The 144,179-nt window shown below is 40.4% G+C and overlaps 4 protein-coding genes across 4 annotated transcripts; 2 read left to right on the forward strand and 2 right to left on the reverse strand.

Moving 5' to 3' along the window:
• The first annotated feature begins 9,722 nt into the window (after positions 1–9,722).
• On the forward strand, positions 9,723–63,701 carry YES1 (YES proto-oncogene 1, Src family tyrosine kinase). Its single transcript, XM_080936174.1, has 12 exons — positions 9,723–9,900; positions 34,336–34,608; positions 38,506–38,605; positions 41,578–41,676; positions 42,696–42,799; positions 42,885–43,034; positions 45,588–45,743; positions 45,910–46,089; positions 49,179–49,255; positions 50,579–50,732; positions 53,809–53,940; positions 61,197–63,701. The coding sequence occupies exons 2-12, from the start codon at positions 34,344–34,346 to the stop codon at positions 61,403–61,405; spliced, it is 1,626 nt and encodes a 541-aa protein (XP_080792300.1). The 5' UTR covers positions 9,723–9,900; positions 34,336–34,343; the 3' UTR covers positions 61,406–63,701.
• Positions 63,702–67,455: 3,754 nt separating this feature from the next.
• On the forward strand, positions 67,456–99,538 carry ENOSF1 (enolase superfamily member 1; the record flags this gene model as incomplete). The annotated part of the gene is made up of 18 exons (XM_080936352.1): positions 67,456–67,499; positions 68,468–68,534; positions 68,922–68,996; positions 74,637–74,745; positions 79,678–79,793; positions 81,628–81,714; positions 81,990–82,016; positions 83,501–83,573; positions 83,692–83,730; positions 84,123–84,205; positions 85,646–85,680; positions 87,980–88,067; positions 90,078–90,212; positions 94,783–94,824; positions 95,519–95,648; positions 95,878–95,977; positions 98,307–98,388; positions 99,458–99,538. 18 exons carry the CDS (start codon positions 67,456–67,458, stop codon positions 99,536–99,538), a joined length of 1,413 nt encoding a protein of 470 aa, XP_080792478.1.
• Positions 99,539–100,511: 973 nt separating this feature from the next.
• TYMS (thymidylate synthetase) lies at positions 100,512–110,506 on the reverse strand (the record flags this gene model as incomplete). Its single annotated transcript, XM_080936353.1, has 7 exons — positions 100,512–100,796; positions 101,593–101,664; positions 102,596–102,771; positions 103,491–103,592; positions 106,082–106,256; positions 108,922–108,995; positions 110,320–110,506. The coding sequence occupies 7 exons, from the start codon at positions 110,504–110,506 to the stop codon at positions 100,659–100,661; spliced, it is 924 nt and encodes a 307-aa protein (XP_080792479.1). The 3' UTR covers positions 100,512–100,658.
• Positions 110,507–127,153: 16,647 nt separating this feature from the next.
• On the reverse strand, positions 127,154–143,307 carry CLUL1 (clusterin like 1; the record flags this gene model as incomplete). The annotated part of the gene is made up of 7 exons (XM_080936354.1): positions 127,154–127,342; positions 132,330–132,544; positions 134,269–134,406; positions 135,193–135,616; positions 137,666–137,833; positions 140,989–141,137; positions 143,202–143,307. 7 exons carry the CDS (start codon positions 143,305–143,307, stop codon positions 127,154–127,156), a joined length of 1,389 nt encoding a protein of 462 aa, XP_080792480.1.
• Positions 143,308–144,179: the final 872 nt, after the last annotated feature.

The following is a 144,179-nucleotide window of genomic DNA, read 5'->3' on the forward strand; positions in this document are numbered from 1 at the left end:
ACTGAAGTCGAGGCCTTTTTCTTCTTGCATATACAAGCACACATCCAAACCCTGAGCTGTACAGCAACCGCAAAGGAGTCTTTATATTAAGAGAAATAGAATTACACAAGTTTTACTTTTTTCTTAAGGAAAGATTCTTTAACAGAAGCACCTATTAAAGATTCTTTAACAAACACTTTATTTGTATTTTATGGTTTCTGATACTCAGTGGAAATCTTTAACCCAACAAAGAGCTGCTGATGGGCTAAACCGACTTGAAGGGCTATACCTCTTCATCCCCAGGGTGGTCTCTAACATATTTATTCCCTATCAGCAACATATTTATTTCTTTTAATAATATTTGTCACAAAAACATGTATTTTAAAAATGAAGGAGGTTTAAAAGAGTGTATGTCAGTTTTAAACTTTAAAAATATTGTGAGATAGGATGTCACAATAGTTAAATGGTAGCTTTTAAAATAAACCATTTCAGTTAAATTTCCAGCTCTCTTCCTCTAGGTGAATGATTTTTTTGTCTTAATGATTAATTTTTCTTTCCCTCATTTCTCTGTCACTTGAATGAAGTTTTAGAATAGTTTTCTAGCACATGCCTTTAATCCCAGCACTTGGGAGACAGAGGCAGGTGGATCTCAGAGTTGAAGGCTATGGTCTAGTGAGTGAGTTGCAAGACAGCCAAGGCTATTCAGAGAATCCCTGTCTCAAAAAAAATTAAATTAAATTTTTAAAAATCTGCTTCCTAGGCAATTGTGATTGACTTAATGCATAGAAAGTTGAGAATGTCTGGCATATTGCTAAATGTTAAAAAAAAAAAAAAAAAAGTTACCTGTTTTACAAAATCCAGTGGAGAATTCTATACTTACAAATCATATAGCGCAAGATGACTAAATTATATGAAGCACATTATAAACCAGTGATATACTCAGTTTTAAACATTTTTACTGCATGGTGGAAAAGTATTTACATAACTTTTACATGTATACAAAGCAAATGTTTTACAAAGCACGGTGTAGATAGTGCTCAGACAGTTCTTTCTTTCAATTTTTAAAGGATTTTGACTGCCACTCACTAATTGGCTTTTATCATTCAATATGGAATTATTAACATGTAGTGCAAAAAATATGTTTCATTCAATCCCTTCATTTTAGAAAAACTGACATTCTAAGAATTTGGAAATTTACTTATTCAGATTACAAAGTTACAAAAAGGTGTCAGATTTTGGGGTCAAATGACTTCAATTGAAATATAATTTTTATTTTTAAATAAATAAAAAATTATTTTTACACTCAAGATTTTATTCCCCTCCCAGTCCACCCTCCTACTGTTCCACATCCCATGCCTCCTCCCTGCATCCCCCCCCACCCTGTCTCCATGAGAAGACCCTGCCAGCCCCCTAAATCCCCTGGGGCCTCCAGTCTCTTGAGGGTTAGGTTCATCTTCTCTGACTGAACCCAGACCCAAGAGTCCTCCATTGTATATGTGTTGGGTCTCATATCAGCTGGTGTATGCTGCCTGGTTGGTGATCCAGTGTCTGAGAGATTTCAGTGATTCAGGTTAACTGAGACTACTGGTCCTCTTACAGGGTCCTCTCCTCAACTTCCTCCAACTTATTCAGCCACAGGGTCAGCAGCTTCTGTCCATTGGCTGGCTGCAGATATCTGCATCTGACTCTTTCAGCTGCTTGTTGGGTCTTTCAGAGAGCAGTCATGATAGGTCTCTTTTGGGAGCGCTGCACATCCTCAGTAATGGTGTCAGGCCTTGGGGCCTCCCCTTGAACTGGAGCCCCTTTTGGTACCTATCCCTGGAACTTCTTTTCCTCAGGCTCTTCTCCATTTCCCTCCCTGCAGTTCTTTCAGACAGGAACAATTATGAGTCAGAGTTTTGACTGTGGGAAAGCAACCCCATCCCTCACTTGATGCCATCTTTCTGCTGGAGGTGAGCTCTACGAGTTTCCTCTCCCCACTGTAGTGCATGAAATGTAATTTTTATATAGTAAAATTTACTCTTGAAGTTCATAATGAGTGTTTTTAGGTATAAATTTATGCAGCTATGACTACTAGTATCAAAATATTTTCATCACTCCAAGAAGAAATCCTGAATTCACCAGTAATGATACCGACATTAAATTTATTCAGAATCCAGTGGTTTTTAGAAGGTAGCCTTATATGGATATTCAGACTGACTATCTTAAAGGTAAAAAAGCATGTTTAAGGAATCAAATTTATCAAATTGTTCATAGAATTTTGAATATCTGTGTGCTAAAAACAATCTTAAAAGTGTCATATAGCTTTCTGTATTTTTCTTCCTACAACTCCATCCCTTCCAGCTTGAAACAGACTCAGGAAATGCTTTGTTCTTTGGACATACATCATCTTAAAGGAATGAGACTGGTACTTTTACAGAGAATGTGTGAGTCTTTAAAAAAACCTGAAAGAAGTTGTTTATTCTGGAGCCTTTTATAAAAGAATTTTCTATTTCAAGGTTCCAAAATAAAATCCATTAGACAATATACTCCTAAAAGATTTAAGGAGCACCAAAAAGATTTTCTGGACACAAGTTCAAATAAATTTTACATCAGTCACTATAAGATATACTGACTTTCTGATGTTTATTTTTGTTTTGTTTTTCTAAAATGCTCATTCCTTAATCTCTTCCTTTCCTTCAGTTTTAGCTTACTAGAATAATGTGCACATAAAGCAAGCACCCATATCAGTGTGCTTTTTATTCCAAAATTATATGGTTTCACAAAGAAATCTCTGTGCAAGGTAATCATGTTTATGTTATTCAAATAGCATGCTCTCAACTGTGAGAGTCATCATGTATGATCGGAATCATCAGTCCATAGCATGCTCTCAACTGTGAGAGTCATCATGTATGATCGGAATCATCAGTCCATAGCATGCTCTCAACTGTGAGAGTCATGTATGATCGGAATCATCAGTCCATAGCATGCTCTCAACTGTGAGAGTCATCATGTATGATCGGAATCATCAGTCCATAGCATGCTCTCAACTGTGAGAGTCATCATGTATGATCGGAATCATCAGTACATAGTTGCTAATTCTTTAAATGCAGTTTCGAGACTTCATAAGAATATCTCACTAGGTAAGCTCCTCAGAACACAGAGCTCCAGTAACATGGAATGGTTGGGAATTAGCTCATGATAAAGATATAAAACACCAAAAAAAAAAAAAATGGTGTCTAGCGTTTTTCTGTTTTTGTTAAAACATTTAAACCATAGTAACTTGAGTATTTCTAAAAGTGTTTGTATGTTTGTTTTTCTAGACAGAATGTGTATCTTTCTAACTTCAATGGATATCCTTGAGTGCCCATATCTTGCACTATAGACCAGGCTGGCATGAAATTAAGAGATCTGCCGACCTCGGCCTAACCTTACCTGAGTGCTGGGGTTGAAGGTGTGTGCCACCAATAAGCTCTCAAAGAATGCTTGTAATATATAAAACTGTAGGTTGTAAGTCATTTTTCTCTAGAAACAAAGGCCCCAATAGTCTTTGGAAGTCTCACTGTTGTATTTTGAATTTCAGTATATCTTTCTGTACACTAATAAAAATGACAAAATGTTTAATATAGACTAGAATATAATCTACTAGGTAGTGCTTTGTAAATGTTTTGTGAATAAATTTTTAAGACTTCTAGAATATCACCTCACATTATGTTACTGTTATTGGGCCTTATTGTTAAGGCCTGGGCAGACTGTTAAGGGCTAGGTAACTATTACCTGTCTAGCCTGCCATTTGTGCTGTTACTAATGTCACAAGGAAACTCTTATATGCTCTTACTGGTGTTACTAGGATGTTCTGTGCTTTGGTGTTCTTGGAAACCAATCACAACAGAAGTCGTTTAGAACTGCTTTGTATAGTTGGCCACAATAAACTTGGACCCAAACCAACCACCCAGCAGCACTTCCTGCACCTGTGTATGAATTTCTATGATATTTACTTTTATTGGCTGCCCCTGGGATGGACTCCAACATGAGTGAGACACCTGTACCAATATAAGAACCTGTTGGAATAAGGCTTCCATTTCGAGTAGGAACTGAGTAAAGTGTAAGCTCCTAAGACCTCCCTGAGAACTGACTTCTACTTGGCAGAAAGACTACATGGGAAGCTGACATGGTTGGCACGTGAATGTTAGACAAGGCAAGTCCCCTGCCAGCTGAGTACCCCAAACAATGGGAACGGGGTAAGTGTACAACAAAGACATGTTCCCCCTATTCCTAAATCCTGATTGGTAGAACTTGATTCACATCTGAGTATCTATCTCAGGCTTAAAAACCCCTTAGCATCTTGACCCAATGTTGCAGTCATCTCCTGAGTTTGATCTGTGGCCCCAATTGATCAGTTTTGGGGTGTGGCACTCAAAAAACCATCCCCATTGGACTGTGGTCAGTGTTTGAGGTCTGTGTGGCAATTTCCTGACCCCAACACTTACCACTATAGTTACTGTGCAAAGCTTAACTGTGCTCAGCTCAGCTCGGCAGATCCAAATGGAAATATTAACAGGCACTTTTCATTTGGTGAGATGATTGTTTTATATACAATTATTTTCTAGGTATTTGGTTTATGTTTGAAAACCATAGTTTATTCAGGTTTTGGTAGAAGTTTGAATGAATGTACAAAACTAGTCATCAGAAAGCCTTATTTGATTCTTCTTTTTAATTAAATGAGTTAATTCTTTTATGACTAGTATCATACATTTTTCTCTAATCTTTCTTATGAATATAGGATTAGAATATACTTTTCTATGAATTTATAAAACCCCACATTTCTCTGTTGTTCATTTATTTTTAAATTCTTATTCATTTTTGAGACGGTTTCACTATTATCCCAGTTGGTGCTGGAATCACAGATGTGCACCTCACTCAGCTTCAGCTATGTATTTTTCTATGAGCAATTTACCTGGCGTTTTGAGAATTGGGGAGAAATAACTGTGGTTTTACATCGTCACTGAAATTACATTTAAAAATAATTCTTGTTGGTAGAGAAGGAAACATTGTGTTGAAATCATAAGGATTCTCAGTAGATTTTGGAGTGGCTTCTCTCCATTGCGTTTAACTCTTCCTCTAAGCCTGAAAGCTCCAATTGAAAACAAGGCTGGCAGCCTCCAAGGATAGTCCGGGGATTCAAGGAATGCTGGGCTCAAAGGCAAATGCCGCTTTTGTTATTGTTGGTAACGTTTTTTTTTTTGTTTTGTTTTGTTTTGTTTTGTTTTTTATCAACTTTACTATCTGCATTGCTGATCTGATTAATACATTCATTCACATGACTTAAAGCACATTTCCCCAAAGTCTGATTTTACTTTAAATATTTAATGTATATGTGTGTCTTTTGTTTTGCTTTTCAAGATAGGGTTTCTCTGTGTAGACTTCTGCCTCCCAAGTGTTGGGATTAAAGACATGCATCATTATGTGTTTCTTTTTAGTAAGAAAAGGAGTGAACAATTTCAACTCATCAAAAGCTCTACTCATGTACAAGTCAAAGAAGAGTGAATACATTTTGTTAAAGCATTAAAGACATTGTAGTTATGTCAAACCCTAAAGGTATGGCGAGTAGATGTTTAAAATTCGGTCAGATATACATGAGAAAGTAATCTTTGTAGCTAAAGTTCCAACAAAACTTGTTCAGTTTTAGAAAGATTTTAAATTAAGTTTGAAAAGTATACATTCTAAACACATTGTTTAAAGCTCAAGGTAGCACCCCCTTGAAAAACATCTACTTATAAATAGCTCTCAAATATATTTTATACTTCATGGTCCCATTCAATGAACTTTAAAGATAGAGCCTGATTTAGTTTCTTTTCTAAACCATCAGTTCTGGTAAACATTCTAACTTCAACTTCTTGCCTTCAAGCAAAGTTAGGTTCTACTTCTTCCAACCCATGTGTAAAAATCTTAGAAGTAACAAACTGGTAGCAATTTAGTGGAGTTTAAACTCAAGGCCAGAAACACTGCCAATATGATTACGCATCAGCTGCAGATACCAGAAAACATTCAAGAAAAACTATAGAAACCACAGACACAGCTCATGGAAGGAAAGTAGCTGCTGTCAAAAATTGTGCTGAGCAGGAGTCTGAGGTCTGAGTTAGTGCTCAGGAGAAAGTGATACCATGATCTGAGAGCCGTGACTGCCTCCGGTAGGTAAGAGGACGGAGGTGTCAGCTTTTTGCCCGGCAAGCACTACGCTAATCTGTTGGGCTCCTGTAAGCTCCCAGATCCACTTCGTGCTACTACTTCATCCCTCTGTGAAAACTGGTTCCCCTTTAAGTGTCCCACCCCTAGTCTGTACGGAAAGCAGGAAATCCTGCCCTCAGAGCTGAGGTGACAGTCAGTCAGCAATACAAAGTAGTAGACACTAAACTGTATTTTGTTTTGATTTAGTTTTGTTTTCTGGGATTTCTTGTTGAGACAGGTTGAGCCTAGGTTGGCTTGAAACTCAGTTTGTAGCTGTAGATGGCTTAGGACTCATGATTCTTTACCTCCACCTCCCAAGAGCTGGGGTCTAAATTGAGTTTCTTATTTGCAAAGAACAGACTTTCTGCTTAATTTAAGCTGCAAAGGAATTTACTGGAGGAAGTTCAGAGAATCAACAGGAAGACTGGAGAAGCAGGCTCAGTAGGAAGCCTGGAAGACATGGGAGGTCCAGGTCTAATAGAGGGATAGTCTTAGATGCAAGACACTCGGTGGCTGTTACTGGTGGTTACTCATACTGCTAGATGTTCACCTTCTGCCACGAGACTCTAAAATATACCATAGCTACTAAGAATAACCAGAGTTACTCTCAAAACTCCACATTCCAGAGTGCTAGGGAGATGTCTCAGCTAGTAAAGGTGCCTGCCTCAAAACCTGCATTCAGTCTCTGGGACCCACATGGTAAAAGGGGGAACCAACTTTCACAAGCTGTTGTCTTACCTTCCCAAGCACCATGGCACATACCTTTCTCCAAATTAAATATATAAATACCACAAATTCCATGCTGAAGCCTAGTAGTAGTAGTACAGACATTCAAAGAGCAGGCTTAACTTCCAGTTACTGGTGAAAGACTAATTCTCAGTCTACACAGCGACACACAAAGGGTATCAAGTACAAGTTCAGCATGGAAGTTGCTGTTATGAGAGAGCAGAATGAACTGTCAACTTGCAGTATGAGCTCAAAAAGTAGGCAAGCCTTCCTAGTAGAGCACACAAAGTAAATAGCAAGAGCCTAGAATTGGAAGTAGGGATTTTGTTGTAAGACTGGGTCCAAACTGAAAAAGAACTTGGAAGGACTGAAGTCAGAGAATGTCAATAGACCCTACAGTAGATGTCAAAACAAAAACCAGACGGTTACAAACAGCCCTGGATCTGAGGGGGGACAAACAGCAAGAGTGAAACTGTAAGACTGTAGATCAAGTAGCTACAGAATTAAAAGCTAGAGAAAGCAATAAAATGAAGCAAGATTTGGTGAATTTGCTGAACTTCGTATACATGTATTCGTTGTAGGGCATGCATATCTGTTATTCTGGCTTTCTTAGACAACCCTTGCCCAGCTGAGAGGAAGGGAAAACAAATCCACCATATCCACTACAAGGTTATGAAAACGCAAAGTGTGAGCAATTAATGAACTGTACTGCTTCAGAGAGCTTGGTATAATGAGACTCACACTCAAGAAATGCCCAAACCTACAAAGCTTAGCTTAGGAAGGCTCTTGTGCTCTTTCTAGTTGGGGCCTTTGAGTAGACATGGCCAGCTGGAAAAGGCAAAGCCAAGGCAGTATAGATAGGTGCCTGCGGCTACAAGGATACCCTGCTACTAAGAGGTAAAAGCTATCTAGAAAAGTTTTGTCTGGTGGCTGAGATCATACAGTGCATGTACCCTGTACAGAACAGCTGGCTTCCCACTGTTACAGGAAGAGAGACTCATTGCCAGGCCTTAGTGAAAGGGGCAGATCTCTCCCTGATAGCATTTATTCCTAAACAAAAACATTTCCAGACAGAATCACGGGTCCCATTGGTCATCAGTTCAACTTCTTAAAATTCAGGCTTCTGGCCAACTTTAATAAGTAAGAACACCTTAGTTTTTGAAATACCTAATATAGTTCAAACTTTCCGATGGCCTTCCCCTTCCTCCCTAGGGCTCATTTTCCCAGAGGTTTCAAGATAGGTTCTTATCACACTATAACACTGTGAAGAGGGAAATATGAGCTGGCATTCATTTGCCCATTTCACAAACAGGTGCTTTAGCTACGACTAGTTTCTATAACACCAAAACTTTCCAGCAAAATTTCCCGGATTCGGTCACTATCTCTAAGAATGTACTTAAAATTAATAGCCATTAAATGTCACCTATAAGTTGTATGTGTATTTTTGATACCCTCTCCTCATTATTGTGTGTGATACAAGTAACCCCAGGGTCACAATATATCTCTATTTTATCTGTAGATTTAAAAAGGCAACAGCTCAATTAATGTTCTAGTTTCAAAAAAAAAAAAAAAAAGGGAGTATATATCTATATAAAAAAACTTAAAGCACCATTCTACATCACACGTAGTTATTCATGTGGATTCCCATCCCTTTCTTTGAAGAAACTTTTAAAAACTGCGTGCATTTAAGTTCCTAGAATACCAGACTACTGACGGAGTTGATGGTGCTATTTAGAATATGCCAAAGATGATGCTGAACTTCGCTGAAAAACCACAAAGGAAACCAAGAGTCCCACATTAATACTTCGAATAACCCCACCAAAGAGGAAATACAAAAGGGAAATTAAGAGTGTGATAAAGCAGACATGCCTGTAGCAGAAGTACATCTAGGTTCCAGTCTCTTGACCTTGACTCTCATCTTTACCCCAGTTCCTCCTAAACCCTTCCTTTTTCTATAAGGCAAGTAGAAAAAGATGCAAAGCCTTCGGAGGGAAAGAAACCCCTTTCATCGTGACTTCTCCACTTCAAGGGGTGGTAGTGGTGGAGTAACCTCAGTTTCCATAGCTGTCAAGCAGAGTCACAGTGCCTGTCAGGGTTCCCTATAACTAGGACAAAAAGAAAAAAAAATGCTGTCCCAACGCTAAGTGAAAGCCACCATTCCTGGGAGAGTTGCCAACACAACTCAGCTTCGGTTCCACTCCCGGCAAGGCTGGTTCGACCTACAGTCAACAGGAAGCTTCTGGGGCAGGGACAGGATCCCAGCTTCGGAAAGGCCAGGCGAGAACGTTTTCTGGACCGCGACCAAGGGGCCAGCACCGCCCCGGTGCCTCACGCGGTTAGGCTGAGATTTCACTACCAGTGACAAAGGGTGCAGGGGCACAACGCTGAGACGTGAACAGTCCACCTCGCTCCAAAGAACCCCCAACCCCGACCAACCAACCTGCCCCAAAACAAAGCCCCACACCCCTCGGTGTTTTGGGTGAGCCAGGCGGAGCCCCGCTTCGACCGTGGCGGTAGACGGCGCTCCCGCAGGCAGGGAAGCGCAGGCCCGTGCTGCTTTCTCCTCACGCCCCCTCAGGAGCCCGCCCGGCCCCCGCCGCCATGTTGGGTCGGCAGGCGTGACACCGCCGGGCCTCCCAGCCGCCCGCGGACCCCGCGCCGGAAGGCACTGGGAGCAGGCGGCGGGGCGCGAGTTCCGGTGAGCGGGCGCGCGCAGGTAGCCGCAGCCCCCGCCCGGCGCGCGGCCGCCCCCGTCGGGAGCGGAGGGGCGGGGCCGGCAGCGAGAAGAGGAGAGAGGGAGGCCGCGGGGTGCGGGCGCCCGGGAATTCCCTCCTCCTCAAGCCCCGCGTCCCGGGCCGGCTGTGCCGCCGTCGCTGCCTCCGGGCGCCCCGCGAGCAGGAGGCGGAGAACGGAGAGGGCCCCGCGGGCGTCCGCCTCGGCCGGCCGCCTTCTCCCCGCGGCGACCGGTGCGAGCGCGGCCGGACCCAGGTAAGCTCGCGCCGTGGACTCGCGACCGAGGCGACTGACCCTGGCCCGGCAGCTCTAGGCCTCGGCATCCGCCCTCCTGCTCGCCGGCTCCTCCAGGCGCCGCCGCCGTCCGCCTGCCGGGCCCGGAGTCTGGAAGTTGAGGAGAAACTTCTCCCCTCCCCCGTCCGGCGGGCGGGCGTGTCTCCCGGGCTCACTACCTGCTTGCCCAGTGCCTCGGTCCCCGCCCTGTCCAGGACTTCCCGATCCCAAGGGCTGTGTAGTGGTCCAGCCTGTGTGCTGCGGCCGCTGCACCCTGAGTCCCAAAGGGCGTGGGGCACTCGCGAGTAAGGGCGACCCGGAGGTAGGGGAGCGGCCCCTTCTCGTCCTAGCGGCTGGAGGTCTGTGTCGCCGGACGCCCGCAGCAACTGTCCCGGGCGAGGAGTGGAACGCGGGGGGCGAGAGGGTGAGCGGCTGGCTGTGCTTGGTTTGATTGAAAACCACGACGTGTTTATAAAGTTTTCCTTTGTTTGGGTTTGAGGGTGTTGGGACGTGTTACAATCAGCGGCCACTTTTAAGGTGCCGTGCCACTCCGCCTCCCCTTGGGCTCGGCTCTCTGTCCTCCTGTGTTAACGACAGTTTTGTTTTGAGTGTGTTTTGCTTCTTCATAATTGCTTCCAGTTTTTGCTTTATTGGGCACGGAAAAAGAGTTGTTTTAAGAAAGTGGGGATATCGTTTCTGGTATAGGGATTGCTGTAGTGAATGGGGCACAGTGTCGTTTTCATGTGGATATTCTTTGATTGGGATAGCAGTGGAATGACTAATGACAGTTATCAAAGTAAATAAAGGAAAAGTCTGCAGTTGAAACATGACGTTGTACCTCTCTCGTGTGTTCCACAGCTGTGTTCTTTACATAAGCGATCTCACAGGATACTGTGGTATAGTATATTTGTTCACCATCGTGTAGAATTACTGTACCATAGGTATCGTGACAATAGAAAGTGTATTTAAATACCCTGTTAAGTTTCTAAATTTAAATTACACACTAATGGAAAGTCACTAGTGTGCATATGTGACTCAGTTTAAGCCTGAATACATGCTACCTCTATTAACCAGCACAGTGATTGTGGACTGAAAACATTTTGAGTGGGCAGACAGAGTAAGTTAAAAGCCAAAGTGGGGATATGCATCACGGATGAGAGAGAACACAACTGTAGGAAGGTTGTTCCTCAGGAATTTTTTTTTCTTCTTGCTATGTCAGCATTTAGCCATAGCTTATTTTTGAATACCAGCAAAACCTCAGGGAAAATGTAGATGCTGGTTGACATTTCAGTGGGTCCTAAGTTTAGGGGCGCAGGGAAGATTGACTTTGATTGAAACTTAAATACAAGACTGTTTATATTCCATGTTTTCAGGATGAAAGATAGAAGAGCTCTTAAAATGTGTACTTTGCCATAAAACTACGGTAATGTTATCAGACCTTTAATTTTGTACTAGTTTTTGCTGACTTCACAAACCACAAAATTGACTCCTTTCTGTTCAACTGAAAGTGAAATTACAGCCCTGACCTGTCTTCTTGGGATAGGTGTGAAATTTGTCTTATGGCCAAAGAATAATATTAATATTTTAGTCAAAAATTGTTTTTAGTTGAGGAAATTCTCAAAAAAAATCATTGTCTCTGCAAATAGAATTTATTTCATTGCATATATAAATAAAAGAATATGTTAAGCGAGCAGTGACCCAGCACACGGGAAACACTACTAACCCTTGTTTATTTGTAGTTCAGATTTGCATAGTTCTAACACTTAATGGCATATTATTCTGGGGAGAAAATACATTTAGCTTCCAATTTAGTGAGGCAGTTCAGCGTGAGCATCATTTATTAGGCTTATTCTGTTCAGGCAAGAAACTGGAGCTAGGCTCTGATGTCTTGGAATGCAAATTTAAGAGATAAAACTTTTTTTAAAAAAAAAGAGAAAAACCTACAAGGAAGTGATTTGCATAAAAACAAAGATAGGGAGGGAAGCAGCTGCCAGACTTCCACTGCAGTAGAAAAATTCTTCTGTCCTTGGGGTCTTGGAGGTGTTGGTCTTCATTTACCAAGTCACACATTTGTATGTTTGTCTGTTACGTGGGTTTTATATTTTACATAAAAATATTTTTAAGAAGCCTGAATGTAATGCAATGTAGAAGCTGCTTAGGTTAAATCAATAATTTAATTTTCAGGATAATCTGGTTTCCTGTCACATCCTTTAAGTCTTCCCTGTTGATTAAAATTTTTAGTCATTGGTGTCTGTCTGGCTTAAGGGCACTCCCTGGGCTCTTGGCTAACAGGTTTAGATTTCCTGCATCACAAGCATCATATACTAGTTGTGTGTGTAACTGCCTTGAAAATAGCACACACTTCCAAATGTACAGTAATGAGAGAATTCTTTTTAAATGTTTCTTACAGAATTTTTGATTTTATTGTTATTTTGATGTTTTGAGAGGTATTTTGTCTTATTAATTTTAAATATAAGTAGTAAACAAATAGTAATAAAAATGTTTATTGAATGAATAGATGTTGTTCTTTTATCAGGTACCTACCTTTCAGAAAATCAACCTTTGCTATATCAATCAAGATTGATATAGCAGGGGTTGACTTTCATTCAGTTTTCTCCCTCAAAGCAGTGACGATTCAAATTAAAATTTTTCAGTGTCAGTTTTAACAGGAGATTTTTGTGTCGTGATTTTTCCTTTAATTACACCTTATGAGGTATGTAGAGTCTGAAGAGATAGCACACTTGTGTTACAGAAGAAAGCAATGACAATGGTGTGTTTCTAAGAGGCAGAATGGTTGCCTGATGCCGCTTTATTTATTCTGTGTAGTTGCTTGCTATTTTAGCTGTTGGCTTTGTTACTTTATGTTGTCGTAATGGAGCACTGAAGAAGAGATTGCATCTGTGCCAAGTTCATATGTCACAGGAACTTTGCCATGTTGTAAAGGCGATGTTTGTGATTCTGTCCTTGTGTGGCTATTTACAGGAAGTTTTAGTAAGATCTTCCATTGTTCAGAGGGCTAGGTCACCTTTGGTTCCCTTTTAAACTTATTTATACTATAAATGCAAGTCTTTTAGCAAGACCTAACTGCGTCTCTTCAAAGGAAACAATCTGTTCCTATTAAAGTGTGTTGGTGTCTCACCAACACTGTGTACAGCCATTTGTATATGGCTACAATAGGGTATATACTTTCTTTTTTCTTCTCTCAGCTGCTCCAGTGCCACAATTAGCTGAGTATTGCTCAGCTGCAGCTGCTGGGTGATTATGAGCCATCCAGCTCCTGTCTAAACTCAGAGGCAGATTTAGCAAAAGAAGCTATAGTAACAGTGGAGATAGAGAAGAGCCAGTGCGGCTGCCAGTATGATTTGAGGAGTCTGTGCCAAGGGATCCTTGGCTGCTGCAGCTACTGTTGTCTTGGAAGCAGCCGACTTGGCGGCAGCATGTCTTGATCTGAGTTGAGCTATAACCTTAAGATTGGGAAACATACTCCAAGAAAGATGGAGAATCCTATGATTACAAAGTATAGTGTGATGTACTGATGGCATGAATTACAAGCTTCAGTGCCTCATCTCCTTGCCTGCCAGTGCGCTTCAGTTGTTGCGTTTAAGAAGCATGTAACATTTCGTTCTGCTTTAACTACTGTTTTGTGTTGGGGGATGGCTGGATTGCTGATATACATCAATTTTGGACTCTCCTTGCAAAAAAGGAAGATCCTTGAGAGGGGTTAGTTCTAGAACTAGCTACCCACAATTTATCCCCTGTTGTGTGAAGTTTGAAAACAGACACCCCAGATTCTTTTTTCTTACTGTTGGTATTTGAGAAGATAAGCCTCAACAACTACAAGTACTAGCAAAAAGCATGGTAGTACTTTATGAGGAGGTGGGATGAGAATTTTGGGAATTGAAGGCCAGCCTAGACCATTTAATATTACCTTGTCCCAAAAGTAAAAGGGAGAAGAATGCAAATCCAGTCAGCTATGTATGGCAAGCCAGACTGGAAGATGCTGTGAGCGTTTTTTGCTGCCTTTGAAATGATAGTGCAGCATCTTATGCCTTTTATAGCCATCTACTGAAGATGTAGGAACACCTTTTACTAATCCCGGAAATGCTGGGTGGCTCAGGGTTTTGGCTAATTTGAGGTAGGGATAAGAGATAGTTCAAATTAGCATCACCCTAAAGAAGAGATACAGAAGACTGATTGAGCATGATCAAGAATACATGTCATTAGGCCATTTAAGAAGAGACTGGCAAAATATTTTCTTCCTTTGTGTCTTACAAAGTTCATATATTTCTCATAAAATTGTAACTTTCTTTCTGTGGCTCTTACAGTTGATGTAGTGTTTCTAAGTCAAGGAACTGTTTTATAGTAATTCACAGTAAAGATTTTTTTTAAACTTCTCACATTTACTTATTTATTTATTGAGAGGGAGAGGAAGAGAGAGGGAGAGTAGGTAAGAGGTCTTCAGGAGAACGTTTCTTTCTTTCTTTTTTACAGTTTTAATGAATATAGAAAGTCTTGGGTTATGAAAAGAATCTTGGTTTTTATCTGAAATACATTTGGTAATTTATGTTAAAACTGACAGTATCATAATTTAGGTTTGTTTCTCCCTAGAATAAAAGGAAAGAGATGTACTCATTTGCTGTGTTATGTGTAAAGGGATGAGTAGTTCTTGGGACACTTCTGCTGGTTTTGGGGGGATGGGTTGCAGGAAGGAAAGTACTGACCACTAAAACTTCAATAGTTTGGTTTTCAGCCTGTGTTCCTAACAGTGTAGAGTCTTAGGTTACCTCAGCTCTTTCCCCCACCCCCTTGTCTGTCTTTTAAATACATTTCAGTTTCTTAGCACTCAGGAGCAGTTAGAGTGAGGTGGAGTTTTATATCTATATGTTAATATAAGTTCCGAGGCATATTTATTGGAATCAAACCTTTGTCCTCCCATGATTAGTCTTTTACAGATAAGGATACCTTAAAGTAATGGCATTCAGAGATTTGGAAAGGAGCAGGGAAGGAAATGTGGAATAATGAGGATAGAAGTAAAAAATGGTGAACTTTAGTAAATGTGATTTTTTTTTTTTTTAAATTATTGTATCTGATTCCACTTGGCAATGACCAGGTCCATAGTTTTGTCAATTTAGTGAGCTTCTTAGGTAAGAGGCTGTTGAACCAGATGGTTTCGAATAACATTTTAGCGTTGTATAAATGTGTAAAATGTTATTTTTCCTACTGTTGAGGTTTTGTGATTTTGACAAAATTTTATTAAAATGTGGTGGTCTGAAATTTACAATAAAATGGTAAATAGAATAAAATATGAGCTATGGACTTTGCAGTGAATTTTCTCAACCAAATACAATGTTATTCCATCCATTAAATGGACACCTAGCCTGTGGTGTGACAGACTATGCTGATTTTGATTATAAAAATGCTGCAGCCTTACTGCGGCCTAAGGATTCACAATTGGTAAAATTGGCCATGATTATGTGGCTGTTGTAAATTTTATAAATTAGTAGATGTTTTTAGTGTGGTAATCCATTATAGTATTTTTAGATTTTTGTTGCTATTAAGTGTGTGATACTTCTTAACCTTTTAACAAATCTCTTTATTGGGGCTGGAGAGATGGCTCAGTGGCTAAGAAAGAGCACAGACTTCTCTTCTAGAGGTCCCAAGTTCAATTCCCAGTATCTACATGGTGCCTCACAACCATCTGTAATGGGATCCGATGCCCTCTTCTGGTGTGTCTGAAGACAGCAACAGTGTACTCACATAAAATAAATCGTTAAAAATCTCAGGGCCTCTAGAGAGCAGCCAGTGTTCTTAACGGCTGAGCCATCTCTGCAACCCCCAGTATTAGACAATTTCTTAGCTTTTCTTTGAAGTAGTTAACTGTGATGTTAGTTACCACATAATCAAGTCTGTTTGGATGAGGACTTTGCTACCCTATTAACAGGAAATAGCTACTGTCATTAAAATTCACATTTACTTTTTAAAAAGATTTTGGTTAGTTGTGTGTATGTGAATTCATGATCTACCTGCCACAGTGTGTATCAGGAAGTCAGAGGACAACTTGTTGAGTAGGTTCTCTCCTTCTACCGCTCTCCCAGTTCACCTAGGCTGAACTCAGGTCATCAGGTTTACATAAGTATCTTTACCCACTGAACAATCCTATTGGACCAAATTTAGTGGTTTTGTTTGTTTCTTGTTTTTTGTTTTTTAATTGATAATATGTAAACAAATGTTAAAGGTATTTTTTTAAACATAGACTTAATATTTTAAATACAACCATGGGCATTAGAAGTTTTTACCTTTGATTGTCTTCAGAAAAAGATTTCCTAGGAAAAAACTAAAATTGAAAGTAAATTAAGCTATTATCTTTGAGGTAAAGGTCATCTATGTGGTAGATGAACCTATTGTCTAATCTGCCACCCCGTTTCTACCTGTGTAGCCCCTTCACTTGTTAAGAGTCACTGAAATTCTCCCAAGTCTCTCCCACATGCTCGGTAAGCTTTTTGATACCCGCCTCCTACTCTAACCCTACAGGAAAGAGTGAAGCTTCAAAAATAAGACAACTGGGGCTTGGAAAAGGGGTGACTGATGCAGAGTTCATAATTTCCCTCTTTATTTTGACCTTTTCGGTTTTCTACCCACTCCTAGTGTTGGACATTGAGTGATTAAAAAAAAGCATTTTCTCTGACAGGTTTATTAGGATACTAATACATAATGGGAATTACCATATTGAATATGAACTTTTTAATGTTTCCACATAGGAAGAAAAAGTCATGGAGGACATAGCTGGAGCAACTGAGGATAGACTCACTAGAGAAGCATCTTGTGTTTAGCATAACTGGGATTTGAATCAAGACCTGGGAATAAGAAACAGTGGTAGAAAAGAAGGTCTTTTCCTTTTCCTTCTGGTTTAAATTATATCTTTGAATTAGGAGCAAAGAAAAGTATTCACTTACAATTTTTGTTGTTTGTTTGTATGCACTGTTTACAGTGCAGCCAAACTGGCCTTGAACTGACTCTGTAACCCAGTCTGGCCTCAGATTTTTAGTCTTCTGGCCTTTGCTTTCTGCTTCCTGGAGGTGGAGTTAAGAGAGATCAACCACCATCCAACTCATACTTTCCTTTTAATGGAAGAAGCTTTTTGCTGCTGATGCTATTGTTTGTGTGTTTATCATGGGAAATGGTACAGGGATTTTTTATAAATGCCTAGCTCAGATTAACATGGACAGTCATTAGCATGTTTTCCCAGTCAGTATTTAAGTTTAACAAAAAATCACACAAAAAATGTTTTATTTACTCATGCGGTCTTCTATAGTTTTAGACCTATAATCAAGCTCTGCATCCTCTGTAATTTTGTATACATATTATGTATCAAATTGACTCATATTGCTAATATGAAATGTTGCTTTGGTATCTAAATTGTATTGTGTGTTTTTTTAAAAGATTTGTTTATTTACTTTATATGAGTACACTGTAGCTGTTTTCAGACACACCAGAAGAAAGCATCTGATCCCATTACAGATGGTTGTGAGCCACCGTGTGGTTGCTGGGAATTGAACTCCGAACCTTTGGAAGAGCAGTCAGTGCTCTTAACCAATGAGCCATCTCTCCAGCCCCGTATTATGTATTCTTAAATGAATTAGTAGTAACAAATTATACAGGCCTCATTTCTGCCACACTTTAGATTATGCTGCACAAAACAGGTGCTTTCTAGTTTACCCAATTTTTGAATGGTGATTTAGAAATTTACCAAGTAGTCAAGCTATATTTGGAGTAAACAGTGGGTTTTTTTAATGCTGGTTCATTATTTTAATTTTTATTGTCTTCCATATGGTTTGTTCCTGTAAATCATATTGCTATACAAATTTTTCAGTGTCTGAAAAAAAGTTTCCATTTAAAGCTCTGAATGAAATTTGTGTTTGCTACTTTGGTCATGTTTTCTTATGTTGACGTCTCCTTCACTACCTTAGAAGTCCTTTTTGGCTTCTTTTTATGCCTTGAATTGTAAACTGAGACCATACTGCTTGTCCTCCCTCATAAGCTAGAACATGGTTTTCTAATGGGAAAACCTAGACTTTGTAACATGCCGTAGAGATCCTATAAGACCTTTATAGGTAAATTCAGCAAGTCATTCTGTTTAGTAAGTTTTCACATGAAAACGGACAGGTTTTTTTCTGTTATTGTGCCAGCTCTAGACTAGAATGTCAGCTGCCTGGGGTGGGGAGTTTCGTTTTCATCCTAAAGTTTTCTGTGAATCTGAGACAGTGACTTTTGTAAAGTGTTTTTGAGTCTAGGGTGTGCAGCTGGCAATGTCTTCTTATCACAGACCCATGAACAAATACCTCACTAAACTCATGCAGCAATGTTAGATTTTTGTTTATACTTGATTTTTCGGTGTGGCAAATCTAATGTAATTCAGTGATAGTTTTTTCAAGTACATTCAAGTAATCATTTGACTTCACTGATGTTTGAATTGTCAAGGAGAGGTAAATGTTAAAGAGTAATACTTAATTATCCCTAGGCACAATTGCCATTTTCAATGAAGGCATTCTGTTTATGTTTAGAGACTGTGCTTCTTAAAAACTGTAGTCTATATCAGTTCCTGTTATATTACATAAATGTAAACAAGTCATTTGGATTTACCTAATGGCTGTAAGGAGAGCTGGGGAAAATAGTCAGGCACCTGGCTTCTCCTAACCAAACACTTCACCAATAGGAGAAGAAAATTTTTGGTGGATAGATATCTCTGCCACAGAAATCACCTAGTAGCTAAACAGGTTGGATAGTGTGAGATCACAGAAACTTAGGATATGTCTCACTTAGTCCCTGTGGCTCCTCCTAGCACTTCTCACATTCCCCCTACCCTAAACCTCTCCTGCCCAGGGGCAGGGAGGGCTTCCACTTCCCTTCCCCCAGCTTCAGGTTCCTCAACCATTTTAGTTATGTACCCTCTTGGTCTCCTGGCTAACTCTTGGGCTCTTGGTTCAAGGCTCCCCTCTTGGTCTGCTTGCCACTGCCTTTCTCTTTCCTTCTTGCTCCCTTCCTCCATTCCTCTTCTCTCATGGCCTCCTGTTCAGTCTGCTGGCTGTACTCAGTCTAGATCTTTCTAGATACCTCTGGCTGGCTGTCCCTTCCCATCAAATCTATAATAAACTGTCTCAACCATACCTTGAAGTAGTCATATCCTCATTTTTTCACTCATATGTATAGAAACATACTATTTGGTTATAAAAAAAGAACCTGGTTAGCATATTTATCAAAAGGTGTCTATGTGATATTTTCTTTTTTTTTTTAAGATTTATTTATTATATATAAGTACACTGTAGCTATCTTCAGACATACCAGAAGAGGACATCATATCTCATTACAGATGGTTGCTGGGATTTGAACTCAAGACCTCTGGAAGAGCAGTCAGTGTTCTTAACCACTGAGCTATCTCTCCAGCTTGTGATATTTTCTTGATTGAGGCTTTCAATATTGCTTTAGAAGCAAGCTAGTTATGATATAAGACTTCACATAGCCCAGCACTTTCTGAAAGTTTATTTTCTAAGCTAGACCATCTGTTAAACTTAATTGGGAATCTGATCTTTGAACTTAATTTAGGACCACTAAGAAGGAAAAATGCTAGGCATCTGCAGATTCTTTTTTTTTTTTTAAGATTTATTGTATTTTATATGAGTACACTGTAGCTGTCTTCAGACACACAAGAAGAGGGCATCAGATCCAATTGCAGATGGTTGTGAACCACCATGTGGTTGCTGGGATTTGAACTCTGAACCTTTGGAAGAGCTGTCAGTGCTCTTAACCACTGAGCCATCTCTCCAGCCCCCATCTGCAGATTCTTGACAGAATCTTTGGTGGTAAGGGCTGTGCCTTCATGGGTTTTATATTAAAAACACTAGGAAATGCAGTTTTGGATTTTAAGAAATACCTTGACTTAGGAAGCATTAAAATCTAGTAAATGTCTAGCTTAAGATTCTAATGGGCAACATTTAATTTGTTTATATTTAAATATATATATATATATATATATATATATATATATATATATATATATATATAAACATATAAAACCATATGTGTGTGTGTGTATGTGTGTGTGTGTGTGTGTGTGTATCTTTATGTATGTGCCCCTTTGACCCCTTTGTGAGTACATGTACCCTTGGACATCAGAAGAGAACATCAGATCCTCCAGAATTGGAGTTACAATTTTGAACCACCATACATTCTTGGTCCTCTTGCAAGAGCAGCAAGTTCTTTCAATCATCTTTCCCACCTCACCCAACTTTGTATGAACACCCAACTTATGAAACAATCTGGTTATGGTGGTAAAGGAGAGTTTAGACTAAACCTAGGATTATATTTATAGCCACACAGTTCTTTTAGTGTTGAAAAGATAGCTTAAATAACAATGTCAATGAATTTGATGGGATATAGTAGCTGGTGGAAATTATTGTGGAATTCCTCACCCTCTTCATTGTCTAAGAAATCTCTTAGTCACTCCTATTGGAGCTAAGTGGTACTTTTGTTGTTGTTCTAGTAATAGTAGAAGAGAGGGTTTTGAACCTCTTAGGTTATTACCAGAGGACAAATGAGACTTTTAGAATATCCTAGGAACATGAAACAATACTAATAAATAGCAAGACAGTGTTTCAACTTTTTATCTTTTAACTTCTCTAACAAGAAGTTTATTCTTTAAGTTAGAAAAGCTGGAACAAACTAACTAAATAGGTTAGTTTGACAGAAGAGCTTACCAAAAGGGAATCTAAGCCAGAGTGACTTTTGTAGAGACTGAGGTTGGAATTTTGGTTTATTTATCTATGTAGATACTGGGCATGGTGTGGCAGGCCTTTAATCCTAGCACAAGAGTCAGGCAGATCTCTTCCATTTGGTGCCATGCTGGTATATGTAGTGTTCCAGGCCAGAAAGGACTGCTTTAAAGTCAAACAAGGTCAAAACATGTGGTTTGAGATATTTCCTGACACCTCTGAGTCAATGGATGTATGCTTGCTCATCAAAAGTGACCACTGTGTACATCTATCAGTTCATTAAGGCAAAGAAAAAAAAAAAAGAACTGACAGACATTATATTAGTGAGCTTTGATGCAATGGAATAGGTATGATGCAGTGTATTTTATAGCATGTAATATATCTTAAATATATAGTGTAATAGATTTAAATGATATCAGGTTTTGGTTCCAGAAGAATTGTATCTCTTAAATTCTAAAAGACACTTTTTTTATTGTTCTCAAGACACAACTGGTAGTAGAGAAATCAAGAAAACAGATACCCCCCCCCCCAAAAAAAAATTAAATGACCTTAAAAGTGAATTTAGTGAGTATAAACACTACCATTGTCTTTTGTCTCTGACAGTGCTTTAGGCTATTCAGAAATAGGCAGTAGTGTGGTTGATTATAAAGTAGCTTTTTACAAGTGGCTGTCTGCTGTGCTGTGAACCTTTATGTCTGGAGTTGAGTATATGCTGCATAAAAGTCATGATATTGGTACATTCTTATGTCATAAACAGCCACCCCAGTGTCTATAAGAATCAGTAATTTTTCTACTTTAAAAAATGTTTTTACTGAGTATTTTTGCATTCATATTCATAAGGGAGATTGGTCTGAAGTTCTCTTTTTTGATGTCTTTGTGTGGTTTAGGTATAGGCATAATTGTGGCTTCATAGAACAAATTGGGTAATGTTCCTTCTATTTCTATTTTTTGGAATAGTTTGAACAGTATTGGTATTAGGTCTTCTTTGAAGGTCTGATAGAATTCTGTACTCAACCCATTTGGTCCTGGGCTCCTTTTGGTTGGGAGACTTTTAATGACTGCTTCTGTTTCTTTAGAGGTTATGAGGCTATTTAGATGGTTTATCTGGTCCTGTTTTAACTTTGGTACCTGGTCTGTCTAGAAAATTGTCCATTCCATTAAGATTTCCAGTTTCGTGGAGTATAGGCTTTTGTAGTAGGATCTGATGGGTTTTTTTTTTTTTAATTTTTTTCAGTTTCTGTTCTTATGTCTCCCTTTTCATTTATGATTTTGTTAATTTGGATACTGCCCCTGTGCCCTCTGGTTAGTCTGGCTAAGATCTTTATCTATCTTGTTGATTTTTTTTCTCAAAGAACCAGTTCCTGGTTTTGTTGATTCTTTGAATAATTTTTTTTTGTTTGTTTGTTTCTACTTGGTTGGTGTCAGCCCTGAGTTTGATTATTTTCTGCCTTCTACTCCTTTTGGGTGTATTTGCTTCTTTTTGTTCTAGAGCTTTCAAGTGTGCTGTCAAGCTGCTAGTGTATGCTCTCTCCAGTTTCTTTTTGGGGTCACAAAGAGCTATGAGTTTTCCTCTTAGCACTGCTTTCATTGTGTCTCATAAGTGTGGGTATGTTGTGCCTTCATTTTCATTAAATTCTAAAGTCTTTAATTTCTTTCTTTCATCCTTAACCAAGTTATATTGAATAGAGCATTCTTCAGCTTCCATGTATATGTGAGCTTTCTATTGTTTTGATTGTTATTGAAAACCAGCCTTAGTCCATAGTGATCTGATAGGATGCATGGGATTATTTTGATCTTATATTTTTGAGTCATTTGTGACTAGTTGATTATATGGTCAATTTTGGAGAAGGTACTGTGACGTGCTGAGAAAAAAAAAAGTCTATTTTTCTGTTTTAGAATGAAACGTTCTATAGATGTCTGTTAAATCCATTTGATTCATAACTTCAACTAGTTTTACTGTGTCTCTGTTTAGTTTGTTTCCATAACCTGTCCATTGCTGAGAATGGGGTGTTGAAGTCTCCTACTATTGTGTGAAGTGCAATGTGGATTGGCAGGATTAATATAGTAAAAATGGCCATTTTTCCCAAAGCAATCTACAGATCCAATGCAATCCCCATCAAAATTCTAACTCAGTTCTTCATAGAGTTAGAAAGAGCAATTTGCAAATTCATTTGGAATAACCAAAAACTCAGGGTAGTGAAAACTATGCTCAATAATAAAAAAAACTTTTGGGGAAATCACTATCCCTAACTTTAAGCTGTATTAAAAGCAATAGTGATTAAAAAAACTGTATGGTATTGATAGAGCAATAGAATAGAATAGAATAGAATTGAAGACCCAGAAATGAACCCACACACCTATGGTCACTTGATCTTTGACAAAGGAGCTAAAATCATCCAGTGGACAAAAGACAGCATTTTTAACAAATGGTGCTGGTTCAACTGGTGGTCAGCATATAGAAGAATGCAGATCAATCTATTCTTATTGCCTTGTACAAAGCTCAAAACAAAGTGGATCAAGGACCTCCACATGAAACCAGATATCTAATGAAAGAGCCTCGAACACGAGGGCACATGGGGAAATTGTCATGAACAGAAGAAAATATCAATGTTTTATGCTCTAAGATCAACAATAGACAAGTGGGACCTCATAAAATTGCAAAGCTTCTGTAAGGCAAAGGACACAGTCAATAGGACAAACAGCAACCAATGGATTTGGAAAAGATCTTTACCAATCCTACATCTGCTAGAGGGCTAATATCCAATGTACAAAGAACTCAAGAATTTAGATTCCAGAGAACCAAGTAACCCTATTAAAAAATGGAGTACAGAGCTAAACAAAGAATTTTCAACTGAGGAATACTGAATGGCCACAAAGCACCTAAAGAAATTTTCAACATCCTTAGTCATCAGGGAAATGCAAATCAAAACAACTCTGAGGTTCCACCTTACAACAGTCAGAATGGCTAAGATCAAAAACTCAGCTGATAGCAGATGCTGACGAGGATGTGGAAAAAGAGAACACTCCATTGCTGGTGGGATTGCAAGCTGATACAACTACTCTGGAAATCAGTCTGCAGGTTCCTCAGAAAATTGGACATAGTACTACCTGAGGACCCAGCTATACTACTCCTGGGCATATACCCAAAAGATGCTCCAACATATAACAAGGACACATGTTCCACTATGTTCATAGCAGCCTTATTTATAATAGCCAGAAGCTGGAAAGAACCCAAGATGTCCTTCAACAGAGGAATGGATACAAATAATGTGGTACATTTACACAATGGAGTACTACTCAACTATTAAAAACAATGACTTCATGAAATTCACAGACAAATGGATGGATCTAGAAATTATCCTGAATGAGGTAACCCAGTCACAAAAGAACACACATGGTATGCACTCACTGATAAGTGGGTATTAGCCCAAAAGCTCAGAATACCCAAGATACAATTCACAGACCACATGAAGCTCAAGAAGGAAGACTAAAGTATGGATGCTTCAGTCCTTCTTAGAAGGGGGAACAAAATGCTCCCAGGAGGAAATACAGAGACAAAGTGTGGAGCAGAGACTGATGCAAAGGCCATCCCTTATACAGTCACCAAACCCAGACACTATTATGGAGGCCAAGAAATGCATGCTGACCGGAGCCTGATAAAGCTGTCTCCTGAGAGGGTCAGCCAGAGCCTGACAAATGCAGGGGCGGATGTCAGCCAACCATCGGACTGAGAATAGGGTCCCCAATGTAGATCGTGCTGATCTTGAACTCACAGAGATCCAACTGCCTCTGCTCTTGGAAGTCTCTTGTCTGGTTGTTTTTCAGTTAATTTCTTTAGCTTTTGCTGGTTAATTAGATTATGCAGAAATAGTAACTACAGTCTAGATTCATTTCCAGCTTGTTGCTATCTTATTTTGTTTTATTGTTGTTCTGGTTTGCTTTCTGTTGCTGTGAGAAAACATCATAACCAATAGTAACTAAGGAAGGAAAGGGTAAGTGTCTATCACAGTCTATCATTGAGAAAAGTCAGAGTAGGAAGCTGGAGGCAGGAACCCAAGCAAAAACCATGTCTACTTACTGGCTTGCTTTCCATGGCTCCCACATCTTGTTTTCTTGTATACCAGGACCACCTAAGGTGTCCATTGTGGACTGGGCCCTCCCACATCAATCATGGATTAAATACATCACAGGCTTGCCTACAGGCCAGTCTGATAGGGGCAACCCTTTAAGGTAGTCTGATAGAGGCAACCCTTTAAGGTAGTCTGATAGAGGCAACCCTTTAAGGTTCCTTTTTCACAGATGACTTCAGTTTGTGTTAAACTGACAAAATGTTAACCAGCGTAGTTGTTATGTAGCTTTGTTAGTATTTTCAGACCAGGTTAAAGAATTATAAGTTTTAATGAAAGTATTTCTAATATTTGTCACTAAGTAGTGATTCCAAAATTGCTTTGAGCTTTAGATGCAGAAATAATATTATCAAAGGATTCTTCTATTCCTATTCCATGAAAGTTCTCATTTTATAAATGTAGGTACTTAATTTTTTTTCTTAGTTTCTAAAAAATAAATTATCTCTTTCCTCTCTCTCTCTCTCTCTCTCTCTCTCTCTCTCTCTCTCTCTCTCTCTGTGTGTGTGTGTGTGTGTGTGTGTGTGTGTGTGTATGCTGACATACACCTAGGTAAATGTGTATGGTAATAAGAGGACAACTTTCAGGAGTTGTTTCTTCTACTACACAGACACGTGGATCCCAGGGAATCAAACAAACTTAGTCATCAGATTTGGTGTCAAGTGTCTTTACCTGTGAAGTGATTTCATTTGTTAGTACTAATTTTCAGATTCGATTTCTAGCTCTGCAAAAATAAATTAAAACAACAGCATTTAGATTTTTTTACATTAATGTTTATTAGAGGGAAAATCAATATGTATGACATTAAAAAAAAAAAACATTTGAAGCTAGGGATATAACATTGTGTGCTTATCATGTGAGTTGCCAGGTTCGGTACCCAGCATCAAACAAAATAAAACATTTAACTTACAATGTTTTTATCAAAATAAATCATATATACAAAATGTTCTAGTTAATTTTCACTGTTAACTTGACATGGTATATGGTCTCTCAAAAGAGAGCCTCCCTCTTTTGAACTATTGCACAGATCAGATTGGCCTGTAACCATGTATGTTAGTTATTGTCTTAATTGATGTGAGAGGGTCTAGTCCACTGTTGGTGGTACCATTCCTTTGGCAAGTGGTCCTGGGCTATACATGAAAGCTAACTAACCATGATCCAGAAGTAAATGAGCCAGCCAAGAAGTGGTGTTCTGCTTCAGGCTCTTGTTTGAGTTTCCGCCCTCACTAACCAGTGGTGGGCAATGAATAACCTGTGAGCTGAAGTATACCCTTTCGTTCCTTAAGTTGCTTTTGGTCAGAATGTTTATCTCAGCAGCAGAACTTTAGTTACTAGAGCACAAAATAACTATTTCTGGTTATGTTCTATAAAAGTACTATTAACATAAGTTACCAGCTACTTGTTAAGACAAAGAAGCCCAGAGTTAGGCTCATAGGAGCTTTTGTAAATAAACTAACTGCTATCTGTGTTTCAGTTTAAAGATACCTTAAATTATATTATTGATTTGGTAACATCGAACTCAAAAAAATTTTTTTAATTCATGCCTGAGTGCAGCATTTTGACGCTTCTGTTTTCTCTGTAAGATACAGCTTAAAGTTTCAACGTTTGTGTAGTTTTGTTTAGGAACTTTTTAAACAGGATCTCTTTCCCAGTTCAGTGATTGACTAAACTGACTGGTCAGCAAGTTCTAAGGATCCTCCTGTCTCCTTCCATATTGTACAGCAATTTACTGAGATTAAAGCCTTCCATTTTGGAGGGAACCTTCTTAAGATATAGGATGTAAAAGGGAAAATGGAGCAACAGGATGTTCTAAGAGAAAAAACACTCCAGCCTGCACCAAAGCACCTTAGATATGAAGTAAATCAAAATAACTTTTGGAAGTCTCTGAAGCTGACCAGATTCTCCAATAGTGTGTAAGCAGTATAAAGACTGAGAATTACTCTCAAGACAAGCCAATACCTGAATTACTTAGTACAGAGTTCACCTTATTTTATTGAAAACATGGTGCCTGGACTTTAACAATAGCTCTGCGTTGTTATCTTTGTGCTCTATAACCTCAGATACAGCCAACAATATGTCATATAGGGGTTAGGGACATAGCTCAATGGTAGAATGTTGACATTACCTAAGACTCTGGGTTCAATCTCTAGTATCACAAGGTGGGGAAGTGTTGAAGTAAGCTGCATCTGTAACAAGCCTGAAGACTTTGTCATTATTATCTAAACAATATAGTTTAAAATTAATTATATAGCACTTGCATATTACTAGCTAATAGAGGTAAAGATAATTTAAAAGTATATGTGAGAAAGAATATAGTTACATGTACACAGTTCACTTGAGAGCCCATGGAATTTGGCATCCTGATTATATTTTGGGCATATTGATACTATTTCTTCATGGATACTGAGAGACTGTATGCTGATTTGCAAGTATGGGCAGTGTGGAAGGCCAAGTCATGACTACCCAAGATAATCACATCCTATGAATTCCAGGAATTCATTATTTGTCTTATGTTGTCTGTATATAATATTTTCTACATTACACTGTGTTAGCCTGTTTTGTTACTAACAGTGCAGGGACTGGTAGCTTATAGAACGTAAAGGTTTATGCAGCTCACTGTTTTAGAGGCTGAGAGGTTGTATTTGATGAGGGCCTTGATGGTGACCCTATCAAGTCCTGGTGTGGCTGAGCATCAGTGGGAAGAGAAGTATACAAGAGATAACCTCAAATTGGCTCTGATAAGTGACTCAATCTGGAAACAAAGCATTAGTTTATTATTGAGAAATAGTTTAACTCATTCAAAGGAGGAGCCTTTCATAATCTCAAACACCTTCTTATGGTCTGTCTGTATCACCTTAATTTCTCAAATTCCATCATAAATCTTGGAACATTTAGATATGCTGTCTTAGTAACTTTTTCTGTACATAAAATACTCTGACAAAAACAACTTAAGGGAAAGGGGGTTTATGTTGGCTTATAGTTGAAGGAAGCAGTCTGTTATAACTGTCCCTGGCAGAAGGAGCTTGAGGCACCTGATCACATTGCATCTGCAGTCAGAGAGAGTGGGTGTTAGTGTTCAGCTTTATTTCTTGTTTTTTATTAAGTCTAGACATGATGCTGTCAGTTATCAAAGTGGATATTTTCACCTCAACCTGATCTAAATAATATGCCATTTGACATGCCTAGAGACTAACGTAATCTAGATAATCATTTGACAAAAGATTGGGTACAGACACATGTTTACACATGCAGTTAAGGTTGCTAATAAGCTGAGAGTTTGCTTAAAATTTGAAACAGTGCTTTCTGGGATATCTGGGTGAGCCTAGTATATTTAAAAAGATTCTTGGTTCTCCCCCACCCACCCGTGTGTGTGTGTGTGTGTGTGTGTGTGTGTGTGTGTGTGTGTTTGTGTGTGTGTCCCAAATCTAAGGTGGGACTTAAGTTTCTGGTTCAAGTTTTTTTTCTTTTGACCTTGAATTAGATTTGGTTTTTCATTCTGGAGTCTTAATGAAAACAAACACCTGCTTTTGTTAGGTTATGTGGTGGTTTTTTGTTGGTTTTTAAGATTAGAATGTAAAGAGAATTTTGGTTTCTTTAAAAACCTAGTTATGTTATGTGAATATGGTTTTGCTTTAATCCCAGGTATGGGATAAGATGGTGCTTCACAGCAGGTGATTATGATTTGCCTTGTGCTCTAGCAGGGGCATGGCTTTGCCAGCTGAAAAAAATAGTTTCTGTGAGTGTGTGACATATGGCATTCTGAGAACTTTTGAGAGGGTATAAATGCCAGACCCCTGAGAAGAGCTAGAACATCCCAGGTAGATGCTTCTGTTCCCACTGCTGCTGATCTCAGTACCCCTAATCAGCAGGAAGTACTCTAAAGAGATCTGTGCCCCCCCCTCTAACTTTTTCACCTACATAGTATTGGGGTGTTGGAAGGGATTGGGGTGGAAAAGGGTGGTAGATATAAGAACCCAATAAAGTAGCCCAAAAAGTACGCCTACATTAGAGTTCAGAGAAGGGTGCAAGCATAAACATAGTGATTTAAATTCACAAAATTAAATGCTTTGTGAGAAAGAATCAGCTATGAGAACACAAGAGGATTTAGGGAAGATTTCTTGACTGCACAAGGTAAGACTGGAGAAGAGTAAGCTAAGCATAAAATAAAAGATTGTGCCAAACAGCTAGGAAAACAATATGGTGCACTTGAGAATCTAAAAGATACACCAAAAATATAAATACAAAAATAGATGTGAAAAAGCCAGGAGAGGGAAGTAAGGTAAGTTGTGTGTATAGCATGTTAAGGAATAGACTTTATAGAAAGGAGAGGGAAAGGGTCAAGCTATCTATGACTTATGATCAGAAAGATTGGAGGACGAACTAGACTAGAGACACCAGGGTTTTGGAATGAACTAGACAGTTCATGATCAGTAGCCAAGGAAAGGAGTCATTAGTTGAGGGGAGAAGTATATGTGGTTTTGGTTGTGTGTTGTTTTTTTTTTTTTTTTTGTTGTTGTTGTTTTGTTTTGTTTTTTTAAACTAGATTATAGGGTTGTTTGGGCAGGTCTCTGTGACTGATTGAAGAAACATGGATGGATGAGAACCAGGTGCCTCTCAAGTTTCTAAGGTGAAGGGAGTACTGTTCTCCCTACTCAGAGAGGAGTTGTGACAAAGAGAGAGTGGACTGTTGTGATAGGGAACATAACAACTCTTACTTTGGACATGATAAATTTGAAAATATTGGAAAATACTCCAGTAGATGCCTAGTTACCAGTTTCCAAAGAGTCTTTGGGTTTCTGGAAAAGAGTGTAGGCATCTGTTGTTAATTGGCCTTGACTTTCATGTTAGAATACCTAAGAGAAATTTAAAAAGTTCATTTGACTCATATTTCCAGAGGTTTTAGTTCATGTTTAGCCTCTCTAGGGTCAAGATGAGGCAGAACATTATGTCATGAAGCATGTGGAAGAGCAGAGGTGCTCACTTTGTGGCATCCAGGAAGGAGAAAGAAAGAGGGTGTGTTTGGAGTAAAGAAGGAAAGAATGCAGATCCAGAAACAAGATATATCCTCCCCTGACATTTTCCTAGTGATGCCTTCAAATTATGAATCCATCATTGAATTTATCCAAGATCCTCTAGAACCAGTCACACAAATTATCTATTAAAACCATAGGTAAAATCTTAGAACTTTGCTGCCAAGTACTGGGAGGTGCTACTGATTCCTCAGACTTTTCATCTTTTCCTCCACTTAACGAAGCCTATACCTGGGGAGTTTTCCAAATGTCAGAAGACTGACTTTGTCTAAGAATAGGGGTAAACAGGATTACTAGCCTTAACAGGAGGAGATGAGGGAATAAGCCATCTAGTATAGAGTAACCAAAGGGGTTAATTCAGGGGTCTTGGTCTCAGTATCTCTAGTTTTCATAGTAGGTTTGGAAGTTAATAAGACACTCAGGGTACATTCACACTAATACATTATAACTAAAAATGACTCAGTAAAACAAAGGGGCAGGGTAGATTAAAATAGCAATAAAAACATCCTAAAAAGTAAGTCCAGTTACTTCCCAAAACCCTGTCAACAGGCAATTAGCAAATGAACCTTCTGAAACATTTCACATTCAAACCATGTCTTAATTTCGTTTCCTATTGCAAGTGTAAAATACTCTGACAGAAACAACTTAGGGTGTGAAAGGGTTCGTTTTAGCTTATAGTTCCAGGTTATAGTCCACCATAGAAGTCTGGGTGGGAAAACTTGAAGCAATTGGTCACTCCGCAATCAAGAGCAGAGAGTGGGTATGATGTGCTAAAGCTTATTTTCCACTCTTGCCACTCTTTAACTCTCTCTACTCTTCTGTACTGGCTAGTTTTATGTCAACTTGATACAAGCTAGTCTCATCTGAGATGGGAACCTTAATTAAGAAAATGCTTCTATAAGACTGGGCTGTATGCAGACCTGCAGGGCTTCTTCTTAATTAGTGATTGATAGGGTCCAGCCCACTGTGAGTGGTACCATCCCAGGGCTGGTGGCCTTGGGTTATGTAAGAACTCTTGCCACTCACAGTGGATAGATCTTCCCACCTCTCAAGGTAATCCTCTCACTTCCACCACAATCCCCATTGCAACCTGCTTTAAATATTCTTCCATTGAGACTCTTCCCAGATGATTCTAGATTGGGTCAAATTTAGAACTAATCATCATAAACCATAACAACATCTAAAAGGTTTCGATATTTTAGATGATCTGGGACTTTGCCCATTAACTTACAAAGTAAACTTATGTTCTTTTCCAGTAAGTTTTTGGAAATTCATTGCTTGCATATTCTATGAACTTTTAGAAGTAAACAAACTTATTTAAAAATCAAAATTAGAAACTGTAGTGTCTTTGTTGTTGTTGTTGTTGTTTGGTTTCAAGACATGGTTTCTCTGTGTAACAGTCCTGGCTTCAGAGAGGGGTGGGTGATGCAGATCACCCAATTTGGGATTAAATATTCCATGGCCATTTATTCTCTGCACTTCATCTAGTTGTGAGCCTCTATATTAACTGTTGTCTACTGGAGTAAGAAACCTGTAGGCAGACTAGAGAGTGAGTGGTTAGGGTGTTGGGCAGCTAGCTGGCTACTTAAATCATGACCACTATTTCTACCACTAAATTAGAACTCAGTGGTTAACGTGTTAACCAATTAATTGTTAACTTCAGGATTTAATAGTTTTGTAGTAAATGTAGTTTAACATCTACTTGGCCAAATGCATTTTGTGTTGTTGGCGTCCTTTTGACCTCAGTAGATGTCAGTTGTAAAGCTTTCTAAGCTGAGTAAATGGTAGCCGTATTGATGTGTGGGTCTGTCTCCATGCATCTGTATCATGGCTTTTTGAGAGAGAAGTAGTGATGTTAAATATGTAAAGCAACAGGAATTCACATGAATGTGAGGCTTATAGTAGAGCAGATGATATATAAACAGATGAACAGCTTCATAGAGCAAAAGGGTTTTTACCTTCATCTCATGATCAACTAGTTCCATTCCTAGCTGTTGCAGAGGGTGGAGAGACTAGTGACCAAAAGACTTGACAGAATGTTTATATTTATAGCTCAAAGCTGGACAATGCCAATAAAAATTAATGAGTTAATTATATCTGTGGAGCTATCTCATACACAGTATTTAATTTTTAAAAGACACAAAAGACTGCTTTTGTAATTCCCTCTATGTGAAACACTAGAAGAGATGAATCTTTAATTAGAAGCAACTGGTTAGTGGCTGCCTAAGGCTATAGTTGGGAATTGTCTGAGGAAGGGATGATCAAAACATTATGTTGTGATTATATTGTTGATTGTAAAGTTTTACACATTTGACAACACAATTGAACCTCTCATGAAAATGGATTCACTTAAATGTATTTAAATTATACCTTGGTTAATTGGGGGGCAGGCAAAAATGTCTTATGTAAAAACTGATAGTATTTGAGAGAAAGGATTTTCATAATTTTTATTTTAAAATATGTTCATATTAGAATCTTAAAATTGCAGTAACACCCACTTCCTTTGCAGTGCGTCCTTTCCCCGTGTTCAGGACCTCACTTAACTACTCTTCTGTTCTCAGGTCTTCGTACTTCCCTCCCTCTATTACTCCTCAGATTTCACAGTACTTCCTTTCTTATACTTTATGGGGGGCCTTTTTTTAGAAAAGAGAGACCAACTTCTCTTGTGCTCTAATAATTCATGTTAACACATACCTCTTAAGTCATTAGAATTTGGAACTCAAAGCAATCCATTAAAAAAAAATCTGGTCTTTTGAAAATCTGCATTTATTGTGTGTATACATGTGCACCATGTTATGTACATAAAGATTAGAGGACAACTTTCAAGGGTGTTCTTAAAAACAGAAAGGGAAATGTCAGTTATATTTGGCTGGGGAGGTACTTCAGTAGTCAAGAGCACTCTTCTAAAGGATCTGGGTTTGATTCCCAGCACCAACATGACAACTCACAACTCCTGTAACTCTCCTTTTATAATACAGTGCTGGGATTACAGGCATATGCCATTATATCTGGCTTTTTATGTGAGTTCCAAGAATGGAAGTTAAGTCATCATCTAGTTTGGCAAGTTCTTTGCTTTTGTTTTTGTTTTTCAAGACAGGGTAATAGCCCTGGCTGGCCTGGAACTCCTCCTCCTGCCTCTGCCTCTCTTGAGTGCTGAGCTTACAGGTGCATGCCACCATATCTAGCTTGAGTGGCAAGGTCTTTAACCCACTAAACCAGTGGTTCTTAACCCCCTACCATAAAATTATTCTTGTTGCTACTTTATAACTGTAATTTTACTACTGTTATTATTCATAATTAGATATTTTGGAGATAGAGGTTTACCAAGGAGGTCACAGCCCAGAGGTTGAGAACCATTGCACTAAACCATCTCACTCCCCCACACCACCACCACCACCACCAAATGTCGTTTAACTCTTGCTTACACCTGGTGGTTACTTTACAATAAACTACACCTTATATTTATAATGTGTGAGATGAGATGGACACAGTAGAAGTGTTTGCAGGGGTGCTCATGGAACCAGATTGACAATAGTGATCTGTCTTGTGCTCTTGAAAAGGATACATGGGTGAGTGAAAGAGGAGGAAAATATGAGGTATACAAAAATTAAAATAATCAGGGTTTAAATGATTAATTTGACTGAGGAAAAGGGAACATGAAGAAAATTATTAATATTCACTATAAGGACAAAGAGCATATTAAGAGAAAGAGGAAGAGAGCAGGTTAGGAATCCTAACAGAAAACTTTGTAGGTGGGCTAAGGAAAGTATGTGTGGCTCTTAAAGGGAGAAGATGTGTAGATAGAGCAGTGCTTTAGGAGGTAATCTCCGCCTAGCTGCAGCCATACTACATGAAGAAAGTGGGAAAGTGATTAAGGGAAATGCCAGAGGAAGCGGGTGGTCAGTAATTACAGTGTCCTGTTTTAAATGGAAGAACACTTCACTATCAGCCTTCTATCAGATTTAAAGTAGTGCTTTCTTTTTAACTCTTTCAGATGACTTACTCTTTTACCTTTTAATTTAGTTATTAATATTTCCTTAATACTTAGACTTTGTATTTAGATAAAGTAAATATATTATACTAATATATTTTTGCAGTTTAATATATTTTGTGAATATTAATAATTTTTGGATAAAATTCAGTCTTAAATATTAAGTTAAAATGTTCCAGAGTGATAATCACAAAGGATAATTTAAATTTTGTGTTGGCTGGGAGGTTGAACATGCTTCTTTCTGTTATTTTGTGTTGTTTTGTTAAAACATCTTTGTGCAGGGTAAGGGAAGAAGACGGGAGATGACTTATTCAAAGTCATCCTTCAGGTTGATCTGTAACTTGCTGTGTAGACTAGGCTGACCTCAAACTCACAGAGATCGCCTGCCTCTGCTTTCTTATTACTGGAATTAAAGGCATGTATGACCACATTGGATTCCATTGTATCTTTCTAAAGTTCCCTGTACATTAACTAATTCTCAAATTTTTGCCTTATTGCCTCTGCAGATTTGATAATGGGCTGCATTAAAAGTAAAGAAAACAAAAGTCCAGGCATTAAATATACACCGGAAAATCCTACAGAGCCTGTAAGCACAGGTGCCAGTCATTATGGAGTGGAACACACAACAGTTGCCCCGACCTCTTCCACGAAGGGAGCATCAGTTAATTTTAACAGTCTTTCCATGACACCCTTTGGAGGGTCCTCTGGGGTGACTCCTTTTGGAGGAGCATCTTCCTCATTCTCAGTGGTGCCAAGTTCATATCCTACAGGGCTAACAGGTGAGATTAAATGGACAGTTGCAGAAAATACAACCTTGGGCTTGCTTACATACTTCAAATCTGGCCACAGCTAGGAAAAAAATTGTTAGCAGACTTCCCAAAAAGTTGTATGAGCAAATAAATCTCTAACAAAGGGCAGGCGGCTTTCATTTTTGAGGTAGGATCTCACTGTGTACCCACCCCATTCTCAAATGTTTAGTTGTTTGTAGAGCTGGGAGTCAAAAGCAAGGCCTCCAATATAACACACTAGTTAAATGTTTGTCATGAAGCTGTATTTCTACCCTGAAGTCTTGACATATACAGATAGAATTCTGAGAAATTTGGTAATAGTGACTATTTACTAAATTCTACCATAAGGTGTTTCATTAACTCATTATCCAAATAATTATTGAGCAGCTAGTATATGGCAGATACTGGAAATACAGAGATTTAAAAGAATCCTTTTTTCCACCCCAGCAATTTCTTAACTCTTTACAGTTGTAAAATGCTATCAAGTGCTATATTACTTATTTGGTAAATGTTAATTATACATCAGTTTAGTAACATTAGCACACTGCTTATATCAGATAGTGACTTTATTACATTTATTTATTGTGTGTGTGTATGTGTGTGTTCTTACATGCTTCATAGTGTACATGTGGGAGTCAGAGGACAGTTTGCGTGAGTCTGTTCTCTTCTACCATACTGGCTCTGGGGATCAAACCGAGGTCGTCAGTGCTGGCAGCAAGCACTTTATTAGTGCAGCCATTCCACTGGTCCAGTGATTTTACAAAGGAAGATGCTGCAGTTCAGAGTTACAATAGTTTTCCTCCAGAGTCATAGTTGATAATAACAGATTTGGTACCCTAATCCAGAACTCCATTTATAACGTCATCTTCTTTCAGAAGATAGCAAGAAGTGATAGTTACCATGGAATCAAGAAGTCGTAAAAGTATAGATTTTAAAAAGAAAGAAAATAAGCTCTTTTGCCCAGCAGCCTATAGTAGGACTCTTTTCTCTTGAATAACAAAGCACAACTGGCTTAGAAAAGAGTGAGCTTTCGGAATTCCCTGATGTGAGGAGTCCATGATGGAGGGGGCATGGAGTTACTTTCATCCTTGTTTCATTTTGAAGTGCCCACCTTAGCCTTAGGTGTAAAAAGCTACTAAAGAATGGAATGGCTTATGTCATTATTAATAATGGAGCAAAAGAGACATTTCTTCTGCAAGCATGGACTGTATGTAAATCATCTTCCCCAGTGTGAACCTCTGGATTAGTAGCAGTAGCCAGAGGACTGCCATCCATTGAATCTACTTAGATAGCATTAGAGAGCGATGGGTATCACAGGCAGTCATGGTCCTAACTCAGCCTCCCAGCTGTAAATACTAAAGCAATCACTAACTGTGGTTCTATTTCTGATAGTTATTAAAACAAGACTTGGAATTACTTGGGAAACCTGGTAATTCAAAATGGCTAGAGTAAGTAAGTGTTGATATAAAAAGACATTTTTTTAGTTACTTAAAGCAATTAAAAAACATTTTTATTTATTGCAGATTTCATGTATACATACAGTGTATTTCGATCATTTTCCCCTCTCACAGTCTCCCCACAACTCTTCCCAGATTCACTTCCAATACTTAAAGCAATTTACTTATGTACAATGCTCCATTCATAGATGTCTATTTAATAGCTGAAAAAAAGAGAAAAAAAAAACCCAGTGTCTTATGCAAAGTGCAGAGAGGTGAATGACACAAACAAAGCTTCTGCACTTGTGGAGTTTACATTATAATAGTTGAATAATGACTGGTGAATAAACAGCTAAACAGAGATCCGTAACAGTGCTTAAGTATGTGGCAGCACGAACCAGATGGTTGGAAAAGGCTCTGGTTGGCACAGAAAGCCACCTTTGGACGAAACCTCCTGAACCGATACTTGATAGATAGGACCTATTTGTAGAGCTAGGGAAAGAAAGAACAAAATTACAAATATAACAAACACAAAGTTCAAAAGTAAAGAGACTTGGAACTTTTGAAGACCAGTGTACACAGATGGGAGAATTGTATAAGACCGTAGTTAGTACTAAGGACCTGCGACTGTAGGAGTGAGTTGGAGTGTTACTCAAAGCTAGAAAGAAGCTTTGAGATTTAAAGAAAGGATTTTGCTCTCTAAAAACAATATAGGGGGTGTACAGATGGGCTCAGCTTTCAAGAACACTTGATGCTCTTCCATGGGACCCTGGTATCCACATCAGGCAGTATACATATGGCGTATACTCATATACATACACACTTCAAAGTAAATCTTAAAAGAATTAAAACTCATTCTAGCGTCTGTGTGGAGAACGGATGATACTGAAGCAGAATAGAGTCAGAAGGTAGTGGGAGATGGCCACAGTGCAGGTGGGAAGGGTAACTCGTCCATTTTAGAGCTAGAACTAAGTCCCAGCTACATCACTCTGCCCGATGCTCAGAGAGAAATGAGTTGTGCAAATATAGATTCTAGAAGAAAATCAAAGAGCTTCGTTTGTTTTTAATAAATTTTAAATGTTTACTAGACATTGAAGTAGACATGTCAAATAAGCAAGTTGATTGATAACTAAGACTGAAGGGAGCAGCCAGGGAGTGAGCTACTGCTGTGTATGAATGCATCCTCACACCTGTGCTTTTCTGTTACTTTGTTATTAGCAAGTCTTATGATACATTTCCATGTCACAGCATTTGTACTCATCACCTGCCTTTCCCTCTTCCATTCATTAAAAGTACTGATGAATAATGGATGCGGCCAGCCAGTGTTGAGTTATACTAGATAGGGTTTGTACATAATTGAGTTAAGACCATGTTGTTCAAAACTGGATGTAGTGGCAGCACATTTTTAATCCCAGTACTCAGGAGGCAGAGGCAGGCAGATCTCTGTGTAAGCTGGATTCAGGCCTGGTCCACACAGTGAGGCTTTGTCTCATAAAGAATATATTCATTGGTGGTCAAGTCTAGAAGTATAGTTTAGGGATAGACTCACCTTGCAAGTAGGATGCTAAGGATTTGAACCTTTCCTACCATTCTCAGGAAAAAGTTGGTAAAAAGATACAAATTCTGAGAAGAAATAAGTTGAGAATTGTATTGTATAACCTTGTGACTCTGCTTAGTAACAACAAATTGTATTGAAGTTTGTAAAAGTAGATCTTACGTTTTCTGCCCCTCCCGAAAATGATGAATATTGTGAGGTAGGTTGATTTAACCATTCTGTAATTTATATGTTTCAAAACATTTTTATGACTGACAATATATATCTTTTAAAATTGCCATAATGAATTTTTAAAACTAGAATACCTGCTTTGAAGTATCTTAAACACTGCAGTATCATTTTTATTGTAAATATCTGCTCTCTTATTCTAATTGTAAATAATATATTAATGCTCGTTTTTAAGTACATTCATACATTGCTAGATCTAACAACTATTTTTTTAGTGTGTATCATATAATTCATACTAGCCACACCTTTAACGTTTAAGACAAATAGGACATTTTCATTTTTAAGTATAAAGTGAACCTTAAGAAAGCCCTAATGATTGTTCTTAATGGTTATAGACAGAAATGCCTTCCTGTTGTAGACAAGTCATTGAAGACAAGTGCCAGCAGTCTGTGTGCTTTTCCTTCCAAAGAACTGATTTGCAGCTTGGCTGCCTTTTTAAACCAGAAAGTTCATAAGTGAAATTACATTTATTTCAGAGTGTATAAAATTTTAGAATTTATTCGGTACAATGGTTTCACTGGAAGCCTTAGGAAAACATCTTACTCATAATGCAACTTCTAAAAATGAATATAAGAGCAAGGAGAAACTGCTTTTACTTGTTTATTTTAATTTATTTATTTTATGAATTCAGGTATATCATTTACTTTGGTCTTTTTTTTCCCATGCCAGGTGGTGTCACTATATTTGTGGCCTTATATGATTATGAAGCTAGAACTACAGAAGACCTTTCCTTTAAGAAGGGTGAAAGATTTCAGATAATTAACAATACGTAAGTTTTGTGTATATTTTGTAAGCAAGAGACCACTGATGGAGTTGGTGATACAGAGATGTGAATGGTGGGGTATGCGTCTTTGTCCCTGGGTTGGATGATACATTGCTGTAGACAGAAGTTACCACTTTGCAAATCATACTCATGGAGTTAGTCTTGTGCCTATAACCTCATCACTGGAGAGGCTAAGGCAAGAAGATCTTCAGTTTGAAGTTAGTCTAGGTTGCATAGTGAGTTCCAGGGTCATCATCATGGGCTACACATGTCAAGTTCCTGTCTCCAAAATGATGCTGCTTGTAAAAAAAGATTTTTAGGAAGAGAAATCTGTAGTTATATAAATATCAGATGGCTTAAAATTTCGGGGGGGGGAGGGTGGATGTGGAACCTTTGTACTCTGAAACTTACCAAGTTGTTTTTTCTGTTACTCTTAGACTTTGTCATTTATTGGTTTGCCATAGAAAATGTGATGCTTGTAATGCAGCAGATTTTGTAATTTCATTAGCAAGCATAACAGCCACACTATAACTTCTCAAAGCACATGCTTTTGGCCTCTTTGCTTCTGGTCATCTTTCCCTCCATTCTTGTTTTACCATGTTACCACTTACTGTTCTAGAATATAAGCATGACTTTGATGTTGTCTCTTTGCCTTAAGAGCCTTAGCTGACAATGGCCATGAAGATCTGAGAAGAGCAACAACAGCTATAATAACCATAGATAATCTGTCCTGCGTTTCTACCCTTTCTCATTCTACCATCCAGCCATAATGAAGTGTTTGTGATTTGCAGTATTTTCTTACCCTCTTCGTACCTTTACACGTACTAATTCTTTTTGTGGTGGAGTTGCTTGTTTGTGATGGGACAGAATTCAGAGCTAGTTTGGAAGATAGGTCTCTGCTCTTTTCCTTGGTTCCTCTGCTTGTCTTTTTCCTCTCCTGCCTAGCTCAGTTCCCACACCCTACTGTGTGCAGTGTTTCTCTTGGGTGGTTTACATGATACTCTACAAACCTCACTCATGGCTGTCGTTACATTGTAAAGTACAGTTTTTAACTTACATGTCATTCTTTTAGACCAGTGGTTCTCAGGTATAATGACACACAGAAGGTATTTAGCAGTGTCTAGAGATATTTTTGATTGTCACATTCAGGGTGGGAATGTGGTTACTGTCACCTGGGTACATGCCAGAGATACTGTTAAAATCCTGCTTATGCACATAAACAAAGATTCATCAACTCCATGCCACAGTGTTAATACCATCAAAATTGCTAACCATGTTCCAGAGTCAGTTCTTGAGCTTAAGACCTGCTGTGTCTTGCATTTAGTAACACTCAGTGGATGAGTCAGAGAATGCTTATGAGGGTCAAACACAAAGTTTTAGTCTAAGACAGGATTACCACAGGTTCTAAGCCAGCCAGGGCTACAGAGTAAGACTTTGTAATATAGTTTTCTGTTTATGTATATGAAAGGGTTTAATGTATTGTCTGATACTAGTAATCAAACTATCTGTTTGTAAATAGTTTAATTACCAAAAGCTTTCTTAATTTACTTTTTAAGAGAATAAATTAACTTAGAACATTTATAAAAAATTCAGTTTGGACAATGCATATATAATCTTAAGTAGTAGATTACATATATATTATCTTATTAGAAATACTTTTTTAGAAATTTTGGAAAAGCCAAGGTCAGTATGTTATAAACAACATATAGTTCTCCTGTTTTGAATCATAATATTAAACTGATAGCAGTTTTTGGATAACATTTTAGAAGCATACATGTTGGTTTTATTTGAGCCGAGGTCTTGCTATATGGCCCAGTCTAACTTAAACTCACAGTCCTCCTGCCTCCATTTCCTGGGCTTATGTCACCACTAGAAAATCATCTTTTAAAGAGAGAGAATACTGAGGGCATACTGGTATGTGCGTGGAGGTCGGTGGACAGCTTTTGGAAGTAGGTTTTCTGTTGTAGGCCTGGGCCTTTACCCACTAAACCATTTCTCCAACTCTCAAAATGCAACTTTGGATTGTTATTATTTGCTGTTAAGTTTTTTGCTTTAAGAATGCTAAGACCTTTGGTTTTATTCCTAAAGAGATTTAAAGTTATACTTTTATATGCTATTAAGAAGGAAGCATTTGGTAGCAACAATAAAAAAACATGATGTAGGCTAAAATATGGATGAACCTTAATAATATTCTAAGACAGTCACAAAAATCTTCATAAAATGGCCCCATCTTCCCTGATAAACATATTTGTAAAGGTTACTTTTAGAGAATGTGGGTGGGGAGAGGCTTTGAGTGACTTGTCAGCATGGGCTGGCTTTTTTCCAACTTTGTTTGTTTGTTTGTTTATGTGTTTATTTGTGTGTATGGGCACGTGTGTGGAGGTCAGAGGACAACCTGGTGTAGTTGGGTCTCACCTCCCTCCTTTACACTGTCTCTGGGGATTAAGTTTAGGTCATTAACTTGCATGGCAAGTGAATATTCTTCTGCTGAGCTGTCTTACCTGCCCAGGGTTTTTAACATGGTGAAATGTTCAAAAATGAATTATTTTGATGACCATACAACTCTGAATATATTAAAACACTTAAATGTCATCCTTTAGATGGGGGAGGTATACATGATGTACAAATAAAATCTCAAACTGTCTAAATTTATTTAAAATTTAATAAATGTATTTATTCAATGGCTAGTTTTACTAGCTTTAGTTGAAAGAACATAAAAAAGGTAAGTAGAATTTAAGGTATAGTATTTAGGGGGCTTTTGTTACTACTGTTGATTTATAACAGTTGTGCCTTAATCCATGTAACTAGCTTTTAAAAATATTGTTTGAGTTAACTCTTGGTCTGATTAATTAATAAAATAATCCATAAAAAATCCAAATTAAAAATGGAAGTGGTTTCTGTTCTTTGTCTGAAATAAGAAATTACACCTTGGATAAGAGTCTACATTACGGTGATTGTTGGGTTTTTGTGTGTTGCAGGGAAGGAGACTGGTGGGAAGCAAGATCAATTGCTACCGGAAAGAATGGTTATATCCCTAGCAATTATGTAGCGCCTGCAGATTCCATTCAGGCAGAAGAGTATGTTGCTACTTCATATTTTATTAATTATTTTTTCTTTTAAGATGTTTTAATGCACTTTCTATGTAACCACAACTTTACACAGTTATATACAAGTCTTAAACAGCTAATGTATCACATTAATAAATGCTGCTTGAGAATTAATAATTAATGTTGTTTCTGCTCAGAGACACAATGAGTAAATCTGCACTAATCATTCCACATCATATTTAATCTCTCTATTTTTCCACTCATTTTAAAAACTCATTTCTTTGTACTCCACAGCTTCTTGCACAGAGTATATAGTTGTGCTATTTTGTGTTTTTACTGATACAAGTCATAAGAGTGCTCTTTTTCTGCTATTACTTTCGTTACTGTCTGGCTCTTTGGTTCTTCAGTATTCTGTGGACTTTCCCACAACAGTGACTGTCATTTTTGTCACTAAACTTCTTAAAATCAAACCACAAATTTGGAGTTACCTATAGTTTTGATAATAATAATAATACTTGCATCTTATTGAATACAAGTGATCACATTGTTTCCAAAGAATTATTTCCCTGTCACTGACAGATATTCTATCTATATTTTTCTGTCTTTCCTTCTCTAAAGTGTTAACTGTTTTTCTGGCTGGTAAGGAGAACGTAAGAGACATAATGAGTAGATAGTACATGGAAAAACTATCAGAGAATATTTCCGTAGTCAGTATATTTTTGTATTAGATTTAATATTGCTATTTCTTTTTAATTATTTTTATATTTATTGTTAAATTTAAGGTACAGCTATTCCTTGTCTTCTTTTCTGTCACACTCCATTCTTTTTTGTTTGGTTGGTTTTTTTGTTTTTCAAGACAGGGTTTTTTTGTGTAGCCTTGACTGTCCTAGAACTCTCTCCGGAGACCAGGCTGGCCTCTAACTCAGAGATCTACCTGCCTCTTGTGCACCCCCATTGCCCAGCTATCATACACCATTCTTATTGATACGTGTATGTAATCTTTCTGACCCTCATCTTTCCAAATCAAAATATCATTAATTTTTTTTTAGATGGTATTTTGGCAAAATGGGGAGAAAAGATGCTGAAAGATTACTTCTGAATCCTGGGAATCAGCGAGGTATATTCTTAGTAAGAGAAAGTGAAACTACTAAAGGTATGACTATTATAATAATATTCATAGAATACTTTAAATAGTTGGAGGCCGCCGGAATGAATGTGTTCATCCCCTTTCTCTCCAGGTGCTTATTCCCTCTCAATTCGTGATTGGGATGAAGTAAGGGGTGACAATGTGAAGCATTATAAAATCAGAAAACTTGACAATGGTGGATACTACATCACCACCAGAGCTCAGTTTGATACTCTGCAGAAACTGGTGAAGCATTACACAGGTAAGTGAGCACTTCAAATGTAGGGATTAACCCTTATGTTCTGCTTTGTGAAGACAAGTCCATCATCAAGCTCTGATCCCATCTATATCTACACACAGAATGTCCAATAAAGGTTGGTTTTCTGGGTTGGGGTTTTGTTTTGTTTTTGAAAAGTATATAGTTGTATATACATGTGAATGTATGTATGCACACATGCTGTGGCACATATGTGAAGGTCGGGTGACAATTTAGTGAGTCAGTTTTCTCCTCATACTGTCTGGGTTCCATGGATGAGACTTAAGTTGTCAGGCTTGACCACAGGTAGCAGCTGAGCCATCGTGCTGGCTCTGTGCTCTAGTGACAGAGGAACAGGGCTCACATATGGCCCAGGCAGTATAGCAGGAACCTGACTCAGAAAATAAAGATGGCTTCTGGAACCTGAACTGGGTTATAGGGCAGCATGCTCAGATCTGACTGTTATTGAAATTATTATATTTTAGTGGTATAGTATTTACATTGCAGTTCCAGATCATAATATATAAATGCTAAAATAGATTATGTCAGTAAATTTAAAAACCTGACAGTTTCTTAGTCAGGGTTTCTATTCCTGCACAAGCATCATGACCAAGAAGCAAGTTGGGGAGGAAAGGGTTTATTCAGCTTACACTTCCACATTGCTGTTTATCACCAAAGGAAGTCAGGACTGGAGCTCAAGCAGGTCAGGAAGCAGGAGCTGATGCAGAGGCCATGGAGGGATGTCACTTACTGGCTTGCTTCCCCTGGCTTGCTCAGCCTGCTTTCTTATAGAACCCAGGTCTACCAGCCCAGGGATGGCACCACCCACAATGGTCTGGGCTCTTCCTTCTTGATCACTAGTTGAGAAAATACCTTACAGCTGGATCTCATGGAGGCATTTCCTCAACGGAGGCTCCTTTCTCTGTAACTCCAGCTTGTGTCAAGTTGACACAAACCCAGCCAGTACAGACAGCAAAGACTTATTTATGTACACTAAGTAGCTAAAATTAAACTTGTAGTATAAAAAAGCTTTCTCAAACCTGGAATTGTAGCTCAGTGGTAAAGTGCTTAATTATGTATGTGGAAGTTTCCTCCCCAGCACTGCAAAAAGGAAAAGATAAAGAATAGAGTCAAAAGCCCTCCGATGCCTTCTTTGATTTCCTTCTGTAGAAGCTGGATCTATTAAGACCTTCTAAAATATAAACCCTACCAAATCCAATTTGAAGATGCTATTTTTTACCCAAGAAAAATGAACTTAAAGCAACTATAGACATTCTTGTCTTTCAAGGACCTTTGAAAAGTATTCTAGGGCTGGAGAGATGACTCAGCGGTTAAGGGCACTGACTGCTCTTCCAGAGGTCCTGAGTTCAATTCCCAGCACCCACATGGTGGCTCACAACCATCTGTACTGGGATCTGTAGCCCTCTTCTGGTGTGTCTGAAGAGATGGACAGTCCAGTCACATACATAAAATAAATAAATAAATATTTTTTTAAAAAGTATTGTACTTTGAAGTCTTGTGTCTTAAATTTTTTTATTGTCAATTACATATGTAAATGCTTCTGAAAGTCTTTAAGTAATTAGTACTGTAAGAGGGAAGGTTTCCATGGCAATTCTTCTGTGACAGCTAGCAGCAAACAATCAAGTCAGTCAACAAGTTTGACATTGATTGAATGTGTTCCTAAGCTGGCATTACTTGTAATTGCCTTTGTTATAATGGATTTAAGAGGTTGCTTGATGAGAAAGGGAGGAAATGTGTCTCAGTTACAATGAGGTTTTATATAAGCAGGATTCACAAACCAAGCCATTATGAATCTGGACTGGATGCCTTCAGGTCTCCTTTATTTAACATTCAAACTCATGTATCAACTCCTTCCTTGATTTTCAGAGTTTTTCAAATTAGTGGTTATTACAGGTAACAACTAATAATGCATCTCCCTGGGGGAATACATGGACCTTAGTGATCAAAAGAAGAGCTTTAAGCCGTGGTGCAGGCCTGTAATCCTAGCACTTAAGGGCTAAGGCAAAAAGAATCTGAATTCAACTCTCAGATACCCATCTACCTGCCTAAATGCAGAGTAGAGTTTTGGAGGCAGACACACTGTTCTCATTCCTAGCTGGGGCCTTGGGACAGTTTTCCAGCTTTTCCAATCTCAGTTTATATGGAAGGTCTATATAGTACTGATTGACATAATAACATAAGCACATATACTCAGTAAAATTAGCATAATGTGATTCTAAAGTGTTTTCTTTGTATATACTTTATCTTATTGAAAGCTTCCCATGTTGCATATTTTTTTAGGCTAAAACTGATAGGAGACTGATTTTAATTTAATAATGAACTTTAAAACAAAAAAAAAATAATAAGCCAGGAATGGTGGCATATGCCTTTAATCCTAGGAGCAGGTGAATCTCTGAGTTCAATCCAGGCCAGCCAAGGTTACGTAGTGAGATCTATCTCATAGATCAATTAATTAATTAATTAATCATATGATTACAGACACTAATGGTCTAATTGTCTTAGTAATCAATTTACAGTGTACCCTGTTTATTTATCTAGAACATGCTGATGGATTGTGCCACAAGTTAACAACTGTCTGTCCAACTGTGAAACCCCAGACTCAAGGCCTAGCAAAAGATGCTTGGGAAATACCTCGAGAATCTTTGCGACTAGAGGTTAAACTAGGTCAAGGATGCTTTGGTGAAGTGTGGATGGGTAAGAAGCATGAACTCTGTTGTTACTTCGTTTTGTCGTATAACCATAAATTACGATAGCAAAATATGTACAATATATTTTATTATGTAGTATAGCTTTTATTATTGATTAAATTTTTGTCTAAAATTCCTTGAAATACAGATTGAAAAGTAAATTGTTTTCCTAGGAACATGGAATGGAACCACAAAAGTAGCAATCAAAACACTAAAGCCAGGTACAATGATGCCAGAAGCATTTCTTCAAGAAGCACAGATAATGAAAAAGTTAAGACACGATAAACTTGTCCCACTCTATGCAGTTGTTTCCGAAGAGCCAATTTATATTGTCACTGAATTTATGTCTAAAGGTATGTGCATATGAATTGTCTTTTAAAGGATTGTGTTACAGTGAAACAACTTAATTTTATTCTTACTTAAATAAAAAAACATATGTTAGTCACATCAATTTTTTCTCAGATCCCCATTCAATTTCACCCACCCACCAAACTTGACATTCTTTCTCTTTAGAAAGACAGATAAAAAGTGTGAGGAAAATCCCAACACAAAAATAAAAACATAGAGTTCATCTTGTGTTGGCTTACTGTTTCTGAGCATGTTTTTTTGATATACCTGGGCTGTTTTTGATATACCCAGTGTCTCTCCATTGGAAAAACTGAGTTTTTCCTTTCTTAGCAATTGCCAATTGCAAATAGGCTCTTGGTTAGGAGTAGAACCATGTGCTTTGCCCTGTCTGCTAGGATTTTGTCGGTGTGAACTGTGCAGGTATTGTGCACGCTCTCACCGTCTTTGTGAGTTCACATGTGACAGACTTGCTGAGTCTGGGAAATGCTGTTATCACAGAGCCATCCACCACCTCTGGCTCCTGCATAGACCCCCGAGCTTCAGGCTTTAGAGCTCAGTGTTCCAAAATCTCTTTCCCTGCGTGTTGTCCAGCTGTGCTTCTTTGTGTTAATTACCATCCCTGCAGTAGGTCTCTGCAGGTGGTTCAGTGATGCACTTGTCTGTGGGTATAGAAGTATGTTGGAAGGACCTTTTATTGCTTTGTTCATTTAACAGAATAATTGTACATATTCCCTAGGGCCCATGATCTCAGAGGTTCTTGGCCTCATTAACACTGTCTATGGGTTCTGTCTTCTGAGATGGGCCTTTTAAGTCCAACCTAAAAGTGATTGATTGATTGCTTCCATAATAATCATGTCTCAACTGTACCAATGAGTTTGCCTGACAGGCAGATTGCTACTGTAGCTCACAGGATTCGTAGTTCAAAGAGCTTGATTATTACTTTTCTCCTTTAAAATTTCATTTATTTATGTATTTTGCATGTACGTATGTACAGTTTGCATGTATGTTGTGACACATGTGGAAGTCAAAGGCAGTTTGGAAGAGTTGTCTTTTTTCTTCTATCATTTAGTCTTGGGATCAAGGTCAGGTTACTAGTCTTGGCAGCAGGCATCTGTCCCACTGAGTCCTCTTGCTGCCATTTTTTTCCCTCTGTCTTTATAGAGAGATTTTTGTCATGTAGTACTTTCTAACATGATTTTTCTGTGGACTTTTGAAAAGAGGAAATGTGATACTTTTTAAATGGAATAGTGTTTAGTCCTGGTTATCCCACGGGATCTTATGAGACTCTAAAGGAAAATTAGGTAGCCTGAGTCTTGAAAGTAGATTTAACTAAGGGAAATGGATTGCTAGGGAGGTAGAAAAGTAGAATGAAAGTGATAAACCTATATTTATAGCACTAAACAAAGACATTAGAGGGAATCATTTTGCCTCATTTTATATAAATACAGTTCTTACACACAAGGTTTCTAGAAACTGTTTTTCCCTGCTGTAGTTTGAAATTTCTCATCCTCCCCAGCCCAAGCACAGGTGGGCTCTTACGTAAGAGCTAGTTAGAGCCAGGGGCAAAGCCAGGCAAGGTTGATACTATTTCTAGGCCATTGATATTTTAGAATAGGAGCCAGCAAGTGATGAATTGATGCCGATTAGCCTGAATCTAACCTGTTTGAATTGGATCTATTTTTAAATTTTAATTTTTTACTTTTTAAAATCAAACTAGTTAAGTTACTGTCTCTAGTCCACCTTAGCCGATGATATGGCTCCCTCTAGTGGTGATGGGGGCATCTACCCACTGCCACTACAGCTGGGGGAAATGACGAAAAACAATTGTCTGTTAATTGATAGCCAACATATACCTAGTTTCAAAGTATATCTCTTTTTTGGAAGGTATTTGGACTGCAAACAAATGCCGCCTATGGCATTTGAATAAATATATTAAATAAAATAGAACAGGAAAGGATAAAAGAACAAGAAAGAAATTTAAACTTCTTACTAGTATAGTCAGATGGAGATGACCATCTGTATGGCTTAATTATTGATTTTTTAAATTGGGAGAAAATACTAGAATTTTGTTCTATAATTTCATTAATTATTTCCAGGTGAGAGATTTCGAATATAAGATAGCAAAAGTCCTCTTTGGTTTTAAAATGGTTTTAAATGGTTTTAAAATTCCTTGTTTACTACTTAAAAGCAGAACCTGACAACCCACCAAAGCTTATTGCCCCCTGCACTTTGTCAATGTCGCTATATATTGTACAGTCAGATTTTCTTGTTGCTCTTGATTTCTGTGTCATGCTTCCTCCTGCTGCTGTGCTGACAGTCAAGCCAGGGTCTTGTGTATGCTAAGAGCATGCTCTACCCCTGAACTGTGCTGGCCCAACCCTGCCCATAAGTTCTGGTTCATGTTACTCATTCCTCAGAATTTGTTTTCCTGTCCTGACCAGTTCTACAAATCACACTCCCCTGGTCCAGTGTGGAGTCCATTGCCAAGCCAGTATTCAATTGCCATTTCTCTTTTGAGTCTGTTAATCTGAAATCTTTCTTATGAAAATGAGAGTTTATGTTTCTGTTGTTTTGTTTTTATAAAAAAAATGTGTCTTGATTTTGGGTTTATCTGATGTTGTATGATCTTAGCTCACAGTAGAGAGAGAACAACCAGACCTTTGCTGAGTTTGTCATACTTCACTCTCCTAACACTAAGAGCTGTATATCAGACAGCATGAGCTGCCTATTTGTAATTGTAACTTTCCCAGGATATCCCCAGTTGGCTGAATACTAGACTCAAACTGACTTTAAAATGTGTAGTTTTAACACTCTTGTTATCACAGAAGCTTGATCAAAGCAAATGGGTGGGGATAACTGATCTGGTGATGTTTTCTCTCATGAGAGGGATGTGGTACTTTTCTCCTTTTAAAATATGCTATCGAAGAGGTTTCAAAATTTCAGTTTGAGACTCTTCTGGAATCTTTCAAAGTTTCAGAAGTGATACATGGTGTGTGTATGTGGTTTGATGATTTGTTTAGGGTTTTGAAGAGCATTTACTTCCATTTTAATGTAATGTTTGAATTTTTCTAGAATATCTTTCTATCTCTTACAGGAAGCTTGTTAGATTTCCTTAAAGAAGGAGATGGAAAGTATTTGAAGCTTCCACAGCTGGTTGATATGGCTGCTCAGGTATTTGAATTGAAAGCATATGTTTAAACTTCAGAAGAATCTTGGCATAATGTTAACATTTTGTGTAATGAAATACTAGAATTTTAGGAAGGGAAGGAACATTGGCAGTAGTTTAGTGTGGGCTCCTTAGCGGCAGAGCCAGTGTTAGAATGCTGTAGCACTCTCTCCCAGTCAGGTGCTCTCTTGGCACAGAGCTGGCCTTTGACACAGTTCATCCAGAAATACCAAGTCTGTATTTACATTTCAGCAGATAAATTTAAGAAAATTAAGATGGGCTGGGCTGAGGAGGCAGCACACGCTTTTAATCCTAGCACTCGGGAAATACAGACAGGCCAGTCTGCAAGGCCAAGGCTAGGATGGTTTGCAGAATGAGTTTCAGGACAGCCAGTGCTACACAGGAAAACCTTGTCTTGAAAAGCCAGACAACAACCAAAATAAAGAAAGAAAAAGATAAATTAAGATGGATGAAGGTTGTTCAGAAACAAAAGAAAGACAGACATATAAAATAGACTAAGGTGGATAAGGTTATTTCAAATATTAACACCTGAAAGTGTGCTGAAATTTTTTGTTTATTCTAATCTAAGACAAGAATTCAGACAAGATACATGTAATAATTAATTAGTCTTTTATACTTCTGAATTTTGGTTGCAAAGTTTCTATTAAGATAGACAGCAAGTGCAGGCACTATTTATTGGCTACATTAGATGACATCTGATAATGTAGAGTAACTTCAGAGGAGACGGGCATATACTAGTCCCTTCATTCACGGCTATTAGGCACTTTCTCTTAGAAAGATGGCAGACCTTTTTTATAAAGCAAAACAAAAACCTGAGATAAATGACATGGGCTTTATGAGCCACTACTACATGGTCCTCACAGCCCTTTAAAAAATGTTAAAGCCTTTTTTTTTTTTTTTTTTTTTTTTTAACTTCTCAGGGCACATGAAAATGGGCTGTGGCCACATCTGACCTTAGGTTGTGAGGGGTTTTGTTTTGTCTTATGATGCAAGTCTTCTAACCATTGACAAGAAAATAGGACATTGTGCTGGTCATAGTAACTGGAGATACTCTAGGCATAAAATCTTGATCGTCAAAATATATGTTGATTTTTTTTTGCCATGTTAGGAATGCAAAGATTAATTTGGAATTGTTGTTGTTGTTACAGGGCTTTTTGTTGTTCTTTTTGTAGTTGTGTTCTAGACTGTGTCTGTTACTGTCATTGTTTTTGAGCTGCCCAGTTTTTCAACAGTCCCTTTAGTTTAACTAAAAGTGTCTTCTTCCCTTTGCATCTTATATTTCACATCTTTCTTTTTCCTCCCTTAAGATTGCTGATGGCATGGCATATATTGAAAGAATGAACTATATTCACCGAGATCTCCGAGCTGCTAATATTCTCGTAGGAGAAAATCTTGTATGCAAAATAGCAGATTTTGGCTTGGCAAGATTAATTGAAGACAATGAATACACAGCAAGACAAGGTAAAGTACTGTACATAGATGCTTATAATCTACTGTCCTGTGCTGTCTTAATGCTGTTAGGAATACCCAGAGCCTTATGGAATACAGATAGTTATACTGGATAGCCAGGTTCCTGCCTGCCCCGCCAGTGGGCTGTGTCAGCACACATGTGTTTACCAGGTAAGACGTGTCTGTAAAAGTCCTTCATTGTGAGGTGAGGCTGCATTTTTTGCCCAGCATGTAACATGCATGTTCATGTGAACCTGGCACAAAACTATCTAGATTAAATGCTTCTGGGTGGGTGTTTCCCATGTAACAAAGCAACTCTACCCATGAGATCTGCTGGAAGTCAGTAGAATTTGTGGGAAATGGGGATAAGGAGAGGGCCCAGCAAAATACTTGGAATACAGAGCCTGATAGTCTATGTTTGACCCCTAGAATTCCTGTCATCTGTAATTCCAACATTCACATAGGGGAGATGGAAGGTGAAGGCAAGAGAATCATTCAAAAGCTGGCAGGCCAGCTAACCTGAAGTAGGTAGATTAGCATCAAAATGAGAGACCCTGTCTTGACAAGGTAGGAAAAAGAAACAACTCCCTAAAATGGTCCTGTCTGCCATACCCATGCTGTGACATGAGTAGCCTGCACTCAAATACATATATGTACACATGCACATACACACGCAAAAATTTTGAAGCTTAAAAAAAAGATGTTTAAAAAGAACAAAAATTGAATAATTCTAGATTTTTTTTCCAGAGGACTCAGAAACATTGATATTATTTATAAAGTTATATCTAATAAACAATACTTCAGCTTTCTGATGGTTAATTCCTGCAATTGACAAGATACTTTTGCATTATAAATATAGCAGATAAAATATCCTTGCTACTTTCTTTAGGATGTTAGTAATCAATTTAATTATTCTTTGTGTGTGCATGTGTTTGTGTGTAAGAGTACAGATACACTCATGATATGTCAGCATGCAAAGGTCAGACATTTGAAATTTGATTTCTTGTTTCTCAATAGAAGGCTAGGCCTAGCTATCTGCAAACTTGCTGATATTTTTCTGTCCCACCTCCCCTCACTGTAAAAGCACTAGGATCACAAACATAAGTTATAGCTTACATGGATCCTAGCTCCTCTGTCTGACATAACGTTCCGTTACTCTTTTTAAACAAACTTGGTGAGTTGTTATTTAAACTGTTGTCTTAAATTGGAGGTGATTCCCAGCTAAGCATTATTTCTTTCTACCCTAAGGAGACATCAGCAATGTCTAGAAACATTTTTGATTGTTCTAGCTTGGGGACTACTGCCAACATCTGGTAGAGGCCAACTTACAGGCTAATAATCAAACACAGAAAAAATAATTACCATGCCCAGAATAGTCAGCATTTCCAAGGTAGAAAAACCATGCTTTAGCTCCAGGTTTTGTCTTTTGAGACAGATTTTCTCTCTGTAGCCTTGGCTGTCTTGGAACTCACTCTGGATACCAGGCTGGCCTCCAACTCTGAGTGCTGGGTTTAAAGGTGTCTGCCACCATTACCCAGTTAGCTTCTGTTTTTAAAAAGGATTTTTTTATGGGGGGGGAGGAGGTTGCTTGCATGTTATGTCTGTTCACTGCATGTATGCAGTACCTGTGGAAGCCAGAAGAGGGTGTCAGATCCCCTGGAACTGGAATGACAGATGGAAGTTAGCTGTCAGGTGGGTGCTGAAGATCAAACCATGTCCTCTAGAAAAGCAGCTAGTGCTCTTAACTGCTGAGTCATTTCATTGTCTTGTCTACCCTACCCTATGTATACTTCTGCTCCAGCTGTCATAGGTTCCTGTAATCCTTACTTAGAAAAGCCTAACCATTTGTTTAAGGCTAAATTTAGCTGCCACTCTCTAAAGAAAACTGTTATTGTGACAAATGAACATTGAATGTTTTTTTTCCTAATATCTAAGATCTCTTATGTTATAAATGTATGTGTATATGTAATCACTTTAAGCATATATATTACCAATACTTTTATTAGTGTAAATATGTAATTTTATGAAAGCTTTGTTGTTTATGTACCCATAATAATTATCATAATGCCTGTGTATTAAAATAATACATTAAATATTTGTGTAAATTAACATGGTGTTTTAAAAATGATAACACAAGGGCTGGTGAGATGGTTTGGCTGGCAAGCCTGCTTGCTTCTCAAGCCTGGTGACCTGAGTTTGATCCTTGGAACCCATGTAAAGGTAGAAAGATAGAGTCATCTCCACAAAGTTCACCTCTGCCCTTCATGAAAGTTCCATGGCACATGCACACACCCAGACACACAATAAAAATATGATAGCACAATAAAAACTTCTGCAAAGATAACACAAAGTACAAAAATGATTATGAGCAAAAGCAAGTAGTTATTAGAATACACCCTCAGCTGTAATTAGCTACAGCCACTGGATGTCAGATGACCCTGAAGCTGTTGATTTTACAATGGCACATAGTATCTCATGTCTCCAGCACTTGTGAGTTACAGGCGGAAGGATCAGTAGTCACAGTCATTCTCCAACAGATAACATGTAGAACCCAGCTGACCTTTCTCAAAAAGCACAAGGTGATAGAAAGACTCGTGCAGGAAGTTTTAATCTTCATTAACCTCATACTACACACACACACACACACACACACACACACACACACACAAGCAAAAATAGTTACAGGTTTAGTTTGATATAGCAAAAATGATTATAATTCCAAAGGGATTTCAGGAGGCTGAGATAGGATTGTGAAAATGTAAGGCCAGCCTAAGGTATACATAACAAGATTGAGATCCCTTGTGCCCTCTCAAAAGTTGCAGATGTATAATCTACATTTTTGTATTATTAAAACCTCTACTATTGTTTTTATTGAATCATGTTCTGTTCCCACCAGCAACTTTTTATATCATTAAATTTAGAAAAATAGATTTAATGTAAAAATGTAAAGTTAATGCTTTTTTATGTATTTTCTGTGTTTAAAGACTTAAACATATAAATTAGGGATAGTGATAAAGATTAGACATGTGTACCTTACATCTACATGAGTATTCTTTCAAAACACTTACATTATCAATATTATTTGTAGGTGCAAAATTTCCAATCAAGTGGACAGCTCCTGAGGCTGCGCTGTATGGTCGATTTACAATCAAGTCAGATGTGTGGTCATTTGGAATTCTACAGACAGAGCTGGTAACAAAAGGAAGAGTGCCGTATCCAGGTGAGCTTGTGTTTCTCAACGCTTCAGCACAAGGGACACACTCAGCAAACATATGAGGGAGAAAGACTGTTTCTCTCCCTCCCCCTTTTTGGGGGGTGCATAGCAGCCCATGAGAGCTAGGATCTTTGAGCAAGCACAGGAAGTATGCTGTATAGTCTTCTGTAAGATGCTTTCCAAAATAGCCTTTATATTTTGTGTTCCTCCTATCAGAAGCATATCTTAAATATCTAGGTTATATTTGCTCTCTCTACTGCAAGTAATTATTCTTTTCTAGAAGTCTGACATTCTAGACTCAAAAGATTGCTTTGAGAAGAGATGTTTCCTCTTTACTAAGAAGAGGGGGGAAAAAACTACTCTAAGAATTTCTTCTTTTTTATATCTATTTATATAGGTTTGAGGGAGCAAGAAGAAATTTTAGCTTAATTGAAATTCAGCTATAATTGAATATTCTTTCAGCCTGTTACATCTCAGACATTTCCACTGAAGGTATCCTAATAGTTGAGGAGTGTGAAAATCTAGACAGTGCGGTTTTCAAGAGTTGCTGTGCTGATCTTGTTTGGTGCCGTTCCTTAATACTTGAGCTGTAGTTACAGGGCTGCTGTGTTCTGTGGTCCACATCCTCTCACCCAGTAAAATTCTACTTCTGTCTTAATTTGTAGTCACCTTTTTTTTAATTAAAGTTTTTTTTATACAATATATTTTTAACATTTTTTCTCCCATTTTCCTTACCTCTCTACCCACATATCTTTGGGTTTTTTTTTTTCCCCCTCTGTTTCAAAAAACAAAACCTCACAAAATGAAAATCAAATCAAGTAAGTAAAATACCAGTAGACCAAAAAAAGAAAAAAGTGCCATACCAGGCCTGGTGCATACCCTTAATCCCAGCCCTCGGTAAGTATAGAAGTAGGTGGATCTCTAAGTTCAAGGCCAGCCCAGTGTACAGAGCTAGATCCAGAACAGCCAGAGCTACACAGAGAAACAACAAGAACAACACAAGTCCACAGAAACATTAAGTTCATTTTGTATTGACCAGCTACTCCCAGGCATGTGGCTATACACCACATAGGAGTGTGGTTAATACACCAAGTGATACTCCATTAGAGAAAACTAATGTTTCTCTTTTGTCAGTAGGTTATAAGTTGCAAATACCTCAATGATTAGGGATAGGACATCATGCCTAATTCCCCTTTCAGTGCTAGGACCCCCTTGGGCTTGAACCTGTGTAGACTTTGTGCATTACCGAGGTCTATGAGTGTGTATATGCATCGTCCTATTATATCTGGAAGACGATGTTTCCTTGGAGTCAACTATCACCTCTACCTTTTACAGTCTTTCCACCTACACATAGATCCCTGAACCTTGAGGAGAGTTTTGATGAAGACATCCTGTCTTAGGGTTTCTATTGCTGCAACAAAACACTATAACCAAAAAGCAAGCCAGGGAGCAGAAGGTTTATTTAATTTATCTTCTGCATTGCTGTTCATCACTGAACATACTTAAGACAGGAACTCAAATAAGGCAGGAACCTGGAGACAGGAGCTGATGCAGATCCAAAGAAGGGCACTGCTTACTGGCTTCTTTCTCATGGCTTGCCCAGTCTGCTTTTTTTATAGAACCCGGGACTACTAGTCCAGGGATGACATCACCCACCGTAGACTGGACTCTTCCTCCATCAATCACTAATTGAGAAGATCCTTTACAGCTGGATTTCATAGAGAGGCATTTCCTCAACTGAGGCTTTTTCCTCTCTGATAATTCCAGCTTGTGTCAAGTTGACACACAAGACCAGCCAGTACACATCTCATTTAGGACTGGGCTTTTCAAAACTTCTCAATCTCTGTACATTTTCTAGTTGTGGGACTCTGTTAAATTTCCATTTTCTGCAAGAAGAAATTTCTCTGATGGCTTAAGTGGGTTCCCTGATATGACTTAAGACACTGATCTGTGGGTATAGTGGTACGCTGTTAGGAGTTTTTACTATATTCCTTTAGCCAAATCTTAATAGTTGTTTCCCCAAAGGTCCATTGTTCATTTAGTCTTAGTTTCTTAGCCACTTTAGCAGTGTCGGGTATAGGTTAGAGTATGCCTTAAATCCTTTCAGAAAGTGTTTGGCTATCCCCATAACATTTGTGGCACTGTTGCACCAGTCTGTCTTGCAGGCAGATTGCTGCTGTAGGTAGCTGTGTGATACTGATAATTTCTCTTCTGGTGCATGCAGAATACCTTCCAGCATCATGAATGCTAATCAGTAGTCATAAAGCTTTGTGACATGTGCCAGCTCACCTTCTCCATGTTCTATGTCATTAGTAATTGTTGCCTTCATCAATAGGCCCTTACCATCATGTTGTGGAAAACAACCAGTACCTTGGCAGTAGCCTGTGGTGTTTGAAAGTGGGGTTTCCATGGGACCCATTTGGCAAACATCAACAAGATGTTACCCATTTTTCGCACTGGTAGTTTTACTTGGTGGTCTACCATGTTTAGTTAAGACATTGTCTCCCCTAATATTTGGTGACTATTTAAATTCTTATCATATATAAAAAACCTCTATTTCATATATGTACAGACACCTGATTTTTTTTTAAAAATCCGAGAATATACATTGGAGAAAAAGCAGCATCTTCAGGCTAATGATGCTGGTCAGACTGGATGACTCCATGTAGAAGAATCCAAATAGGTCCATATATATCAATCACCATGCATAAAATTTCTCATGGGTCAAGGACCTCAACAGAATACCTGTAGAAGTTATGTCTGATTCTTCCTCCCAGTCCTATGCTCCCAGAAACAAGACTCAGATTCAAAATATATTTACAAATACCTTGGCCATATACCTAGGCTCTTCTCTTGACTAGCTCATAACTTAAGATAACCCATTTATTCTAATATACATTCTGCCACATGGCTATTTACCTGTACCATGTATCTGTCTCATTACATCTTCCCAGGCAAATCTCCCATGCCTGGCACTGTCCCAGAACCCTTTCTGTCTCTGATGTTCTACAAGTCATAGGCACCATGACAGGTGCCACATTCATACAGACACAAGATATTCTCTCAACAGATACCCTGAATCTGATGGAATAGAAAGTAGGGAAAGGCTTGAACTCATTGGCACAGGAAAAGACTTCCTGAGCAGGGCGCCAATAGCATAGACCCTAAGAACAACTATTAATACATGGGAACTTCTGAATCATACATATATCAATGGATCTTCTCTTCTCTCGTGGCTTGAGTGCTGTCAGTCTGTGATCCTGTCATTTCTCATACCTCCAACCTTAACAATACCAATACCTCTCATTGCCATAGTTTGAAGGGCCCCTTATCTGATTCCTACCTTGAATCTTTGCAGCCTTCTCCGGCTTTATCAATTTCTGAATGCTACTAAGATCTTTAATGCATTGGTATCAACTTTGCAGACCCTCATCTCCTTCACAAAACCCCTCTGTTCTTTAAACTGCACAGTAACGCAGTATGATCACTCCCTTAAGGTTATTTTGTCCTTTGTCTTTCTTTACTTTATTGCTCCTTAACAAAATGACAGTGCTGGATCAAATCTAGTTCTGCCCTCAGAACACTAGCAAATATAGCCAGAGGGGGAACATTGAGGAATTTCACTTTGAAGTTTTAGTCATGATTTACTTTCTATTTTGGCCATAATAGGCAACCTAAAATCTGCTATCTCACTACAGACAGCTACAGAATTAGATAGATCCATAATATAGTTGTCTTTTATATATATTTCACAGTGATCAAGAAAGGCTTTCATTTTTTTTAATGAGTCCTATATTTATATCACATTTCTCCCCAGCAATTTCTAAGTGGGTACACTGATGCAAGTCAGAATGAAGACACCAGTGTTTGTTTGGTTTTTGTTTGTTTTAACTGAACAAAGGAGAAAGACGTACAAGGAGGAGCCTGTGAGGATGGAGCTGATCACATCAGTAAAGTTCTCATGAGTTCAAGCTGTAAAAAATGTCCATAGAGGCACAAAGAGGATAGTTTAAATATCTTTAATGAACTATCTGAAGTAAGCTCAAGTCCTGTGCTACACCTAGGAGGAGCACAAAAATACATTCCGATAATAATTTCATGTTTTTCAAGAAACTGAGGTCACAAGACTTGTTTTTTTGGAATGTTCTCACAAGCAGTCAGAATTCTCCTCACCTGACTCTATTCCTGGACTGTGATTCTGCAACAGTGCTCTAGTAGAAAAGGCAAAATTAAACCAAACCTGAAGTAAGGTCTTGCCAAGTAAGAACCAGGTGATTTGACAGTACGTATACTGTTAAAACCTATTGTCTTGTAGAAAAAGAAATCCACCATGTGTAATTCAGAATGTCAACATTGTAAGAAATAGTATCTGCTTCTTAAGTTCTCAGCACAAAGATCAAGTTCTCAGCACAAAGGAGATTCATTAGCCTCAGTGAGACAGAGGGCAGGGAATAAGAGACAGACCAGAGATAGAGAACAGGGAGAAGGGGAAGGGAACATGGGAGAGAGAGAAAGGGGCATTTGTCCTGGAGCATAGAGGACTGCCTCAGGATAGAGACAGATGTGGCCCATAGGCAAATGGAGGCTTATAAAGAAAGGTAAATAGGGAAACTCCATGTTAGGATAAGGTGTTAAATTTTAAATGGTTGTATTCATTAGGTGAGCCAAAGGAGGCTTTTGATTGCTAGACTTCAATACTTTGATAGCTCTCTCTAGGTGGTCAGCTTTAGGAGGAGGAAGTGGCCAAATAAGGAATAGACCTTAGTGTCTAGCTTTAGGTATGTAGTCTAATGATTTTTAGAGAAGGACAGGCCTGCCAGAGCCACGCCTTCCATGCTCAAGTTGGACAGGTCCCCATCAAACATAAAATATGTCTGTTTGGTACAAAATTTTGTATTCTGAAAAAGAAAAATAAAGCCACAATTATTTATTTCAGTAGTTCTCAATTTTCCTAATGCTGTGACCCTTTAATATAGAATTCTCATGTTGAGGTGGCCCCAAACCCTAAAATTATTTTTGTTGCTACTTCATATAACTCTAATTTTGATACTGTTATGTATATGACCCTTGTGAAAGGGTTGTTCAACCCTCCAAAGATGTTGTAGTCCACAGGTTGAAAACCCACTGATTTGGGGGGGGGGGGGTGGAGCCATTTTAGTTATTATAAAATGGCAGTATGACCATGACCAAAGCAGTCTTCTAAAGAAAGCACTTAACTGGGGATTTGCTTACAGTTTTACAGGTTTAGTCCTCAGGGCAGGGAGCACACAGACTAGGTCCTGAAGCAGCAGCTGAGAGCTATACATTCTGACAGGCAAGCATCAAGCAGAGAAAGAGAGAAACTTAGTCTTGACCTTGCTTTTAAAACCTCAAAGCCCTTTCCTAGTAACACACGTCCTCCAACAAGGCCTGATCCTTTCCGAACAATTCAGTTAACTGGTAAGCATATTTGAGCCTATCTCATTCAAATGCTCACAGACATGGTGTAGATGTGTGTGCTTTAATTTCAGTACTTGGGAAGGAAAAACAGGTGGATCTTTGTTTGTTTCAGGCCAGCAGAAAACTAAGTAAGACCATGTCTCCAAAATATAGATGAATAGATGGGGGTGGGTGGATGGATGACTGACTCAAGAATTGAACATTACTGGGCTCTAAAAAGAACACCAATTATAAACTTAGTACACAACTTCAAATTAGTTGGGGAGGGGTATTAGTTGGGAGCCAGAGTATTTTTGTGTAACCCAAGCTTTTCTTGATCTTGCTATTTAAAATAGCCAGGCTGGCCAGAACTTGAAGTGATCTTCCTACTTTGGCCTTCAAAGTGTTAGGACTATAGGTGTATATGACCAAAGTTAATAATCTTTATAATGAAAGAAACAGCAAAATGATAAGGAAAGGTAGAGAATTTCAGTAGAATTGGAATCTATAAACAAAAGAACCAAAGCTCAATGTGGTGGTACACACCTGTAATCCCGGCAATCAGAAATGTAGTTTTGCTGAAAGAGAAATGTCATTAGGATTGGGCCTTGAGAGTTTGTAGCTTCAACCCAATTTCAATTCTCTCTCTCTCTCTCTCTCTCTCTCTCTCTCTCTCTCTCTCTCTCTCTCTCTCTCTCTCTCTCTCTCTCTCTCTCTTTCTCTCTATCCCTCTCCCTCCTTCCCTCCCTCCCTCCCCCCCCCTCTGTTTTTTGAGACAGGGTTTCTCTATGTAACAGCCCTATCCTGGACTCGTTTTGTAGACCAGGCTGGCCTCAAACTTAAATAGATCTTCCTGCCTCTGACCACCATGCCCAGCTGTTTCTCCTTTTTATTCAGTCCAATTTATGGAATGGTATTGACCACAGTTAGATGGGTCTTAATACCTCAAAAAACCTAGCCTAAATAATCCTTCACAGGCATGCCCAGGGGTTTTCTCCTGGATGATTCTACCATCACAGTGAGACAATGTCTAGAAGAAAAATTTAGGAAGAGCCCACGTGCTAGCTTGAGACAGTCTATGAGTCTCAGTCATGGGAGGGAACTTACAAAGGAACAAAAGAAATGAAGTCCAAAGAGGTGATAGAAGAAACTCAGGTTAATGATTTGAAAAACTTACATACACAAAAAAACAGAACTAAAATTCTTTAAAGTTTAGTTGTGATTCGTCATTACTCAAATTGGGGTTATAGAAATACCAATACCTCAAATATACCCTGAATTTTCAACCCTATTTAGTTGGTATTTGAAGATACTTGTTATAAGTAAAAGTTTAGGTGGAATGAAAACGTGGTCATTGTGTTAGGGTTTTATTGCTATGAAGAGACACCATGACTGAGGCAACTCCTACAAAGCTAGATATTGAATTGGGCGGGCTTCAGTCCAATATCACCATCATGGCAAGAATCGTGGCAGTGTGCCAGCAGACATGGTGGTGCTGAGACTGCTGCATCTTGATCTGAAGGCAGCTAGAAGATTATCTTCCACTAGGAGCCCTCCAAGCCTGCCTACGTGATAACACACCTCCTCCAACAAGACCAGGCCTCCTAATACTGCCACTTCCCATGGGCCACACTTATTGAAACCACCATGGTCATATTAAAATACAGATCACTTTTCCCTAATTTTTCTTTGTTAATTGATATTTAATTTTTAATCTATTATCTCTTGAAAAATGTCCTTTATTACAAGATAAATTTGCTATGTCTTGTTAGTGACTAGGGCATTTCTCGTTTTGGTCTTTATGGCTAGGACTATTGTTTTTAATGTTGGAATCTTAACCATAGGTATGGTGAACCGTGAAGTGCTGGAACAAGTAGAGCGAGGGTACAGAATGCCTTGCCCTCAGGGCTGCCCAGAATCCCTCCACGAATTGATGAATCTTTGCTGGAAGAAGGATCCTGATGAGAGACCAACATTTGAATATATTCAGTCCTTCTTGGAAGACTACTTTACTGCTACAGAGCCGCAGTACCAACCAGGGGAGAATCTATAATCCAAGTAACTGTGCGCAGATCCTCCAGACCATGGAGACCTTGTGAGTTCTTCCTGCACAGGAATGAGAAGATACTCTTCACTCTGCATGTCTCTTATGGTAAACTGGAACTCCAGATATGGTCACACAAAACCACTGTTTTCCTCCAAGTGTTAAACTCTAAAGTACCAGTGATGCATCGTACAATTCAGTTCAGGTGCAGACAGTAGAGCTAGATACTGTTGACTGTGGGGACGGCAGGGTAGGAAAGAGCAACAGGACTGCTGCTTGCTAGTCATTGCCTTGCCTTCCCCAAACTCAGAAATGCTGAGAAAACTCCTTATCATGATATACAAAACGTGGCTGTTACACCACAGTAAAATATAAAATCAAAGAACGTCATGGGACCAAGTAATTCCATTCCAGTTTTTTAATTTTTCTAGAAATTTTTTCAAAAGTTTTTGTTTGTTTGTTTAGTTTTTTCCCTGTTTAACAGTCAGCATGAAGTCTTATCAGAGTCCTTCTTTTGTGTGAAAATGGGCCAAGTCTTCCAAATGCAAAGAAATGGATTATAAACAGCATCAAAAACTTGATTAAATGCTAGACCACAGCCATGGAATTTAGAATACATTATTTTCACACTTTGTCCATAGAACTGGAAAGCAAAAAAAAAAAAAAAAAACCCAATTTTTTTCACACCAGTAATGTCTTGAATGGTTCAGCTTTGAATAATGAAGGTAACCCAGATTGTGGATTAATTTTTTTTACAAGGACGTATTGATTTTTTTAAGGTTATATACAATTGAAATTATACTATCCAGTCCAAGGGGGAAATCTTTTAATATTTGCATAGCATAAAAATAAAAACCTAACGTTTAAGCAATCAATTTTTAAAAAGTAAATGGAGTACTATGAGGTGTTGCTAGTATGTTTTTATGGTTATGGGCTCCACAAATAGAAAAACGTCACTAGATCAGGGACTTGAATGCACTTTGCTTGTATGGAGTATAGAATAGGAGAGAAGAAATGTATTTAAAGAAATATGAGAGAAGAAATGTGAAAGTTCTGCAGGTATTGGGCTGGGTTGGATGTTTAGTGTTGGTATTGTGGCGTGGCGGTATGGCTTTCTGGCACGCAGAGCTCCGCACTAGAGTTTAAACGTTATGAAGTATGATTGTAAAACTAATTATTTTATCATATATACTAAATAAGTTTTACTTCCTCAAAATAGTAAAGATAAGGCTTCACCCTAATTTTGGTGGCCCAGCTTTTATACAGAACCTTTTAGAACACTAAGTTTCAAATCCCTGTTTACTTACATTTCGAATATACTTGATGGTTATCATATTTTCCTTTTATATAATTAATTTGAGGAAGAACACTTACTCTGAGTCACTGTAATTTAAAGGGGGGACCTTTTACCCATTTAAAGTGCAGAAGTGAAACATTTAAAATGAGAGTTTTTCTAACTGAGAAATTATATGAAATATTAATTTGAACTAAGTAGTATTAGTGGCTTAAGGGTTTAGCAAAAGAAAATGGAATGTGCTAAATGAAATAAAAGTCTAATATTTATGTTTTAAAATGCTGTATTTTATAGTTACACTTTAAGGCATTATATCAAGTTCTCTTTATTTTCAGAATATGATTTAAATCTACCATCAGTAAATGTAGAAATGTTTGCCATGGTGAACATGCTCAAATTTAAACCTTTTTAAATGTGACAGGTGAACTTCATGCAAGTTGGCAAAAGTTGTGGTACTAAAAGTTGTATTTGTTTTTCTTTTACTGAATCCTCTGGCAGGAGGGTCTCCTGAGAGGACTGGGTCCCTGCTGCCCTGCCGCCTGCAGTCTGTGACATGAGTGTTTTAAAGGGCTTCATGTGAACTGTGGTATTATAGTTTATCTCAGCATTCTTTAAAGGGTAATAAAATTGTGTTTATGTACTAATGCTGATCAGAAAAATCAGGCAGAAAAAATCAGTGGCATTCTTTAGATTTTTAACTACATGGAGCAGTTCCTTATAATAAAAATTGTATAATAAGGATGCAACACTAATTTAATGTGTTTTCAGTTTAAATTGTTATGTATTTTTTAATTATCAAGGGAAAAAAACAGTTTTGTACATTTGAAGATTTTTTTTCAACAGCTTTCATCTGTATTGTCTTAACATGGAACTTTAACACCCTTACCAAAAAAGAAAGTTGGCAAAAGCAGCCTTCTAGCACAAACACTTTTTTAAATAAATAATGGTAGCCTAAAACTTAATATTTTTATAAAATATTGTAATATTGTTTTGTGAATAATTAAAATAAAATTCTTTGTTGAATGCATCTATGTATCTTTTCTGTTGCTGTTTGTATTTCATTAACTTGGTAAATATTGACATTCTGAATTTATTCTTCCATTGGGAAAAAACTATTCAGTTAGAACTCGGAAATCCTAAACACAGTCAAAATCAGTTCTTCTTAAATTTAGAACACTGTTGAATTTATTTCACATGATTAAGTTCTTGTGTCTAGTAAATGACAATTTCTAAAATTGTATCAGAAATACAGTTACTGTATCACAGAGAAACATTTGATTTCAGTGAACCTATTGAGGATATTTATGCAGTATGAAGGGTGTAAAATAGAACAGCCACTCTAGGCCACTAGGAACTTATATCTCTCTGTTTTCTACAATTCTCTTTTCAAAGGTTTAATGAAAACAAAATTTAAACATCCAGTCAAAAGCCCTTGTAATTTTCAGTACTGTACTTGTGTTACTTTTTACTACTACTAAATGTAAAATTGTTTCCCCTTTTCACAATTTCCTAAAAACATTTCCAAGCAACAGTAAATCAGCACAGTACTTTCTTCCGTGAATTATTTATGTAGTATATTAACAATCCTGTGACATACATACTTCTAATCCCAACACTTGAAAAGCAGAGGCAGGCAAATCTTATTTGCAGGATAGCCTGGTCTACACAGACAGTTCCAGTCCACCCAGGGCTGCACAGTGAGCCCCTGTCTCAGGAAAAAAAAACAACAGTGTTTTTCTAGTTTGATTAGCTTTTAATTCTATATGTACTTAATTGACATTTAAGTTGTACATTTGTATTGTATCAAGTGTATTCCTTTTTCTTAGAAAGTATCTGCTGCAATGTTAAAAATTTGTATAGTTTATGCTTTGTTTTTAACATTTTGATTCATTTAGAAGCTACTGGGTTATAAAACACGACTTTGCTGTTTGTTGTCTCATATTTTCCTGTGGTTTCCCAACACAGTGTAAAACCAAGTCAGTCTTCTTGTCTGCAAATCTTAACCTGGATCTTATTGGTACTGGAAGATGACTGTCATCTCACGTGTGGTTCCACTGTTCTCGGAATGCCATTGCAGAGCTCCTGAAAACCATTGTGCTCTGGGGCAGCAAACTCACAGAATGAATCTATGTGTAGGAAGAGGTTTATTGGGTGATTTCAGGCTGTAGTCTAGCTAGTCCAACAATGACTGGAATCCTGAAGAAGTAGGCTGAAACACCAGTGAAGGAACAGACTTGCTAGCAAGGTTAGAGCAAGCAGGCCAGGAGCAAAAGTCCCTTCCTCCATGTCCTTACACAGGCTTTCAGAAGGAACTGGCCCAGATTAGATCTGGACTAAAGATGTGGATTAAAAATACATCTTCCCACCTCAAGATCCAGATTAAAGATATGTCTCTCTTCCCAGCTCAAAGGGTAAAGGACTTGTTTTCCTATCTCAAAACTCTGGAGATTACCTGTAGTCACATTGACAGCCAAGAACAGCCTTGCCTATTGATTTAAAAAAAAAAAAAAAAAGCCTGTGTACTAACCAGACCAAGACTGCACCTAATAGCACTACTTCCTTAGAATCTGTTCTTCACAGCCCTTCTGCCAATGCTGGGCTTTGTTTTGGCCTTTTTCCTGCTGTTTAAACCAGGGCTGCTTAAACTTTTTTCATTTGTGACTTCATTTAGTCTAAATAAAAATTGTTACACAACTGTGGGTAATACTGGTATAAAGTTATAAATTTGTTTTGAGGTCAGGTTTGATGGTAGGTACCCTTTTTATTCACTGTGCCCTGTCCCTTGTGGAGGCTTCAGGATTTAATTTCCTAAACAGATTTACCTTGTGTCTGGCAAACTTGGAAGTCAGTATTAGTTTTGATAACTTGGGTGGAGAAGGAGTAAATTCTGGTGTTCTACAAAGATTGTTAATCATGACATCCAAGGAGGAAAAAGGGAGGTTCACCTCTTCCTTTTCAGTCTCACCTTACATATTAATATTCAGTAGGTGTGGGAAAAGCAAACACCATATCCATGCCCCCGATTTTAGAGGAAAAATGGAAATTTTTAACCATTAAATCAGCTAATTGCTGTTAACATTTTCTCTAGATGCCCATTATATTAGGTTGAGGTTCATTCTCATTACTGCTTTGCTAAGTATTTTTCTAATGAATTAATAAGTTTTATCAAATAACTACCGCCTTCTTTCAGCGACATCAATGTAGTATTTTATCTACCTATCAGTCTGTTTGTGTTGTTACACTGCAGTACTTACATCAGGTAATTTATAAAGAGCATACATTTACTTCCTCGCAGTGCTAGAAGCTAGAGTCTCAAATCGGGCACCAGACAGCATTCTGGTCTTTATTCCAAGATTATTCCTTAGACACCATAATTTCATATAGGATAAGGGAGATGACTGTTCCCATCCCTTTTAGAGAATCACGGATTTCTTTCTTTTTTTAAGATTTATTGTATTTATCTGAGTACACTATCGCTGTCTTCAGACACACCAGAAGAGGGCATCATATCCCAGTAGAGATGGCTGTCAGCCACCACGTGGTTTCATTCCATTTGCCTCCTCCAGTCTCCCTACAGAACGTAGGGCTCTTGGGACTGTAATTCAGGTCTTCACATTTGTTTGGCAAGTGCTTTACCTACGGAGCCATCTCCCCAGTATCAGTGAGTCTGTAAATGATATGAAAATACAGTGCACACTGACTCGGGGAATATGGACCGTGGCAGTAGAGCTCCCACCTTGTTCTCGGTACTATCTTCTCAGGTGGATCCTACTCTCCCAAACAAGCCTCGCTTTCCGGAAGGAACCAGCTTTGATGCTAAGGTATTACCACTTATGGGCTTTGTGGCCTTGGGTAAGTCACTTAACATCTCTGAATTCAGTCACACTGTCCCCCATATAAAATGTAAATGTCTTTCCTCCCCACTTACCTGTCACAGTTAGGCAGATGAGAGATAATTTAAAGCAGTTTGCATCACAGGAATGTGACCAATATATCATATGGTGAAGAATGGAAGAATGGGATCACCTTTAAAAAGTTTTTTCGTGTGTGTGTGTGTGTGTGTGTGTGTGTGTGTGTGTGTGTGTGTGTGTGTCTGTATGTAGCTGAGGGACTAAATTCATGTCGGCATGCTTGGTTGCAAGTGTCTTGCTTAAGTCCCCACCACACTGGCCTTGCAAGCAAGAAAGGATAAATGAGGTCCCAAAGCACAACTGTGGGCACCTGCTTTTTTTTTTTTTTTTTTTTTTTTTTTTTTTTTTTTTTAAAAAAAAAAACAAGCAAGTAACAACCTCCAGCTGATTTGGTCCTGTGTGAAGTTCATACCCACAAACTTTAACAAGTTTGCATTCACAACTCTGTGCTGACACACGCTGGGCATGCCTAGTTTCCCACTGCTGTCCTTGTAAAGAGCCGAGCTGGCTCGTCCGAAGCCTCCCTCTGCCGCACCCAGTCTCTTGCCTAGAGACTTGCGATCCCAAATGTCTTTTTCTGAGACTCTGGGACCCAGGCAGGCTTGAAATCGAAGTACAGGTGTGCGACCACGCCCTCAGGCACCGACCAATCATCGCCAGCCCCCGCCGCTACTCCCGCCCACGGAGCCGCTGAAAACCCTGGGCCAGGTCCCGGACTCGCGCGGCTCGGATCCCGAAACCGCCCCGTTAGCGGCCCACGGCTCCCGGGTGAGATGGCGCACGGCAGGATCTGCAGCCTCTCCGTCCATAAACTGCACTTTCCCTCACCGCTAGCTGACCTCGGCTCCGACGCCATGGTAAGCGCGCGGGCCGCGGCGTTCACGGGAGCGAGGCGAACGTGAGTGCTGCCTCCCTGAGGAGCTGGAGTAGCCAGCGCTGGCCGCCCACTCGGGGTGGGGAGTTCCGTTTCCTTCTCTCTTTTTTTTTCCGTCTTGTCTTCACCCTAGTTTTACAACTCAGGTTTTTCTTAGGGTAGAATTCAGAGGACCAAGAGCAAAAGGGTCTGGTTGAGTCAAGCAGGAGAAGGCAGTGCTAATTGTGTCCATATGGGGCAAGTGATGGGGACCAGGAACTCCCAGGCTGGGAATGTGGGGTGAAGATCCTGCCTCTGCCACAGCTCACTGAGTGACTTTGTGAAGACTCCCACCTTTTTGCTACCTTTTGCTCATCAGTGGAGTGAAGTGTCACTACCAGGCTATGAAACCACGTGTCTAGACTGTGGGTCACTTGAGAGGACACTCCTGTGAAGTAACTGGAGCTACAAATTACATCTGTGACAGTGATAAGAGAGGAAATAAAGGAAGGGCACAGATTTGGGCTCCCTCAGTGCTGAAGGACTTTCTTGCTAGCTAAGACTATTAGAGGCACCTGGCTTAAATAGATGTGTGAAATCTGGTCTTGACAGTCCTAAGTGCCTCCTGTCTCCTCCTGATCCTCCACTAAACTACCAAGAGCTGCAGCCATGCAGAGTGAATGTGTGAGAGCATGCCCAGGATCACGGAGCGTCCGTGTTAGGATCATGGTTACCTGTCCCCAAGGAAGAGAAATATGGTCAGGGAGTCATCCCCAGGACCTCTAATTTACAGTGTAATGTTTTACTTCCCGAGATCCTGAAATGTTTGTTTAAAAACAGGCTTCTTGAAACTAAATGAATCTTTTACATGCAGAGAAGAATGTCCTCTATTCTGAGACCTTTAAAAATTCCTGTGCCCTTATATATATAATGGTTAATGCTGAAAAATCTAGTCACAGTTCTTTGTGGACTTACATGTAAATGTTCGTAATTTTAGCAATTGTAAAATCCAGACAACTCATTAAATGTGACTGTCTTCACCTCAGTGAGGTTCAGCAGCTGAGGATAAATTCTCAGCTCGTAAAGCCTAGATTTTCTCATCTGTAAAATAGATCCAATAGTATTTACTTTGTGTAAATGCCTGAAAAGAGCCTTCTACAGAGAAGGTTCCCAACAGGAGTTGGTTTTATCACTTATTTATTGATGAGGAAACTAAAGCAGAAAGGACTGGAATAAACTTGACTTGGACTATATGAAATGTTAAAACAACATGGTTTGTATAGGAATAGTTAAGAAATAGAATATACTTCTGGGCGTTGGCTGGGTGAGGATGAGGAGAAATCTGTCTTAGCTCATAAATACCGAACATTTCTCTTGGGAGTTAAGGTGGGTATAGTTTGTTGATTCTCAAGGCCTTTCTTCTAGAATAGTCAGCTTTGAAGCTCTCGATGGTGACGGCTTTGTTAGGCTTGGTTACTAGATTCCGCACTCGGCAGCAGTGAACCTTTGGTGAAAAAGACTGTCCTCGGTCTGAAAGCAAAGGTGAGAACTGTGGGAACCCTCAAGCCCGTATATCTACTAAGTGCTTGTATCGGTGAGCGCCACAGCTGTGAGCTCATAGCCCAGCTACTACTTGACTACCTCTTGGCAGTAATTTTGCTTTTCCCCTCTCACTGTGAGCTACCCAGTTCTTTCTCCTCCAGGCTCTAGTCAACCTTCAGCAGTTAGAGAAGTTCCGTACATCATTTCCGTCATTCAGATTCTTTTCCTGCCTCTCCAGACTGGTCCTCTCATTCTTCTCTTTCCTCCTAACTCCCGAGTCTTTCCATCTTCAAGCCTCACTCTCATTTAGTTTTTTAAGTTTGTAAAAGTCTCTCTTATCCTCCTGTTGAAATTGTCATCTCTGAGGCTTCTTCCCTCCACTGCTAACCTAGGCCTAAGTCCTGGAAGCTTCTAGCCTCTAAACAATCTAATCTAGGCCTAGAATGTGTTCAGCCACTGAGACTTAACTGCTGAACAGGCTCACCCTTTCTAGTTCTTTCTGCACTCTGGCTGGCTTATTCAACTCAGCTGTTCTGGTTCAAACTCCTCTCCAAGCTGGTTAATTCAATATAGTTTCTCTCAGCTTCACCTAAATTGCTCTCCTTGGCCTCATACTAACTCTGGCAACCTGTCCTAATCTTCTGGCTCCTTCTCATTCTCTAGCTTGTTCTGTACAGCTGCCCTGGTGTGAGCTGCCTCTTCCTGTCTCTCCTCAGAGTTGTCATAGCCCATCTGTCAGCTCTTTCTCTGATTCGTCACTTTGTCTGCCACTCAATTACACGTCACTTTCAAACATGGCTGCTGACTTCACCAAACTAACTTTTATCTTCACTGTTTGGGATGAAAAAGTATCTACTAAGGACATGTCTGTATTCCAGCAGAAGGATTTAAAAGGTGTGTTCTAAGGCTGAGCCACACCACAACTAGAAATAGCTTTTTTTTTTTCAGCAAATAATACAATCTCTAGGTTCACAATGTAATCAAATATCCTACAACACAAGTTTTATACATATTTATTTGTGTGTATGAGTGTTGTGCATGTATGTATGTATGTGAGTCTTGGGCATGCCTGGTGCCCATGGAGGTCAGAAGAGGGTGTTGGATCCCAATGGAAATGGAATTATAGATGGATGTGAACCAACATGTGGGTGCTGGGAATTGAATCCAGGTCCTCTGGAAGAGCACCAAGTACTCCTGACCTCTAAGTCATCTCTCCAGCCTTTTTAGCTGCCTCTTTTTCCAATAGTTAGCCCCTTTTTAGAACATTCTGAACTTGACCAAATTTATATTTGGCTCCCTTTGCTTTCTGCACCTGGTCACTTTATGCTTTTTGCCTGTTTCCTTGTTTTGTATCTGTTTACTTCCTCTCTAATAGGAAACTCATTGTTTCCCTGCTCCTGGAATTGGCTCTTTTATTTCTTCTTCTGGTCCCCTGACCCTCTGCCACTTCGTCTGAGTCTGTCTCTCTACCCACTCCTGTCCTGTCCCCTTCTCTCCTCTTCCAGACTTTTCCATCTCACTCTGTAGTCCCATTATGACGACACTCAACCTTTTCAACTTCCGAGCCTATTTGTTTTTAGTCTTCCTTATTCCATTTCGGAATCTGCCGTCTCGCCTCATGTCTGCTGCTGGCTAGACATGTTCTATTCAGTTGTTTCCTCCATGATCATCATCATCTAAATCAGCGCCCATCACCTTCCCATCACCTTCCCCGCCCCCCAACTCTACACTTCTGATCCTCTGTGATCTTGCTTCCAGTTATATTTGGCTCATCTTGTCTGATTAACTCTCTTCTACAGCTTTAATGAGGAATTTCTTTTTCTTTTTTTAAATAATTTCTTTTTTTAAGATTTTATTTTATGAGTACACTGTGTCTTCAGACACACCAGAAGGCATGAGATCCCATTACAGATGGTTGTGAGCCACTATGTGGTTTCTGGGAACTGAACTCAGGACCTCTGGAAGAGCAGTCAGTGCTCCTAACCACTGAGCCATCTCTCCAGCCTGGAATTCCTTTTTCTTGGTAACTTAAAAAGCAATGCAGTTCTGTAATCTAGAAACAGCCAAGGAGAGTTTAATCCTTGGAATTTTGCTTTTAGTATCATCTCTTTGGTTTCCACTTCAAGAACCTAATTGTTCTAAACCAGGATAGGTACTGTTTTGGTTACTGTTCTATTGCTATAAAGAGACACCAAGATCAGAGTGGCTTATAAAGAAAGCATTTAATTGAGGGGCATGCTTATGGGTTCAGAGGGCTAGTCAATGACTGTCATAGCAAGGAGCATGGAGGAAGGCAGGCGTGGCACTGAAACAGTAGCTGAGAGCTCACATCCAGAAGCTGCAAGTGTGGGAAGGGAGCAGGGATGTAGAGAGGAGGCTTTGAAACCTAAAAGCTCACCCGCAGTGATCCAGTGACACACCTCCTCCAATAATACCGAACCCAGCTGTGAACAGTTTGCCAGCTGGTAACCAGTCAATAATATGAGCCTTTGGGGCCATTCCTAAACTACCACAGATACAAACTTTTCAATACATTATTGCCTTTACCACTACTGTTACAGTCTTGCTCTGTATTGTTACTGTAACAGATTCAGAAAAGGGATTTGTGTAGTTCACAGCCATGGAGGTGGAAGAATACGGTGTCACCCTCTCTCTCTTCAGCTTCTGGTGGGGACCTGGTGCAGAATTGTATGATGATGAGGTAGAAAAGGGAAGCAGACATACAATGCAAAGAGCATGAACGTGAGACCAGAGAGATCCCCAGTTTTCTGACAACCCACTTTCATGAAACTAACCAAGGCTTATTTTTCTTTGTTGTTTTCTAGAAAGTACCTCATGTAGCCCTTTGCCATAAATATGAGGATTACTTTAAACTCCTGATCTTCTGTCTTTGCCTTCCAAATGCTGGGATTTCAGGCATTCACCACCAAACCCAGCCACTAATCCCATCTCAAAAGACCTAGTGTAGTCTCTTCAGAAAGACGTTTCTCCAGTTCATCAGAGTACAAATATCCTTTAATAGTCAAATAGTCCAGGATTTACTTCAACACTTCATGGGTGTAGCTTCCCTGACATTTCTAAGAGATGCAACATCACAGCAGAATCCTGTTCTTCTGGCTCTTGTAATATTTCCATTCTCTTCTGAGAAGTTCCTGAGCCTTAAATAGAGGAGTTGCATTGTGGGTGGATCAGTTGGGCTGAGCCCCAACCATCGCTTGTTTTCTGTGATTGTCTTTCCATGTTGCAAAGAGAAGTTTCTCTGTGGCGGGCGGTCATAGACTGTGACTAGATTATATATTTAGGAGAGGCTGTGAAACAACAATTTTATAAGAGGACAAAAGGCTGCGAGTTTGAGAGAAAAGTGAGGTTGTGTACACAGAAGGGGCTGGAGGAAGGAAAGGGAACAAAAACAAGGACGTGATTATATTTTAACCTCAAAAAGATTTTAAAATTGCAAAAGGTCCAAACACACCTCTGAACACCTTCCATTAGGGATCAAGTTTCAGTTTGAGTTCCTGTGTAGACAGACTTTATTCAAACTGTAGCAGTTACGTCACCAGAGGTGCTGTACCTTTGGGAAGCTCCAGCCCTCCGGCCTTTTACAACCCGCTCCACCTCTGAGTATACTCATCTGGCAATCCCCCCTGCCCGTCTTTCATAGTCTTTCTTCATCTTTTCTAGGGACTTACTGTGGTATTATTAGTTTTGGCAACTACGTCTTCCTGATTGTAACTCCTTCATGAACAGACATCTGTGTCCCCCTCAGCAACCTGCAGTCTGACACATGGGCTGTGCTCAGCATCTTCTCATCCTGCACTGGACTCTGATACCAACTCAGACCTCCCACCTGTCAGTCACACCTCCTACCCTACCTCCCACCCTGCACGGAATATATGAGAACTTACAGTTGGCCCTCATAAGGTACTCACACTGTGACCTTGGACAGGTTACTAAACCTCTTTAAAATTCACATTGCTCATCTCTAAAGCAAGAATAATAGCAACTACTTTATAATGTCACTGTGAAGATCAAATGAAAAACATGAAACTTTTAGAATGTGCTTGGCACAGTAATTATTATACAACATGAATGATGACAGTAAGAAATTGTCTTAGCTTTATGCAAAGCCCTTCTTCAATCCTTGGTGTGGGCTCCATTCCTTACTAACATATTTAGGGCTCTTGCCTGAATTTTTCAGTGTCCGTATCTGGCATGTCCGTGCCATTGTTAACCCTTTATTCACTTTCACACTGATGCTGTTGTAGACCTTTCTTCCACTTCTCTGTTGAAAGCAAAAAGCCTCTGGGGTTTGTATTGCTTCCTATGCTCTTTAGCACATCCCTGTGGTCTCTGCTCCTTCAAGAAAATCTTCCCAAGATCTAGTTCTTCTTTTTGAATTAACTACGGTGCTAGTTATAATTGACCACATGTCATTACTTGAACATCTTCTCCTCTGGTCCTAGGCTTTTCCCCCCATCCACACTACGTGAAAATTTCCTAGTAATGATACCTTAGAATTGAAAAATCAACCCTACTTCTTCCATATCGACAAGCCACATTGAGTTTCATAGTAGTTGGACAGTAAAAATTTATCAAAACAGCTGTATTCAGTCATGTATGGGGGAGTGACTCGTGGGTTTCCAGCCACTCCACAGGGAGTCGTTGGCAGTTGATGGCTGTTGTAGGGGGCAGGGAGTTGCTGTCTTCAGTGGTTTAACCATTGGTAAGTTGCCCATACTCTAATGGGTAGCTCTGTATTCATGCCCATTCATGGATGGCTCTAGTTAAACTCAGTGGTTCAACAAACTAAAAAGAAATGATAGTGTAAAGAAGACTTACTGGGAGAAGTGGGGAGTTTCTAAGGATGAGAGGAAAATAAGGAACAGTGTGAGTGTGTCTGGAGTGTACTGTATGTGTGGAAACTGTCAGAGGATGAGTTAATAAAATACTGTTCAGTAGTAGAAAATTAAACATGTGGCAACATGAATGAGTTAATTTGTCTTAAAGTTTTATTTTTTTTCTCCCAGCAGTTTCTAAGTATGAACTACTGTATCGTCAGGTCTCCATTGCTGCTGCAATAGAGAGCTGTCCAATTTTTACACGAGTTTTCTAAAAATTTTTATTTATTCTATTTGAAATTACTTACGAAGGTAAATCTTTTTAGGGAGATTTGACCCAAAACTTTCGGGTTTGAAAATAAACTCAAACCCAAATTTTGATGTTACAAACTGGTTTAAGAATATAATAATAATTTGGGGCCAAGGATGGACCTTAGTAGGCGAGTATACACTAAGCATGTACAAGCCTTGGGTTCCATCTCCACTGATCCCCTAAAACTGTGTACATTACATTTCTGTGCTACTGTGAAGCCTTAGGAACAGTTTCCTTCAGTTCATCCCGATCTCTGCTCTGCTCTCCTCTCTGGGTAAAACAAGTGTTCCATCAGATTGCAGTTCTGCATATCCCTCAGAGCATTTCTGTTTTCTGTTCTAGACAGGATCTCTCTGTGTAGCCTTACTTGTCTTGGAACTCTCTCTGTAGACCACGCTGGCCTCCAACTCTCAGAGATCCACCTGTCTCTGCTTTCCAAGTGCTGGGGTTAAAAATGTGTTTGCATTTTGGGACTCTTTTTTCCTACAGCACACAGATTCTCACTGCTCAGCTGTCTATGTTGTCATAGAGACGGATTCAGAAGATGGACTCAAGGGCTATGGCATTACATTCACTCTAGGAAAGGACCCAAAAGTTGGTGAGTTTGAGAACTCTCAAGTTTCCAGAATGTTTCATTTCCATTTTTACTTTATCTTTCTCATTGTGCTGCTCAAATGGAATAAAAACAATGCTTTGTAATTCGTTACTTTGCTGGGAGAAACTGAAGAGTTAACAGTATTTGGTCTTTCCTCATAATTATCCCTAGTTGGCTGGAAAATTCTTAAATCTGTATCACCTTCCCTAAGTATAACTACCAGAGTATTACCCACTGCTTTTAAACTTGAGACTACTGTAGAGCTTTGAGGACTAAATAAGGCAAGCCACCGAGGGTGAGAGGAGAACAGATATGTCATTCTATGTAGAATCATTTATAGTTGTATGTACAGTGAGTCTACTCAGTTCACCGTATTTCATACCAAGTTGCTTTCCAAAAATATTTTTTGATGGTTCACACTGATCCATTTATAAGCTTCCTTCTTGTTTTTTTAACCAAAAATACTGAGTGTGTTGTAACCTTTCTCAAAGCTGGATGAGATTTCAGTTGTAATATTGAAGTCCCTTGTGGGACAAATAGGCCATGTTTGGAGCCCTAATTCTCAATTGAGACTGGTTGAAAGCCCCAGAAGTGATAATGAAAAGGAAGGAGCTTCTGGGATTCTCGGGAAATGAGAAATCCTCACGTTGCCACAAACAGTGCGCAGGCCCCACAAGGCATTGGCCACACCCCAAGTTCTGCCTCCAGTTTCTTGCACCAGAGTGTCTTGCCAGCTCGGTTCAGCATGCTGCCAGGATCAGTGGCAGAGCACTGTTCTTAAGAGCTCAGGCCAGAGTTCCTACGCCTCACTGAGCTTTGTTCTCAAGCTTTTAAGCCTAAATCCATGCATGCCGGCCAGATCTAGTGGTGAAGGTAGCAGAGGCTGCCTATCTCCAAACAAAGAGCTGTGTGGGACTCCTGGAACAAGGTCCCACACTCCTTCATATTTTAGGGAAAGAAAACTAAGTCTAGACTGGTACTTAGCAATCTAAGAACTGGGTGTCCCAAAGCACTTTCTATCTAGAAGGTGCGTTGGTTGGTTGGCTGATTGATTGATTCTGTGTATGTACTGGTAGCTTGCACATGTAAACATACATGTGGAATCCATAGATCAACTTCAGGTGTTGTCTGGCCACCTTGTTTTTTGAGATGTTTCTCATTTGCTTGAAATCGACAATGCCAAGATTCACCTATCTTCACCTCCTCAGCACTGGCATTACAAGTGCACTTTATCACACTCAGCTTTTTTTTTTTTTAACATGGGTTTTAGGGCTTGAACTCAGGTCCTCATTCTTGCAAGACAAGTACTTGTCACCATCTCCCCAGTCCCTCTCTAGAACATTTAAATGCAGCCTTTTGTCTGCATTCACAGCATATAGACATAGTACAGCGTTCAAGAAGTACAAAGTCACCTTCACAAGATTAGTTTCAGAAGATATTTTTAAACAAATAAAGTTTACATGTGTGTGCAAATAATGAGATTTTTTCGAACTTTCAGTGGATACCACCAAATTAGCTCCATTGCAGTTTTTCCCAGTTCACCCAACAGGGAACATATCAGTCATCTTGCAAGTCAGTCTACTCTGCACTAGACTGAAGAGTTGATATATATGCACATTCTCAGGGCATTAGAAATGTAATTTTTAAAAGGAAAAGAAGCTGCTAAGATGCTCAGTGGATAAAGTCGCTTGCTGACAACGTGAGTTCAGTTCCTATAACTTCCATAGCAGAAAGAAAAAGATCGTCCTCTGAACTCCACAGCATGCCATGGTATACCTGATGACCCAACTGCTAAGAGCACTTGTTCTGTCAGAGCACCTGATAATTATGAGTACCACTGGGCAGTTTACAACCGTCTTTAAATCTGGTGTCACCTCCTGGCCTCCAGATACCAGGCATGAGTATGGGCACATGCATACATGCAAGCAAACACTGACAACTCGAGCATATACATGCATACGTGCATACATACTGCATACGCGCATACATGCATGCATACATGCATACATGCATACGTGCATATGTGCATACATACTGCATACATGCATACATGCATGCATACATGCATACGTGCATACGTGCATACATGCATACATACTGCATACATGCATGCATACGTGCATACGTGCATACGTGCATACATACAGAATAGCAAAGCAGAGTCCCATATAAGAAGAATGCATAAATTTACTGGGAATCAGATATAAAAGGTAAAATAATAATACTTTGTGAAAATTACTGTTTTTAAAAAATGTATCTAAACTGCACAGAGAAGATTTCTTTCCCTTACTAAAGGCTTGCGGAAGGTTTAGAACAGAGGTGAGTGCCAGGAGTTAATAAAACATATCTGCTGGGTAAAAGAGGAGACCAGATAAGGATTCAGCAACTCACCCCCACATCCTACTTTCCCCTTAAGTCAAGGGTGGTCTCTAAGTTTCCCACAAGGTAGTGACTGCTGACCAAAGTAGATTCATGAGCTTTTTCTGCCTTTCTTCAACTTTAAATGTGCCTGTCTGAGTGAGCATCTTATTAAGTTGTTGTCTTTGTCCATACTCATACTATATAGCACAACTGTCTTAGGTTTTAGTGCTGTGAACAGACATCATGACCAAGGCAAGTCTTATAAATAACATTTAATTATGACTGGCTTACAGGTTCAGAGGTTCAGTCCATTATCATCAAGGTGGGAGCATGGCAGCATCCAGGCAGGCATGGCCCAGGAGGAGCTGAGAGTTGTACATCTTCATCTGAAGGAAGCCAGGAACAGACTGGGCATGCTCACGCAGCTAGAAGGAGGGTTTCCCAGCCCAGTCCCACAGTGACACACTTCCTCTAACAAGGCCACACCTATTAATAGTTCCACTCCCTGGGCCAAGCATATATAAACCATCACAATAATCCTAGCACATTCCATAATCCACACAGCTTATAAACCTGGGGCAGGCCCCTGAAACCACTTTGTTAAAAGGCAAGTCTTTGAACTTCACCGCTTTTAGCACACAGTGGAGGGACCTTGAGCACTAAGACAGATGAGATGCTGTTCTTCTGTCGTACCAAGATGGTACTATTTGCCCTACCCATAATCCTGATGGAGATCTTAGGGCAGGGATCTCCTTATGATCCTGATACATGCTCCTTTTGTACTAATGTTACTGGCTTTCACATTTCCCAGACTACATCCAGACAGAATCCATTTTAAAATTTGATCTTCCTATGTATTTCATGGGACTCATTGTGAACTTTAATCAAAGAAATTTTTTTATTAATTCAGCATGATTCTTCCTGCAACCTTTATCAACCCATTTATCAAGTTAATATTTTAAGTTAACCTTCACCTCCCAAAATTAAAAGTGTGTTCATTAGTAAAATAAAGACTATGATTATGTGTGACCAAAAAAACCAGGTAAATGCAGGTTGTATATTAATGTATAAATATACCAAAGTCATCTTTTCTTTTCTTCCACAACTCATCTTTCAGAAGAAAACTCTTGGGTTTAGTCAACAGGAATCTGCCTTTCAGGCTAATTTTTGACATATGAACTTCCCCATGGGAGCCAAAACACCACAACCTAAATATATATTAAATACAGAAAACTTTAATTTTTGCAGCACCTTCATGTCAAACAAGGAAAATCCAGATACTACAGATGAATTTTTCACTATGGTTTGTTCCATGCAACTCTTTTGAGTTATAGACGTGGAGATCATTCTTAGCTTTTGTTAAATGCATTTGCTATTGTGGTACAACCATGGGCTGCTTTACCCAGTGTTTGATGGCAGCAATCAAAGCCGTGAGGCCAGAGTTTGATGTAGATAGTAAAATACCTCAGTTAGTCACTACCTTAGAGTTTTGTTTTAATACAAGAACATCAACCTTCAAGGAATGAAGAGGCTACTGTGTTCTAACACTTTTATGGCATAAATATCCTAACTAGCGTGATTGTTCATTCCATTAACAATAGCCCGTAGGGGAAGCCAGAACAGCTGGTTCAGTCCTAACTGCTACATCCATCAGCAAGTGTGTAATCACTGGGAAGTTGTCAGAGGCCAGGCACAACTGACATGGTGCTCTTCCAAACTGTCTTCCCCTTAAATATTACTGACAGTAAACCTGTACCCGGACAGCTGTTCTATTAAATGACCTAGAGCTTTATTGTGGAAACAGTACAACACCAAACAAAATTACCAAAGTGTTTTGTAATGAGTGAATTGCTTCAGGGGCAAATTAATGACATGATTATTTTGGTCCTTAGCACATGGACTCAATATGTCCTGGAAAGAACAAAGTCTGCAAAAGGCTGTCACTTGCCTGTATGTGACAAGTGACATGAGTCTCCTCCTAGGGCCCCTTCAAATAACACAGTGAGGCCTGTTAAAGCACCAAAAATAATGGATTGTGACGCTAACCCAAATTACATTTAACCTTCAAACTGTATATGGAAATGTATAAGTCATGGGGGAAAGTTTAATGCTATGATATTGTCATGTACTTTAGCGTTTTCTGAAAGTGAACTATATGCAAGTGATTTTATCTTCAGTAGTGTTTGTTGTTGTGAAGCCAGGATTTAAAAATCAATTTAAATGCTACGTAAGTCAGAATGCTCTAATGCTTTCGGAAGAATGAATTAACAAGGTCTACCTTTGAATCTCACTGTCCAGCACATTACTCAGTAAATAGGAAAATACGTTGGGAGTAATATTTAAACTTACAAAAATATTTTTGCTCAATTCCGTATGTAAACTCCCAGCTGTTGTAGTTGTGTTCTTTCTTGTAATAGGCACAGATACATTTTGGAATTTTAGAAAGCATGTGGGGACGTTTTGTATTTTAGTTATTTTCATAAAATGTCTATACTACTTCGCTCATGGTACATTAATGCCTGTTTCCTGACCGCATATTAAAATATAAACAAGAATGAAATCCTATTTTGATAGTTGTCCAAACTGTGGCTTCTCTTACCCACCTCGTGCTTTACAAGGATCTCGAGGATATTGTTGATAACTTCAGAGGCTTCTGCAGAAAGCTCTCACTTGAGGGGAAGCTCAGACTGGTAAGATGTATTTGGTTTTGTTTTAAAGGGTGTGTATGTCTGTCCGTCTGTCTGTCTGTCCTTGCATGTGCACTATGTAGGCCAGGAAAGCTTATGAGTCACCTGATGTGAGTACTAGGAATCAGACTCCAGCTCTGTGAAAGATCAAGTGCCTTTATCCTCTGAGCTATTTCCCCAACTCAGGGAGAAATGTTTATTCTATATTCATAAGTAATGATGTCCTTTGACTGTAACAAATAGAAAAGTAGAGAAGGATTTTCAAATTTTTCATAAAACAATTTCATTCAGTTAAATTGAGGCTTGAGCCATTTAGCTCATCAGCTTTGAAGCCGGTGGTTCTTTTCCATGAGACTTGAATCTGAATGCATCTGGATCTCGAGAAATCTAGCTATTACACACCACAGTGCCCACTGTCTAGAAAAAGAGTGCAGCCAGGCCTTTGGTGGTTTAAGCCTATAAATCTCAGCACTTAGGTTGTGATCACTATGAGTTTGAGACCGACAAACTTGGGCTACAGAGTAAGAATCTGTTTCAAAAAGACAGAGGTCTAAAAGATAGAGTCCAAATGGGCAGCCCTCTGGGGGGAGGCTGTGAGCTGTACTGCCAAGGTAGGGTCGCTAGGAGGGTAGAAAATATAAGAGGAAAACGAAGAGCACAGAAGGTCATGCTTTTACGTATAGATCAGTATCTGGACTAAAGGAAAGACTCTAACTCCAGTAATGTAGACTTTTTCCTGTCTCATGATACCAAGTTTCTCCTTTCTAACTCTATTCAGTTTCCCTTCCATGAAGAAGTACAAGAGAGTATACTTTGTTTCCTTAACATGTATTTTTAACTTTATGTAGAGTAAGCTAGATATGCCTTGAAAAATATCACCTTGAAGAAGCTCCCATTAGCTGAATCTGGAACAGTTTGAATATGAGAACAGACATGATAATCATGTCTTAACCCTTGTTATATAAAAACCCATGAGTCCGTTCAGGTGAGGGAAAGCTCATCATGTAACCTAATAGCCTGAGGCCAATGATATCATGACAAAAATCACCATACTGTATTGTCATAACTATAGTTAAGTGAGCTGAGTCATAACCAATCTAGAACAATAGTATACTTACTCCATAGTGTAGACAACAAACACTAACTTACTAAAGTAGTATAATTTAATAACCCTGATTATAAGGCAAGACATCATCATCACTTATGATTTATGCTAGTCAGCCCATAGTGAGGGATACTAGACAATTCAAGGCCCAGACTCTAAAAATGCCAGTGTCTCTCAAAGGAATAAAAAGTGATTATAAATGAGACTAAGACACATGACCGCTAAATGCAACAAATGGTCCTGTACTGGGTGAGTCAGGGAAAAAGAAGCACATTATTGTGAATATTTGTGAGATTTGGTTATGGTCATCTATTAGATAATATTTTATATTATATTCCTGAATCTGATTACTGTATTATGAGGGCACATGTAGGAGAATAAATACACCCAAAGGTATTTATTATCACAAAAAAAAAAAAGAGTATCTCCAGCTTTGCTTTTTAATAGTTGAAAAAAAAAAGTTAAATGTGTGCAGAGAGGAGAGAGTTCGGGTTTTTTATTTCTACTCTTGCAACTGTTCTGTGGGTCAGAAACTGCTGCCAATTTTTGTTTGTGAAACAGGGACTTTATTGTGTAAGGCAGGCCTGCCTTGAACTCATGACCCTCCCACCTCAGCTTCCTGAGTTCTGAGTGTTGGTGTCTGCTACCACACCTGGTTTGCCTTTAATTCTCAAAGCGTGTCCTTGGAGAAAACCCAGATACCTTTTCTCTGTTGTGCTGTTTCCCCACCAGATCGGTCCAGACAGAATTATAGTGCGTATGGCCATAGCAGCCATTCTGAATGCTGTGTGGGACCTTTGGGCAAAGCAGGAAGGAAAGGTAATGATTTTATAATATGGCTACAACCCAGGATACATGACTGTAGTTAGGAATTTGTTGGAGCAGGGCCAGAGAAAAGGGGTGAGGGGGCAGCAAAGGCTAAGAAGCAGTTAGCAATAGAAGGACTCACGGGGAGTGTGAGGGATGGGGTGAACTGGGGTCAGGTAGGATATGAGCCAGCTGTCTAGTGGCAGCAGTCACCATTTGTGTACTCATACGGGACACAAACGATTGCCTTATGTGCGTCTCACACCTCTTTCTCTTTTATAATCAAGCCCTTATGGAAGCTACTTGTGGACATGGTGAGTAAAGTCTTTTATAGTTCTTTCTAAAGGCAATATTTTATAAATTACCTGGCTGCTTTGATCAGTAAGAATATTCAGGACTAGTCTGTTGATAATTGATTATATTTTTACGACGGGCATGAACCTTGCATGCAAGGCAAGCACTCTCCCACTAACCTGTATTCCCAGACCATAACCCTTTCTGATCATTTGAAATCAGATACCTGTGCTGTGCAGGCAAGCCGGTAAGAATGGGAGGCAGTAAGTTCACGTCCTGCTTTCTTCTAAAGGGTCCTTACAACATCAACAAAGGTCTGAGCTCTTACTGCTTGAGACAGCTACGGGAACCACTGGGACCCTCAATCAGTTTAAATATCAAATGACAATAGAACAACATATGTTTTGAAAAGCACATACTACTACTAGTACATCTGTGGCCACTTTAACTCTAAATGCACGATCTGATCAAATCATGGCAGTTCCCACCGTGTAGTTCTTTCAGTAGCCTGATGTACTGAATTCCAAAGGCATACGGTTGCCGTTTTCTTTCTCAGTGACCAGTATCTGCAGCAGGAATAAACACTTGATTGTCAGGGAGGATTAAAAAAAAAAAATTGTGCTAGTTTAGGCTGCTAAAGGGGAGGGACCTTCAGTCCCAAGTAGAGCAGGCTTTCAGTCCAGGCTTTATAAGTAACCTTGAGCTTGTCACTTCCCACTAAGTGGCTGCTGACTCCAGGTGACTTCTGAGGGCCCACAAATAAAAGCTCCCATTATTATTTGACAGTAAAATGAAAGAAAAACAATGAACATGGGCCTTGAAGATTTTGGGGCTGGGGGCAGATGAAGTCAAGATGTTCTCACAGCTTCTTGCTGTGAGGCCGACAGGGCCGTCTGAAGGAAGGGCGTGCAGAGGTCAGCCTTTCACATGGATGTAGCTTATAGCCATGGAAAGAATTTGGAGTCCAGCAGGGCATCATGGTGAGTATGAAAAAGTGGTCCGAGAGCATGGCCAGCATTCCTCAGGATTAGTGCACTGCTCTCCTCCTGTCCCTGGAGAGTGACCATTGTCACTCTGTGGAGACCAAGGGCTGCCCTGAGTGGCCTGACTAAAAGCAGCCTCTCTTGGGAAACTTGGCTGCTCCAGGGCCCCATTCATCATCTTCCACTTCCGTGGAAGTTCAGCATGCAGGAAGAACGGACTCAGAAACTCAGAGGGGCTCCTTTACTTTAATGCTCACTTGGTGCTAGTGAGTGGCCAAGAAGTCAGGTTAGTTGGAAAGCAGGGGACAGAGGGAAGATGCTGACTTCAGACAGGGATAGAGGCTCTGGAAGCTCATGAAGAGCAATAGTGAATTCTAAAATGTTCAGTACTAAGGAATGACAGGACCAGACAGACGCATAGATCCCAAAGATCCCTTCCTGGAAAGGATAAGCCCATGACATTGGTGAGCATCAAGAAGTCTGCCTATGGATTGATATGGGCCTTTCTCCTATGCCGCCAGGATCCAGAGACGCTGTTGTCCTGTGCTGACTTCAGGTACATCACTGATGTCTTCACAAAAGAGGATGCCTATGGTGAGTTCCGTGTATGCCATGGGTCTGCCAGTATCCAGTGCTTACCAAGAGTGCCTACAGCAGATGCAAACTCATTGTCCAAATGAGGGATTTATACTCTTTTTTCCCTCTCCCCCAGAAATACTGAAGAATGGCCAATATGGTAAAAAAGAAAGAGGTACATTGTGGGGACTGTTCTCTGTGCTATCCGTGTCTACTTTTGAACACTCCTGTCTCCTAGGATACACATGGTGCTCCCACATACTCTGTACCCTCAGTCATACATGTAAATCTGGGTGAAGAGGCCATCTAATGTAATGTGGCTGGAGTGCTCAGTTCAGCCATTCAAGGAGGTTCCACTTCGTGTTGCACTATGGGATAGGGAACTTTAAGACTCGGGGTATTCAGCAAATATCCTCATTGTCCCAGCTTGACACACTGGCAGTGGACTTATGGCAGCAAGTACATAAAGGACACTCAGGAGATCCTTTGGGGAGCAACTTAGTCCCAGACAATCCTAATTCTGAAGTTCTCTAGGAAGTCCTGAATGTTATAAGCTGTGTTTTTCAGAAGAACAAATGCTGGAACATGGCTACCCTGCCTACACTACATCATGCGCCTGGCTGGAGTATACAGACAGCACAGTGAAACAGGTGAGCTTTTAAACCTGGCTTTACAGACAGGCCCAAGAAGGAAAAAAAAACTAGTTGTGTGTATTTCACACCATCATCATCATACTTGGCTCTGACACCAGATAAATGCATGTACACACACACACACCACTCTCCATAGACAACAGTTTAGTCTCCATGGCCTAATTTTTCTCACTCTCCCTTGTGCAAGTCCAGATTATCCCCTGAGTTTCTGATCTCAGCAGCCTAGTGTTCTACAGTCCAAACCCCTGAGTTCTAATTCCTAGAGCAGTTCACAGAACCTTTGATTTCTATTCATCAGTTCATCACAAAAGATGAAACTTAGGAAGAGCCAAGTAAAGTGGATCCACAGAGTGAAGTGTAGACAGGTGGCAGTATGGAGTATCCCCTCTCAGTGTCCCCTCTCAGCATACTTCCAGCTTCTACAACATGTGTCCTAACCCTGAAGTTTCCTGATCTCTGTCCTGGACTTTTATAGAGGAGTCATTGGCTTTTGGTAAGAAATTCAACCATCAACCTTTCTCTCTGGAAGTTTCAGGGTAGGACTAAAAGTTTCAACCCTTTGGTCTAATTGTGACCAATAATGAAGGGTCAGTTTATTGGTATACAGAAGACACTGTCACTAAGGAGATCTTCGTTTTAGGTGCTGTGTGCTAGAAAATAATCTGAGATGTAGAGCACCGAAGGGAGCAAATGCCAACTGTATGTCTGTAGAACACCCTGGATTTCTTGAAGAGTTTTCTGTTTCCCATTAGCCTTTCCACATAATTCTGTATCCAAGGCCACCTTCCATGAGAAAAAGTATATTCACTCTGACCTAGTGAGTTCTGGAAGGTGACAGCCTAGCATTGATTCTATACATGTATAGGCTTGTAACACCGGCAAGTCACTTAACCATGCAGAGCCTCGGTTTTCTTTGTTTGCAGCAGGAAATAATACTCCATCTCTTATGGGACAGTTTTGAAGATTCAGATAAAGCTCTAAGTGTTCCACAGCTAGCACATGGCCATTTATCTTCTGACCGTGTTATATATGTTTTTAAGCAAGCCCTTGGCAACTGATCTGGAACCCCAGCCCTGCTTTCTCATCATATTGTATTCACACAGAGCCGGAAAGGCTGGCTTCTGCTTCTTATATGTGTTAATTCAGTGGATGCCACTGAAAATCCTAGCTTTACAAAGGACACTCATAATGCATCACCCATTGGAATGTTAATGACAATTAAAGGAATGTTTCCCACAGAGATAAAGAAAGCTACTTCACAATTAGAGTGATGCTGTTAGCCAAACTGCTTCTATCTTTAAACAAAACATGTTTTGTTCCTCTGGTTTATACTATAACCATAATGCTTGTGCAACCAAACTACTGAAGTACTGTCAAACCAGGGGAGCACGGTGCAATGTACACTATCTAATGAGAGATGCACCTCTTTCCCCACAGCTCTTGGAAGCAGCACTAAAAGATGGCTGGACCAGGTAAGTTATCTGTGTAATGGTGGACTTGACTTCCTAATGAGCAACACTAAGAGGCTGAATATGTGAAGAAGAGCCTAAGACTAAATCTCACCAGGAATGCCTGAAGCAACCACCCTAGTTGCTTCAACCTAGGCCAGGCATATTCTCTCTAAAGACAAAGTGTGAATCTACTTAGAATTCTAGAATATCACATGTGGAAGAGACTTTGAAAGACATCAGTATACAAATTCATTCTTTGTGGTACAAGGGATTGAACCTAGAGCATCATACTTATTAGATAATTGTTCCACTGCTGAACTCCAACCAGGATCTTCATTTTAACAAGACCATCAGTTAATCCTCATTTGTGTACCCAAACTTGAGATGCTCTGAGCTCTTGTCAGTTCCTTAACTAAATAGTGATAACATTAAGAAGGTGTGTAAAGGCTTTGGCATTTGATAGAATTAAACTCTTGCCTTTTCCCACCATTGCTTTTCAAGGACTGTGTGATCCTAGGCAGATTTCTCAACATTTCTTAAACAGATGTCCTCCTTCTCTCTCAATCCTTCTAAGAGTTGCCATTTTTGGTGAGAATTATTATAAGGTAAATTTGGAGCAGATGTTCCATGAGGCTACCTGACCAAGAAGAGGCTGACTTGATGAGTCAACTCTAGATCAGGAAGGCTCCAGAAAGACTTCTGGACCTCAGCAAAAGAAATGAATAGAGGCTATGGCCAACTACTTCTAGTATTCTCCAGAACTACAAATCATAGCTGAAACTTCTACCTAGACTAAAAGACTCTCTGGTTGTTTGTTAGAAAACAAGATCGTAGATGCCAGAATTTGTTCAGCTTTAAAGAAATGTTTCTGACTGAAATAATCATTTTCCCTCTCTCCCTTTCCTCCAGCTAGTCTCCTTCAAAACCCTCCCATGTTCCCTCTAGTTCTCAAGTTGATAGTCTTTTTCTTTTTCACTGTTAATACATGTGTGTATACTATTATATATGTATATGTATATAGTATATGTGTGTATCCTATTATATACTGCTGAGCTCAGTTTTGATGGTAGTATATATATGACTACATTGGATAACAAATAGGGAGTGAGGCTGCTTCTCCTCCTAGTAGGCATTTGTTACCCATAGTTCTTTGTCTAGGGGTGGGGCACTAAAAATTTTTCATCCTTCCGTGATACTGCCTTTGTTCTGGTCTCGTTTGTGTAGTCTAGTCATTTCTAGGAGAGACTTTCAGAGCAGACTCTCTGGTATTCTGCCTCTTACAATCTTTCTGTCTCTTCTTCCAAGATGTTCCCTGAGCCGTTGATGCAGGAGCTTCGATGTACATTAATGCGGTTGGCCTCCCTTGATCTGTTGATTTCTGCAATGTATCAATTTGTGATTTTTCTGTGATGATCTGTTTGCTGTAAAAAAAAAACAATCTCCTTTGATGAGGGTTAGTAACTACAGTTATCCAAGATACGGTGATTCCTGTACCTGTGTGAAACTTTCATGAACTGAATGATCTTAGTATCCAGGGAGATTGAGAAATTGGAGGAGTAAAAAACCTAGGCTCTGTCTGCAGTGACACAGCCCAGTCTTGGGATTCACTAAACAAGTGCTTGTTGAAAAAGAAATTGGATACTAGTCCTGTGGGTGATATAATCTTTTCTCCAACAGTGCTCACACTTCAGCAGTCACGAGGAACATACAGATGCCTATGTCTCAAGACATAATTGGACATCAAGGCAGATTAGGGTTGGTTTAGTTTTTTGTCGTTTTTTTTTTTTTTTTTTTTGAGGAGAGGGCTCCTTGAAAGTGGCCAAATGTGCCATGAGGGAAACTCTCTAGGATACCACAGACCACATTCTATCGCTCCTCTCTGTGTGACCAAGTCCCTTTTCCTTTCTGGAGCTCTTCCCCATAAGGAACAGATTAGTCCAACTGAGTTCACTGGAGACAAACTTTCTGTGCAAACAACTAGCAAATGCACAGGCCTTGTGAACTCTATCTGCCTCTTCTATTTGGACCAGGGTCTATTTGTTCTAACCTGTCTGGCATAACAGAATTTCAGGGAGCTGTATTAGAGATTCATCTTCTTTCTGGTTCCTTAACTGTGGGTCAGCAGATAATTCAGAATTATTGATACTGAATAAAGAGATGCAGTTTGCAGTAATATTATCTCATGACTTGTCTGATGCTTGGGGAGAACCGAAGTTACTAGAAAACATGGTCTATGCATGATTCACAGAGACTCACTTCTACAGAAAATCCAGGTGTTCTTGCCAAGTTAGGGACCTATTTAAACTAAGTATGTTTGTAGGTTTAAAATAAAAGTTGGGGCCAATCTTGATGACGACATACGAAGATGCTGCCTCATCAGGGACATGATTGGACCAGAGAAGACTTTGGTAAATATATTCTCAAGATATTAAGACATGGAAGCTGGATGAATGTTTTTTGTGGTACTGTGACTCTAACTCAGAGATGTGTCCATGTTAGGTAAGCATTTTACCACTGAGCTGTAATATTCACCCCCAGCCTAAAGTCTTTTGTTCCAACCAAGGATTAAGAACATGAACATTTTAATAACTTATGCTGGTCTTGAGATAGGTGAACTCTATTTTTAAAAGCCATGGGATCTGATTAGTATTAGCTTTATAATTCTACAGAGTCATTTAAGTCTGATCCAAGCAAGAGACGGTCCTTTTTGCTAATCGGGTGAGCCTGAACAAGCAGTCTTCCATTGGACCACCCTAAGTGTAAATCATTAATCTCTCTTAAGCAGTTCAGGAGATAGGTTCTAAGCAGCCATTCTTTGAAGCATTGAGGTTCTAGCAGAGATAATAAAAGGACTTAGCATTCCTATGTATTTTTATTATATGTAAGATATTTTTGTAAAGAGTCACAATCAGATTATGTTTCAAAAATTAAGGTTTGTCTTCTGTTTAAAATTAATTTTGGAGTACTTACTATAAGATCAGAAGTCTCATTATTTATCCATGAAGTAGCAATGCTTTTGTTTCATGAGGTCATCCTCATTCAAATAATTTATGACAAAATCTGATCTAGAGCCTGTTACACTGTGGTTCTCAGAGTATCCTGTAAGAGAAATCTTACCACTTAGACTATTTATAGAATCTCATGTCCTTGTCATCTCCTGTGAGTATAATGAGGTTGGTGGGGGGGGGGGGCTATCTCAAACCCTGCACAGCAATTCTCTGGCTTCCGAGCAACAGGATAGTGAGGAGAAAGCCAAAGCCTAAAAGGCAAGGCCTGGACTTAAAACTTACCACCAAGTTGGCCTACTGGTCTTGAGCGACTCACTTAACTTTCTCTCTAAGCCAGTTTTTATTTGTAAAACAGGGTGATATGAGCTGCCTTATGGAGTTATAGTAAAAATTAAATGGAACAAAAACCTATTAAGTGCCAAGTAGAGTGAGCATTCCATTAGTGATTATTAATATGCCAGATACCTGGTGGGCAACAGTCAATTCGAACAGACTCGGTGCTGAATGTGCATGTGATTCAAATGATAACAGGAGAGTTGGCGAGATGGCTCTGCAGTTAAAGGAATCTGCTGTCCGGTTTCAGAACCCAAGTTCAGTCTCCATTATTACTGTAGAAGGAAAGAAATGATCATCAGTGGTCCTCTAACTTCCACAAATGTGTGCACATACACACATACATGAGAGGAGACACACACTGCGTAAGTAAGGCGCTAGGGAGTTGGTTCTGTGATGAAGAGCATTTTCTGCTCTTGCAGAGGACGCAGCTCTAATTCTAGTTTCAGTGAATCAGATGCCCTCTTCTGGTTCCTGCTGGTACCGGTTGCACATTATGGCGAAATACTCATGCTTAAAATAAAAACAAAGCACTTGGTGGACCCAACAGAAAGGTTGACAAAAAGGTTAGCAAAAAGACGGTCTCTTGCTCTGATCAGACATAATTAGCTCTGCAGAATTATAAAACTAAAACTGATCAGATCCCATGGCTTTTAAAAAGTTTACCTATCACAAGACCAGCGTCATACATTATCAAAGTATTCATGTTCTTACTCCTTGGTTGGAACCAGAGACATCAGAATGAATATGATAGCTCAGTGGTAAGGTGCTTACCTAACATGGACACATCCCTGAGTAAGCACATCTCATTACCCAGCCCAGGGTACTTGTAGACATCCCAGCAATCCTGAGAACAATCCACATCTCTTCCCTTACATGTGGCTCAGATCTGAAGCCAGATTTCTAATCCCAATGTCCGCACTTTGGATCCCTGCCCCCCTTTTCTGAGGACTCTGGGCTAGACTCTAACAAAAGATATGCCAAAGGAGTCTTCCTAAGCAGCAGGGTGCACTAAATTCAGGCATCTTCTCTCTGGAGCCACAGCTCTACAGAGAAGTGAGAAGTCTGTCCTTGCAGATGATGGATGCCAGCGAGCGTTGGGATGTGCCTACAGCAGTGGACTGGATGTCAAAGCTGGCCGAATTCAAGCCATTGTGGATTGAGAAGCCCACATCCCAGTTTGACATCGAAGGCTATGCAGCGATCTCTAAGGTAACAAAGCTGCTGTTACCTCAGCCATTTACTGTTTATTTAATGTTCTCGAGCGATCAGTAGGGACAATTCCTAAAACTCTCAAAACTTCTTGTGGCACAAGTCCCTCATGCAAATAAGTCAATGTTTGCACCAAAATTAGAACAACCCCTCTTGCAAATGAGTTAATCACAGGCCTTGGGCCATAAGGGAAGTGTTCCCATTTTATCTTGGGTGAAATGGCTTCAGGGACACCTAGTTCTCCTAATCTCCTTCAGAGTGTTGCCTGCTAAGACTGGTACAGGAGGCACGGAACATATCTTCTGTCATTCATACAGTGTTCCTATCAAGCTGCTAGTGTGTCCTCAAAATGATTTTCCACAACACCCAGTTAGCTATTAAGCTAGCCAGGTTGCCAGGAAGTTTATGTCACTTAAGGAGTCAAATTGCTTTACCCCCAACAGTTTAGCCTATTTAAAGGAAAAATAAAGATGCAAAGAGAGATGTACAAAAAAAGGTTTATCATTAACATTAGTGGTGATTTAACAGTATTTTAATAATGTTTAACTCCTGTTCCAGTTCTCCGGGGACAGGTGGGTCTCTCTCATCTGCCTTAATATTTGGTAGACTAGGTAGATGAAATGTATTTTCTGCTTCTGATCTTTCCACTTTACAGTGTGTTTATGAAGATCTTATCAAGATAAGGAGCACCTGTACTTTATTTGCCCAGAATAAAACAAAAAGTATGGATTCCCCTAGAGGACTCAAAAATCAGGCTTTCAAACATGATGTTGCCTGGCTATTTTCTAAGAGCCTTGAAACAGTTTCACAGTAATTGGGGGCCATCTGCATTGTCCCCATTGTTCAGATGTGAGAACATCTCAGAAACTGTCATAGTGGGTGGCTACGGGTGCTCAGGTCCTTCGTTCTGAAGATGAGTGCTTCAGTATCAGCTGGTTCATTTGGAAGCATCTCACACAAGGCAAGCATGCACTTAAAGCCACCCCCCATGACATATCCCTTCAGCACAGCCACACACACCTCCTAAACCTACTCAAAACAGTGCTACCCACTCAGAACAACTAGTCAAGCATCTAAACTTAGGAGAGGCATTGAAACACCCACACTTTGGTAGCTGTATTTTCTCATTTCCTGATTTTTATCTTTAAAGTGTACCCCTGAGCTCTAGAGATGGCTCAGCAGGAGGGGGCTACTGCTAAATCCAAAAACCTGAGTTCAGTCACCAGGACCCGCATGATACAAGTTGTCCTCTGACATCCATATATACTGTGACATGTGTGCCCACACATACGCACATACAAACACAAAATAACAATGCATTGAATTAGTTTAAATTTTTAGAGAAAAACATTTAAATATAACTGATGGAGGGTTTCCCTGTGTAACCCCACCTGGTCTGGGACTCCCCTCGTAAAACTGTAAAACTCAGATCCGTTTGCCTCTGCCCTTCTGAGTGCTGGATTAAAAGCGCACACCACTGTACTCTGCCCTGGGAAGAATCTTAAGTTCTGGAAGCGATCTTGATGCTTCTGGCTCCTGTTAGGATCTGAGATCTCAGTAAATTAGTGTAGAGTCTACTTAGACCAGGCACCCTCTAGAAACCTGTATTTAGGGCATGTTCTTTATTTAAAGAAAAAACACCTTAAGCCTCACCCAAGAGAATGTACTGAGATACATAAAACCAAAGTGGCAGCGTGTTGGGTCTGAATAAGGGCCTTGTATGGTAGAAAGAAGCTCATGAAAGGGATAATGGGAAGATAGAGGGGGTGGCTTCACACAGGGTAGTGCAGAATTAATGCTGAGGAGCGCCACACTACAAACCAGTGGAGAGATCCTTGGAGTGACCAGAGCCGCCTTTTGTGTGTATTTGTGCATGCATGTGGAGGCCAGAAGCCAAGTACATTTCTCAAGAGCCATGTGCCTTATTTTGAGGCAGGGTCTCTCAGTGGGACCCAGAGCTTGCCAATTAGCCTGGGTGGCTGGCCAGTGACGTACAGGGTCCATCTGTTGCTGCTTTCCAGGACTGGGTACAAGCTCACATATATCCTAGATTGTGTTTTGTAACTCCTAAATTTGTCATCACAGCCTTGTTTAGACCACGTTTTACACACACACTCACATATACTCTCTCCCTTCCTCTCCACCCCCTTCTCTCTCTCAGTGCTGCCCACTTGGTATTGAATGACTGTTTTGGAGGCTTTTCCCTTGGGCAGACTGTTTATCCTGTTCTAGGCATTCCGGTTACCCATAGTTCTCTGTCTAGTGTTGAGGCCCTTAGAGTTCCCCTTCTGTGTCTAGTAACGTCATTGTTTACATCTTGTTGGGGCAGCTGTGTTGATAAGCCTTTTTGACATGTCTAGGAGACAGTCTCACAGAAAACTTTCTGTTCCTCTGGTCCTTAGTCTTTCTTCCCTAAATGTGAATCCTGTAAGTGGGAAGGGAAAGGGAAGGAGGAGAGACTTATCTCCCCTAATTAAAGTCTCCTTTCCCCCATTTAAATCAACTGCACCTTGCTATTCCTTCTCTATTACTCCTCTCCCCAGCCTTGCCAGCCCCTTCACTTCCCTTTTCTGCAGTCACTCTGGGTTCCATTCTCACATCCGAAAACCTGGAGCTAGGAACCACAGATAAGAGAGTTTGTGTGACATTTGTCATTTGGGTCTTGGTTACCTCATTCAGTGTGTTCTAATTCCATCTACTTACCTGCAAATCAGGATTTTACCTTTCCTGACAGCTGTACAGTATTCCTGTGTGTCCATATTCACTTTTATTATACACTCATCAGTTGGAGCACATTTAGGCTGTTTCCATCTCCTGGCTCCTGTAAATAGAGCAGCCGTGAACAAGGATGAGCAAGTGTCTGGAGTAGCAGTAGTAGCCCTTGGAACATGCTGAAGAATGAAGGCTACAGCTGGGTCATACAGCAGATTTGTTTTTAGTGTTTTGACAGTTATCCACAGGTTTCTAGACTGGCTGGACCAGTTTGCAATTCTACCGGTGATGGATGAGGGTTCCCTTTCCCTCCACAGCCTCCAGCACTGGTCAGTTGTTTCATCGAGCTTTGCCTTTCTGACTGGAAAAAGATGGACTCTCAAAGTTGTTTTGATTTATACAGCCTTAATTGCTAGGGATAATGAATTTTTTTTTTTTTTTTTTTTTGAGTTTTTGTTTTTTGGTTGGTTGGTTTCCTTAGCCATTATTTTGAGAGCTTTTCTGTTCAATTTCCCATCTTTTTATAAGTTATTTACTTTTTTGAATTTTAATATTTTTGGTTCTGGATATCAGTCGTGTCAGATAGCTATATGCCTAGCAGTCTCTCCCATTCTGTGGATTTCCTCTTCACCAGCTTGACTGATCCCTTAGCTATTCAGATTCTGTTCTATGAAGTCTCACTCGTCTCAATTCCTGGGCAAATGTGGTCCTATTTGTACCTACGCCCCAAGGGTATTGCTTATGTTTTCTTCTAGCAGTTCGGATTCAGGCTTCACATTTAGGCCTTTGACTCATCTGAAGTAATAGTTATGGTCTAACTTTATTCTTGTATAAGCGGACATCCTGTCTTCCCAGAACCATTTGCTGTCTTTAGTCTGTTTTTGACATTTTTATTGACTATTAAATGGTTGTAGTTAAGTTTTTTAAAGTTCAGGTCTTCAGTTTTGTTCTATCGCTCACTCTGTATGTCCTTTTATTTGGTTGGGTTTTGGCCAGAACAATATTCTCTTATGGCTCTGTAGTGTATCTTGAGGTATGGAATGGTAGTCCCTCTAACATTATTCTTTTCACTTGGGACTGTTATAGCTATCCAGGAGTTTTTTGTGATTCCATATGAACTTTTGGATAGTTTTTTCTTTTCTTTGAAGAATGAAATGGGGTTTTGATCAGGATTGAAGCTCTCAGACAGTCTCACTTTGAAGGCAGGCTCATCTCAAACTTTTGATCTTCCCACTGAAGTCTCCATTGTGCTGGGCTCACAGCTGTGTACCACTGTGTCTGGCTTCTTAGGGTTGTTTTTGCTGTTGTTACATTTATTTATTCGTGTGTGTGTGTGTGTGTGTGTGTGTGTGTGTGTGTGCAGACATCAGAGGACAATTACTTTACTAAACCCACAGAGCTGAATGGGAAGACTTTGGATTTAACAAAAGCAAGAGAGACTTTAAACTTAACACTTCACAGGGTTTATTAGTGATACAATAAGAAAGTAAGTGGAACAGCAGCCCACAGGAAGCAGAGGCAAGAACTCCATCAGTCTACAAGAACACACAGTACCTATTAGTCCTGTCCTGTGTGGTACACCACTCAGGCCCTGGAGCATGGCAAGCCAATGCTGCAGAAGTGTGCAGCCCCATCCAGGAAGGGGTAGTAGCAGCATGTGAGCAGCCCGGCCTTTCCACACTGTGGGGATATAACTCTCCCACACCACGGACATTGCTATGGGCATCCTCCTGCTGGGCTTTAAACTTTACATGGCTCAACAGTAGGGATGTTTCCTTCAACTCTTAAGAACATTTTTAAACATTCAGAGTTGCAGTTCAAACATTGGAAAATAACACCAGGCTGCCTTCCCTTGCAGGCACTAGCCCCCTTAGGAATTGGCGTTGCCACTGGAGAACAGGTGAGCATCACACCCTGGGTGTCACCCCACTGGCCACTAAAAGCACCATCATGTTGCATCAGAAGTTGGGCGGGTTTCATCATCTTTTAAGTTGGTGGTTCATAAAGAGTCCAAAGTTTTGTGGCTTCTTCCATAATTCATGGGACTCGGGTCACTGGTTTGGTTTTTTTTCTCTAAGCAATTATTCAGAATTAACAAGGCAACAACTTGTTACAGTCAGGGCATCCAACTAGAGAAAGTGATAGCAGTCTCTTGTGCTCACACAACGAAGTCCTAGTCCCTCCTATACCTGCTACAGTGAGCACAAAGACAGCAGCGTGAGGAACAGATCTTCAGTCTTCCAGCGAAACAAACAATACTACCCCACCTTACCACTGCACACTTTAATGTGCCATCTGCTTGTAGATGTCACGGATGCCACCACCCATCCTGATAGAACCCCACTTGCCAAGTGATACCACGGAAATCTTGTTATAAATGGAAAGTGGTGGGATTTATACTTGACTTTAGATTTGTCCCTCTGCACTAACAGTGTCACCTCAGACTAAGAAGAAAACAAGGGAGGGACAGTTGGGTGCCCTTAAGTCTAGCAGTAAGAGCTGGTGTGGGATCAGAGTACTGCCAAGCTTAGGGGTAACAAAAACAAAGCCCAGTTCTGTTGGTGTTACATTGAAATGTTTGATTCTATTTCCAGTGTCACAACAGACTGATGATTAAGCACATCCTAGAAAAGAAGTTCCTGCAGTTTCTCCAGATTGACAGCTATAGACTGAGGAGTGTCAATGAAAACCTCTCAGTATTACTGATGGCCAAAAAGTTTGGAAGTAAGGATGATGTGGAAGCTCTACTCCACTCCCGGTGGCCTTGAGACCTCATGGGTCTATAGTTTGCCTTTTCTCTAAAACTTTCTCTAATCAGGGAGAGCTGGCTGAATCCCATCCTGAAATTTTATCCCTAAATATTAAAATACGATCGGGTCACCTGTAGACACTAATAAACCCCAGGGGATCTTTCTGCATTGCTTTTGCCTTAAACTGAAACACTTTCTTCCAGTTCCCGTCTGCCCCGTTGCTGGTGAGGCCGGAATCACAGAGCTGGTCCAGCACCTGATTATATTTGACTATATATCAGTCTCTGCCAGCCTTCAAAACAGGTCAGTAGCATTAACTCCTCCCACTGCCGTCATACTTCTTGATCCTGGACAGCTGTTTGAAAACAGGGCCAGAGATACCCAGAACACTGTGCACTATTAAGGGCACCTAGAATAGATTTTAAATACCAGTTCCAAACGGCTTTTATTTGTTCTCTTTAATTTCATGTGTGTGGGTGCTTTGCCTGTGTGTGTACTCGTGTGCCTGAGGTCAGAAGGCGGTGCTGGATCCCTTGGAACTTTTAGTTCTAGATAGTTGTGAGCTGCTATGTGAGCGCTGGGAATTAAACCTGGGCCCTGTAAAAAGCAGTGAGTGCTTGTAACGACTAAACCATCCCTCTAGCCACAACAGGACTGGATATTGGGGGAAGTCTTTCAGTCATGTGTACATATATGGATTGCTTATTGTACTTTGCATACTGAAACTAAACATATCACACAAAAGACTCACTGAAGTTAAATCTTGAGACCAAATATGAGAACCTGTATGGGTAGGACTATGAGATAGAAAGGGATGTGTCAGAACATCAGTGCAGGAGTGGCAGGTGTCAGGATTGTACTGGCTTCTTCTTGGAGCTGTCTAGTGAGTAAGCAGCACTTCGTTTTAAATCTGCCTAAACTGGTTTACGTTCTAAAGAATAGTCAGTTCAAAGGGAGGAATCCTGGATCTCCTCACCTTAGAACTGCTACATATTCCTAATCTTAACAATGAAGGTCTCGATTATTTTCTCTTAGTTACTACTGTCCCAAGTAGACTTCCTGGGTTGTTTTACTTTCTCATGTCAGCTCTTGTCATGGAAGCATCTCAGTGCAGTATCCCTGGTGTGAGATGCTACAAACCAGCGCTGGTGTTTCATACCAGCTTTACAACTCTGACATGTCTGTATAAAACAAATCCCACCAGATCCCAGCAGCAGGTGTTGACATCCTAACCTTTCCCTTTACCATTCTCTGAATTTTTTTTTCTTTTTGAGACCCAACTGTCTTCCCCCATGTAGCTGGATATTTATCTGCACCCTACTGCCAACACAGGAGCCATTAGCTTCTCCTGCCATCTTATTTGTGTCCCTGGTTGCTGTGTACATTATTCCTGGGGAGACGAAAACTTCTAATCACCCCATATGGGGAACTAACAAATGACAGATCCAAATACAGATATCACCAAAGTCTAACATGAGTTTGATATCACTTATAGGAATATCGGGAAGGGGCTCTTGCTAATAGGAGCAGAACTAACTCAAAGACAGCATCACTGAAGCCCACCCAGCATGGGTGACAGCTCACACCTCGAACTTGCAACCTACTGAACAGGCAACACCACAAGTTGAAGAGTGTCCCTTTCAGGTGACTCAGTAGGCCTGAGCCTCTTCCAGGCAGCTCATCTGGTCTTTTTCTAGGTAGTTCAGCTGGGCTTATCTGTTTATTGTAGGCAGCGGTCTGTACTGTTAACTCTGGAAAGGAGGGGCCTAGTGAATATGGCTTCCAGGGGCTATTTTGAGTTTACTTCATCTTAGCATCACCACAGCATTTTCTTCCCTGTTGGTTCACTTCCCTAAAACATTCTGTCTTAAGAAATTTCTCAAAAAAAAAAAAAAAAAAAAGGGAGGTTGTTATCCTAAGAACATAACACTGGTAAAGGCTGGTACACATCCTATTATATCAGATGGCTAAGGACATAGGTTAGGTTTCACAATAGGTTAGGTGTATATAGCATCTAACCACAAAACTGGACGGTGGCATGCAGAATTTTAACAGACTGACACAATCCCAAACCTGTGCTTTTTATTTAATCATCTGAGCAAGTAGGTAGAAGGAACCACATTTTAGTTTAATGTAGTGTTAACATTTGGCATTAGGAACCACAATCCCAGGTTTCTGCAACTTGAATTGATACAGGATTACTACGAAATGTTCAAGGTAACTTTACAGTATGTCTCAACTCCCCCTTTGCACATAACAGCTAAGCCTTGGAGATCAAATCTAGGATTTCATCCAAGCCAAGAGTTCTGCTAGCACTTAGCTACAACCCCAGTTGTGTTTGTGTGTACCATGCTGAGTGTGGACAGTTGTGAAGGGGACAACCCCAGATGGTGGTCTTCACCTCCCTACCTAGGGTCTTAGTTTCTTACCACTGCGAATACCAGCCATCTGACCCACCCGAGCCTCCAGGGAGTCTTTATCACCACCTCCCATCCCACTGTGCACGTGCAGTACCACACACAGCCTTATGTGGGTCCTGATCCTCAGCCCACCATTTAAGGATACTTTCCTGTTTCACGGCTCCTAGCTTATAAGGGACCTAACTTCAAACACTAATGCTCCAATTTCCTAGGATGTGTGAATATGTGGACCATCTGCATGAACATTTCAAATATCCTGTGGTAATCAAAGATGCTTCATATCTGCCTCCCAAGGTAAGCCGAGGCCGAGGACGTGTTGGACACACGCTGCCAGAAGCCATTGTGTCTCTGAAAAGAATTGGTTTTCAGTAACAAATGGCTCTTTAGTAATGAGTATCAATGAAGGTCAGAGTGCAGTTTTACCTCAGCTTGCCAATTTGAGAAAATGCCAAGATTGGCCAATGGGCAAGACTATGATGGTTTTAATTGATGTTGGGCCCAGCTTACTGTGGGACCTAGAAGATATAAGGTGTAGACTAAGCAACCCATGAAGAAGGAGGCAGTAAGCAGCATTCCTCAGCGGCTCTCTGCCTTTGTTCCTGCTCTGATTTCCCTTGGTAATGGAGCGTGACCTGAGATATAGGCACACAAAAACTATCTCCTCCCCAAGGTGCTTTTGGGTCAGTTTTATCACAATAGAAATCTTAAGACACAGCTATTGTATTAAAATACACATTCCTTCCTCCCCAAAACCAGCAACATCTGTACACTAATGATCTGGGCCATTTATCCACATTTTATCCAGATTGTGGCTCATTTGCACCAACAGATATTGTTATTTAAGTTTGTCTCACTAACAATCCAGGTAAGTAGTGAATAAAGTATGACCCTATATCTTCTCTGAAACAAAAACTTATATATTACAGTTTTTTTATGTTTACTTATTGTATATGAGTACACTGTAGCTGTCTTCAGACACCAGAAGAAGGCATTAAAGATGGCTGTGAGCCACCATGTGGTTACTGGGAATTGAACTCAGGACCTCTGAAAGAACAATCAGTGCTCTTAACCGCTGAGCCATCCCTCCAGCCTTAAAGTTTTATTTTTAATTACATGTATGTTTGTGGATAGGTGCCCACAGTGGCCAAAGGAGGGAATCTCCTGGAAAGGGAATGACAAAAGGTTGCTTGGCATAAGTGCTGGGAACCACACTGGTATTTTGGAAGAGCAGCAAGCATTCTCAACTGCTGAACCATCTCCCCAGCCCCCAAACTTAACTTCTTAAATACTGAATTACCTCTGGGTTAGAGGTATCTCTAGAAGTAAAAGAAACCAGTGTCATGTGTCAATCTGTCTCTGCTAGGCTGCAGGCTACTCAACAGAAATGAAGGAAGAATCTGTGAAGAAATTCCTTGCTACTCCAGATGTATGCCATCAGCCCTAACACTTTCTATCTGAAGTGAAATGCTTAAGTCAAGTCTAGCCTTAAAGTCATACTTGCCCCGGAGTCAGCTGTGATCTCGGCTTATAGTCAGCAAGTCAGTATTCTACTTAATTGTAAAGCAAATGTACCTAACCCAAAGCATTCTTTAAAAATCCTTATCCAGTGCTACACTTGAAAAAATAAATTGTTGTAATGATTCCTCATTCTAACTCTTGTTATAAATCTGAATAAAAATTGTGAGCAACAAAAATGATCTACTGATTTGTCCTGAAATGGTTTAGCATCTCTTCTATTATCTTCTAAGTATTTTAGAGACTTCACACCCCACTGAAATTAATGGCAACAAATATTTCTTCCCACTGCAAAACTCTAACAAAACTGTCTTAGCCAGGCATTGGAGCTCCCAGTTATAATCCCAGCATGCAGGAAGCTGGAGTTTTGCCACAAGCTTGAGGATAGCATAGGCCAGCCAGGGGCTAAAGTGTGAGATGTGTCCTTAGGGTAAGACCCTGTGTACACACGGGCAGAATCAATGTAATCTTGTGGGGTTTGTTCTAAACCCTGGGCTGATATGACTAGATCCATAGTTTGATCTGCAGGAAGAGATAAAACATGCCTATAATATCAGCAGCTAAAGGGAGAGTCAGGAACGTGAGGAATAAGTTCACTCTCAAGTTCCAAGTGTTTGAGGCCAGCCTGATAAGACTGCATTTGAAGGCTTATAGGCCTTTTAGGTCAGTCTATTTTAGGCAGAAACTGAACTCCCTCTGACCTATATATACCCACACGAAAAGAACAGACAAATGCGAATCAATTACTATAGCATATAAAATGTTTATAAATGAACATTAACATATTTCAAGTTTAGAGAAGTAACATACTCTGAATTTCACCAGCCTTCTTATAGATACATATATGCCTGGGTTTTTCCAGATTGTATAATCTCAGCTTTAGTAAATATTGAAGGCAGATTCCCAACGTCAGTGACATTTTTGACATTTTAAACGTTGATCATTATTACAATTACAGATCACCATTTTCCTTAGAGAAACCTATACCCTGGTCATCCATCAGGCTCAGACCCTGACGACTGGGGAGATTCACAGTACCACTGAACACTCTAAACAGCCATTTCCATTTTAATCGTCGGATGTGGATTATACCCTTCAATCTCAAAGTCTTCAACTTTGAAATCATCGATTGTCTCAACTTTTCGAAGGATTTTGAGCTTTGGGAAAGGTTTTGGTTCTCGCTGTAGCTAAAAACAAAATCATGGCATTATTTTACATCCATTCCTGGGGTCTCCTCATGAAACCAACCTAGTATTTTATCACAATGTACTTTTACAGGAGTGCAGTATTGTACTGTCCTTCCTGCAACACTGGGAAATGCACCTCAAGCCTCGTGAGTTACACAAGTATCTACAACTCAGCTGTAGCTTAGCTTAGTTTATTGTGAGACAGGGTCTCGGTCAATTATCTACGCTTATGCTGAACCCATTCTGTAGCCCAGGCAAGCCTTGAACTTGGCATAATCCTGCTCCAGGAGTCTCTAATCTAGCTGTGATTATAGGCTGAAGCCACCAGATAACTCCTAATAAATAACCACACTTAGGGACGGTTGTTTACTCTCGCCAGTCTCGTTTTTGTTCCCTTAAGGTTCACAAAACATGGATACTCATTCTTAACGCCATCTCAGTACGTGTTTTGGCTACTGTGTTACAGGGATTTGAATAGACAGGCTTTTTTAAAGTTCAGACTTTACTTACTGGACTTAAGCATAAGAGTAAAGTCAAGCACTTATGTTTTAATTCTTCAAGTAAACTCTCCGGGCTCTTCTCTCTGGTACCGGTACTCAATACCTCAGCATTTTCAGTGCTCGAGTTGCTAAGGCTGATCCCCTGCTCACCCCCATTATTAAAGGCCCTCTAGTTGGAGCCCTTTGATATGTGACAGCACCAACCGGAGTGGCTGATACAAAGGAATGCCCTGCCATCCAGTCTGTTAAGAGAAGACACCAAGCTGAAAAACAGATCTAACAGGTCGACTCCTTACCTGGATTTTCAGTGGCTCGATGTGATTCAGGTAGATATGTGCATCTCCCAAAGTATGGACAAAATCCCCTGGCTAAAAATGTCTCACAGGAAAACACAACGTAATATTTTAGTTTAAATTCTTATCGAAACATTTTAAAACAGATTAAGGACGACTCAGTGAGTAAAGTCATTTGTCACCAAGCTTGACAGCCTGGGACCCACACGGAGGAAGAGGACCCGTGTAAATTGTCCTCTGATCCCTACACACGGACACAATAAAACATAAGCTCCCCAAACTAATTTTATCGGTGTGGTTTTGAGAAAAGTTAATTTACAAACGTTTTTAAAGTTGTATGTGATGGCTCACACGTGGAACCCCAGCACTTAGAAGGCTGAGAGCTGTTTGCCGCTCTAGTTGGCGTTGTGAACCTAGAAGAGCAGGGAGGGCCTAAAAATGAGGTGGACTAAAGACTCATCAATAGCCAGCTCTGTTGGAGCATCAGACAGTTTATACTCTGAGGGTTAAGAGCACTGGAGTCAAGTGTATAATCAAAAGACAAGCTGCATGTGGCAAAAACATGTTTTTCCACAGAGGTATAGAAGAAACAGCTGAAGTAAACTTTCCTATCTGCTACATCCGAGGAGCACATAACACATTCCAAGAACAAGTCTGTGTTTTGAAGAAACTGAAGTCACAAGACTCTTGCTTTTTCACAAGCATTCAGAATTCTTAGGCCTTCATAACTGGGCTATGTACCAACACTGAGACAGTAGGTTAGGAGTAATGTAGATTATAGAATAAGACCATGTCTCCAAAAACAAAAACAACCTCCTCCACCTCCCCCACACACAACCTATATGAATGTTAGTTTTTATAGGCAACAAGGGGCCAAAAAGCTCCGAGGAGGTTGTAAGGTAAACCAATTCATGCCTTATTTACATGCATAAAATTCTAGTACTAACCAGACTGAACTCCCTGCTGTGTATTACTTTGGCTCTAACCGTGCTCTCTGAAAGCTCACCTGCAGGCCGGTGATGTGTGCAATCATGTAGGTGAGCAGAGCGTAGCTGGCAATGTTGAAGGGCACTCCCAGACCCATATCTCCGGACCTCTGGTAAAGCTGGCAGGACAGCTCCCCGTTCACCACATAAAACTGACAGAGGGCATGGCAAGGAGGCAGTGCCATCAGGGGGAGATCTGAGGAGTCGATGGGGAAACAAGGAGAGGTTCTTAGAGAATATAGCTATGAAAAAGAGCGACCAAGCCAACCACGAAAAAGGCCAGCAGGTTACAAGCAGCACAACTCACACCTTCCCATGATGTGAAAATCAGACATTTTCCAGCCCCGCAGCCCCGGAAGCCTGTCCATTAGCCACCGGCAAGTGTACGCCTGTGCTGAAGCAATGCTCTTCCATCTGAGCTAAGACGAAGGATCCCAACCACCATCGATGGCACCAAATAAAAGGGAAATGATCTCATTCAAATAAAAGGGAAATGATCTCATTCATTTGCAAAGGACTGGAACCTGAGGTACATCATTCTGCTACTAAGTTATTATAAATACAAATGACCTTTGCTGGGTACTCACTAGACCCTTGTAGAGTTTAGTTTTATAATCTAGTTAAGCGTTAACACCTGAGACTTCATCTGCTCCGAATTAAAAACTTAAAATCATAGGTGTTTCTAACAGGCAGCCTAACGCTCCTGTAAGATAAAAGCATAAAGAGGATCACATGAGCCTAACCCCAGAACATGAAGGTGAGAATAAGAGCAAAGTGTGAGTGAGTTGCTCACGGGCACACAATCAATCACATGACCAGAGGCAGTTCTAGTGGCACACGTGTCTCAGGCCACCTTGCCTCCCTTTGGTTAACTCGCCCACGTGTCCAAAGGAAAATGGCTGGGATGCTGCCCACCTTTTGGGTTCCAGGCACACATGATGATTCTTCTGTCGTCAGGGTTGGTTTTGATGGTGTCAATCACTTTCTGCAGCTGGTCTACCCCCTGACCAGAGTAATCTGTAGAATTGTCAGAATACATGCACACGTGAGTCACACCAGACACAGCCTCGAATGTGGTTAACACCGACAGCCTTCCTCCCTGAACCATGGTTCTAAGGTACACAGCACATTCCAGTATTTCTCAGATCTTGCTGGATTAAGTTCAGGGTCCTTTCTCGGCCCCTGTAGTCTTTCAGCTATTTAGTCTGTACAATGTTACTTCCTCCACTTGAACTGCTCCTGTTTCAAAATGTTGTTGGAATAAGGTTTAAATGTGTCACCCAAGGATTCATGAGTTGAAATGTAATTTTCACTTTTAGGTAGAATTTTCATCTAATTATGTAGCCTTTAAAAGGTGACTAGGATTAAAAAGTCATTAGGGTGGAGTTCCCTTGAGTGAATTCTGGTGACTTCATTAGATGAAAAGACACTTCTCATCTCTTGTCTCTGAATAATGTATCACCTTGGAGTTCTATCATCAAAATGTAGACATCAGGACCACCAGCACTGAGATCTTACCACAGCCTCCTAAACTGTGGGTTTAGGGTGAACACACACACACACACACATACACACACACACCCCGTGCACTGCACATGTGGCATAGCCCGAAACACCTGAGCTTGGACTCGAGACAAATATAAACTGTGGCACGTCACTGCACATAGTCTTTTCTAGAACCACGACGATCCAGTCATGAAAAAACAAGGCTGTCGTTATTTCCTGACTCTGTCATGTATTCAAATTGGTCTATCTTTGGTTCTGTGGGAGGAGAGTTGTTCTTAACTTTTAAATTTATTTAATATTGTGTGTATGCATCTAATGTGTGTGTGTGTGTGGAGCAGTGTGTGCTGTGCACACGGGGAAGTCAGAGGACAAACTGCAGGAAGTAGTTTTCTTGTCCCACCCTCTAGTGATTGAGGTAAGGCCTGAACGACAAAAGCTTTTATCCAGTCATCTCACTAGCCCAAATTAGTACATCTTTGCATTGTAATATAAGAATCTTCGGTTTTAAAAACCGACGTGGGTTTAATAAAAACACTATTCCATGAATCCTGGCTGGGGATTAGAGAAATGCCAACAATTTCTGAAATGGCAAACATACTTCTGTCATTTTGTACCACCTATTTCTGTAGTGTACAGTTCTTATCCTTGGCACGTATAAAATCAAACAATCAACAGACTCTGAAAATGCCCTATATTAAGTCAAGATTTCCTTTTTTTGTGTGAAAATTAACAAGTATACCCATCCCATTAGTGTGTAAAATTTGTTTTTAATCTCTAATAAGTGCTAAATTACATTTATACCAAAGACTTGTCATGAAGTAAACTTTTAATGATTTATTTTATTTGGTTTGTGTATTTGTTTTAGGTACCTATATACCTGGGACTACATAAAAAGGTAATTTATTGGGGGAAAAAAGTCACAGTAGGAAAGTAAGAAACTTTGATCTACATAAACCTTTTTTCCTCAGTTATTTAGCTTTAGATATTCTAGCTTAGTAACAAAAAAATATGCTGATCACCTACAATCTCAGCAGTTTTAGATTTCCCCGGTGTCCCCAAAATGTGGTTTTTGTACCTACCAACCACCCCTGTCACCCTTCACCGACATAATCTGTTACTGTCCCATAGAACACTAGATGTTAAATGGAAGATGGCCTTCCACAGCTATTCTAAATAACAGAACTGCAGAACAGTTTCTAGGGCTTAGGCACACTTTCACCTAAAACAACATTACAACTTAGTCACTAAATACATCACTGACTTAAAACTACAAGGAAAACTGTAATGAATTTAATGATGTGGCACATTTTTTCAGTTGTAGTCTGTGGACTTTAATTCCCTGCTTCCTGTTGAGGTGTGGAAGCTGAGAAGTGGTTTGTTAATGAAAACCACAGCTACTTCATATACTCTCTGTAAACACTTCTACTAAGATAAGCCAGCCAATGTTTGTTCTAGCATAGTTGGTACTTTGAGGGAGGGGACTCTCAAAACTCACAACTCCAAGAAGGAACCTACCCTTGGAACCTGTCCTAGGGATAAATGACAAAGGCTGAAGGCAGGTCTCTGTGACACTCAAGTAGTGCCGAGAGAGGAAGATGCCAGTCTTTGTGAGATGTTTGCTTCACTCTCAGTCCTGCCTACAAATTTGCTCATGCCTCAGCCTTGCAGAGAAATGATCAAAGGTAACTCCTGCACCCAGTCCTAGATGAACCTCCGTCTACCCTAAACCCTTACAAACCAAACCTACCACAATTTGCCAGTGACATGGTTCATTAAGTTTCAAGTATCCAATCATGCCCAACAAATAAATGTTAGCCACCAAGAGTATACTGGGGTTTGGTGTGATTTGGTTGTAGCTTCTCCACCATAACCAGCACAGCTTCTCACTTATCAGTGGGAAGTTACTTATCAGCTCCCATGAAGTGAACTTATCTCCCATACTCTACTGTGGATTTTGAGGAAGAACACTCAGGAAACCTGAGGCACTGTTCTCTCCTCACCTGAATCCATATCTTTGTACTCTGCTCCAAAATGCCTCCACTGGAAACCATACACTGGGCCCAGGTCCCCTTCCTGCCGGGCAGAGAATCCCAAGCTGTCCAGAAAGGCTCGGGACCCATTGGCATCCCAGATCCTCACTCCCTTGGAGGACAGTTCTTTAGCATTCGTGGATCCCTAGAAAACAGGAGAATAGAACAGGCATAAAAGGGGATTCGGAGCTACTCATCTCCCACCCACGGTGCATGTACAGCCTATCTTTAAGCAGGCTGGTCCTGGCCAGACCCCCTTTTTAGAAACTCCCAATGGTAGTGCTTCTATTCCCAACTTTTAGCGTTCTTTGTGTATATATGTGGACGTTAGTTGTGAGCATGCAGTTCTTGCCTTCTACCTTGAAGGTGGGAGGTCTCTCTTGTTGCTGTTGCTGCACCACATCGAGGCTAGCTAACCTCTGAGTTTCCAATAGATTCTCCTATCTCCATGGCCCATCTCTCCCACAGATGTTCTGGGATCAGATGACACTACCAAAGGCGTTTTATGAGAATTCCAGGGATCCAAACTCAGTCTGTTAGATTTATATGGCGAATGCTTTTATGCATTGAACCATTTCCCCAGCCTTCCCTTTTAGTTTTTCTTTCCTTTTTTCCCCCCTGAGATATCCTAGTTAAGCAATCAGGTAAGAAGACTCCAGGTGTACCCCTGGATATCCTAGAACTCACTCTGTAGACCAGGCTAGCTTCAAATTCAGAGATCCACCTGCCTCTGTTTCCTAAGTGCAAGGATCAAAGATTTACACCATCACCGTATGGCTTTAATTCTCTAAAGCCTCTGAGTTCCTAATATATTCCTACCTCATCTGACAGTTTTAAATTGCTAAATCAATTATGTTTCATATCTACACAAAATACCCCAAGTGGACTTGTTTAGTAATACTCCATGTACAGTCTGTTCATGTGTCATATCTGGCTAAAGAATTTGCAGTAGTTAGCTTTTCTGGAAAATGCTTCTTAGTTCACTGAACCAAGTTTGAATTCTATTTCAGTTATCTAAAGCCTCACGTTATCTTTTAAATCAGATTGGCCCCAGGATATCCTAGCCCATCCTCTCTGATCCTGCAGCCAAGTATGGAGAGATCTTGCCCCACACCTAGGTATCATGTACTATAACATCTAACAACAAGGCTTTGGTGACATATGCTTAGGCCTGTGCCTGATTCTGCTACTAATTCCTCTTGTGAGTGCTTTAGCCTCATCTTGGTGAGGAACACCTTAGCAGAATTTAACACACATGTCCAATAAGGAACGGTTAACACTAGCAAAATGCCTGCGCTTAGTAGACATTCTCTATGACTTGGCTCACACTCCACACCGGTGATGAACTGCACTGTGGTAACTGACTTTTCTTTCCCCCTTTTACCTGCACAAATATCTGCAACAAGTGCATCTAATATGACTCCCCAGAACCAGTTACAGATGGCTCCGTCTTCCCGTGGGGACTGGGAACCAATCCGGGCCCTCTGAAAGAACAAGTGCTTTCAGCCAGATTTCCAGTCCCTCTTTCTATGAGGTTTCTTTTAACCTTTTCACTCCCAATAAATAACTTCTCAATCTTTTGTTTTGTTTTGGTTTTTCAAGACAGGGTTTCTCTGTGTAGCCCTGGCTGTCCTGAATCTCACTCTGTAGACCAGGCTAGCCCAACTGCTGGTGCTAAAGGTGGGCACCATCACTGCCTGGCTAACTTCTGAATCTTTTATAGTGTGCTTCAAAAGCCCCCTTTCCCATCTGTTTGGGTTTGTGCTCAAGCTATTTTATGGATGTTCTAGAATTTCTGAAGATTTACCCTGAATCAGAGACTGTCACTTCCTACACAGAACTAAGGCAAACTAAATACACCACCAACCCATTCTAGAATGGGTAAGCCATCTAGGATCCGGTATATCCAAGATCATGTAAGTCATACTGAGGGCTCTAGTTTTTAACTTATTCTGTGTATATATGTAGTGTATGTGCACATGTGTGTGCCCGTGTACCTGAGCCCGTAGAAACCGGAGGACACTGCTCTGCATGCAGTGCCCAAGGAGAGCAGATGATATCGGAGCCGGAGTTCCAGACGCCCAGCAAGTGCTCTTAACTGCTGAGCCATCTCTCCAGCCCCACACACAGAATGTCTATGTAGCTGCTGGGGACTGAACTCAGGTCTCATGCTTGCACAGCAGGCCCTCTTCACCCCACATACTCCAAAGGAGTTGTAGTATGGCCCAGAACTCAGCTTGTCTCCTGGAATACTCTCAGCCAGCACTAGACAGAACCTCACTTGTTCTGGACTTGGGGCAGTCATCACAGCACTGCAACATAAACAAGGTACCTACTTAACTCTCTGGTATCTATTGATCCAGTAATCAGGATATGCTGAGTACAAACCAAGTGGCTGGCTATATTCCGGACCTAGAAACACAACAGCATAAGAAAAACAGACTCTCTAACTTTGGGAGACTCACGGGGCATTGTACTTATTTATCTCCCATCCAGAAAAACCAGGAACGGCTAATTTATAGGCCAAGCTGATGGTGCTTCCCTATAGAGAGAAGGGAGGGAGAAGGGAGAAGAACCTATCTTGATCAGGTCAAGGGAGAGAATCATACTTGTTTGGAAGGAAAGGGTAGTCGGTACTAGGAATGGCGAATGCCAGCGGCCTGGGCGGGAATACCCCAGTGTTTTCAGACTAGTGAGGAGTGGGGCAGGTGGGAGGGAGAAGACAGATAAATGAAGAAGCCGTGGAGATGGCTAACAGCCGCCAGCTCAGCTTCTAAAACTGGTGCTGTGAGGACTGACGCCACCCTCACCTTGATAAACCACAGCAACTCCTCCAAAACACCCTTCCAGAATACTCGTTTGGTTGTAAGCAGAGGAAATTCATCTGAAAAAGTTTGACATACAGTTAAAGCACGATAAAAATACAGCAAGCTACCATCCAGCTTTCTCTGTGGAGGAAAAGTGACTAGGACCCCAAACCCTGGAGCAGCTGCAGGACTCCACAGTTCTCCAGGGGATACCCATAAGGGAAAGAGAAAGAGCCCCCACCCACTGTGAATGCAGTAATGACACAGCCTCAAGCCCCGCCCCCCATACCCAAGCCGCATATGCCACGGGCAGAGAGCTATAAAAGCTGATATTTTTTCAGTTTTCAGATATTGGAAAGCAAACTGACCTAGTATACGGAAACAGAATTGTTTACTCCTCAGAATGGCCATCAGGGAACTTTGTGACCTCCACTTCACAGGTGCCCAAAGGAAATGCACAAGTGTCCACAGCTTAAGAGGCAATGGGATAGTGCAGGTCAAGCAACCCACAAGTCAAAGTGAAAATGCCCAGGTTAGGGGTATAGTCTGAGCAAATGTTTTTGCAACCAGAGCACGACCTTTAACATCATCAAAAAGCTGAAAGAAGACTAGAGAGGCAAAGGACAAAAAACCTGTCCACAGTCTAAGCAGAGTAAGTGAATTAAAAACTGGGTCCGTGGTTCGTCTGGGTCTACAGTTCTTGGAGGCTGTAGTTTCCAGAGAAAATGTGGGAGACTACGTGAATTCCCTAAGAGTGGGCAGATCCCCACCCAAAAGCTATTCTCCGTGCCAGTGTCAGGATGCTCTTCATTTCTCCTAAATACCACCGTTAACAACCCCCTCCCCAGCCAACACCTAGGAGGTCCCGCGCCCTTCCCGGCCCAGTGTTTAAGTAAGACTTCATCCTTTCCTCTACACATCCTCTGGCTCCTCTTTAAAAGTCAAGGCTGTTGGAGGAAACCCCACGGCTCCCGCCTCCGACCTAGGCTCTCCCCTTTTCCCGCGCATCCGTAGCGCCGCCCAAACCGTTTTCGCTCCAATTAAAAGAGGAAAAAAAAGAAAGAAAGAAAAAGAAAAAAAAAAAAAAAAAAAAAAAAACAGTAGCAAAGGGGAACCGGAGCTAAGAGGAGGAGCAAAGTCAGGACCTCCCGGCAAGGTTTGGACAAGCCCAGACAGGTTTCTCCCACTCCCTCCCTCGGGGCCGCACAACAGGTTGGAACTGGATTCGGGAGAAAAGGTTTATCGTGGATTAAGGTCAGAGGCCGACCTTTAGGACCTGGTTTAGATGCAGTGGCGGGCACGCGGACTTTAGGACTCCCAGGACCGCAGAGCCCGGGTTCGAGCTAACCGGAGCCGCGCGCCCAGCCCGCCGGCCGTCCTCCCGCAGCCCAGCCCGGTTACCTCTCAGGCTGTACCGTGCCTGCATCCCGAACACCGACAGGGTGCCAGTGCCCGTGCGGTCCTCCTTCCTGAAGCCCCGGCGCATAATGTGCTCCACCTGCCTCAGGTACTGGAGCTCTCCATGCTGCGGGGCTTCGGCGCCCGGCGGCTCAGCGCCGGCCCGCACCTCGGGACCATCCTCCTGCATAACGGAGCAGCCTGGCGGCAGTGCGGTCGGCGCCAAAACCAGGACCTTCCGGGCGCTCTTTCCTCCCGCTCGAGCCCGCCTCTTCCTGCTGGGAAGCCGGCAGTGGCAGACCCCGCTCCCACGCGGCTGAAGACGTTACGGCTTGCAAGGCAGACGCACCCGCCGGCTTTCCCAAATCTCGATTTACCCGTTTTGGCATTAAGAGCCTATAGGATCAGGGTGTGGGAACACACGCCAGTAATCCCAGCTCTTGGGAGATGGAGGCTAGAGGATCTGGAGTTTAAGGCAATCCTTCGCTTCATAGCAAGTTCAAGGCCAGCCTGGGTACTTGAGACCATATCTCAAAAAGAGCCATTGGCTTATACTAGAGCACGCCGGAGCCTGCCTTTTGATACACTGACCCTAGGGATCTCATTTTTCCAAGCCAGGAAAGGGGTTGATTTCTTGTTCTTGAAAATATAAAAATAAAACCCGTTATCTTGTTGAGGTGCCTGCTTAAATCTGACATAAATCCAACATAATGCAAACACAAGGTCAATTCAGATAACAAAAAATTATTGTGTACAAGCCGCTAATGATCGATCAGGGCAGAAGAACAGACTCAACTGAACTATGACCATGAAGGGACATTGTACGGCTTATTTAAAGAATAAAACCAGAAAGAGAGGAGAAGCTGGGTGGCAAGGGGGTTTCCACCAATCAGGATAGGAGTTGGTTCCAGGGCCTGAGAATGTGAATTTAGCTTGACCCTGTCAGCAAGATAGTGAAGTTGTCCCCGGGATAACTGGACAAGCGTTTCCTTAACAATGACTGTTCAGCAATTGGGAAGTCCTCACCTCCTCTAGAGCCTGGGACCTTGAATTTAGTCTCTCCTTATGATTAAACGGAGTCTGAAAACAAAATGGTAGTACTTAGAATAAGTTTCTTTTGGTTATTCCCAACAGTCTGAGTTCGTTCCCTAGGTTTAAAGGGCAGAGTAAGGAGTGATTTTCGTGTTCATAACTGTTTGCCCAGCCTGGTGGGACTCTCCGCTCATTGTTAAAACTGGTGACACCTTTAAAGCGTTCTTTCAAACGTGTGTGCCCTGGAGGTGTCTGCTTATCCTGTGGGGTGGGGTAGGGATGGAGGTGACAAGGACATCAAGCTTGGTGGCAAGCCCTTCACTAAGCCATCTCTCACTCTGATCACAATTTCAAACTTTAATGCCACAGGTTTCAATTTGATGAGTTTAAAATGTACTAATACACGTCTTGTACAAGCAACAAGAGCTCCGTACCTACCATCTTCTTTAATACATCGTAGGTGCCCCATGAGCTTTTAAAAATATGTCTGGGGATGTAAAGAGTATGATTTTGGCTCTACTGAAACATTCTAAACACTACCAACTTTTTTCTTCCCCTGAGGTTAAACCCAGGACTGCTCACATGTTGACACCACCACTGAGCAATAAACCCAGCCCAAGTCTGTATTTGTTAGGTTTCTCTTCCTGTATTTCACATTTTTCATTTTTGCATACGGTATGAGCTGGATAAGTATCTCCTAAAAGGCCCATGTGTTAAAAAGCTTGCTGGCTAGCCTGTGGTATTATTGGAAGGTGGGATAACCTTTAGCAAGTGGGGTCTAGTGATCAGAGGTGACCTTGGGATCTTGGCTGCTTCCTATTTCTTTTGGCTTCCAGTTGACGTAAGCAGGGTCTAACTTCCCAATGGAGAATCACTATAATGTGCTGTGTGTGATAGAGTGAGGTCTTGTTAATCAGAGACAAAGCAACCAAAACAAGCAACCATGTTCTGAAATCGTCAGCCAAAAGTAAACCCTGGTAAGTTGATTACCGTAGGTATCTTGTCAAGTGAAAAGAGGCTAACACAGTAAGATGCTCCTGTCTTCCTGCTAAAGTCCAGCCTCAAAATATTTATGCTGTCAGGCTGAAGAGAGGGCTCAGTGGTTAAGAACACAGCTCCATTCCCAGCACCCACATGGCAGCTCACAAACATCTGTGTAACTTCACTTCCAAGAGATCTGTTGGCTACTTCTGGTCTCTGTGGGCACTACACACACACATGGTACGTAGACATACATGAAGGCAAAACACCCACATGCATAAAATAAAATGACTTTAATAAAATAAAAATTTTTCAATGGAATGGGTTCTATAGGAGATTGGATAATCATCTTTTATTTATACCTCTGCTTATTGAGTCAGTTAAGATACTATTGACTATTTCTGTGTGGTTATATTTCATAAAACAATCCAAACTTCAAAAATTTGGGTTTTTTTGAACAACTTTATTTTAAAAAACAAAGATAAATGTACAAATTTTAAGCACTTTTGCATAAAAGTATACGAATGCATTTTTGTCAGTGCTTGGCTTAAGGTCTTACTAGTTACAATGAACATAAAGTACATGTAAAACAGGATGTAACCTGGAATTAGTCAAAGTTTTCTTGGTGTGTAAGGATTGAGCATAATGTTTTTTTTTTTTTTTTTTTCTTGAACTTCACATAGTCTGTGAGTTGTTTCTGGGGTGTTCAGAGCTTTCTGGGGTTAGTATCCCATTATCAGTGACTGCATATTATGTCTGTTCTTTTGTGACTGGGTTATCTCACTCAGCATGATATTCTCTAGATGCATCCATTTTCTTAAGAATTTCGTTAAGTCATTGTTTCTGATAGCTGAGTAGTACTCCATCGTGTAAATGTATCACAATTTTTGTATCTATTCATCTTCTGAAGGACATCTGGGTTCTTTCCAGCTTCTGGCTATTATAAATAGAGCTGCTATGAACATTGTGGTGCATGTGTCTTTGTTGTATATTGGAGTGTCTCTGGGGTATATGCCCAGAAGTGGAATAACTGGATCTTCAGGTAGTACTATGTCCAATTTTCTGAGGTATCTCCACACTGATTTCCAGAGTGGTTGTACCAGTTTACAACCCCACCAACAGTGGAGAAGTGTTCCTCTTTCTCCACAACCTTGCCAGCATCTGCTGTCATCTGAGTTTTAGATCTTGGCCAATCTGACTGGTGTGAGGTGGAAAATATGGATTTTTAAATATTTATTTACTTTAAAAGTATGAGTACACTGTATCTGTCTTCAGACACACCAGAAGAGGGCATCAGATCTCATTACAGATGGTTGTGAACCACCATGTGGTTGCTGGGAATTGAACTCAAGACCTGTGGAAGAGCAGTCAGTGCTCTTAACCACTGAGCCATCTCTCCAGCCCTCAAAAGAAATTTGTGAAAATCATTGGCCTTTACAGTTTAATTAGAAGTATTACAGGAAACATTTCCCAAACTTGGCATTCTTGCTGTATAATGTGTGCATGCTCACTGAAGCCATCCTAAGCTAAAGTGCTTTGAGTTACAGGATATTAGTAAGTTGAAAATCTATTTTGTTTGATATTAGTTTGGCGTTTCCTAGAATAACCTAGACCCTTCATCCAATGCCTTTTCCACCCAAACTCTGACTAATGACAATTCTTCCAAATTATTCGTTTTTCCTTTGGGAAGTTAGATCCTCCTTTATAAAGGAGAAGAAAAAAGTAATATCTTTTCCTTGCCTACCACAAGGTGATGGCTAATGTTGAATAAAAGGGCAGGTTAATATGAAAAGTTTGTCGATGTGTTTACATAACATGGGAGACCTCAGAAATGAAGACCCAGAGTCCCAGGTGCGAACTGAAGTTTCCAGAATAAAGCCTCACATTGTGAACATTTTAAAGGGCTGGAGAGGGCAGTTATGCAGAGAATAGTCGGGAATAAGAGTCTGCTCTCTTGGTAGTGAGGGAAGGGGGTGAGATTTGGTATCGCCTGTTTGTTCTTCATAGGGTACGTACGGCCTTCTGGGCTAGCCTATACCATTTCCAGGAAAAGTAGGTCCAGGAATTTTTGTACAGCCTGCTTTGTGGAGGAAGGTAGGACATGACGAGAGCAATCTCCTCACTTCCTTCAGCTTAAAACACACAGTATGTCAAGGTGATATACTTGGAGTACTGGATGCTGAGTCCTTCTGTATGCTGAGCGTTAGCTTTCTGGTGGTTGTTCGGGAAGTCGCAGATGCGCGGTAAGAAACCTGAGCTTACAAAATAGTAAAGGCCAGGACTCATTTGAGAGCACTCCTGGCTGCAGAGATGGCTGCCTGAGTGAGCTGAGGTTCTGGGTGTCGGGGACCAGGATTTCTAAGGGGAGCTTTCTCTGGGACTTCGGATGGGGCTGAGTGTGATTGTCCAACATATGCAGAGTACTGGCATGTCTTCAGAAAGCCAAACGTACATATTCCCGCCAGCTCTGCGCCGAGCACGGAGAGCCCACATACCCTTTTAGCCGTCAGCAGAATCCTAGCAAAAGACACCAGACTATCCAGTTACATATTACTTTTGTGCTAATTTTCTCTATGTTGAGTCTGATATTTTTCTACCCAAAATGAGCTTATTGAGGGGAGCCAAAATCCAAGAATGGGGTTTCCCACTCTCATGGAAAATTCTTTACCATGGCCTTCTTTGAGGACCTTGTTTGGATGGAAAGGGTCCTTTCAAGGTGGCTGAAGAATACATGTTATCCAGAACCAACAATCCTTAAACAAACATCTATTAACTCATTTAGTAAACATTTCTATCACAATACCCTGCTTGTGTCAAGAAGGAGCAAGACAGGCAAGGGTCTGGTCTTCATGGGACTGACTTTCCAGCAGAGACAAATGATTAGAAGTGTCTTCTTAGTTTATTTTCAAGCAAGTTTTTTTTAAGATTTACTTTTATTTATATGAATACACTGCACCTGTCTTCAGACACACACCAGAAGAAGGCATTGGATCTCATTACAGATGGTTGTGAGCCACCATGTCATTGCTGGGAATTGAACTCAGGACCTCCAGAAAACAGTCAGTGCTCTTAAACTCTGAGCCATCTCTCCAACCCCCAAGCAAGTTTTTTAAACTGGGTCAGGATGTGGCATATAACATTCCCTAATGTTGAGGGCTAGACCAGCTTTCCCTGAAGCTCTGATGTATAGAGAAGGAACATCTTCGTTCTCTGAAACCAGGACATACTTAGCAGACCTGGTTGGTATTCAGCTCCAGATCCTAAGAACCAAATTCTTGCCACCCCAGGGGTTACAGAGATCAGTCACAAGGCTGCTGTGTGCTTGGTCTGTAAAGTTCTTGAGATACTTTGTGTGTCCCATGTGCAACATTGCCTGAAAAGCTTCCTGCTGACTTCATCTCATGTATCCCCTAGAAATAGTACGCAATATGCTTGTCATAAGACATAGTTTCTGTAAGACCTCCTAATCCTAACATATCTCCTTATCTTCTGATCTGGTCCTCTCTCTCAAGCCCTGTCACTCAAGAAAAATCTGCTGGTCTAGGTCACCCTAGTGCCACAAAGAACATTCAGTCTATAGTCATAGTAATTTGTAATATATGTTATTTGATCAATGGTATCTGAATAATCATTACAATAGTAGCAACCCAGAATAAATATTTGATACCTACTGGTTTGGTGTTACAGAATTTTAAAACATTTTTGAAGCTTTGTTTTTAGACATTTAGTTTTATTGATCATCAAGAGATATTTAGACTTAGGGCACAGCCAGCAGAGGCGACTTGCATACACAGGCAGTCCCCCGGCCTCCATTGTCTAGCTTTAGGCTCCCCCTTCCATCTTGAGGAGCCAAGAGTGTCCTGCTTCCCTGTGGAGGCCCCTGGGTACCCCAAGAACCAGGCTGGAACACTGCCCCACCAATCCCTTCCCAGTTGGGTCCCCTGGAGCCACAGCCAAGAGAGGTGAATTGCCTGTGGTACCCTAGTTTCCACTGTAGGGCCATCCACCCCCTGCCTTCTCAAGGATTCCTGATGGCATCAGGATCAACAGACCAACAACACGGAAAACCAAATGACTGAAGGACAGTGTAACACAATCAGCAAGAGGTAAGGCAATATGGCTCCACCCAGCCCGGCGATCCTACTACAGCTGGCCCTGGATATCCTAACAAAACCGGAGGAAAAGAAGATTATCTAAAATCCTATATTATGAAGACAATAGAGGCATTTAAAGAGAACATGAATAAATCCCTTAAAAATATAGGACAATACAACCAAACAGGTGACAGATATGAATAAAACTGTCCAAGAACTGAAAATGGAAATAGATGCAAAAAAGAAAACAATAACTGAAGCAATCCTGGAGATGGAAAACCTAGGAAAGAAAGCAGGAACAACAGCCACAAGTGAAAGATCAGGATAAATCCTGACCCCCTAACAGGTAAAGTAGAAGACCCCTAGCAGATAGAGTAGAGCCAAAAATGTAGGATAGCAGGTTCAGTGACTCTGTTTCAGGAACTGGCTGACCATAAAGAATTTATGGTCTTATGGTCAGGGTGACTCTGTTTCAGAAACTGACTGACCATAAAAACATAAAAATTAAATAACACGTCATAAACAATCTTGAGAAACTGGATGTTCCCCACATGATTCTTCACTGGTAATTATCACCTTATAGGCAATCTTGAGAAACCAGGTATTTCCCTTATGATTCTTCACTGGTATTTTTGGTATTCTCCAATGACGTACTCCCCCACCCCCTGGGTTGTGGTTTGTTTCCTTTAAAACCCCCATCTTCCAGCCACTCGGGGTCAGATTGCTCTACTCCTGAGTGGGATATGAGTCTTGACCCCAGTGCACTGGTCAATTAAAAAACCTCATGTAATTGCAACAAGGATGGTCTCTCATGAGTTCTTGGGGGGTCGTGTTATCTGGAGACTTGACTGAGGGTCTCCCCTCTGTGAAGGTCTTTCACAAGCATCACCAACAGAATCCAAGAGATAAGAGACTCTCAGACAGAACAGATACAGTGGAAGAAATTGGTACATTGATCAACGAAAATGCAAAATCTAAAATATTCATGACACAAAACATCCAGGAGATTTGGGACACTATGAAAAGACCAAACCTAAGAATAATAGGAATAAAGAAGAAGATTCACAGATCAAAGGCTCAGAAAAGATCTTTAACAAAATCGTACAAGAAAATTTACCTAACTGAAAGAAAGAGATGACTATAAACATACAAGAAGCTTACAGAACACCAAATTGATTGGACCAGAAAAGTCTCCCACCACATAATAATCAAAACTCATTAAACTAAACTACGGAACAAAGAAAGAATATTAAAGACTGCAAGGGAAAAAGGCCAAGTAACATATAAAGGTAGACTTATCAGAATTACAACAGATTTGCCAATAGAGATTCTAAAAGCTAGAAGGACCTGGCAAGATGTCTTGTGAGCCTAAGAAATCACAGATATCAGTTTAGACTACTATACCCAGCAAAACCTTCAATCACCATAGATGGAGAAACCAAGATATTCCATAACAAAACCAAATTTAAACAGTATCTTTCCACTAACCCATCCCAACAGAGGATACTAGATGGAAAACTCCAACCTAATGAGGGTAACTAACCCAATAAAATACAAAAAAATAAATACTTTCACACCATTAAAATCAAAAGAAAAAATCTCTCTTTCCCACCCCCTCAGGTCATAAAGACAGAAATTAACCAGAGAAATGATGAAATTAACAACGGTTATGATTCAAATGGACCTAACAGATGTCTATAGACTATTTTATTTCACCCAAATGCAAAAGAATATACCTTCTTCTCAGCACCTCAAGGAGCCTTCTCCAAAATTGATCGTATAATCTGTCACAAAACAAACCTCAGTAGAAACAAGAAGACCGATTAACCCCTTGCATCTTACCAGATCACATGGATGAAGGCTGGACTTCAGCAGCAGAGAAACAACAGAGAACATACATATTCATGGAAACTGAACAGCTCTCTAACCAATGATCAATTGGTCAGTGACGAAATAAAAATGGAAACCACAGACTTTCTAAAATTCAATGAAAATGATGGCACAACATACCCAAACTTATGGGACACAATGAAAGCAATGCTAGTAGGAAAGTTCATAGCACTAAAGGCCTTCATAAAGAAATTGAAGAGTTCTCATACTAATAATTTTACAGTACACCTAAAAGCTGTAGGAAGAAGAAGAAGAAGCAAACAGACCCAAGGGGAGTAGACAGGAGGAAATAATCAAACTCAGGACTGAAATCAATCAGAAACAAAGAGAACAACATATGTAACAGAAATGCAGCTGATCTTCATGCAGGTCTCCAATGACTGAAGGGGCTGTCCCTGAATCTGTTGCTTGACTGTGGATCTCGTTCCCCTAGTTGGGCTGCCTTATCTGGCCTCAGTGGGAGAAATAGTGCCTAGTCCTACAGTGACTTAATGTGCTGGGGGAGGGGTATGGGGATGGACACAAGACAGGATGACCCATGGGAAGGAGTCCCCTTCTCTGAGGAGACAGGGAGGGAGAATGGGAGAGGGATGTGTGTGAGGGGGTACTGGGAGGAGAGGGGACTTAATATTGGAAAGTAAAGCAAATAATTAAATAAAAAAGAAATATCTAGGCATAAAAATGTTATAGATAAAATGTCAGCAGAATGTAGAGTAAAAATAGGGAGAAATGTAAGAAAATTAAGATGCTTTTGTATGAAAGAGGACATGGCAATTCAGTATTCTGAAATTATCTCTTAAATTCTAAGAGAGTAGAACTTTTGGTGGCCCTCCCAACCAGAATTAATAATACACCTTGAGGTCACTCAAGATTCAAGACTGATAGCCTACTTGTTTAACCATTCCACCCTCTTGTCTAACCTACTTTTAAGAGAACAATGTAACCATATGTACGTGTTCAAAGTAGCATTTTGCATTCATGTGGAAAGAGAGATGAGTTCACCTACTTTTGATCAATCTAATGGATGAATAGCTATTAGAGCAAAATTAGATCTATACACATGATAAAATATCAGTCTCAAATACCAACCAGTGATACAAGATGGATGAGCCTTGAAGATAATTGAGCTAGATGATACTTGTCAGTCACAAAGGGACAGCTAACGAATGACTCCACTTAACAGGGTACTGACAGCAGTTATATTTATGGACACAGAAACTAGATAGTGTTTCAGTGGCTGGGAGATAATAGGAAGGGACACTTACTGTTAAGTATGTGCAGAGTCTAATTTGAGAAAATGAAAAATGTCTGGAGATAGTGACTGTGGTTATACAGTGTAAATGTGCCCAGTGCCTCCGAAACCTCCACTTAAAACGGCAATTTTCATGCTCTGTATATTTCACCACAGTAAAAATAACTACACAGAAGCTATTTGTCTCTACTAGGAAAAGAACTGAATAATACTTAAAATCAGTGGTGGGGCAAGACACTTTAAACTGAGCTAGACAACTTAAGAGGGAAAGGCAAGACAGGTCTCTGTGAGTTCAAGGCCAGGCTGATCAAAGGTGTACATTTCAAGACAGCCAGGGTTACACAGAGAAACCCTGTTTCAGAACAAAAAATTTGTATGACTAGAACTTCAAGTCTCTGAAGAAAAAAATCAAAGAAGATTTCAGAAGATGGAAAGATTGCCCATGCTCATGGATTGGCAGGATTAATATAGGAAAACTGGCCATCTTGTATAGTAAAAATGGTCGTCTTGCTGAAAGCAATCTACAAGTTCAATGCAATCCTCATCAAAATTCCAACTCAATTCTTTTTAGAGTTAGAAAGAGCAATTTGCAAATTCATTTGGAATAATAAGTCAGGATAGCCAAAACTATTTTCAATAATAAAATAACTCATGGGGGAATCACCATCCTTAACCTCAAGCTATATTACAAATCAATCATGATAAAAACCACATGGTAGGGCTGGAGAGATGGCTCAGTGACTGAAAGCACTGACTGCTCTTCCAGAGGTCCTGAGTTCAAATTCCAGCAACCACATGATGGCTCACAGCCATCTTTAATGAGATCTGATGCCCTCTTCTGGTGTGTCTGAAGACAGCTACAGTGTACTCATAATAAATAATAAATAAATAAATAGATAGATAAATAAATAAATAAATAAATAAATAAATCTAAAAACAACAACACAAACAACAAAAAACCCACATGGTATTGGTACAGAGACAAGCAGGTAGATCAATGGAACAGAATTGAAGACCTAGAAATGAACCCACACACCTACGGTCACTTGATATTTGTCAAAGGGCCTAAACCATTCAGTTGAAAAAAGACAGCATTTTCAACAAATGGTGCTCGTTCAACTGGAGGTCAGCATGTAGAAGAATGCAGATAAATCCATTCTTACCTCCTTGTACAAACCTCAAGTCCAAGTGAATCAAGGACCTCCACATAAAACCAGATACACTGAATCTAACAGAAGAGAAAGTGGGGAAGAGCCTCGAACACATGGGCACAGGGGAACAATTCCTGAACAGAACAGAACACCAATGGTTTATGCTCTAAGATCAATAATAGACAAATGGTACCTCATAAAACTGCAAAGCTTCTGTAAGGCAAAGGACTCTGTCAATAGAACAAAATGGCAACCAACTGATTGGGGAAAAATCTTTACCAATTCTACATCTGATAGAGGGTTATTATTCAATATATACAAAGAACTCAATTAGTTAGACTCCAGAGAACCAAAGAACCCTATTAAAAATGGGGTACAGAGCTTAACAAAGATTTCTCAAATGAAAAATATTGAATGGCTGAGAAGCACCTGCAGAAATGTTCAACATCCCTAGTTATCAAGGAAATGCAAAACAGCCCTGAGATTCCACCTCTCACCAGTCAGAATGGCTAAGAAAAAAACTCAGGGGCTGGAGAGATGGCTCAGTGGTTAAAAGCACTCACTAATCTTCCAAAGGTCCTGAGTTCAGTTCCCAGCAACCACACCTGTAATGGGATCAGATGCCCTCTTCTGTTCTGTCTGAAAACAGCTACAGTATACTCACATAAAATAAATAAATACATCTAAAAAAAAAAAAAAAAAAAAAAAAAAAAAAAAACTCAGGTGGCAGCAGATGCTGGTGAGGATATGGAGAAAGAGGAACACTCCTCCATTGTTGATGGGATTGCAAGCTGGTACAACCACTGTGAAAAACAGTTTTGGCAGTTTCTCAGAAAATTGGACATAGTATTGCCTGAGGACCCAGCTATACCACTCCTGGGTATTTACGGAAAAGATATTCCTACATATAACACATACACATGCTCCTGTTTATAGCAGCCTTATTTATAATATCCAGAAGCTGGAAAGAACCCAGATGTCCTTCAACAGAGGAATGGATACATAAAATGTGGTACATCTACACAATGGAGTACTACTCAGCTATTAAAAACAACGACTTTATGAAATTTGCAGGCAAATGGATGGAACTAGAATATATCATCCTGAGTGAGGTAACCCAGTCACAAAAGAACACACATGGTATGCACTCACTGATAGGGGGATACTAGCCCAAAAGTTCGGAATATCCAAGATACAATCCACAGACCACATGAAGCTCAAGAAGAAGAAAGACCAAATTGTGGATACTTTAGTCCTTCTTAGAAGGGGGAACAAATATTCACAGGAGGAAATATGTAAAGTGTGGAGCAGAGACTGAAGGAAAGGCCATCCAGAGATGTCCCCACCTGGGGATCCATCCCATATACAGTCACCAAACCCAGACACTAAAAGAAGTGCATGCTGACAGGAGCCTGATATAGCTGTCACTTGAGAGGCTCTGCCAGAGCCTGACAAATATGGAGGCAGATGCTCACAGCCAACTCTGAGAATGTGGTCCTCAATGGAGGAGTTAGAGAAAGGACTGAAGGAGCCAAAGGGGTTTGCAACCCCAGAGGAAGAACAACAATATCAACCAACCAGACCCTCCGCCATATCTCCCAGGAACTAAAACACCAACCAAAGAGTAACCCATGGCTCCAACCACATGTGTATCTGACCATGGGTGGCCTTGTTGGGCATCAGTGGGAAGAGAGGGCCTTGTTCCTGTGAAGGCTCGATGCCATCAGTGTAGGCGGGGAGGTAGGAAGGAGTGAGTGGGGCAGTACCCTCACAGAAACAGGGGGCAGGGGAATGGGATGGGGGTTCCATTTCTATAAGAGAATAACATTTGAAATGCAAATAAAGAAAATATCCAATAAAAGAAAAAAAAGTTGTTAATCGTGAAGCCCTCTACACCCTTGGTTACATCTGATAATCAGAAATCAGTGACATCACTCACCTAAGATAACAAGACACATGAATCTCCTGACACCCACAGTACAGCACATAAGCGGACACAAAGAGCAATATTCCACTCTACACTTCACTCTCATCTGCCCTATGGCTGGAGACTGTCCCCCAGAATCTGACCCTCTCATCAGAGACTTCTGTTAGAATGTTTACCTTCAGCTGAGATATGTCTCACAGGGAAGCCAGCCTAAGGGAGATAAGCTTAAGGTCAAGTGAAGAATTTAGAGTGTGATCCTTAAGAGACTTGAGGCCCTGAGAATGGGGTGGCCTTTTATGGAGAGCACCCTCTCAGAGGCAAGGGGAGGTGGAATGAAGGACGTACTGTGGGAGTGGGGGCTGGGAGTGTGGTCAACAGCTGGGATGTAAATAAAAAACAGTATGGGTAAAAAAAGTAACTGAAGGGAGAACCCTTTATTAAATTAGAAAGTGACAAATTTGGACTGGAGAAATTGCTCAGTGGTTAAGAGAGCATACCTCCTTTGCAGAGGACCTGAATTCAGTTCCCAGTATCCTCATTGCGGGGCTAAAATAGCAGGGCATTCATTCAGTGCTCTCTTCTGGTCTCCATGGACATCTGTCCGCGCGCGACACACACACACACACACACACACACACACACACATACACACACACACATACACACACACACATACATACACACACACACACACACACACACACACAATTTTAAAAAAGAAAAGAAAGCTGGCTATGGCGTTGCACACTTTTAATCCCAGCATTTGGGTAGCAGAGGCAGGGGAGTTTGAGGCCAGCCAGCACGGTCTACATATTGAGTTCCAGAACAGCCAGGGCCACATAACAGAGAGACCCTGTCAAAATCAAGAAAGAGGAGCTGGAGAAATGGTTCAGTGGTTAAGAGCACTGACTGCTTTTCCAGAGGTCCTGAGTTCAAGTCCCAGCAACCACGTGGTGGCTCACAACCATCTATAATGGGATCTGATGCCCTCTTCTGGTGTGTCTGAAGACAGTTACAGTGTTTTTATATATAATAAATAAATAAATCTTTTTAAAAAATCAAGAAAGAAAGAAAATAAGGAAGGAAGAAGGAAAGAAGAGAGGAAGAAAGAAAGGAATGAAGAAAGGCAACATATTTGTAGAAATAGAACATAAACACTGAGGTGATTTAATGTTAATTTTAATATACAGAGCTTCTGATCTATTATTAAATATAGTACATATTTACACGTTAAGAAAGAACTTTCCATTTTTAACTCAGCACAAATAGTTATTAGTCTGTATTCAACATAAGCCCAATCAAAGTTCTTAACACAGGGATAACATACTTTCCTCTAATTATGTTCTGCATTGTATCTTAAGATTTGCAGGTCTTGGGCAAAGAGGTAATTCTTGTTGGATGCAGGTTATTTGATAGCTTACATTTAAACAAAGTAGTTATAGTCAAAATAGTAATTTTAAGAACAATAGTCTTATTGTACTTTTTACTGTGGTAATTAAAGGCTGAGAATAGATAATTTAATAAAGGTTCATAGCTTTCAAAAAATGTAATATATACCAAGTAATAAAAAGCCCACGTGTGGACATTGTTAGTAGATATTAATTAATTGTATAAACTAATAGACTACATTTTCATATACATATTCAATCAGTATATTTTGATTATACCCATTCCCTATTACCTTTTCTTTCCTCTTTCCCCTGAGCCCCTTCCTCTCCTCCAGTTGTCACCTTACAACTTTCATGTTTCTTCCCTGTTCCTTTTTCTAGATTCAAGTGTAAATATTTTCCCTCTAACACATCTTCTGGGTTTTTTGAGATGGACTCTCACATATCCCAAGCTGTCTGAAATTCTCTATGTAGCTGAAGATAACCTTTGACTCCTGAGCTTCTGGCCTCTACCTGACCAACAACTCTCACAAATGGATAGTCTTAACTTCATCATTTGAAGAAATTACCACAGTTCCCATGGATTGTTAAATCTGAACTTTTTTGGGGTAGCTCACTGGCAGAGCATGCTCAATACCAGGTATTCCAACCCCAGCACTAAACAAATAAAAAAAGGTGGTCCTTGCCTCTGGTGTGAACTAAAGTCTGCACACACTCAAGTCTTATCCAGTTCACTTCTGCTACCCATGATCCACTAACCTACTTAACAAAATATATGTGTATTTTTTTACAATGACGATGGAAAGAACACATCAATAAATGCTTATTAAATACTCAAGCTATATAAGACACTGTGTTACAGCCTGCAGGGCCTGTGAAAGTGTCGTACAAAGCAATAAACACGTCACAAACGGTAGGAAACATGAAGAACCTGGCATGATGATGAGATTCCAGAAGAAGAGTCTAATTATATATGTTCCACTCAACAGAGGTCAAACGTACGTCCTAGTGAGCCAGATGCCTGTATTTAGAACACTGATCAAATGTTCAACAGATTGAAAAATGGAGGGGGTGTCATTGTTCTTCTTTGTTCCTTTAGTTTCTTTTTTGGACTTTAGGCAAGCCTGAGACCCAGGTATATAGTCAGAACACTGACAAATGTGCCCACTGTCCTTGTAGGTTGCACAAAAGCAGAAATCCAATTAGTAAGCAAGCCCAGGATAGTGTTCACTTTTATTGATAATTTAAAGATTATGAAAGGAAGATTAAAACACAGATTTCTTGCTGAGGATCTCCCCTTGAACCAGTCCTTGGATCGAACTTACTGCTAACACCTGCTAAGCAAGAACTGTCTCTGAATTGTCTTCCCTCCCCCTGAGACTTGTAGATTGAAATGTTGCTGCCATTTGAGAACTTGTATATAACTTTACTTATTGTTAGCGTTGGTAATGTATAATAATAATAATAATAATAATAATAATAATAATAATAGGAAGAAGAAGAAGAAGCTGCCAATGACCTTTAAACTAGTAATTCTATTTCTTAGAATCCAACCTAAGAAATCAATTGGAATATGTGAAGCAGATAAAAAAAAAGATGATAGCAGTAGTTTTGTTAGGATGGTGGGATTATTTCTAAATTTTGTCTTTTAAAGGTGTAGAGATTGTGATTTTGTTACTTTAGAATTAAGAACTATAATTTAAAAAGAAAAGAATTAAGGCTGGGATGACATTCTGTGGTTAGATGCTCTCCCTGCATGGATGAAGCCTGGGTCTAATATCTCCGCACTGCAAAATAAATAAATGGACGGATCTGCGCAAGCCTCAAAGGTGTTACCTCAAGAATAGACTTACAGAGTTAGAAGTGGTGGCCCATATCTATAATCCCAGAAACTGGGGGGCAGAGGCAGGGTAATTTTATTGTAAACATTTTGGTGATATTGCTATAAATGTGCAGTTAATACCCACATGTTCCTTCTTTTTCTCGAAAACTTGAAGCCTTCCTGTTTTTTATGGAGAAAAAGTCAGACTCCACAGCTTGGTGTTCAGAATTTCTCCTGCCCTTTTTCTGACTCTGCCTTTTGAACTTCAATTCCTGCCATTTTTGTTGAACACCATTTACCACACTTACAACTCAGATCTGCTGATGCTGCAGTTCCTAATCAGAGGTAGTACACTGAGCCTGTGCCCTTAGCTCCTGCCTCCATGAACACTTGGTCCCCCACTACCCATGTAGGATTTATTCACCCTTGCACGGCAGCCTCCCCGCTTCCGTGTGTGTGTGTGTGTGTGTGTGTGTGTGTGTGTGTGTGTGTGTGTGTGTGTAGCAATGAGTTTCACTTCTCTTCCTCCTGACAACTGATTTGAGATCATTTAGCTTTCTACTGTGTCTTGGATACCCAAAAATTATGGGAAAAATACTTCAAAAAATAAGAAGTTCATAATAAAGACCTGGCCATAGTAGATGGCAGGTCCTTATTAAAATTCTATAAGTCATTTTAAAGTTTCATCAAGTGTATTGAGTGGCCTTGGTCAATATCTGCTTAAACATGCTCTTATTTTTAGACCCTGGCTGGTCTCAATATTTTAGTTTTAAGCAATTTTCTAAATATAAATCTTGAAAGGAGGACTTTTCATCAAATTTATATTGATTCCTTACATTGATCCAGAAGTAGAATAATGTGATACATAATTAAATAGCTTTCCTATTTAAAGCCAGGCTGGATATGGTGGATCCACCTGGAGGTCAGTCAGCTGGATTTCACCAAGGGTCTGTCTCAAAAAAAAAAAAAAAAAAAAAAAAAAAATAGGGGGAAAAAGGCAAAACCAGTTTATATCCCATTGATAATCTAAGTTTCTGAGTCATCACATTCCGTTGGGTCTCACTACGTAGCCCTGACTGGCCTGAAAGTGGCTATGTATGTCAAGCTAGCCTTGAACTCACACAGACCTCCCAACTTCTACCTAAGTGCTAGGATTAAAGATGTATGTGTGTCACCCAGTAATGCTTTACACAGCCCTTAACAGTGGCAAATTTGGTCCCTCCACCCCAATTCTTGTATTTCTATTTCTTTTTATGAGTCACCTACCATCTCAACAAAGCTTCCCTAATCAGCTATTCTCTTACCAAGTTTTAAAATGTCCCTTTAAATGCCGCAGAACTTTAGCTACCGTGTAGTAAATGACATTCGAGCTTTCAGCACCTTCTTCAGGGGGGCTCTGGACTGTGAAGTTAGAGGAAGGTAGAATGCTCAGGTCTACCATAGTTTCTTCCTGCTTGGAAGATTCTTCTCCACGAATCTTTGGAATTGCCTGAAGAGGAGCAACGAAATGGGTCAGTGAAGGAAGGGTGTTTGCTGCCAAGCCTGATAATCGAAGTTAGGTCTCTGGGATCCACATGATAGAAGGAAAAGAACCTCCACTCACACAAGGGACCACTTATCTACAAACAAAACTGAGATGGTAAAATGTTTAACGAATGCTATTGTTTACATTATGCACATTAATGTGGAATGCCAAACTTTGTAATTTTCCTAGAAAATTTATAGTTTATGGTTTTATGTATAAATTTGGCAAAAAAAAAAAAAAAAAAACTAATCAACTGGTATGCACATTGTATTCTCTCCCTCCCCCCCCCCTCTCTCTCTCCTTTTGTTTTCTTGGTTTGGTTTGGTTTGGTTTGGCTTTGAGGAAAGGTCTCACTACATATTCATGGTGACTTGGAACTCACAGTCCTGCCTCAGCCCCTGAGTGCTACACTCACAGACGTGCTATTGTACCTGGCTTAGTTACTCTCTTAATAAATTCCTGAGTACATATAATATACTTTTTAATCATTTTAATGGAACTAAACTTTAAATGCAATTTGATGTAACCTTAACAGAACTATATCCAAAATGCTTTCCAATAAATTCCTCTATCAAAAACATAAAGGGCAGTCCAGGCATAGTGGTGCCACCTTTACCCCCAGCACGTGGGAGTCAGAAGCAGGTAGATCTCTGAGTTTGAGCCCAGCCTGGTGTTCAGAGGAGTTCCAAGACAGCCAAGGCTACACAGAGAAACCCTGTCTAGAAAGACAAAACACAACAAACAAACAAATAAACAAAACCCATAAAGGGCAAATTAAAATAAGAAGTTTAATAATCCTAGGGAGGGTTGTTTATTTGTTTGCCTGTGGTTTGAAATAGTGTCTCATATACTTCAGGCTGGCCTTGGACTTGCTACATAAATGAGAATTACCCTGAACTCCTATCTTCCTGTTTTCATCTCCCAAAGTGCTCTGGGATTTATAGGGGAATGCACCAGGCCTGTGGGCCCTGTCTACTTACTTGCCTTTTACTAGATATAACATATACCAGAAGCTCCATAAAACATTTGTGCCTAGTGTAATACATAATTGTGTAGTAAACACCTATAAAAACTGTAAATAAACAGCTGCCATAACTTCTTTACCTGTTAGAATCTGTGAATTTCACTCACAAGGTTCCTTTCCAACACTTGTAGGTCTATGATTTAGCTTTGCTTTACATGATAAAATAAGAGCTGCTTTGAGAAGAATGGATTTGACAGCCCACTCTTCTGGAGAAACTCACCCTGCTTCCCACCAAGCTTCTTCCTAGTGCTCACTCTGTGTGAGCTCCTACGGCCTCCTGCTCTTCATCTGAGAACCAGGGAATGTATGGTTTAGATGTGATTTACCTCTTCCAAAGCTCATGTTAGAATTTGACTCTCAGTGTAATGAGAGATGGGCCTTTGTGAGGATCTCACTGCAGAGAGTTACATCTGGAACTACTGCACCAGTTACTATAAGCACAGGCTGTAAGTCGTTATGAGACAAGTCTGCCATCTCCCCTATTAAGACTCCTCAGTCTCTCTCACACAAGTTCTATTTCCACACTGCTGACTTTTCCTTCCCAGCATGCACAGCGCAACACATGACCCACTCCAGGAACTAAGAAGATGATATTGGACTTTCTGGTCTCCAGAACTGTGCAGTAAACAAACCCATTTTCCTTTAAAACCTTATTAGTCTTCTATGTCCTTTTTCCCTTCCCTCCTTTTTTATCCCATCTGCCGCATGGCCTGTGGTGCTAAGATCTTCATACATGGGGATGGGGTGAGGCAGTCTTGCTGTGTGGCCCTAGCTTGTCCTGCATCTGTCACATAGCCCAGACTAGTCTTAACTCTCTGGACCCCTCTTGCCTCAGCTTCTGGACTTCTGAGCTCACAGGTGTGCATCACCACAAGAGGCTTGTTTTGATTTCTTGAGACAGTCTGTCATAGCTGAGGCCACCCTTGAACTCATGATCCTCTTACCTCTACTGCAAGCTCTGAGAAGGTTGAGGCATTTGCTACAAAACTCAACTTTTTTTTTTTTACCTGTTTGCTGTGAGCTGTGAGTAGCTAAACTTAGTTTTTCAAACTATGCATGGGCTACAACTTGCAGGTTAACGAAGAGCAAAATGTCAGATTCACTAAAAATAGGCTGAAGTTCCAACTATGGCACTGGGTTGCTTAACCTTGATGTTATTGGTGGGAGCTGGAATCAACTGAGATTCATGTCTCTGGATGGGTATGTGATAGTATTTCCCGGATAGATTAATTATAGGGGAAGACCCTCCTTTCAAGGGGGTGGCATTTTCCTACAGCATCCTCTCAGAAAGAGATCAGAGGAAAAAGCTGTTGCGTTTTGCCTGCCTTACTTCACTCCTTTCTGGTGAGTGCATCTGCTCCGCTATTGCTGATGCCATCACCACTGCTATCCTCTGTTGCTATCAAAACCCGTTAGCTTCCAATGTGAACTGAAGACCAATGACTCTCCAGGAATCCTCAGTGCCTTCAATACTAGAGGGGGTTGCTGGTACTTCAAGACTGGTGGACTGAGTAACTACTAGTTCTTCACCTCTTCACTATGCAAACCACCATTGTTAAACTACCCAGTGCATATCATGCAAGCCCGTATAATAAATCCCCTTTGTAATATTTACTCTATTAGTTCTGTGTCTCTGAGAGCTCCACGTACTATAGACTGTTGCTACGCCTAATGTTTTGGTTTTTTTTTTTTTTTGGTTTTTTTTTTTTTTAACCAATACCCTTACATGCTGTCTTAGTTGGGGTTTTGCTGACGTGAACAGACACCAGAAACCAAGGCAACTCTCTTAAGGGGAGTTTAACATTTCCTGCAGCTGGCTTACAGGTTCAGAGATTCAGTTCATTAGCATCAAGGCAGGAACGTGGCAACATCCAGGCAGGCGTTGCACAGAAGCTGCTGAGAATTGTACATCTTCATCTGAAGGCCACTAGCAGAATACTGGCTTCCAGGAAGCTAGGGTCTTAAGGTCTTAAGTCCATGCTCACAGTGACACACTACTTCAACAAAGCCACATCTCCTGATGGTGCCACTCCCTGGGCCAAGCATATACAAACCATCACACATGCCAGTGCTAACTACTCAAGAAGCAATGTGGGGTTATATAATTTTTTGTATTTTATTATATTATATACTTTATATATTTATATTATGTATAAATATATTTTTATGCTTACATATAGATATTTGTATAATTAAGGCAATATGTGCGTGGTTATAGGTATGCATGGCTCAGGACAAAGAGTCAGCCACTGTTTTATGCAGCAGAGATATGCATTTGCTGTTCTTACAGAGGACCAAAGTGTGAATCCCAGCATCATATAGGGGTTTTACAGCCTTCCTTAACTACAGCTCCAGGGATCTGATACTCTCTAGTCTCCTTAGGTATCAGGCTTACATGAGATACACAGACATACATTTGGGGAAAACATCCATATACATAAAGTAAATTAAAAAATTTAAATTAGAGTCTAAACCTTAAAAGCTGAGAAATGTTAGAAATGATCTTTAGCCTTTCCAGACCTCTGTTTTTCCACTAAGATGGAAATAATAGAAGTTATCTTAAAATGTTTTCCTGTAAAAAGAGTGAGGTTCCTTAGTTTCTAAAAAAGTAAATTATAGCACTTTTATTTTTTGATACAATAAACTAAGTCACTGTCTCAGTTAAGGTTTTATTGCTGTGAAGAGATATCATGATCAAGACAACTCTTATAAAGGAAAATATTTAACTGGAGCTGGATTATAATTTCAGAGGTTCAGTCCATTATCATCATGGTGTGAAGCACGGCGGTGTCAGGGCAGACATGATGCTGAAGAGGGAGCTGAGAGTTCTACATCTTGATCTGTGGGCAGCAGAAGGAGACTGTGGGGCTGGAGAGATGGCTCAGTGGTTAAGGACACTGACTTTTTCAGAGGTCCTGAGTTCAATTCCCAGCACCACATGGTGGCTCACAACCATCTGTAATGGGATCCGATGCCCTCTTCTGGTGTGTCTGAAGACAACGACAATGTATCCACATACATAAAATAAATAAAACTTCAAAAGGAGACAGTGAGTACCATTCTGGGCATAGCTTGAGCAAATATGACCTAAGCCTGACTTCACAGCGACACACTTTCTCCAAGTAGACAACACCTACTCCAATAAAGCTACAACTCCTAATAGTGCCACTCCCTATGGGCCAAGCATTCAAACTCATGAGTCTTTGGGGCCATACTTATTCAAACTACTACAGTCATCTTAAGAATTAAATATCAAGGCTGGGTAATTAAATATTAGCGCTTCAGTGGTTAAGAGCACTTGTTCCTGCAGAAAATTTAGATTTGATTTTTCAGGAAGCACATGGAGGTTCAAAACTGTTCATACCTCCAGTTCCAGGAAGTCTGACACGCTCTTCTGACCTCAAGCAACAGACACACACATGCACTTGTTACACAGAGGTAATGTGGGCAAAACACCCATACACATAACATAAAATAGATCTAAAAATTTTTAAGTTAAATATCATCTAAAAACATACTGTCATCTTAAATGGCATCTATACTATGACTTTATGACTTTATTTACAGGACCCAAAACTGCCAGGTAAATCCACCAGTAAGCTGCATTTCTAGACCTTTTAATTTTTTTCTTTTGTTTTGTTTTCAGACAGGGTCTCTCAAAGTTGCCTAGGTGGGCACAGAACTCACTATGTGGCCCATTCAAGACTTTGAACCAAAGATCTTTCTTACTTAAGGGTAGCTGGTGTAAAGGATCTGAGCCACCATACCCAGCTTTCTAGACCATGAACTACGTCAACCTGGGCGGGCTTAGATACAACCGCAATGGAGTTATGTGTATTCTTCAGCTTGTTTTTGAATTTAGCTGTAATCAGTAAGTAATTAGCAGAATAGAGATAGCACATGCCATTTCTGCTCTGAGGTCTCTACCTTTGTCGAATTAAAGATGTCCTCAGTCACTGGGTTATGACTTGCCAGTTGAGACACCCATCCAAACTGCTCTTGCATCTTCTCCATGAGGTATGTGGTATCTTCCAGATGATACTGGGTCATGCGAACAATCTGATCATACTGCTGATTGGATACATTGACTAATTTCAGGGCCTCAAGGAATTCTATGTGTAGTTCAGGTACGTCAGGGCAGTCTAGCAAAGAGGTAAAGAGACAGTAAATAAAAGGTTTAGAAAACTTGGATGTGGATGGCACAAGCTTAGGATGCAGAGTTCTCAGTCAATGCTTGTTTGTAGTAAGCAAAATTGCTGATAACACTTTCATATGAGACTTAGTTTAACTAATTGTTAATTATATGGTTTTATAGAGCAGAAGTGAGTAGATAAAGAAAAGAACTTCTAAATTTGTCCTGCCTACAAGAAATGCAGGGACAAAGATGGAACAGAGACCGAGGGAATGGTCAACCTATAACCAACCCAACTAGAGACCCACCCATTAATGATACTCTGTTATGCTTGCAGACAGGAGCCTAGCATAAACTCCCCTCTAAGAGGTTCTACTCAGCAGCTGACCAAAATACATGCAGAGACCCACAGCCAAATATTAGATGAAACTCAGGGAGTCTTCTGGAAGGGTTGGGGGACAGACTGAGGGACCTGGATGGGTTAGAGACTCCACAGGAAAAGCAACAGAGTCAACTAACTTGGACCCGTGGGGGCTCCCAGAGACTAAACCACCAACCAAAGAGCATTCGTGGGCTGTACCTAGTCCCCCACCCCACATATATAACATATGTACAGCTTGGGCTTCCCTCACAACGGGAGTAGGGGCTGTCTCTGACTCTGTTGCCTTGCCTGTGGACCCTGTTCCCCTAACTGAGGTACCCTGGTCACAGTGGGAGAGGATGTGCCTAAACTTGCAGTAACTTGATGTGCCAGGATGGGTTGGTACCCAGGGGGAGGGGCCTTCCCCTTCTCAGAGAAGAGAAGGGGGGATAGGGGAGGGACTGTGTGAGCTGGGCACAGCTAGCCTGAAAGAGGGAGGGGAGGGAGAGAGAGAGACCAAGACAGCCAGGACTACATAGAGCCACTGTCTGCAAAAAGGGGGTGGGGATGAGGCTGTGAGCAAACCAACATTCAGCATTCCTCCATAGTTTCTACTTCAATGGAGAGCCCATGACCATCGCGGGGAGCACGGCGCAGATGAAGCAGTAGCCGGCAGCCTTCTGTCTTTGCACACAAGCATGTGGCAGGGACAGACCTAACTGAGAGTAAGCTCTGATTTATAAGACAGCAGTGCCAGCGACGAAGTACAGCTGCTTCACTGGGACAATAAAAAAAGTATCTTTTCAGAGGTGGCCCAAGAGGAGCAGGCTATACTTTGAGTCGCCCAGGTGGGTTTGAAGCTATGAAGTGGTCACAGAGAGCATGGAGGCTTGGCACTAACTATTACAAAGGGCCAGAAGAAGTCACTGGTGAAGATTAAACCTCATTTACAGTATAAGTCCCCAAGTTATTGGAGATGCCAGGACCATGAGACATCTGCAAGGCAACAGTGTACGTGGAGAGGAGCCCGCCTTTTTGCTAACCTGAGCCTGTCTCCAGGGGCTAGCTTGATTGCTAACCTGAGCTTATCTCCAGAACTCAGTTTTTAAAGGCCAGACATGGTGTTGCTTATAATTCCCACACTGGAGAAGGTAAGACTTGCCCCTCATTGGCTAACCAACTAAGACCACTTGGTTAGTTTCTGGCTACTTAAAAAAATAAAACAAAACATGTCTCAAACAAAACGGTAGATACCACCTCAGAAATAACACCTAAGGTTGTCTTCTGATCTTTGTATGCACAGATTTACATGTACACAGGTACCCACACATATGCACACACGTGAAAGACATGATAAAACAATAATCATTTACCTTCAGATAGGTAGTTGTGACATTTTTGGCATCTCTTATGAAATTTTAAACATCCAGATAAATTCTTGCCAAATTCCTCACACATTTCTCCATTTTGCTCAGGTAACATCTCTGAAGTCACATCTCTCTGGTCTAAGTCTGTAGGGAATACAACATTCACATAGAAACACCCTTGGAATTTCACCACACAGGGCAGGGGGAGGGTTAACTTAGTCTCATGCTTACCACATACACATGGGACTCAACGTCTGATTCCTAGAACTGCTGAAGCCAGCCACATGTGGTAGCATGAACTTTTAATGTCAGCGCTTGGGAAGTGGGGATAGGTTTGGTGACAAATGTTTTAAATCATGGCAGAGTTGGGAAGATCTCTGAGTTTGAAGCCAGCCTGGTCTACAAAGCAAGCTCCAGAACAGCCATGGATACAGAAAAATCGTGTCTTGAAAAAACAAACAAACATTTGCAAAGGTAGTGGGAGAAAGAAAAGGGGTCTTGAGAAACACTTTAGTCAGTAAATGCCTATCTATCACTCAGCACCCCATAAGACGCTGGACATGATGGCATAGGTTTACTTGTAATACCAGTGCTGGGGAGGCAGAGTCAGGGTGATTCCTAAGACTTGTTGGTCAGGCAGTCTAACAAGTCAGTGAGCACCAGGTCTTAGTAAGAGACCCTATCTCAAAACAAGATAGGCCACTCCTAAGGAATAACACGTAAGGTTGATCTCTGGCTTCTACAAGCATATGTTCATACATATAGGGCCACATACCACATGTTCGCCAGCACATATGTGAACATGTAGGTACCTACACACACCACAAAAAAAGCAAAAGCAAAAGCAAAAAAAAAAAAAAAAAAAAAAAGAGCAAGAGAGAAAAGGGGAGAAATAAGGGGGAGAGAAAAGAGGGGTCATTAGTAACTCACCTTTGTGTGGTTCCCACAAATCTTCAATTGCGTTGAGTGTCTTCATTATTACTTCTTGGACTCTCTCATAAATAGAGAGACTGAAATTATGAAACATCTGGAAGACATTGGGAACACCCCACCTTTGCCCAAGGTCTTCCTTTCTGGTTATCTCTTTAGACAAAGCTGGGGGGTATCGCTCCATTAAGTTCACATCGGACATGAAGTAGAGCTGAAAATCCTGGTCAAAGTCTTTCTGCATCTGTTTAAAAATGTAAAAACTCATGTTGAAGAGAGATCTCACGTCCACAGCCAGCTGTCTGAACAGGTTCTCTATCTGTACCACTTGTAAATCTTCCTTCGTCTGTTCTATGGCAGGGAGATCCTTCACATCTTTACTGTGGGAACACAGAAATTGGTAAATCTTCTTGAGAAACTGCTCCATCTGTGGGGTAGAGTGAGACATGGGATAAAGATAAAGATGTTTCTCTTCCTATTCCACCTATTACTGGAAAAAAAAAAATAAAGTCAGTTTATGGTAGTCATTCTAATTTAAGTTCTGTATAAGCTAAGAAAAGGATATGACTTTGGTATGATATGTACCAGTTTTATAGCTGATCCTAACTTTAACTGAAAATGGAACCTGAAATTCCTCCTGGTTTAGATTTGCTCACAGAAGGCTAGAAAGGTCAAAATACAGTAGAGAAGCTACAGCTCGATATTTTCACAGCAGCTGGCAGGTCCCTGATTACAGGATACTGTAAAACTTGCGTTAGAACTATAAAAAATGATACTATCTTCCTACTTTGGTAGTCATTTATGATTATTTGATAATTGTAAATTAACAATGATGATGCCCAGTTTGTTGTATTGAAAGGGATGAAACCCTAGTCTCGGAATTTTGAGAAGCATTTGGTGGAAGATTATCCAGCAGTTACAGTACCTGAGTCTAGGCAGATCACGACTGTCTTTATCTTGAAGAGTTAGAATGTGTTGAGTGTTATTAGCTATGGAATATTTCTTCTAGGGCATCAGCCTCCTGCAGTTCAAACAGTTTTCCAGGAATCTGTGTAGGGTCTATGCTGTCTACAGAAGGAAGTCTGATGGGTTGCCTGCCTTTCCTCTGCCAGTTTCTGTTACTGCGTCCACCCATTGAAATAGAACTTTGAAACTAGACACAGTGGCACTTGGCTCTAGCTCCTGCAGAGGCTGCAGGGGAGGGGACATTACTCAGTCCAGGAAGTTGAGGTGACCTGGGCAACATAGCAAGACCCAGCCTCAGAAAGCAACAAAACCAAAAACAAGTCCCAAGAAATTTCCACAAGGCTACAAGTCAGGCCCAACAAGAATATCCTCCAGGTCTCCTGTGTCCGGCACTCACGTCCCTGTATTTTCGGCATATCAGAGAATGACCATTGCTGTAAAAGGACAGCAGTTGGAATCAACAGTGTCACCAAATTAACCTGGCACATTCTGTACCCTAGTGGCTGCTCTTTTGTCATCGAGTGTGACACTGAAGAGCCAGGAGCATCCTCTGATCACTGTATACATTAATATGAAGAGTAGAACTCCATCCCATTTCATACACAGCTCACTTCTTGAAGGAGGAAGAAAATCCAGGCCAATCACAGACTTTACTGGGGCAGAGCTCATCCTATGTGGGTCACCACCCTCTGTGAATCCTTCTGCCTGGAAGATCACCAACGGGCATAAAAAGTGCCAGTCTTACAGAACACATGGCTAGGGCAAAAGGAGACTTGAAAATGTGCACATTTGTGCACAAATATGCAAGAGGAAAAGCTCGCTGAAATAAAGATGATGTGGTGTTACACATCTGTGTACTAGCACTTGGAAGACTGTGGTGGGGAGGTCAGAGACTCAAGGTCAACCTAGGATACAGAGGACACCCTGTGCATAAATCAAAGGAGAGAGGGAACAATGAACCTCAGTGTAACTCATCGGTAACTCAGCCCTTAGGGGGTGGAGTCAGGAGGATCAGTCATCAGTGGCTGCATACTAAATCCGAGGACAACCTGGGCTACTAGTAAAATTGAAAAGGGGAGGAATGTAGAGAGAGAGTTAAATATATGGTTTCTAGGATAAAATATTAAAGAAGATTTAGATCAAATACTGAAATGCTATAATAGAAAGTAAAGCCATTCATCGGTTAACCCCTCAAAAGAAGACACAGGGATATGACCCTTGCTGTCAAAGGGCTTACAATCTACCTAGAGCCTGCCCACAGCGCATACAATGCAAAGCCTGGGCGCTTCTATAGGAGTTACCAAGTGTAAACAACAAGGAGATAAACATTGACAGTTATTATAAGCTATAAATTGTGCACACACAGAGACGGTGATATATAACATCGGTATTAGATTCTAAATCACAAAATATCATCGGTCATCTCTACTTTAAAAATGAATATAATTTAAAAATCAAGATGTCCTAGAGCCCTTGAGAACCCTGAAATGGTGAGCTCTCTTCCTCTTACCATGTTTATCACAGAGGACCAGCCAGGCTGACAAGCTGTATAAAACTGTATGCAGTTACTTTCCAAACATGGCCTGCATCCATCCCAAGAATCTACAGAAGATGCCTGACATAACTTTTCCTCTTCCTCCAGACGTCCTTGCACTTCGTTCATGAGCTTCAGAGCCTCCTGTTAGAATGCACAAGCACAGGTCTCGTGTCCGTTTCCTGGACCTATGGATACCTTAGTTGGGTTGCTACATTATCTGAGCTTACCGATAAAGTGCTGGCTCGCCTTGTATTCGCAGAGCCCAGGTACCACCCACACAGGCATGGTGGCACACACCTGTAGCCCCAGCTCTCAGAAGGCGAAAGAGGGAGGATCAGAAATTCAAGGGTATCCTGGATTCAAGGCCATCCTTCTCTATAAAAGACCTGGCTTCAACAGAAATTAATTTTAAGACCCTCTCGATGGCCCAGTCTTTTCATCTTCACCTTCCTTTCTGCTGATAGATCTACCACAACGATTTCCATTTGATCAGAGTCTTCTGAATGAGACTTCACTGAAGACCGTGGAACTCTCATTGTCCATTGGTTCACCGATATTTAGTGAATACCTGCTGTGTGATGGACATTGCACTAAATGTGGATGAGTGGATAACAAAGACATCATCACCCTTACGGATTACCTTTTGACTTCTCTATCTGCACGGTTAGCCTGCGAGGGATAAAGAAGGTGCGACCTAAGTTTTCGAAAACTAATATTTTAGTTTACTCTAAGCTTCCTTAAACCACTGTATTTACTTAGATGCTGCAAGAAAGCAAAGTCTTGTGTATAACCAATGAGTTAGAGAGTGGTTTCTTTCTTCCTGTCTGTGTTCCAAGCGCGCCCCCTTGTGGTGATGGCTGTACTTGGCTGGGGCCAGTGTTACTGTTCATGAGGAGCTGCTGCAATGACCTGTTCGACCGCACAGGTCTACAGCAAAAGCCCCCCTCCCTTCTTTCTTAAAAGTTTTTGTTTTTAAAACAAACTTATTGTAGGCTTTTGTCTTAGTCAGGGTTTCTATTCCTGCACAAGCATCATGACCAAGAAGCAAGTTGGGGAGGACAAGGTTTATTCAGCTTACACTTCCATATCACTGTTCATCACCAGAGGAAGTCAGGACTGGAACTCAAGCAGGTCAGGAAGCAGGAGCTGATGCAGAGGCCATGGAGGGATGTTACTTACTGGCTTGCTTCCCCTGGCTTGCTCAGCCTGCTTTCTTATAGAACCAGGTCTACCAGCCCAGGGATGGCTCCACCCACAATGGGCTGGGCCCTCCCCCCTTGACTAGTTGAGAAAATGCCGTACAGCTGGATCTCATGGAGGCATTTCCTCAACTGAGGCTCCTTTCATGTGATAACTCCAGTTTGTGTCAAGTTGACACAAAGCCAGCCAGTACAGCTTTTGTTTGCTTATTTTCTGAAACAGTCTCACTAGATAGCCCAAGCTGGCCCTGATCTTCCTGTCTCACTCTCCCAAGTGCTCACACTATAGATATAATCATAGATTATGTGCATGTGCGCATGCGTGCGTGTGTGTATGTGTGTGAGTTTGCAGTGTACGTATATCTATGTGTTTGTGTGTATGCATGTGCGTGTGTGAATGTGCTTGTGTGTGGAGGCTAGAGATTTAAGTTAGGTGTCTTTCTCTTTTGCTCTTTTGATACAGGGTTTGTTCACTAAACTCGGCCTGGATCTTACCAATTAGTGAGACTGGCTAGCCAGCAAGACCCATGAGTCAGCCTGTCTCTGCCCCACCGCTCTGGTCCAGTGCCCGGGGTTAAGTGCTTTTTGTGTGGGGTGCTAGGGATCCGACCTCAGGTCCTCAGACTGTACATACTTTAAGGCCACCAATATTAGCACAGCTCTAATAATCTTTTATGTCACCTATGCCTGAATTGGCTTTTGCAGAGTTCCTCGTTGTAGGTGGTTAGTCAGGTGGTGTTTGCTATAACCTACATACGAATCCCAGCAGGACCCAGACAGGATTTGTGGATAAGGGTGTTTTCATGCCATTTCTGGCTTTTCAGAATAGTGTGGAAACCTTGACTGGTGGTTTCAGGATGGAGACATGTCTCAGTAACTGAGAACGTTTGGTGCTCTTGTGGTGAGCGAGGTTTTGGTTTCTACCACCCACATCTAGTGGCAGTTCCAGTGCATCTAAAGCTTCAGGTCTCCTGCATACACACACACACACACACACACACACACACACACACACACACACACACACACACATGAGGTTGGTCTGATGCTGCTTGTATTCAAATGCTAAAAATTTAGTACCTGAAGATCTAGTTGCTCCAAGAGAAAGGATCCTTCCATATACCATCTTTGGTCATGTACCTAAACCAACTGTCAAATGTTTACATTTATTTATTTGCTTATGTATTTATGTCATGTGTGCATGTGGGGGCAGGGGGTGGGGTCGCAGGATGTCATAGCATGCATGTTCAAGTCAGAGGATAACTGACTTTTCTCCTCTCACCAGGTGGGTTCCAAGGACTGAACTCAGGTCATCAGGCTTCGTGGCAAGTGCTTTCACTCAGCGAGCCATTTTACTGACCTGCAACTAAACTAACTCTACATATGGCCGAACAAAAACCACAACGAAGGCTAGGGGTATTTAAAAGATTTAGTAAGATAGACCAAGTCCTTCACTATAATTCGTCACTGGCCACATGACAGGGTAAGACTGGTGATCTAATCAGAACTGGCAAATCTCATTTGTTTTTTACAGACAGGAGACTAATTGAAATGTAGTTCAAAACTGGGTATGATGATGCATACACATAATTCCAGCACTTAGGAAATGGAAGGTTCAGGAGTTCAAGGCCAGCCTCAGCTACAGACTGGGTTACATGGTATCATGACTCAAAATAAATACAAAATAATTTTTAAAAATGTTAAAAATAAGGAAAACAAATGCGGAACTCTTAACCGTCCTCACCCATAAGTGTATTTAGGAGTGGTATCTCATTCTTAAATTTACTTTTAGTAGTAGGGACTAGAAACCCCTGATTTCACCAAAACTTCTCCAAGCACTTCTGATTCAGTATCTTAACTCAGATGAAACTAAAAAAGAGGCATTTTGAAAAAGCAGCCTTTTTAACCAGGTACCAATCCTCAAATCCCGCGGTCTGCATCCTGTGGAAGACGACCAGATACAGAAAGATAAAGCTTTCTCCAACTTCTCCAAGGTAAATGTAACACGGGGAAAGAAGCCACTGTTAACTTCACATGTTCATTCTTGCAATTTCACAGCCTAAATGTGCCTGAGAAGAGCGTTTTGAGCGGTGGTACCTGCTTCTCTTCTTTGCATTTCTTCAGGGTTTTCATTAATTTGGCGTGCTCCTCCTCTCTCTTTTCCATCGTGATTTTCATCTGCTTAATGCCAATCAAAGCCTTCTTCACCTCTCCTTCTACATCTGCTTCTCCTACCTCTGGAGGACCTAAAAGACATGTTTGGATCATATTACAAAACAGTAACTTCGGGGAGGGGGGGATGGGAGCTGGGTGGGCAAAGGGGATAACATTTCAAATGCAAATACAGAGAGTATCTATAATAAAAAAATTAAAAAACAAAGTTATGGCATCATTAAGTTTGTCTTCGAAGCATGAGATTGGTTAAAATGTTTTGAAAGTAGCACTTTTTATTTTGTTCTTACATAATTAATTAGAAAAAAACCATTAACTTCGCCGGTTTTGGGACCTCCAAATAGAGGCTTTTAGCTCTAAGGTACCCCATGACAAACCTACCGCCGCAATGCATGCCTTCTGCTTCTCCTGAACACATCGGAGCTTATTTGGTCTCAATCTTGTCATTTTCCACAAGCCCTGTTTTTCTTTATCCATTTCTTTAAAAGATTTATTTATTTATTTCACGTATGTGAGTACACTGTCCCTGTCTTCAGACACACCAGAAGAGGGCATCAGATCCCATTACAGATGGTTGGGAGCCACCATGTGGTTGCTGGGATTTGAACTCAGGACCTCTGGAACAGCAGTCAGTGCTCTAACCACTGAGCCACCTCTCCAGCCACCATTCATTTTTTCTATCACTGGAGACTCAAGTATGTTTTGATTAGGGAAAAAAAAAATCTGAGTTTTCTTGACAGTTTATATAAAATACCCAGCAGAGGACTTTGAATACAGTGAACCGTTTCTCTTTTCCAGTTATATTTACCTCCATAGAAGGCAACAGACTAAGAACACATGTCATATGACACAAGATTCACTAGCAACCTAACAGAAGCCTCTTGGTACCATTAACTGCCCCTTGGTAGGCATACTTCCGTTCTGTTTTCTCTTTCTCAGGGACAACACCGAGTTCATGTTCCCAGGCCCCGAACTCAACCCTGTCCTTGCTTCTTCTCGCTTCATGTTTGTATGTTAACCAGTGAAGGGTGCAAAGAGGGAGGTTGCCATTTCCCTGTCCTCTAACTGAGGGACACAAGTCATAAATGATGCAGCTTGCCTACTCCTCGTCCCCTTATCTCTCTAATTCCAGGTCAAAGCTGACCCGAGGACCCTGAAACCAGGTGACCCAGAAAAGGCCCAGTCACCAGCGTTAAATTCCTGGTTTAACCCCTTGTGTCAAGATATGGTTGGTTAATGCTCAGTTTTGTGCTCTCATCCTATAGAAATGTTGTACAAAGGGGCTGGAGAGATTGCTCAGTGGTTAGAGCACTGACTGCTCTTCCAAAGGTCCTGAGTTCAATTCCCAGCAAACACATGGTGGCTCACAACCATCTGTAATGGGATCCGATGCCCTCTTCTGGTGTGTCTGAAGACAGCGACAGTGTACTCGTATAAATAAAATAAATAAACCTTTAAAAAAACAAAAAGGAAAGGTTGTACAATCTCCCTTGGGGGATACCATTCTGATTCCTAACTGGCCACCTCTTTGCACATATAGAAAATAAAGCTTTCATTTCAAGCCTTCGTCTCTAAAGTGAGTTTTCTTGGCTTCCACCCTGATCTCAACAAATGTGGCATTCTGCTGATATTTATCTTGCCACTGAATTTAATTACAGACTCCAAATCAACTCCATCTTAGCTAATTTTTATTTGCTAAATGCTAAATGCCCCAAATCTACATCACCAAACAAAGGTCACAGGTCAATGGGCACAGATTCACTGTTACGACAACCTACCCCTTGACTAATTACACAGACCCCTTTAATGGTTTACATTTTTAAATGCTAGGAAAGTATTTTGCTGTTCATTAAAGATGTGTCAATATAATACCGATCATCTGGAGAATACAAAAGGAAATGCTGACAAAAAGTTTCATCTGCATGATACAAAACACCTGGCTATGTGATGCGGGCTCCTGGAGACTTAGTAGAAATTTCTATTTTATCCAGATGTTTGGCATCATGAGTGCTTGGTTTAAGTCCCGAAGAGCTTTTTACTGTGATGTGTAATGAACACGCTTATCTTTCAATTGCAAGTCCCTGTAAACATCAGCAGGACAGGCCAACATGGAAACAGGGCAGATAAGCCAAACATACTCTTCAGGGCTCCATCCGGAGTAGCCGGCTCCTTCCACGTAGGTGCACTGTCACAGTATTTCAGCCACAGCAGATACACTGAAAACACCAGGACTGGTGGCTTCATGGTCCAGTGTTCCTATGAAGGGAAAACCAGCCTGCTTTAGTGCTTTCCTGGGGGCTGCTGGCCTCTTGGTTAGCAATGGAAAACACAAGGTGCTCCACAGCACCTTTCTGTCAATTTCTCTTCATCACTTTAGATACTTCATGCTAAAATGCCTGGCACATAAGGGCACATAAACGATCAGTTCAAAGCCAGACAAACTCATTTTGTTCTCTTTCATTTACACTCTTCCTGACAGTTTAGTATGTGCATGAAGTTGGGCATGGTCGAGCGTAGACACTGGACCTGGGCCACACAGCAGGACCCTGCCTCAATGACCACAACTGTCACATCATCCGCATGATGAACCAGAGCCAGTGAGTAATAGTGATCGTAGAACCACAGAGCCTACATTTCGTTGGCTTTTCTTACCAACAGTAAGGTTGTCTAAAGGCAGAACTGAAGCCAGGGAGACTTTATGTCCAAAATTCTCGGTCCTCCTATCTCCATTTCCCATGTGCTTGGGTTTCAGACGTGTTACAGTATTCTTCTTACACACCTATCACGATGTACAATGTGCAGTTACATTTTTCTGAGATAATGACCTCTCTCTTAAACATAGTTTACATCATTTACAAATATCCCAAACACAAATACTTTATCACGACAAGATAAACAACTGCATATTTTAACAAAATTAGATCTAAAAGATTTAAAAGGATATTATCTAGTTTATTCATATCTGTTATATTAAAACTTTACTAATTAACATTTTAAATATCTTTTAATACATTAATATAACAGCAGCTATTTTAGCAATAGCACAGTGATCACATTTTATATATCTTTTTATATGATATATTTATATGATATCTCTTCGGTTCATGTTTCATTTA

This window comes from Micromys minutus, assembly GCF_963924665.1.
Source record: "Micromys minutus genome assembly, chromosome: 23".
In the NCBI taxonomy this organism is placed as follows: domain Eukaryota; kingdom Metazoa; phylum Chordata; class Mammalia; order Rodentia; family Muridae; genus Micromys; species Micromys minutus.

What these genes read in the sequence shown, in the direction of transcription:
- YES1 (XM_080936174.1), top strand. Translation starts at nt 34,344, where the DNA reads ATGGGCTGCATTAAAAGTAAAGAAAACAAAAGTCCAGGCATTAAATAT. An exon ending in GATTCCATTCAGGCAGAAGA is followed by an intron (nt 41,677 to 42,695) that starts GTATGTTGCTAC and finishes ATTTTTTTTTAG; the next exon opens with ATGGTATTTTGGCAAAATGG. An exon ending in ACTGGTGAAGCATTACACAG is followed by an intron (nt 43,035 to 45,587) that starts GTAAGTGAGCAC and finishes TTATTTATCTAG; the next exon opens with AACATGCTGATGGATTGTGC.